The 144,179-nt window shown below is 43.8% G+C and overlaps 2 protein-coding genes across 2 annotated transcripts in view; both read right to left on the reverse strand.

Moving 5' to 3' along the window:
• Window positions 1–21,613: 21,613 nt before the first annotated feature.
• On the reverse strand, window positions 21,614–61,350 carry LOC139531497 (noelin-3-like). Its single transcript, XM_071327990.1, has 6 exons — window positions 61,158–61,350; window positions 33,732–33,875; window positions 31,796–31,951; window positions 26,633–26,852; window positions 25,124–25,230; window positions 21,614–23,025 (listed from the first exon to the last, which is right to left on the reverse strand). The coding sequence occupies exons 1-6, from the start codon at window positions 61,224–61,226 to the stop codon at window positions 22,348–22,350; spliced, it is 1,374 nt and encodes a 457-aa protein (XP_071184091.1). The 5' UTR covers window positions 61,227–61,350; the 3' UTR covers window positions 21,614–22,347.
• Window positions 61,351–127,359: 66,009 nt separating this feature from the next.
• LOC139531498 (collagen alpha-1(XI) chain-like) overlaps window positions 127,360–144,179 on the reverse strand; it is a 239,748-nt gene continuing 222,928 nt past the window's right edge. Inside the window, exons 54-65 of the mRNA XM_071327991.1 lie at window positions 143,547–143,654; window positions 143,159–143,212; window positions 136,770–136,823; window positions 135,890–135,997; window positions 134,491–134,544; window positions 134,346–134,381; window positions 134,176–134,229; window positions 133,790–134,036; window positions 131,881–131,993; window positions 130,976–131,044; window positions 129,932–130,165; window positions 127,360–129,779 (exon numbers count right to left, since the gene is read on the reverse strand). Coding sequence (XP_071184092.1) covers window positions 129,633–129,779; window positions 129,932–130,165; window positions 130,976–131,044; window positions 131,881–131,993; window positions 133,790–134,036; window positions 134,176–134,229; window positions 134,346–134,381; window positions 134,491–134,544; window positions 135,890–135,997; window positions 136,770–136,823; window positions 143,159–143,212; window positions 143,547–143,654 — 1,278 coding nt within the window. The 3' untranslated portion in view covers window positions 127,360–129,632. The remainder of the gene's footprint in view (window positions 129,780–129,931; window positions 130,166–130,975; window positions 131,045–131,880; window positions 131,994–133,789; window positions 134,037–134,175; window positions 134,230–134,345; window positions 134,382–134,490; window positions 134,545–135,889; window positions 135,998–136,769; window positions 136,824–143,158; window positions 143,213–143,546; window positions 143,655–144,179) is intronic.

Consider the following 144,179-nt stretch of genomic DNA (forward strand, 5'->3'; position numbering starts at 1 on the left):
GCGTAAACAAACAAGGACAATAATGATGTGACTCAATCTTTACCCCTATCCCTCTCTCGTTGATTCTTACCCTGCTCCCTCTCCCCTTGACTCTGACCCTTCTCCCTCTTATTGACTCTGACCCCTCTGCTTCTCTCGTTGAGTCTGACCCCTCTCCCTCTGTCGTTGAATCTGACCCCTCTCCCTCTGTTGTTGACTCTGACCCCTCTCCCTCTGTTGTTGAATCTGACCCCTCTCCCTCTCTCGTTGAATCTGACCCCTCTCCCTCTCTTCTTGACTCTTAACCCTCTCCCTGTTTCGTTGACACTAACCCCTTTCCTTCTCTTGTTGTCTCTTAACCATCTCCCTGTTTCATTGACATTGACCCCTCTGCTTCTCTCGTTGACTCTGACCTCTGCTTCTCTCGTTGACTCTGACCCCTTTGCTTCTCTCGTTGACACTGACCCCTCTGCTTCTCTCGTTGACTCTGACCCCCCTGCTTCTCTCGTTGACACTGACCTCTGCTTCTCTCGTTGACTCTGACCCCTCTGCTTCTCTCGTTGACTCTGACCCCTCTGCTTCTCTCGTTGACACTGACCTCTGCTTCTCTCGTTGACACTGACCTCTGCTTCTCTCGTTGACTCTGACCCCTCTGCTTCTCTCGTTGACTCTGACCCCTCTGCTTCTCTCGTTGACACTGACCTCTGCTTCTCTCGTTGACTCTGACCCCTCTGCTTCTCTCGTTGACTCTGACCCCTCTGCTTCTCTCGTTGACTCTGACCCCTCTGCTTCTCTCGTTGACTCTGACCCCTCTGCTTCTCTCGTTGACACTGACCCCTCTGCTTCTCTTGTTGACACTGACCTCTGCTTCTCTCGTTGACTCTGACCCCTCTGCTTCTCTCGTTGACTCTGACCCCTCTGCTTCTCTCGTTGACACTGACCTCTGCTTCTCTCGTTGACACTGACCTCTGCTTCCCTCGTTGACTCTGACCCCTCTGCTTCTCTCGTTGACACTGACCCCTCTGCTTCTCTTGTTGACACTGACCCCTCTGCTTCTCTCGTTGACTCTGACCCCTCTCCCTCTCTCGTTGACTCTGACCCCTCTGCTTCTCTCGTTGAATCTGACCCCTCTGCTTCTCTCGTTGACTCTGACCCCTCTGCTTCTCTCGTTGAATCTGACCCCTCTGCTTCTCTCGTTGACTCTGACCCCTCTGCTTCTCTCGTTGACTCTGACCCCTCTGCTTCTCTCGTTGACTCTGACCCCTCTGCTTCTCTCGTTGACTCTGACCCCTCTGCTTCTCTCATTGACACTGACCCCTGCTTCTCTCGTTGACACTGACCTCTGTTTCTCTCGTTGACTCTGACCCCTCTGCTTCTCTCGTTGACTCTGACCTCTGCTTCTCTCGTTGACACTGACCCCTCTGCTTCTCTCGTTGACTCTGACCCCTCTGCTTCTCTCGTTGACTCTGACCCCTCTGCTTCTCTCGTTGACACTGACCCCTCTGCTTCTCTCGTTGACTCTGACCTCTGCTTCTCTCGTTGACTCTGACCCCTCTGCTTCTCTCGTTGACTCTGACCCCTCTGCTTCTCTCGTTGACACTGACCCCTCTGCTTCTCTCGTTGACTCTGACCTCTGCTTCTCTCGTTGACACTGACCTCTGCTTCTCTCGTTGACTCTGACCCCTCTGCTTCTCTCGTTGACTCTGACCCCTCTGCTTCTCTCGTTGACACTGACCTCTGCTTCTCTCGTTGACTCTGACCCCTCTGCTTCTCTCGTTGACACTTACCTCTGCTTCTCTCGTTGACTCTGACCCCTCTGCTACTCTCGTTGACTCTGACCCTCTGCTTCTCTCGTTGACACTGACCTCTGCTTCTCTCGTTGACTCTGACCCCTCTGCTTCTCTCGTTGACACTGACCTCTGCTTCTCTCGTTGACTCTGACCCCTATGCTTCTCTCGTTGACTCTGACCCCTCTGCTTCTCTCGTTGACTCTGACCCCTCTGCTTCTCTCGTTGACTCTGACCCCCTTGCTTCTCTCGTTGACACTGACCCCTCTGCTTCTCTTGTTGACACTGACCTCTGCTTCTCTCGTTGACTCTGACCCCTCTGCTTCTCTCGTTGACTCTGACCCCTCTGCTTCTCTCGTTGACACTGACCTCTGCTTCTCTCGTTGACTCTGACCCCTCTGCTTCTCTCGTTGACTCTGACCCCTCTGCTTCTCTCGTTGACTCTGAACCTCTGCTTCTCTCGTTGACTCTGACCCCTCTGCTTCTCTCGTTGACTCTGAACCTCTGCTTCTCTCGTTGACTCTGACCCCTCTGCTTCTCTCGTTGACACTGACCCCTCTGCTTCTCTTGTTGACACTGACCCCTCTGCTTCTCTCGTTGACTCTGACCCCTCTGCTTCTCTCGTTCAATCTGACCCCTCTGCTTCTCTCGTTGACTCTGACCCCTCTGCTTCTCTCATTGAATCTGACCCCTCTGCTTCTCTCGTTGACTCTGACCCCTCTGCTTCTCTCGTTGACTCTGACCCCTCTGCTTCTCTCGTTGACTCTGACCCCTCTGCTTCTCTCGTTGACTCTGACCCCTCTGCTTCTCTCGTTGACTCTGACCCCTCTGCTTCTCTCGTTGACTCTGACCCCTCTGCTTCTCTCGTTGACACTGACCCCTCTGCTTCTCTTGTTGACACTGACCTCTGCTTCTCTCGTTGACTCTGACCCCTCTAATTCTCTCGTTGACTCTGACCCCTCTCCCTCTCTCGTTGAATCTGACCCCTCTCCCTCTCTCGTTGAATCTGACCCCTCTCCTTCTCTCGTTGACACTGACCCCTCTGCTTCTCTCGTTGACTCTGACCCCTCTGCTTCTCTCGTTGACACTGACCTCTGCTTCTCTCGTTGACACTGACCCCTCTCCCTCTCTCGTTGACTCTGACCCCTCTTCCTCTCTCGTTGAATATGACCCCTCTACCTCTGTCGTTGAATCTGACCCCTCTCCCTCTCTCGTTGAATCTGACCCCTCCTATAGTGATGAAGTAACATAGTGGAGTCCCATAGTGGAGTCCTATAGTGGAGTCCTATAGTGGAGTCCTATAGTGGAGTCCTATAGTGGAGTCCTATAGTGGAGTCCTATAGTGGAGTCCCATAGTGGAGTCCCATAGTGGAGTCCCATAGTGGAGGCCTATAGTGAAGTCCTATAGTGAAGTCCCATAGTGAAGTCCTATAGTGAAGTCCTATAGTGAAGTCCTATAGTGGAGTCCTAGAGTGGAGTCCTAGAGTGGAGTCCTAGAGTGGAGTCCTAGAGTGGAGTCCTATAGTGAAGTCCTATAGTGGAGTCCTATAATGGAGTCATATAGTGAAGTCATGTAGTGGAGTTCTTTCGTGAAGTCCTATAGTGAAGTCCTATAGTGAATTCCTATAGTGAAGTCATGTAGTGGAGTCCTATAGTGGAGTCCTAGAGTGGAGTCCTTGAGTGGAGTCCTATAGTGGAGTCCTATAGTGGAGTCCTAAAGTGGAGTCCTAGAGTGGAGTCCTAGAGTGGAGTCCTAGAGTGAAGTCCTAGAGTGGAGTCCTATAGTGGAGTCCGTTAGTGGAGTCCTATAGTGGAGTCCTATAGTGGAGTCCTACAGTGCTTGATGTGACAGTGGGATCATATCCTGTATAGATGACCTGAGGTGGGATATGGGTTTAAAATGGTGATTGTACTGATTCAAGCCGTGTTGTTGGGTTATTTATTTGCTGTAGAAGCACAATGTAATGAGATGATAGATTAATACATAGTGTTCATGTGAAGAAGACTAAACACACACAAGTCTACCGCCGAGTCTGTCGATGGAAGATAAGGAGCGTAAACAAACAAGGACGATAATGATGTGACTCAATCTTTACCCCTATCCCTCTCTCGTTGATTCTTACCCTGCTCCCTCTCCCCTTGACTCTGACCCCTCTGCTTCTCTCGTTGACACTGACCCCTCTGCTTCTCTTGTTGACACTGACCTCTGCTTCTCTCGTTGACTCTGACCCCTCTGCTTCTCTCGTTGACTCTGACCCCTCTGCTTCTCTCGTTGACACTGACCTCTGCTTCTCTCGTTGACACTGACCTCTGCTTCTCTCGTTGACTCTGACCCCTCTGCTTCTCTCGTTGACACTGACCCCTCTGCTTCTCTTGTTGACACTGACCCCTCTGCTTCTCTCGTTGACTCTGACCCCTCTCCCTCTCTCGTTGACTCTGACCCCTCTGCTTCTCTCGTTGAATCTGACCCCTCTGCTTCTCTCGTTGACTCTGACCCCTCTGCTTCTCTCGTTGAATCTGACCCCTCTGCTTCTCTCGTTGACTCTGACCCCTCTGCTTCTCTCGTTGACTCTGACCCCTCTGCTTCTCTCGTTGACTCTGACCCCTCTGCTTCTCTCGTTGACTCTGACCCCTCTGCTTCTCTCGTTGACACTGACCCCTGCTTCTCTCGTTGACACTGACCTCTGCTTCTCTCGTTGACTCTGACCCCTCTGCTTCTCTCGTTGACTCTGACCTCTGCTTCTCTCGTTGACACTGACCCCTCTGCTTCTCTCGTTGACTCTGACCCCTCTGCTTCTCTCGTTGACTCTGACCCCTCTGCTTCTCTCATTGACACTGACCCCTCTGCTTCTCTCGTTGACTCTGACCTCTGCTTCTCTCGTTGATTCTGACCCCTCTGCTTCTCTCGTTGACTCTGACCCCTCTGCTTCTCTCGTTGACACTGACCCCTCTGCTTCTCTCGTTGACTCTGACCTCTGCTTCTCTCGTTGACACTGACCTCTGCTTCTCTCGTTGACTCTGACCCCTCTGCTTCTCTCGTTGACTCTGACCCCTCTGCTTCTCTCGTTGACACTGACCTCTGCTTCTCTCGTTGACTCTGACCCCTCTGCTTCTCTCGTTGACACTTACCTCTGCTTCTCTCGTTGACTCTGACCCCTCTGCTACTCTCGTTGACTCTGACCCTCTGCTTCTCTCGTTGACACTGACCTCTGCTTCTCTCGTTGACTCTGACCCCTCTGCTTCTCTCGTTGACACTGACCTCTGCTTCTCTCGTTGACTCTGACCCCTATGCTTCTCTCGTTGACTCTGACCCCTCTGCTTCTCTCGTTGACTCTGACCCCTCTGCTTCTCTCGTTGACTCTGACCCCCTTGCTTCTCTCGTTGACACTGACCCCTCTGCTTCTCTTGTTGACACTGACCTCTGCTTCTCTCGTTGACTCTGACCCCTCTGCTTCTCTCGTTGACTCTGACCCCTCTGCTTCTCTCGTTGACACTGACCTCTGCTTCTCTCGTTGACTCTGACCCCTCTGCTTCTCTCGTTGACTCTGACCCCTCTGCTTCTCTCGTTGACTCTGAACCTCTGCTTCTCTCGTTGACTCTGACCCCTCTGCTTCTCTCGTTGACTCTGAACCTCTGCTTCTCTCGTTGACTCTGACCCCTCTGCTTCTCTCGTTGACACTGACCCCTCTGCTTCTCTTGTTGACACTGACCCCTCTGCTTCTCTCGTTGACTCTGACCCCTCTGCTTCTCTTGTTCAATCTGACCCCTCTGCTTCTCTCGTTGACTCTGACCCCTCTGCTTCTCTCATTGAATCTGACCCCTCTGCTTCTCTCGTTGACTCTGACCCCTCTGCTTCTCTCGTTGACTCTGACCCCTCTGCTTCTCTCGTTGACTCTGACCCCTCTGCTTCTCTCGTTGACTCTGACCCCTCTGCTTCTCTCGTTGACTCTGACCCCTCTGCTTCTCTCGTTGACTCTGACCCCTCTGCTTCTCTCGTTGACACTGACCCCTCTGCTTCTCTTGTTGACACTGACCTCTGCTTCTCTCGTTGACTCTGACCCCTCTAATTGTCTCGTTGACTCTGACCCCTCTCCCTCTCTCGTTGAATCTGACCCCTCTCCCTCTCTCGTTGAATCTGACCCCTCTCCTTCTCTCGTTGACACTGACCCCTCTGCTTCTCTCGTTGACTCTGACCCCTCTGCTTCTCTCGTTGACACTGACCTCTGCTTCTCTCGTTGACACTGACCCCTCTCCCTCTCTCGTTGACTCTGACCCCTCTTCCTCTCTCGTTGAATATGACCCCTCTACCTCTGTCGTTGAATCTGACCCCTCTCCCTCTCTCGTTGAATCTGACCCCTCCTATAGTGATGAAGTAACATAGTGGAGTCCCATAGTGGAGTCCTATAGTGGAGTCCTATAGTGGAGTCCTATAGTGGAGTCCTATAGTGGAGTCCTATAGTGGAGTCCTATAGTGGAGTCCCATAGTGGAGTCCCATAGTGGAGTCCCATAGTGGAGGCCTATAGTGAAGTCCTATAGTGAAGTCCCATAGTGAAGTCCTATAGTGAAGTCCTATAGTGGAGTCCTAGAGTGGAGTCCTAGAGTGGAGTCCTAGAGTGGAGTCCTATAGTGAAGTCCTATAGTGGAGTCCTATAATGGAGTCATATAGTGAAGTCATGTAGTGGAGTTCTTTCGTGAAGTCCTATAGTGAAGTCCTATAGTGAATTCCTATAGTGAAGTCATGTAGTGGAGTCCTATAGTGGAGTCCTAGAGTGGAGTCCTTGAGTGGAGTCCTATAGTGGAGTCCTATAGTGGAGTCCTAAAGTGGAGTCCTAGAGTGGAGTCCTAGAGTGGAGTCCTAGAGTGAAGTCCTAGAGTGGAGTCCTATAGTGGAGTCCGTTAGTGGAGTCCTATAGTGGAGTCCTATAGTGGAGTCCTATAGTGGAGTCCTACAGTGCTTGATGTGACAGTGGGATCATATCCTGTATAGATGACCTGAGGTGGGATATGGGTTTAAAATGGTGATTGTACTGATTCAAGCCGTGTTGTTGGGTTATTTATTTGCTGTAGAAGCACAATGTAATGAGATTATAGATTAATACATAGTGTTCATGTGAAGAAGACTAAACACACACAAGTCTACCGCCGAGTCTGTCGATGGAAGATAAGGAGCGTAAACAAACAAGGACGATAATGATGTGACTCAATCTTTACCCCTATCCCTCTCTCGTTGATTCTTACCCTGCTCCCTCTCCCCTTGACTCTGACCCTTCTCCCTCTTATTGACTCTGACCCCTCTGCTTCTCTCGTTGAGTCTGACCCCTCTCCCTCTGTCGTTGAATCTGACCCCTCTCCCTCTGTTGTTGACTCTGACCCCTCTCCCTCTGTTGTTGACTCTGACCCCTCTCCCTCTCTCGTTGAATCTGACCCCTCTCCCTCTCTTCTTGACTCTTAACCCTCTCCCTGTTTCGTTGACACTAACCCCTTTCCTTCTCTTGTTGTCTCTTAACCATCTCCCTGTTTCATTGACATTGACCCCTCTGCTTCTCTCGTTGACTCTGATCTCTGCTTCTCTTGTTGACTCTGACCCCTCTGCTTCTCTCGTTGACTCTGACCCCCCTGCTTCTCTCGTTGACACTGACCTCTGCTTCTCTCGTTGACTCTGACCCCTCTGCTTCTCTCGTTGACTCTGACCTCTGCTTCTCTCGTTGACTCTGACCCCTCTGCTTCTCTCGTTGACTCTGACCCCTCTGCTTCTCTCGTTGACACTGACCCCTCTGCTTCTCTCGTTGACACTGACCCCTCTGCTTCTCTCGTTGACACTGACCCCTCTGCTTCTCTCGTTGACTCTGACCCCTCTGCTTCTCTCGTTGACTCTGACCCCTCTGCTTCTCTCGTTGACTTTGACCCCTCTCCCTCTCTCGTTGTGTCTGACCCCTCTCCCTCTCTCGTTGACTTGGACTCCTCTTCCTTTCTTGATGGCTTTGACCCCTAAATATCATGGCAACCAAGAAATCATCACTCTGACCTTCCTCACACTTTTTCTCATTAAAGACAAGGCATTCTGCTTTAGCTACACAGACCCTGCTTTGTCCCAAATCGCACCCTATTCCCTAAATAGTGCACTGCTTTTGACCAAGGCCCACAGGGTGATTGGTGTATAGAGGGCCTGTATAGAGATTGCAGTATGACCAGTCAGTGTGTGCTGTGTTTATTCATTCTCCCCACCGGGTCTCTGTGGATGTAAATCTCCTTTCCTGGTTGTTCTTCTGACAGGGCATACAGTTGAAGTCCGGAGGTTTACATACACTTATGTATGTAAGTGACTCGTTTTTCAACCACTCCACAAATTTCTTGTTAACAAACTATAGTTTTGGCAAGTCGGTTAGGACATATACTTTGTGCATGACACAAGTAATTTTTCCAACAATTGTTTACAGACAGATTATTTAACTTATAATTCACTGTATCACAATTCCAGGGGGACAGAAGTTTACATACACTAAGTTGACTGTGCCTTTAAACAGCTTGGAAAATTCCAGAAAATGATGTCATGGCTTTAGAAGCTTCTGATAGGCAAATTTACATAATTTGAGTCAATTGGAGGTGTACCTGTGGATGTATTTCAAGGCCTACCTTCAAACTCAGTGCCTCTTTGCTTGACATCATGGGAAAAAAAGAAGAAAATCAGCCAAGACCTCCTAAAATAAATTGTAGACCTCCACAAGTCTGGTTCATCCTTGGGAGCAATTTCAAAACGCCTGAAGGTACCACGTCAATCTGTACAAACAATAGTACGCAAGTATAAACACCATGGGACCACGCAGCCGTCATACCGCTCAGGAAGGAGACGCGTTCTGTCTCCTAGAGATGAATGTACTTTGGTGCGAAAAGTGCAAATCAATCCCAGAACAACAGCAAAGAAACTGAAGAAGATGCTGGAGGAAACAGGTACAAAAGTGTCTATAGCCACAGTAAATCGAGTTCTATATCGACATAACCTGAAAGGCCGCTCAGCAAGAAAGAAGCCACTGCTCCAAAACCGCCATAAAAAAGCCAGACTACGGTTTGCAACTGCACATGGGGACAAAGATCGTACTTTGTGGAGAAATGGCCTCTGGTCTGATGGAACAAAAATAGAACTGTTTGGCCATAATGACCATCGTTATGTTTGGAGGAAAAAGGGGGGAGCTTGCAAGCCGAAGAACACCATCCCAACCATGAAGCACGGGGGTGGCAGCATCATGTTGTGGGGGTGCTTTGCTGCAGGATGGACTGGTCCACTTCACAAAATAGATGGCATCATGAGGCAGGAAACTTATGTGGATATATTGAAGCAACATCTCAAGACATCAGTCAGGAAGTTAAAGCTTAGTCGCAAATGGGTCTTCCAAATGAACAATCGCTCCAAGCATAATTCCAAAGTTGTGGCAAAATGTATTAAAGACAACAAAGTCAAGGTATTTGAGTGGCCATCACAAAGCCCTGACCTCAATCCTAAAGAAAATGTGTGGGCAGAACTGAACAAGTGTGTGTGAGCAAGGAGGCCTACCAACCTGACTCAATTACACCATCTCTGTCAGGAGGAATGGGCCAAAATTCACCCAACTTATTGTGAGAAGCTTGTGGAAGGCTACCCGAAACGTTTGACCCAAGTTAAACAATTTAAAGGCAATGCTACCAAATACTAATTGAGGGTATGTAAACTTCTGACCCACGGGGAATGTGATGAAAGAAATAAAAGCTGAAATAAATCATTCTCTCTACTATTATTCTGACATTTCACATTCTTAAAATAAAGTGGTGATCCTAACTCACCTAAGACTAGGAATTTTTACTAGGATTAAATGTCAGGAATTGTGAAAGACTGAGTTTAAATGTATTTTGCTATGGTGTATGTAAACTTCCGACTTCGACTGTACATTCACCTTCACATAACGCACTCTCTCTACCACAGAGACACACTCTCTCTACCACAGAGACACAGTATCTCTACCACTCTCTCTACCAAAGAGACACAGTATCTCTACCACTCTCTCTACCACAGAGACACAGTATCTCCACCACTCTCTCTACCACAGAGACACAGTATCTCTACCACTCTCTCTACCACAGAGACACAGTATCTCCACCACTCTCTCTACCACAGAGACACAGTATCTCTACCACTCTCTCTACCACAGAGACACAGTATCTCTACCACTCTCTCTACCACAGAGACACAGTATCTCTACCACTCTCTCTACCACAGAGACACAGTATCTCTACCACTCTCTCTACCACAGAGACACAGTATCTCTACCACTCTCTTTACCACAGAGACACAGTATCTCTACCACTCTCTCTACCACAGAGACACAGTATCTCTACCACTCTCTCTACCACAGAGACACAGTATCTCCACCACTCTCTCTACCACAGAGAAACGATATCTCTACCACTCTCTCTACCACACACTCAAGGGCAAAGCACTGCTTTGCTAAAAGGCAGAGAGACAATTGCCTCTAAGATGTAATTGGCACTAAGAGATATATTGCTGTACTTTAGTACTAATACGAATACGTATAGGCCATTTGTCCTTATTGCTTGGATTGTGACATTTTCTGTTAGAGGTTTTTTTCTTCCTCAAAGTGGTCGTTCGGTTCGTCCATCATATCAGATAGGTTACAGGAACTGAGATGGAGCTTTCTCCAATTCCAAATACTTATTTTCCTTTAAATGTCAGTAAAGAACCTTGCTTGATAATACAGCAGACTGTAGTCCAGACCCCCATAGCGAAGACCAGGTTGAAAGGGAGGCCTCACCAAGAATACAAATAACACAAGGCGATCTTAGGCAGAAAGAAAAATAACAATGACTTATGATTGATATGGTAATGAGAGGGCACGTTTTCAAACCTGCTGTTCAACATTAAATGCAGCCTTGCTGTTGATATAGTTTAGAGTTATCGGGGCTTTGGTTAGCTGGTGTGATTGAATTGCTGCAATTGCCTGAACACTATAGCTACAGAACATGGGGTCAAAGGAGAATAATCATGAAACGGTACTGGCGTTTCTGCCTGGCTGTTTCTGTTGTTTTTTGTTCAAATGAATGAGAAGAAAGTCAGCTTTAGGTCAATCACCAATTACTTTTATAATGGTGTTGGGTTGTGCCCTGGGCAGAAACGGTAGTTCAGATAACTGTTTCTCTCCCCTACTAATGGTGAAGTCAACACGTAAAAAACGATCACACACACACACACACACACACACACACACACACACACACACACACACACACACACACACACACACACACACACACACACACACACACACACACACACACACACTGTTGTTAATGTTTTGATGATTCAACCTGGTGAATGTCATGTCTATATGCAGTGAGATATGTCATGTCTATATGCAGTGAGATATGTCATGTCTACATGCAGTGAGATATGTCATGTCTATATGCAGTGAGATATGTCATGTCTATATGCAGGGAGATATGTCATGTCTATATGCAGTGAGATATCCCATGTCTATATGCAGTGAGATATGTCATGTCTATATGCAGTGAGATATGGCATGTCTATATGCAGTGAGATATGTCATGTCTACATGCAGTGAGATATGTCATGTCTACATGCAGTGAGATATGTCATGTCTACATGCAGTGAGATATGTCATGTCTATATGCAGTGAGATATGTCATGTCTATATGCAGTGAGATATGTCATGTCTACATGCAGTGAGATATGTCATGTCTATATGCAGGGAGATATGTCATGTCTATATGCAGTGAGATATGTCATGTCTATATGCAGTGAGATATGTCATGTCTATATGCAGTGAGATATGTCATGTCTATATGCAGTGAGATATGTCATGTCTATATGCAGTGAGATATGTCATGTCTATATGCAGTGAGATATGTCATGTCTATATGCAGTGAGATATGTCATGTCATGTCTATATGCAGTGAGATATGTCATGTCTATATGCAGTGAGATATGTCATGTCTATATCCAGTGAGATATGTAATGTCTATATCCAGTGAGATATGTAATGTCTATATGCAGTGAGATATGTCATGTCTATATGCAGGGAGATATGTCATGTCTATATGCAGTGAGATATGTCATGTCTATATGCAGTGAGATATGTCATGTCTATATGCAGGGAGATATGTCATGTCTATATGCAGTGAGATATGTCATGTCTATATGCAGTGAGATATGTCATGTCTATATGCAGTGAGATATGTCATGTCTACATGCAGTGAGATATGTCATGTCTATATGCAGTGAGATATGTCATGTCTATATGCAGTGAGATATGTCATGTCATGTCTATATGCAGTGAGATATGTCATGTCATGTCTATATGCAGTGAGATATGTCATGTCTATATGCAGTGAGATATGTCGTGTCATGTCTATATGTAGTGAGATATGTCATGTCATGTGTACATGCAGTGCGATATGTCATGTCATGTCTACATGCAGTGCGATATGTTATGTCATGTCTACATGCAGTGTGATATGTCATGTCATGTCTATATGTAGTGAGATGTCATCACTCCCATCTGTTCCCTCTCCGTCCCAACAGCTCCCATCTCAATTATGCCAGCAGCCTGTCAAGTCAGAGCAGAGAGACAACTTTACCAAATGACATGGTAATTACATGTCAAAGACCCTCCGTCTAATCAGGTAATATCTCCCTCTGCAAAGGGGGGATTTTCCTGGCTGTTCCTGTTGTGAAAATATTCAGTCAATAATATGTCTCAAATACCAGAGCCTGTGAGTTCAAATAGACTTTATTACAATAGTAATATAAGCCGAGCTGGTTCATGAAAACAACTCACTTTCCAGCCTTGACGCACACCCTTTATACAGGTTACATCCTTACCTCACACACACATAGTAACTCCTTGTAATGACTCGTCCCCTCTGGCATTTAGCCACCGCTATCTATTTGCCTGCCACTAATTTTAGCTTGGTTTCACATTAGGGAAACTTTAGAGCCAATAGCAATGGTTCAAAAAATGACCAGTCATGTCCACACCCCAGACAGGTGCATGTCACAGACACACACATAGAGTGCCCTTATTCTGGCCTGTTTTCCTTTGTGTTTTGTGGGTGGTTGTTTCCTGTGTCTGTGTTTGCACCATACGGGACTGTTTCGATTTTCGTTTGTTCATTTCACTTTGTTATTTTGTATTTTTGTAGTGTTCAGTTTTTATATATTAAAATGGACACTTACCACGCTGCACATTGGTCCGATATCTCCTACTCCTCGTCAGAAGAAGAGGAAAGTTGTTACAGTTGTTGCAGTTTGAAAAGGAGGGAAACTTGAGGGTGTCTCTCTCAGAGTGTCAGTGCTGGGTGACAGTAATAAAATGTGTAATACAGTAGGGCTTTGGGGATGAAGAGAGGATTCAAAATGTGAATATCCTTAATCAAAGAAATCTCTAGATTCTTCTTACTGTATTGATTCTCTTGAGATCACCACATCCACCCCCTCCACCTCCATCACCACCCCCTCCATCACCACCATCACCACCACCTCCACCCCCTCCACCTCCATCACCACCCCCTCCATCACCACCACCACCACCACCCCCTCCACCTCCATCACCACCTCCACTTCCATCACCACCCCCTCCATCACCACCATCACCACCACCACCACCCCCTCCACCTCCATCACCACCTCCACCCCCTCCACCTCCACCACCACCACCCCCCCATCACTTCCACCCCCACCACATCCACCCCCACCACCTCCTCCACCCCCCATCACCTCCACCACCCCCACCACCTCCTCCACTTCCATCACCTCCATCACCACCTCCACCTCGTCTATCACCACCACTAGCCCACCACCACTACCTCCACCTCCATCACCACCGTCCACCATTGCCTCCATCACCACTTCCAACCCCTCCACCACTGGCACACAATATCCTCTGTCCTTTGCTGACTTAATACAATTAGTCTCATAAAATCACAATATTCCCCCAATAGCAATAACACTCCTAGTTTTGAAGCCCTTTGTGAGGCAGAGGCCCTGAAGCTACTGAATGTGAGGCACACCATACAGAGAAGAATAAAATCAAGTGGAAAATATTCCCGGGGCTTCAGAAAAAGTCCCTTTAAGCGCTCTATCATCAAACTTTAGTGGGGAGATTGTGGTAGATAATGTATGAAGTATCTGGAGGCCCTCTCACTAATGTGGAATCAGGACTTCTGAAGGTGACTGACGAAGCCTGTGTGACTATTGACAGATACCACACAGTCAATACCCCGGGTGTAAATCTGAGAACTGAATTTAGCTGGAATGGAACAGCAAGCGAGCATGCCGAAGCACGGGGCGAGGGGGGGGGAGGAAATTAACCGATAAATACGAATCGATATTCTACACAAAATTCTCTACACACCCGGCATCGTCCTGGTGGGAAGTTGGTCCAATCTGGCTGAGAGGAGAACTTAAGGCCCTGAGAGGAGAACTTAAGGCCCTGAGAGGAGAACTTAAGGCCCTGAGAGGAGAACTTAAGGCCCTGAGAGGAGAACTTAAGGCCCTGAGAGGAGAACTTAAGGCCCTGAGAGGAGAACTTAAGGCCCTGAGAGGAGAAGTTAAGGCCCTGAGAGGAGAACTTAAGGCCCTGAGAGGAGAAGTTAAGGCCCTGAGAGGAGAACTTAAGGCCCTGAGAGGAGAAGTTAAGGCCCTGAGAGGAGAAGTTAAGGCCCTGAGAGGAGAAGTTAAGGCCCTGAGAGGAGAAGTTAAGGCCCTGAGAGGAGAACTTAAGGCCCTGAGAGGAGAACTTAAGGCCCTGAGAGGAGAACTTAAGGCCCTGAGAGGAGAACTTAAGGCCCTGAGAGGAGAACTTAAGGCCCTGAGAGGAGAACTTAAGGCCCTGAGAGGAGAAGTTAAGGCCCTGAGAGGAGAAGTTAAGGCCCTGAGAGGAGAAGTTAAGGCCCTGAGAGGAGAAGTTAAGGCCCTGAGAGGAGAAGTTAAGGCCCTGAGAGGAGAACTTAAGGCCCTGAGAGGAGAACTTAAGGCCCTGAGAGGAGAACTTAAGGCCCTGAGAGGAGAACTTAAGGCCCTGAGAGGAGAACTTAAGGCCCTGAGAGGAGAACTTAAGGCCCTGAGAGGAGAACTTAAGGCCCTGAGAGGAGAAGTTAAGGCCCTGAGAGGAGAAGTTAAGGCCCTGAGAGGAGAACTTAAGGCCCTGAGAGGGAGTACATGCATAGTCATAATGAAGGACCCACTTTAGACTACTACTGTTTGTCCATGTAGAAGAAAATAAATAAAAGATACAGTTGCCATGCCATTTCCATACTGATGAGTCCAAGCCTGTATTCATCAATGCTTGGCCTCGTTTGTCACTGCAATACCTGTATGTGTGTGTGTCTGTGTATATGCATATACAGTGGGGCAAAAAAGTATTTAGTCAGCCACCAATTGTGAAAGTTCTCCCACTTAAAAAGATGAGAGAGGCCTGTAATTTTCATCATAGGTACACTTCAACTATGACAGACAAAATGAGGGAAAAAAATCCAGAAAATCACATTGTAGGATTTTTAATGAATTTATTTGCAAATTATGGTGGAAAATAAGTATTTGGTCACCTACAAAAGTTTCTCAATACTTTGTTATATACCTTTTGTTGGCAATGACAGAGGTCAAACGTTTTCTGTAAGTCTTCACAAGGTTTTCACACACTGTTGCTGGTATTTTGGCCCATTCCTCCATGCAGATCTCCTCTAGAGCAGTGATGTTTTGGGGCTGTTGCTGGGCAACACGGACTTTCAACTCCCTCCAAAGATTTTCTATGGGGTTGAGATCTGGAGACTGGCTAGGCCACTCCATGACCTTGAAATGCTTCTTACGAAGCCACTCCTTCATTGCCCGGGCGGTGTGTTTGGGATCATTGTCATGCTGAAAGACCCAGCCACGTTTCATCTTCAATGCCCTTGCTGATGGAAGGAGGTTTTCACTCAAAATCTCACGATACATGACCCCATTCATTCTTTCCTTTACACGGATCAGTCGTCCTGGTCCCTTTGCAGAAAAACAGCCCCAAAGAATGATGTTTCCACCCCCATGCTTCACAGTAGGTATGGTGTTCTTTGGGTGCGACTCAGCATTCTTTGTCCTCCAAACACGACGAGTTGAGTTTTTACCAAAAAGTTATATTTTGGTTTCATCTGACCATATGACATTCTCCCAATCTTCTTCTGGATCATCCAAATGCTCTCTAGCAAACTTCAGACGGGCCTGGACACGTACTGGCTTAAGCATGGGGACACGTCTGGCACTGCAGGATTTGAGTCCCTGGCGGCGTAGTGTGTTACTGATGGTAGGCTTTGTTACTTTGGTCCCAGCTCTCTGCAGGTCATCCACTAGGTCCCCCCGTGTGGTTCTGGGATTTTTGCTCACCGTTCTTGTGATCATTTTGACCCCACGGGGTGAGATCTTGCGTGGAGACCCAGATCGAGGGAGATTATCAGTGGTCTTGTATGTCTTCCATTTCCTAATAATTGCTCCCACAGTTGATTTCTTCAAACCAAGCTGCTTACCTATTGCAGATTCAGTCTTCCCAGCCTGGTGCAGGTCTACAATTTTGTTTCTGGTGTCCTTTGACAGCTCTTTGGTCTTGGCCATAGTGGAGTTTGGAGTGTGACTGTTTGAGGTTGTGGACAGGTGTCTTTTATACTGATAACAAGTTCAAACAGGTGCCATTAATACAGGTAACGAGTGGAGGACAGAGGAGCCTCTTAAAGAAGAAGTTACAGGTCTGTGAGAGCCAGAAATCTTGCTTGTTTATACTTATTTTCCACCATAATTTGCAAATAAATTCATTAAAAATCCTACAATGTGATTTTCTGGATTTTTTTTCTCTCATTTTGTCTGTCATAGTTGAAGTGTACCTATGATGAAAATTACAGGCCTCTCTCATCTTTTTAAGTGGGAGAACTTGCACAATTGGTGGCTGACTAAATACTTTTTTTGCCCCACTGTATATATATTCATTCACCTGGTGAAGCAATCCAGGTGATTTGTTGTGTATTGATATAGCACCCAGTGAAGTGTTGTACTGTGTATTGATATAGCACCCAGTGAAGTGTTACACTGTGTATTGATATAGCACCCAGTGAAGTGTTACACTGTGTATTGATATAGCACCCAGTGAAGTGTTACACTGTGTATTGATATAGCACCCAGTGAAGTGTTACACTGTGTATTGATATAGCACCCAGTGAAGTGTTACACTGTGTATTGATATAGCACCCAGTGAAGTGTTACACTGTGTATTGATATAGCACCCAGTGAAGTGTTACACTGTGTATTGATATAGCACTGTTGTACTGTGTATTGATATACAGCGGGGAGGGGGGACACTGGGGAGGGGGGACAGTGGGGAGGGGGGACAGTGGGAATGGGAGACAGTGGGGAGGGGAGACAGTGGGGAGGGGGTAACAGTGGGGAGGGGAGACAGTGGGGAGGGGGGACAGTGGGGAGGGGAGACAGTGGGGAGGGGAGACAGTGGGGAAGGGGATTGGTGGGAAGGAGGACAGTGTGGAGAGTGGACAGCGGGGAGAGGGGACAGCGCAGAGGGGGCACAGCGGGGAGGGGAGATGATCACACTGGGGACATTTGTAGCCGAGGCCTCTAGATGGGAAATCAATTTGGATTCATGATAGTGTTAGGCACTTTACTGTTGTTATTTTTCTAAGAGATGGGGAGGGAGAGGTGTTGTTTTTTAAGAGAAGAGAAGAGGAGGGAGAGAGGTGTTGTTTTTTAAGAGAAGAGGAGGGGAGGGAGAGAGGTGTTGTTTTTTAAGAGAAGAGGAGAGGTGTTGTTTTTTTAAGAGGAGGGAGAGAGGTGTAGTTTTTTTTAAGAGAAGAGGAGGGGAGGGAGAGAGGTTGTTTTTTTAAGAGAAGAGGAGGGAGAGAGGTGTTGTTTTAAGAGAAGAGGAGGGAGAGAGGTGTTGTTTTTTTAAGAGAAGAGGGGGGAGAGAGAGAGGTTGTTTTTTTAAGAGAAGAGGAGGGAGAGAGGCGTTGTTTTAAGAGAAGAGGAGGGAGAGAGGTGTTGTTTTTTTAAGAGAAGAGGAGGGACAGAGGTGTAGTTTTTTTAAGAAAAGAGGGGGGAGAGAGAGAGGTTGTTTTTTTAAGAGAAGAGGAGGGAGAGAGGAGTTGTTTTAAGAGAAGAGGAGGGAGAGAGGTGTTGTTTTTTTAAGAGAAGAGGAGGGAGAGAGGTGTAGTTTTTTTAAGAGAAGAGGAGGGAGAGAGGTGTAGTTTTTTTAAGAAAAGAGGGGGGAGAGAGAGAGGTTGTTTTTTTAAGAGAAGAGGAGGGAGAGAGGAGTTGTTTTAAGAGAAGAGGAGGGCGAGAGGTGTTGTTTTAAGAGAAGAGGGGGAGGGAGAGGTGTTGCTTTTTAAGAGAAGAGTGGGAGGGAGGGAGAAGTGTTGTTTTTTAAGAGAAGAGGGGGAGGGAGAGAGGTGTTGTTTTTTAAGAGAAGAGGAGGGGAGGGAGAGAGGTGTTCCTATATTTTAAGAGAAGAGGGGAGGGAGAGAGGTGTTCCTATATTTTAAGAGAAGAGGGGAGGGAGAGAGGTGTAGTTATTTTTTAAGAGAAGAGGGGAGGGAGAGAGGTGTAGTTATTTTTTAAGAGAAGAGGGGAGGGAGAGAGGTGTTGTTTTTTTAAGAGAAGAGGAGGGGAGGGAGAGAGATGGTCAATGATTTAGTATGTCTCATGGCCTGCTACTGTAAAACTGTCAAACCAGACAGATTGGTGATTTTATCAGAAATTATATGTGTCTGTGTGTGAGACAGAGTGTGTGTATGTGCTTGCGTGTTTATAAAATAGATAGTTACCATATACCGTCAGTGTTGGTGACAGAAACTGAGCTACACTATGAGTATATGGATGCAAAGGGTGAGGACTGGGGGGTGATGCAGTCAGCAATCTGAATCATCCCAGCTCTTCTCTGCCTGTTCCTGATTGGAATGCCAAAGGATAGCACTCAACCATCAGACAAAAATGCTTTAGAACGGATATATGAAAATGCCAATCTTTGCAATCCATCATCATCATCATCATCATCATTCATAAACGGGGCCTTCATAATAGGATTCCCTTCAGCCCAGCTGTTTTTATCTTGGCAGGAAGATGTCCAATTTTTATATTTTACTCTGACTGTAAGATATTTCCCTATTTCCCTGTATTATCAGGCAGACTTCTTTCAAAAATGTTACAGGTAAAACAGACATCAAGATGCAGGCAGTCTACAGGTAGAACAGACATCACGATGCAGGCAGACTACAGGTAGAACAGACATCACGATGCAGGCAGACTACAGGTAGAACAGACATCAAGATGCAGGCAGACTACAGGTAGAACAGACATCAAGATGCAGGCAGACTACAGGTAAAACAGACATCAAGATGCAGGCAGACTACAGGTAGAACAGACATCAAGATGCAGGCAGACTACAGGTAAAACAGACATCAAGATGCAGGCAGACTACAGGTAGAACAGACATCAAGATGCAGGCAGACTACAGGTAGAACAGACATCAAGATGCAGGCAGTCTACAGGTAGAACAGACATCAAGATGCAGGCAGACTACAGGTAAAACAGACATCAAGATGTAGGCAGACTACAGGTAAAACAGACATCAAGATGCAGGCAGACTACAGGTAGAACAGACATCAAGATGCAGGCAGACTACAGGTAAAACAGACATCAAGATGCAGGCAGACTACAGGTAAAACAGACATCAAGATGCAGGCTGACTACAGGTAGAACAGACATCACGATGCAGGCAGACTACAGGTAAAACAGACATCACGATGCAGGCTGACTACAGGTAGAACAGACATCAAGATGCAGGCAGACTACAGGTAGAACAGACATCACGATGCAGGCAGACTACAGGTAGAACAGACATCAAGATGCAGGCAGACTACAGGTAAAACAGACATCAAGATGCAGGCTGACTACAGGTAGAACAGACATCAAGATGCAGGCAGACTACAGGTAGAACAGACATCACGATGCAGGCAGACTACAGGTAAAACAGACATCAAGATGCAGGCAGACTACAGGTAAAACAGACATCAAGATGCAGGCAGTCTACAGGTAGAACAGATATCAAGATGCAGGCTGACTACAGGTAAAACAGACATCAAGATGCAGGCAGACTACAGGTAAAACAGACATCAAGATGCAGGCAGTCTACAGGTAGAACAGATATCAAGATGCAGGCTGACTACAGGTAGAACAGACATCACGATGCAGGCAGACTACAGGTAGAACAGACATCAAGATGCAGGCTGACTACAGGTAGAACAGACATCACAATGCAGGCAGACTACAGGTAGAACAGATACCACGATGCAGGCAGACTACAGGTAGAATAGACATCAAGATGCAGGCAGTCTACAGGTAGAACAGACATCACAATGCAGGCAGTCTACAGGTAGAACAGACATCACGATGCAGGCAGACTACAGGTAGACAGACATCAAGATGCAGGCAGTCTACAGGTAAAACAGACATCACGATGCAGGCAGACTACAGGTAGAACAGATGTCAAGATGCTGGCAGAACATGTTGAGCATGACAACAATGTGTGTGTTTGTGTGTATGTGTGTGTGTGCACATGTGCGTTTGTGTGAGAGTATATTGAGTTGCAGTCCCCCCCCCTTACTTTGTCGGGCCATGGCCTCTGCAAGGTGTCGAAAGCGTTCCACAGGAAAGCTGGTCCATGTTGACTCCAATGCTTCCCACAGTTGTGTCAAGTTGGCTGCATGTCCTTTTGGTGGTGGACCATTCTTGATACACACAGAAAACAGCTGAGTGTGAAGAACCCAGAAGCGTTGCAATTCTTGACACAAACCGGTGTGCCTGTCACCTACTACCATACTCCATTCAAAGGCACTTACATTTTCTGTCTTGCCCATTCACTCTCTGAATGGCACAGATACACAATCCATGTCTCAAGGCTTAAAAATCCTTCTTTAACCTGTCTCCTCCCCACCCCTTCTCCTCCCCTGCAGAGTAGCCAAGTGGTTAGAGTGTTGGACTAGTAACCGAAAGGTTGCAAGTTCAAATCCCCGAGCTGACAAGGTACAAATCTGTCATTCTACCCCTGAGCAAGGCAGTTAGTTAACCCACTGTTCCTAGGCCGTCATTGAAAATAAGAATTTGTTCTTAACTGACTTGCCTAGTTAAATACAGGTAAATTTTTTAAATAAAAAATCTACACTAATTGAAGTGGATTTAAACAAGGGACATCAATAAGGGATCATATCTTTCACCTGCATTCACCTGATCAGTCTATGTCTTGGAAAGAGCAGTTGTTAATGTTTAGTACAGTCACGCCCTGACCATAGAGAGCCCTTGGTTCTCTATGGTGTTGTAGATCAGGGCGTGACTAGGGGGTGTTCTAGTCGATTCGTTTCTATGTTTGGGATTGAGTATGGTTCCCAATTAGAGGCAGCTGATTATCATTGTCTCTAATTGGGGATCATACGTAAGGTGTCCCTGTCCCCACCTGCTTTGTGGGATATTATTTGTGTATGTGAGTGTTGCACCACGTCGGTCACGTTTCGTTGTTTGTTTTCGTGTTTTTGTTGTTGTTGTTGTTGAAGTTTCACTAAATTAAAGATGTGGAACTCAAATCACGGCGCGCCTTGATCCGACCATTTCAACAAACGTGACAAGTGCACTTAGTGTATATCAAGATGTAGCATTTTCATACCAAGATAAAAGCATTGAATTACTTTGGTGCTGGATTGGTCGGTTTCAGTTTTGTGCTATAAGAAGTAATGCCTTTGAAACACAAATAAAAACCTGATACACTTTTGATACAGTATTTTATAACAAACAAAAAATATTTACTTAGCTTTCGCATAGAGACATACAATTGTTACCACAATGTTTTCCATAATAAGACTGTCCATTTCCCTTTGTAACATGGCAGCAAATACTCTGGAGAGGACCTTAAACCCGGGTTTAAATACTTTAAATAGACGTCACTACAAACACTGTGCGAACTGAAGGACATCTGGAACAGAAACATAGCAAGTACACTGTATCATTGTAAATTACAGCAGACAAAATGTCAGACATTCATGCACATATCTATCAAGAGCCTGTAGATCATAGAGAATGTAAAGACAGCAGTAAATAAGGCCATATAGTAAAGTCATATTTTCAGCAGCGATGGAAAAAGAAGAGAATCATAGAGAATGTAAATACAGCAGGAAATAAGGCCATACAGTAAACTCCTATTTTCAGCAGCGATGGAAAAAGAAGAAAGGATAAATAGAATCTATGACATTCTGTCCGTGTTCAAGTCACCTCAAGTGTTCTGGCCCAGAAAATACAAAAAAGGCAATTTCTTCAAGTAATGGCAATGTAATGACAGAGCAGTTCACTTTAGGGAGGAGGTGAGGAAAAACATGGACAAGGTTGTAAGCAACAAGGTCCCTTTTTACATCACAAATGATGGCGCTTTGCCTTGGAAAGTTGCTGTTGTCATTTCTACGGTGTCCATACGAGGACTTGTGACATTTCATCTCCCGTGTGCTCTAGGAGTCGTCTTGGGTTTTGATGACGTGGAACAGAGTGACATTGAACAGCACCTGGTGTCCATTGTTCCAGCCATAGAGGGCCCTCTCCCTGGCGTTATAGGCCAGCATGGAGATGTGAAAGTACTGGTTGTGGAAGGGGATGTCTGTGTACTCATAGCTAGAGGTCTTGGTGGAGTATGAGTAGTAAACCTTAGCACCCGTCAGGTGAGAGTTGGTGATGTAGAGTGTTCCGCAGATCATAAAGGATTCCCCCGCGTTCCGTCTGGAATATTCCGTGTTCCAAGTCTTCTGGAGTTCCAGGGTGTCCGGGTCCATCTGGGCGATGACGATATTTCCCGCGTTCTGATTGGTTGCGTACACTACCCACATGCCCAGTTCGTCGGCCATGACATCGATGTCGGAGTATCCTCCCCAGGAGTAAGGGTAGGTATTGTGGAAGCCGGCGAACTCCAGAGCCCGCTGAGCCAGCACCCGACCCGTCTCAAAACTGTACTTGACGATGATGTTGCTCTGGTACTTGTTGTAATACAGAGATCCATTGTACGCCACGTGACCGGTTCCCTCCCATTTAAACGGGAGGTTGTAGGTTCGCGACACCGCGTTAGCTACAAAGTCGTCCATGGTCTTGTACTCACGGACAATCTTACTGTTGGTGTAGCTGTCCATGTACCAGACCTATGTCACAGAAAGATGAATAGCAGGAAGCTGATATAGACTGAACAGTGACTGAGTTAACATGCAACATACATTTAAATATCTTTACGGACAGGTGACTTTTTTCTCCATCTCTCTTATGAATATACAGTGGCTTGCGAAAGTGTTCACCCCTTGGCATTTTTCCTATTTTGTTGCCTTACAACCTGGAATTAAAATATATATATTTTTTGGGGGGGGTTGTATCATTTGATTTACAAAACATGCCTACCACTTTGAAGATGCAAAATATTTTTTATTGTGAAACAAACATTGAGAGTGTATAACAATTCACCCCCCCAAAGTCAATACTTTGTAGAGCCACCTTTTGCAGCAATTACAGCTGCAAGTCTCTTGGGGTATGTCTCTATAAGCTTGGCACATCTAGCCACTGGGATATTTGTCCATTCTTCAAGACAAAACTGCTCCAGCTCCTTCAAGTTGGACGGGTTCCGCTGGTGTACAGCAATCTTTAAGTCATACCACAGATTCCCAATTGGATTGAGGTCTGGGCTTTGACTAGGCCATTCCAAGACATTTACATTTCCCCTTAATCCACTCGAGTGTTGCTTTAGCAGTATGCTCAGGGTCATTGTCCTGCTGGAAGGTGAACCTCCGTCCCAGTCTCAAATCTCTGGCAGACTGCCACCACCATGCTTCACTGTGGGGATGGTGTTCTCGCGGTGATGAGAGGTGTTGGGTTTGCGCCAGACATAGCGTTTTCCTTGATGGCCAAAAAGCTCCATTTTAGTCTCATCTGACCAGAGTACCTTCTTCTGTATGTTTGGGGAGACTCCCAAATGTCTTTTGAAGAAAACCAAACGTGTTTGCTTATTTTTATCTTTAAGCCATGGCTTTTTTTCTGGCCACTCTTCCATAAAGCCCAGCTCTGTGGAGTGAACGGCTTAAAGTGGTGCTTTGCAGCTCATTCAGGGTTATCTTTGGTCTCTTTGTTGCCTCTCTGATTAATGCCCTCCTTGCCTGGTCTCTGAGTTTTGGTGGGCGGCCCTCTCTTGGCAGGTTTGTTGTGGTGCCATATTCTTTAAATTTTTTAATAATGGATTTAAATGGTGCTGTATGGGCTGTTCAAAGTTTTGGATATTTTTTTATAACCCAACCCTGATCTGTACTTCTCCACAACCTGTTTGGAGAGCTCCTTGGTCTTCATGGTGCCACCTGCTTGGTGGTGCCTGTTGCTTAGTGGTGTTAAAGACTCTGGGGGCTTTCAGAATAGATGTATATATACTGAGATCATGTGACAGATCATGTGACACTTATATTGCACACAGGTGGACTTTAGTTAACAAATGATGTGACTTCTGAAGGTAATTGGTTGCACCAGATCTTATTTAGGGGCTTCATAGCAAAGGAGGTGAATACATAAGCACGCACAACTTTTAAATTCTTTATTTTTTTTAAACAAGTAATTTTTTCATTTCACTTCACCAATTTGGACTATTTTGTGTATGTCCATTACATGAAATCCAAATAAAAATCTTTTTAAATTACAGGTTGAAATGCAACAAAATAGGAAAAACGGCAAGGGGGATGAATACTTTTGCAAGGCAATGTACCTGAACCACTTCCCAAGGCATTATAAATCTAATACCTGAACGACTTCCCAATTCATTATAAATATAATACCTGAACGACTTCCCAAGGCATTATAAATCTAATACCTGAACGACTTCCCAAGACATTATAAATATAATACCTGAACGACTTCCCAAGACATTATAAATATAATACCTGAACGACTTCCCAAGGCATTATAAATGTAATACCTGAACGACTACCCAAGGCATTATAAATGTAATACCTGAACCACTACACAAGGCCTCATGAATCAAAATAAATTATCCTCTGCATCAGAAAAGCTATTGAATATTCCCATCTCAGAAGCCCCTAGAAGAAAACCAACCCCATGATATTAGGTCATGACAGTCTTTGATTATTGTTATAAATCCTTCCTTAGTAGTCCGGAAACAAAACAGAGATGTTGTTTAACACCCAGAGACACACCCGCAGACAAAGCTATCACCTCCCACCTCCTCCACTCCACTCCCATCCCATAACTCACCCTGTTGTTTCTCTGAGAGGCCTGTGGGTCAGTCAACCATGCTCCAAACCGGGTGCCAGATGTCTTTATTGTTACAGGTCCAGTGATTTTCATTAATTTCCCACATGCTGTTAATAAAGAAATGCAGTGGTAAGATGTACTGTTTTTTTTCCTCCTCGTCTTACTAGATTTCTCAAGCCAATTTCATGCCTGCGCCACTGTGAGAGTTTACTGAACAACGCTGTACATATTAAAACCAGGCTGGCGGAGACAAGCACACACTCAGCTCTAGGCCTCAGGCAGTCATATCGGACTCAATCAATTGGCCATAGGTACTGACTGCACGTGAAAGCGGTTTGCTAATACTGCTTGTGGTATCCCACAAGTTATTGCAGAGTTATATATGAGCACATGCAGGTACAACTGATCACTCACTGGGTTTTGCCCACACAGTCGATATTGATCTGGTTGTACTCACTGAGTTTGCCCACACAGTCGATATTGATCTGGTTGTACTCACTGAGTTTGACCACACAGTCGATATTGATCTGGTTGTACTCACTGAGTTTGCCCACACAGTCGATATTGATCTGGTTGTACTCACTGAGTTTGCCCATGCAGTCAATATTGATCTGGTTCTACTCACTGAGTTTGCCCATGCAGTCGATGCTGATCTGGTTCTGCTCACTGGGTTTTGCCCATGCAGTCGATGCTGATCTGGTTCTGCTCACTGAGTTTGCCCATGCAGTCGATGCTGATCTGGTTCTACTCACTGAGTTTGCCCATGCAGTCGATACTGATCTGGTTCTGCTCACTGGGTTTTGCCCACGCAGTCGATACTGATCTGGTTCTGCTCACTGAGTTTGCCCATGCAGTCGATACTGATCTGGTTCTACTCACTGATTTTGCCCATGCAGTCAATACTGATCTGGTTCTACTCACTGAGTTTGCCCATGCAGTCGATATTGATCTGGTTCTACTCACTGAGTTTGCCCATGCAGCAGATACTGATCTGGTTCTACTCACTGAGTTTGCCCATGCAGTCGATATTGATCTGGTTCTACTCACTGAGTTTCCCCATGCAGTCAATATTGATCTGGTTCTACTCACTGAGTTTCCCCATGCAGTCGATACTGATCTGGTTCTACTCACTGAGTTTCCCCATGCAGTCGATACTGATCTGGTTCTACTCACTGAGTTTGCCCATGCAGTCGATACTGATCTGGTTCTACTCACTGAGTTTGCCCATGCAGTCAATACTGATCTGGTTCTACTCACTGAGTTTGCCCATGCAGTCGATATTGATCTGGTTCTACTCACTGAGTTTGCCCATGCAGCAGATACTGATCTGGTTCTACTCACTGAGTTTGCCCATGCAGTCGATATTGATCTGGTTCTACTCACTGAGTTTCCCCATGCAGTCAATATTGATCTGGTTCTACTCACTGAGTTTCCCCATGCAGTCGATACTGATCTGGTTCTACTCACTGAGTTTCCCCATGCAGTCGATACTGATCTGGTTCTACTCACTGAGTTTGCCCATGCAGTTATGCAGCCTGCTGTCCAGTCTGAGGACCCTCTGGTAGAGCTCGTCATAGTCGTATGCCCCCATCTCCTCCTGAATGGCTGTGAGCACCATGGACAGGTTTCTGATCTCCTCTTTAAAGGAGGAGATGAGCTGGGCGTCTGTCTTGTACTGTTCCAACACAGGGATCAGAGGCTGCAGCTCATCCATCTTGTTCTTCAGCTCCTGAAGTAGACACAAAGACAGAGATGGACACAGAGACAGAGACAGACACAAAGACAAAGAGACAGACACAGAGACAGACACAGAGACAGAGATGGACACAGAGACATAGACAGACACAAAGACACAGAAACAGACACAGAGACAGACACAGAGACAGACACAGAGACAGAGACAGACACAGAGACAGACACAGAGACAGAGATGGACACAGAGGCATAGACAGACACAAAGACAGAGATGGACACAGAGACATAGACAGACACAGAGACAGACACAGAGACAGAGACAGACACAGAGACAGACACAGAGACATAGACAGACACAGACAGAAACAGACACAGAGACAGACACAGAGACAGACACAGAGACAGAGACAGACACAGAGACAGACACAGAGACATAGACAGACACAGACAGAAACAGACACAGAGACAGACACAGAGACAGGCACAGAGACAGACAGAGACAGGCACAGAGACAGACACAGAGACAGGCACAGAGACAGACAGAGACAGGCACAGACAGAGACAGGCACAGAGACAGGCACAGACAGAGACAGAAACAGAGGCAGGCACACAGAAACAGAGACAGGCACAGAGACAGGCACAGACACAGGCACAGAGACAGGCCCACAGACAGACACAGGCACCAGACAGAGACACGCACAGAGACATAGACAGGCAATGTGACAGAGACAGAGAGAGGCATTAAGACAGTGACCGTGACAGGCACAGTGACAGTGACAGAGACAGAGGCAGGCATAAAGACAGAGACAGGCCATACTGGTAGAAGAGAAAGAGAAGAGAAGAGGCCATAATGGTAGAAGAGAGAAGAGAAGATGCCATAATGGTAGAACAGAAGAGAGAAGAGAAGAGGCCAAGATGGTAGAACAGAAGAGAGGAGAAGAGGCCATCGTGGCAGAAGAGAAGTGAGAAGAGAATAGAAGATAAAAGGCCATAATGGTAGAAGAGAGAAGAAAAGAGAAGAGGCCATAACAGAAGAAGAAAAGAGAGAAGAGAAGTCTATAATGGTAAAAGAGAAGAGAGAAGAGGCCATGATGGCAGAAGAGAAGACAGAAGTCCACAATGGTAAAGAGAAAAGGCCATAATGGTAGAAGAGTGAAGAGAAGGGGCAATAAAGACAGAAGAGAGGAGAAAAGAGACTATGCCATAATGGTAGAAGAGAAGAGGCCATAATGGTAGAAGGAGAAGATAGAAGTGGCCATAATGTTAGAAGGAGAAGATTGAAGAGAAGAGGCCATAATGGTAGAAGGAGAAGAGAGAAGGGAAGAGGCCATAATGGTAGAAGGAGAAGAGAAGAGGACATAATGGTAGAAGAGAAGAGAGAAGGGAAGAGGCCATAATGGTAGAAGAGAAGAGAGAAGAGGCCATAATGGTAGAAGGAGAAGAGAGAAGGGAAGAGGCAATAATGGTAGAATGAGAAGAGAAGAGGCCATAATGGTAGAAGAGAAGAGAGAAGATGCCATAATGGTAGAAGGAGAAGAGAGAAGGGAAGAGGCAATAATGGTAGAAGGAGAAGAGAGAAGGGAAGAGGCCATAATGGTAGAAGAGAAGAGAGAAGAGGCCATAATGGTAGAAGAGAAGAGAGAAGGGAAGAGGCAATAATGGTTGAAGAGAAGAGAGAAGAGAAGAGGCCATAATGGTAGAAGAGAAGAGGCCATAATGGTAGAAGAGAAGAGAGAAGAGGCCATAATGGTAGACGGAGAAGAGAGAAGGGAAGAGGCAATAATGGTTGAAGAGAAGAGAGAAGAGAAGAGGCCATAATGGTAGAAGAGAAGAGGCCATAATGGTAGAAGAGAGAAGTGAAGAGGCCATAATGGTAGAAGAGAGAAGTGAAGAGGCCATAATGGTAGAAGGAGAAGAGAAGAGAGAAGAGGCCATAATGGAAGAAGAGAAGAGGCCATAATGGTAGAAGAGGAGGCCTCTCTGCTCAGGTGACGTGGTCAGGAAAATTACCTGGGCCTATTTATAAACAATGTTCTATACTTTAATGTATCCTAGTGCTGTAATGTTTTGTACTTTATTGTATTCTAGTGCTGTAATGTTCTGTACTTTATTGTATTCTAGTGCTGTAATGTTTTGTACTTTATTGTATTCTAGTGCTGTAATGTTCTGTACTTTATTGTATTCTAGTGCTGTAATGTTCTGTACTTTAATGTATCCTAGTACTGTAATGTTTTGTACTTTATTGTATTCTAGTGCTGTAATGTTCTGTACTTTATTGTATTCTAGTGCTATAATGTTTTGTACTTTATTGTATTCTAGTGCTGTAATGTTCTGTACTTTATTGTATTCTAGTGCTGTAATGTTCTGTACTTTATTGTATTCTAGTGCTGTAATGTTCTGTACTTTATTGTATTCTAGTGCTGTAATGTTCTGTACTTTATTGTATTCTAGTGCTATAATGTTTTGTACTTTATTGTATTCTAGTGCTGTAATGTTCTGTACTTTATTGTATTCTAGTGCTGTAATGTTTTGTACTTTATTGTATTCTAGTGCTGTAATGTTCTATACTTTATTGTATTCTAGTGCTGTAATGTTCTGTACTTTATTGTATTCTAGTGCTGTAATGTTTTGTACTTTATTGTATTCTAGTGCTGTAATGTTCTATACTTTATTGTATTCTAGTGCTGTAATGTTCTGTACTTTATTGTATTCTAGTGCTGTAATGTTCTGTATTTTATTGTATTCTAGTGCTGTAATGTTCTGTACTTTATTGTATTCTAGTGCTGTAATGTTCTGTACTTTATTGTATTCTAGTGCTGTAATGTTCTGTACTTTATTGTATTCTAGTGCTGTAATGTTCTGTACTTTATTGTATTCTAGTGCTGTAATGTTCTGTACTTTATTGTATTCTAGTGCTGTAATGTTTTGTACTTTATTGTATTCTAGTGCTGTAATGTTCTGTACTTTATTGTATTCTAGTGCTATAATGTTCTGTACTTTATTTTATTCTAGTGCTGTAATGTTCTGTACTTTATTGTATTCTAGTGCTGTAATGTTCTGTACTTTATTGTATTCTAGTGCTGTAATGTTCTGTACTTTATTGTATTCTAGTGCTGTAATGTTCTGTACTTTATTGTATTCTAGTGCTGTAATGTTTTGTACTTTATTGTATTCTAGTGCTGTAATGTTCTGTACTTTATTGTATTCTAGTGCTATAATGTTCTGTACTTTATTGTATTCTAGTGCTGTAATGTTCTGTACTTTATTGTATTCTAGTGCTATAATGTTCTGTACTTTATTGTATTCTAGTGCTGTAATGTTCTGTACTTTATTGTATTCTAGTGCTGTAATGTTCTGTACTTTATTGTATTCTAGTGCTGTAATGTTCTGTACTTTATTGTATTCTAGTGCTGTAATGTTCTGTACTTTATTGTATTCTAGTGCTGTAATGTTTTGTACTTTATTGTATTCTAGTGCTGTAATGTTCTGTACTTTATTGTATTCTAGTGCTGTAATGTTCTGTACTTTATTTTATTCTAGTGCTGTAATGTTCTGTACTTTATTGTATTCTAGTGCTGTAATGTTCTGTACTTTATTGTATTCTAGTGCTGTAATGTTCTGTACTTTATTGTATTCTAGTGCTGTAATGTTCTGTACTTTATTGTATTCTAGTGCTGTAATGTTTTGTACTTTATTGTATTCTAGTGCTGTAATGTTCTGTACTTTATTGTATTCTAGTGCTATAATGTTCTGTACTTTATTGTATTCTAGTGCTGTAATGTTCTGTACTTTATTGTATTCTAGTGCTATAATGTTCTGTTCTTTATTGTATTCTAGTGCTATAATGTTCTGTACTTTATTGTATTCTAGTGCTATAATGTTCTGTACTTTATTTTATTCTAGTGCTGTAATGTTCTGTACTTTATTGTATTCTAGTGCTGTAATGTTCTGTACTTTATTGTATTCTAGTGCTGTAATGTTCTGTACTTTATTGTATTCTAGTGCTGTAATGTTCTGTACTTTATTGTATTCTAGTGCTGTAATGTTCTGTACTTTATTGTATTCTAGTGCTGTAATGTTTTGTACTTTATTGTATTCTAGTGCTGTAATGTTCTGTACTTTATTGTATTCTAGTGCTATAATGTTCTGTACTTTATTTTATTCTAGTGCTGTAATGTTCTGTACTTTATTGTATTCTAGTGCTGTAATGTTCTGTACTTTATTGTATTCTAGTGCTGTAATGTTCTGTACTTTATTGTATCCTAGTGCTGTAATGTTCTGTACTTTATTGTATTCTAGTGCTGTAATGTTTTGTACTTTATTGTATTCTAGTGCTGTAATGTTCTGTACTTTATTGTATTCTAGTGCTATAATGTTCTGTACTTTATTGTATTCTAGTGCTGTAATGTTCTGTACTTTATTGTATTCTAGTGCTGTAATGTTCTGTACTTTATTGTATTCTAGTGCTGTAATGTTCTGTACTTTATTGTATTCTAGTGCTATAATGTTCTGTACTTTATTTTATTCTAGTGCTGTAATGTTCTGTACTTTATTGTATTCTAGTGCTGTAATGTTCTGTACTTTATTGTATTCTAGTGCTGTAATGTTCTGTACTTTATTGTATTCTAGTGCTGTAATGTTCTGTACTTTATTGTATTCTAGTGCTGTAATGTTTTGTACTTTATTGTATTCTAGTGCTGTAATGTTCTGTACTTTATTGTATTCTAGTGCTATAATGTTCTGTACTTTATTGTATTCTAGTGCTGTAATGTTCTGTACTTTATTGTATTCTAGTGCTATAATGTTCTGTACTTTATTGTATTCTAGTGCTATAATGTTCTGTACTTTATTGTATTCTAGTGCTGTAATGTTCTGTACTTTATTGTATTCTAGTGCTGTAATGTTCTGTACTTTATTGTATTCTAGTGCTGTAATGTTCTGTACTTTATTGTATTCTAGTGCTGTAATGTTTTGTACCTGGAAGTTCCTGGTTATAATGGTCTTCCTGTTGTCTTCTATCTGTCTGAGCGTGGTCTGGAGCCCTTTCATCTGATTCTCCATCTTCATGACGTACTGGAAGTCCCTCTGGGTCCGCAGGTTCAACACCTCAATGGACTGGGACATGTTCTGCACCTGGACCAGAGAATACAACTACCTCCAATATGTTCTGGACTACAGCAAACAGAAGCACATTCAATCTAGCCTAGTCGACCCAGATCTGTTTGTCTTTGGCATGACGGCCATGACCAGAGGAGTTGTCGAGACAGCACAGACCAATCTGGAACCAAGCAAAATTAAATCTACTCAACCTTCTCAAACAAGAACTGAGTTTACAGTAACCGAAAGGATGCTAGATCGAATCCCTGAGCTGACAAGGTACAAATCTGTCGTTCTGCCCCTGAACAAGGCAGTTAACCCACTGTTCCTAGGCCATCATTGTAAATAAGAATTTGTTAATAATTGACTTGCCTAGCTAAATAAAGGTTAAAATTAAATAACAATTACACAGACTCCTTAGCAAACTAACTTGAGATTTTTATGTGTAACTCAGATTGAGGTGTAACAATCCTATTCTCCCATTGACAACAAAGCATGTCTATATGGAGGTTAAAGACTGAATTACATACACACACCCCAAGGCAAGTTGGAATTAAGCCCTGTTCGAAAACTGTATTTGAGCATGTCAATGCCTATTCCCCCTCAGGAGACTGAAAAGATTTGGCATGGGTCCTCAGATACTCAAAAAGTTCTAAAGCTGCACCATCGAGAGCATCTTGACTGGTTGCATCACCACTTGGTATGGGAACTGCTCGGCATCTGAGGGTAGTACGTATGGCCCAGTACATCACTGGGCACAAGCTTCCTGCCATCCAGGAACTCTCTATACCAGGCGGTACCGCTTGGAGCGCAAATTCTAGGTCCAAAACGCTCCTTAACAGCTTCTACTCCAAAGCCATTAAACTGCTGAAAAGTTAATCAAATGGCTACCTGGACATTTTTCATTGACCCCCTTTTTTGCGTTGCTGCTACTCGCTGTTTATTATCTATGCACATTGACTCGGTAGCAGAACCCCCTGTACATGTATATAGCCTCATTATTGTTAATTGATTGTGTAACTTTTTTCTTGCTTTAGTTTATTTTTTATTTGAAAAAAAAATGTTTCCCAAATATTTTCTTACTTGAAATTGTTTGTCTGAATTGTTGGTTAAGGGCTTGTAAGTAAGGATTTCACGGTAAGGTGTTGTATTTGGCGCAATTGACAAATTGGCGCAATTGACAAATCTCAGTCATGAGATTACCTTTGGATCCTGAGTCATGGGATTACCTTTGGATCCTGAGTCATGGGATTACCTTTGGATCCTGAGTCATGGGATTACCTTTGGATCCTGAGTCATGAGATTACCTTCGGATCCGGAGTCATGGGATTACTTTTGGATCCTGAGACATGGGATTACCTTCGAATCCGGAGTCATGGGATTACTTTTGGATCCTGAGACATGGGATTACCTTCGAATCCGGAGTCATGGAATTACGCCCATTTTTCATCCCAGTCTACAAGACACTAGCAAAACCCAAGCCTACTGTACTTGATAGTAAGAGCACTCACTGCTGCCACTAGTGGCTGGACAGATGTCCAATTCCGAAGTCAATCTCGAGTGATCTGCCTGAGCTGACATGGGGGCTAATTGTGTGACTGTCAGGGAAAAACTGCTGATGCACACCAACATTTTGAAATTGCACCTAATGCTCAACAGTAAATTGAGTTACAAAAATAAATATACAGTATATATATTTTTCATTTGGGATGTTGGGGGCCCCCTAGCAGACACAGGGCCCTAAACTGTCGATTATGCCTGGAGCCGGCCCTGATAGAGTATGTACTGTATGTGTCTGTATTGCTTTGTGTGTGACCTTCTCCAGTAGCTGGCGGAGCTGTCTTCCCTTGGCGTCTCTGGAGCAGAGGTTCTGTTCAGGTGCCACCACCGTGCAGATACACCGCCCGTCAGTATCCTGGGCTGAGCTGTACACCTGCCAACCCTCCTTAGGCCCGATGGTCTACACACACAAACAAACACACAAACAAGAAAATATCCATGAAGGGAATCAGTAATCTGGATAAATGACGTTGGACGACAGACAACATTCTTCAATGTGAACTGGTAGCTAGATAATCATATAGCTAGTGATAGAAAGGGATAGATATGTCAAATGTTATAGTATACCGTGCCTTGAAAAAGTATTCATCCCCCTTGGCGTTTTTCCTATTTTGTTGCATTACAACCTGTAATTTAAATTGATTTTCATTTGGATTTTATGTAATGGACATATACACAAAATAGTCTGAACTGGTGAAGTGAAATTTAAAAAATGACTTGTTCCAAAAAAAAAAAAAAAAAAAAAGTAAAGTGAAAAGTGGTGCGTGCATATGTATTCACCCCCTTTACTATGAAGCCCCTAAATAAACTCTGGTGCAACCAGTTACCTTCAGAAGTTACAAAATTAGGTGTACTTTATTTAAGTGTCACATGATCTGTCACATGATTTCAGTATATATACACCAGTTCTGAAAGGCCCCAGAGTCTGCAACACCACTAAGCAATGGTCACCACCAAGCAAGCGGCACCATGAAGACCAAGGAACTCTCCAAACAGGTCAGAGACAAAGTTGTGGAGAAGTACAGATCAGGGTTGGGCTATAAAAAAATATCTGAAACATTGAACATCCCACAGAGCATCATTAAATCCATAAATAAAAAATGTAAAGTATATGGCACCACAACAAACCTGCCAAGTGAGGACCACCCACCAAAACACAACGAACAGGCAAGGAGGGCATTAATCAGAGAGGCAACAAAGAGACCAATGATAACCCTGAAGGAGCTGCAAAGTTCCAAAGCGGAGATTGGAGTCTGTCCATAGGACCACTTTAAGCCGTACACTCCACAGAGCTGGGCTTTACGGAAGAGTGGCCAGAAAAAAGCCATTGCTCAAAGAAAAAAATAACCAAATACGTTTGGTGTTCGCCAAAAGGCATGTGGGAGACTCCCCAAACATATTGAAGAAGGTACTCTGGTCAGATGAGACAAAAATTGAGCTTTTTGGCCATCAAGGAAAACGCTATGTCTGGTTCAAACCTAACACCTCTCATCACCCCGAGAACCCCATCCCCACATTGAAGCACGGTGGTGGCAGCATCATGCTGTGGGGATGTTTTTCATCGGCAGGGACTGGGAAACAGGTCAGAATTGAAGGAATGATGGATGGCGCTAAATACAGGGAAATTCTTGAGGGAAACCTGTTTGAGTCTTCCAGAGATTTGAGACTGGGACGAAGGTTCACCTTCCAGCAGAACAATGACCCTAAGCATACTGCTAAAGCAACACTCGAGTGGTTTTAGGGGAAACATTTAAAGGTCTTGGAATGGCCTAGTCAAAGCCCAGACCTCAATCCAATTGAGAATCTGTGGTATGACTTAAATATTGCTGTACACCAGCGGAACCCATCCAACTTGAAGGAGCTGGAGCAGTTTTGCCTTGAAGAATGGGCAAAAATCCCAGTGGCTAGATGTGCCAAGCTTATAGAGACATACCCCAAGAGACTTGCAGCTGTAATTGCTGCAAAAGGTGGCTCTACAAAGTATTGACTTTGGGGGGGTGAATAGTTATGCTTGCTCAAGTTGACTGTTTTTTGGGGTCTGGGGCTGTTTTTTATAGTTCGTGCTAGGCCCCATCGTTCCAGTGAAGGGAAAACATAACGCTACAGCATACAATGACATTCTAGACAATGCCCACATGCACAAAGTGAGGTCCATACAGACATGGTTTGTGTGGAAGAACTTAACTGGCCTGCACAGAGCTCTGTCCTCAAAACCATCAAACACCTTTGTGATGAATTGGAACGGTAACTGTGAGCCAGGCCTACTCGCCCAACATCAGTGCCCAACCTCACTAATGCTCTTGTGGCTGAATGGAAGCAAGTCCCTGCAGCAATGTTCCAACATCTAGTGGAAAGCCTTCCCAGAAGAGTGGAGGCTGTTATAGCAGCAAAGGGGGGGACCAACTCCATATTAATGCCCATGATTTTGGAATGAGATGTTCGACAAGCAGGTGTCCACATAGCTTCCTTATACCATACATATTCAAAAGTAAGGAAATATTTTACTTTTTTTCTAGACATATTTAACCCTTTATTTTTGTTGCCACAAAACTACAGCACATTAGGAAAGTACTCAGACCCCTTGACTTTTTCCACATTTTGTTACGTTACAGCCTTATTCAAAAATGTATTAATGTTTTTCCTCATCTATCTACACACAATATCCCATAATGACGAAGCAAAAACAGCTTTTTAGAAATGTTTGTAAATGTATTAAAAATAAATAACAAAAATACCTTATTTACGTAACTATTCAGAGCCTTTGCTATGAGACTCGACATTGAGCTCAGGTGCATCCTGTTTCCATTTATCATCCTTGAGATGTTTCTACAACTTGATTGGAGTCCACCTGTGGTAAATTCAATTGATTGGACATGATTTGGAAAGGCACACACCTGTCTATACAAGGTTCCACAGTTGACAGTGTATGAGCAAAAACTAAGTCATGAGGTCGAAGGAATTGTCCGTAGATTTTGTCGAGGCCCAGATCCTGGGAATATATTTATTTATTAATTTCTGCTGCATTGAAGGTCCCCAAGAACACAGTGGCCTCCATCATTCTTAAATGGAAGAAGTTTGGAACCACCAAGACTCCTCCTTGAGCTGGCCGCCCGGCCAAACTGAACAATCAGGGGAGAAGGGCCTTGGTCAGGGAGGTGACCAAGAACCTGATGGTCACTCTGACAGAGCTCCAGAGTTCATCTGTGGAGATGGGAGAACCTTCCAGAAGGACAACCATCTCTGCAACACTCCACCAATCAGACACTTACGGTAGAGTGGCCAGACGGAAGCCACTCCTCACTAAAAGGCACATGACAGCCCACTTGGAGTTTGCCAAAAGGCACCTAAAGGACTCTCAGACCATGAGAAAAAAGATTCTCTGGTCTGATGAAACCAAGATTGAACTTTTTGGCCTGAATGCCAAGCGTCACGTCTTAAGGAAACCTGACACCATCCCTACGGTGAAGTACGGTGGTGGCAGCATCATGCTGTGGGGATGTTTTTCAGCAGCAGGGACTTGGAGACTAGTCAGGTTTGAGGGAAAGATGAACGGAGCAAAGTACAGAGAGATCCTTGATGAAAACCTCCTCCAGAGCCCTCAGAACCTTAGACTGGGGCGAAGGTTCACCTTGCAACAGGACAACGACCCTAAGCACACAGCCAAGACAACGTAGGAGTGGCTTTGAGACAAGTCTCAGAATATTCTTGAGTTGCTCAGCCAAAGCCCGGACTTGAACCCGATCAAACATCTCGCTCCCCCATCCAACTTGACAGAGCTTGAGAGGATCTGCAGGGAAAAAAGGGATAAACTCCCCAAATACTGGTGTGCCATACTTGTAGCGTCGTACCCAAGAAGACTCAAGGCTGTAATCGCTGCCTAAAGTGCTGGTGCATCAATAGACACATTTTTCTAAGGAATACAGACAAACACATTGACATGTCTGTCTTATTTTTCTCCATTCCTTTAAACGTGCAGCTCTCAGAAAACCATCCCATTAAAACATTAATCATCGGTCTGTCACTTCAGAGAGAGAGATAGAGAGAGATAGAGAAATAGACATAAAGAGAGAGAGAGAGAGAGAGGAGAGAGGAGAGAGAGGAGAAAGAGAGAGGGGGAGAGATGGTGAGAGAGGTGAGAGAGATTGTGAGAGAGGAGAGGAGAGAGAGAGGGAGAGAGGAGAGAGAGAGGAGAGCAGAGCAGAGGGAGAGAGGAGAGAGAGAGGGGGAGAGAGGAGAGAGAGGTGAGAGAGATTGTGAGAGGAGAGTGAGGGGAGAGGAGAGGGGAGAAGAGAGGAGAGAGGAGAGAGAGGGGAGAGAGAGGAGAGAGAGAGAGGAGAGAGAGAGGGGAGAGAGGAGAGAGGAGAGGGGGGAGAGAGGAGAGAGGAGAGAGGGAGAGGGAGAGGAGAGGGAGAGGAGAGAGATGCGGGTGTGAAATAGACAACCCCAGATGCTTGTGCAGGGAGTTAAACTGGTGCTGGTCCACTGAGGATGGGGATGCAGCAGGGGTGGCTCCATGGCTCTCGTGAAAGGTATTTTGTGAGAATGATTAATGACCATCCATTGGAGTGTATCTCTGTGGGAAACCAATGTAGTCTTGTATCAGATCCTCCTCTATCTAACTTACAGAGATCTGGAACCATAGTGTACTGTGTATTGACTGCAGAGAGAGATTATGTGAGTGTGTGAGACAGAAAATGCCCTAAAGTTCTCAAAATGTTGCAATTCCTATTTTTTTATCCTCTGTGGACCTTTTATGAACTGTGTCCTAACAGTGTTACTTTGATGTACAGTTTGAACTGGGCTATAATATGCAAGACACGTCCTGTAGCAGAGCTACCGTCAACACCTTACCGCCCACAGCAGAGCAGAAACAAACTAACAGACAGTTCATAGTGGGGTTGAAGAGACGAATGATTAAATAAACACACACTCATACACACACACACACACACACACACACACACACACACACACACACACACACACACACACACACACACACACACACACACACACACACACACACACACAGACACACACACTCACAAAAATAAATGCACACGACATCAGGAGGGCTACCTCAGAACGTCTGAAAATTGTTTTTAAAGAACTGAAAGATTCCAAAAAGCAGCCAATCATTTCAGGTCCGGTATGTTGGGCAGCGCGTGTGAAACATTCAGCGACCTACTGGCATTACACAGCTGGCTAAAAGATTACTGTAGTTCTGTTGGAAACACTTTCATAGATAACTTTGACACATTCTTTGAAACAGAAGATATTGGCTCCTCCACTCTGGCCACGCATTTCAAGGCTGCGTTGAGACAGCGATGACCAAAGCCCAGCTCAGTTAATTCATACCTTTGTGATGCTGAAATGTCATAATGTTGCATCAAATGTGCGTTATTACAGGGGAGTTGGCTGACACAATGTAAGTAACTTAATTAATATCCCCCTAACTGCCCTGAATACCTCTGTTGATCCTAAAGCTATTGTATGCAGTAATCATGTGCCTATGAACCAGAGTTAGACTGTTAGCACTGAGGTGGTGTGTCCTAGTAGGAAATCGCCTGTGTGCAGCTCACCGTGCACTTTAAGCTCCAATATAAATAACATGAGCATGTCTACTTCTGATAAGCTTCCCAGTAAAGCATTAAAATCAATCAAGCAACACAGAAAAGTTATAAGAATAGCCCTTAACATATGTAGCCTAAGAAACAAGGTTCATGAAGTCAATAACTTGCTAGTAACAGATGACATTCATATTCTAACTCTTTCTGAAACTCAGATAATACCTTTGATGATACAGTGGTAGCAATACATTGTTAAAACATTTACCGAAAATACAGAAATGCCGATGGGGGCGGTGTTCCTTTTAAAGTAATATGGCTACAGATTCATCTGCCTCACCTAAAGCCCATTCTCGTGGGAAGCTGCTATAGACCACCAAGTGCTAACAGTCAGTATCTGGATAATATGTGTGAAATGCTTGATAATATATGTGATATCAACAGAAAGGTATATTTTCTGGGTGATTTAAATATTGACTGGCTTTCATCAAGCTGCCACACTCAAGAAAAAGCTTCAAACTGTAACCAGTATCTGCAACCTGGTTCAGGTTATCAGTCAACCTACCAGGGTAGTTACAAACAGCACAGGAATTAAAATCATCAACATGCATTGATCATATCTTTACTAATGTTGCAGAAATTTGCTTTAAAGCAGTATCGAAGTCCATTGGATTTAGTGAATATAGTAGCCATGTCTAGGAAAACCAAAGTTCCAAAGGCTGGGCCTAATATAGTGTATAAGAGGTCATACAAGAAGTTTGTAGTGATTCCTATGTTGATGATGTAAAGAATATTTGCTGGTCTGTGGTGTGTAGTGAGGAGCAACCAGATGCTGCACTTGACACTTTTATGAAATTGCTTATTCAAGTTAAGCACACACCCATTAAGAAAATTACTGTAAAAACTGTTAAATCCCTGTGGATTGATGATGGATTGAAAAATGTCTTATGGTTGAGAGGGATGAGGTAAAAGGTATGGCAAATAATTCTGACAGCACAACCGATTGGCAAACGTACTGCAAATTGAGAAATCATGTGACTAAACTAAATAAAAATAAACTATACTATGAAACAAAAACAAATGATATAAAGAATGATAGTAAAAAGCTTTGGGGCACCTTAAATTACATTTTGGGAAAAAGGCAAACTCAGCTCCATCATTCATTGAAATGATGGCTAATTTATCACAAAACAGAGTGATATTGTCAACTACTTTAATGATTTTTTTAAATGGGCAAGATTAGCAAACCTAGGCATGATATGCCAGCAACAAACGCAATAATTGTACTTTTGAATTCTGTAAAGTGAGTGTGGAAGAGGTGAAAAACATACTGTTGTCTATCAGCAATGACAAGCCACCAGGGTCTGACAACCTGGATGGACAAATACTGAGGATAATAGCAGATGATATTGGCACTCCTATTTGCCATGTCTTCAATTTAAGCTTACTAGAAAATGTGTGCCGTCAGGCCTGGAGGGAAGCAAAAGTCATTCCGCTACCCAAGAATAGTAAAGCCCCCTTTACTGGCTCAAATAGCCAACCAATCAGCCTGTTACCAACCCAATTGTGTTTGACCAGATACAATGCTATTTTAGAGTAAACAAATTGACAACAAACTTTTAACACACTTATATGGAAGGACATTCAACAAGCACAGCACTTACACAAATGATTGGCTGAGAGAAATTATGATAAAAATATTGTGAGGGCTGTTTTGTTAGACTTTAGTGTGGCTTTTGACAATATCGATCATAGTCTGCTGCTGGAAATAATTCATGCGTTATTGCTTTACAACCCCTGCTATATTGTAGATAAAGAGTTGCCTGTCTAACAGAACACAGGGGGTTTCCTTTAATGGAAGCCTCTCCAACATAATCCAGAAAGTGTCAGGAATTCCCCAGGGCAGCTGTTTAGGCCCTTTACTTTTTTCAATCTTTACTAACGACATGCCACTGGCTTTGAGTAAATCAAAAGATAAAACAGTACATCACATAACATTATTACACCACTACATATCTACAATACAAAATGTCAAATACCACCATACAACAATATTACAATGTATGTGTGTGTAGAGTGCTTGTGTCTGTACATTTGTGTGTGTCTCTTCACAGTCCACGCTTTTCCATAAGGTGTTATGGCTCAAAATTATAGGAGAGATTGACTTCATCACTACTTGTTTTTGTATGAAGTGGTGACAAGCTGAATCCACCAGAGGTCTGTTTAAACTACTGGCACACAGCTCAGACATCCGTGCATACCCCACAAGACACGCCACCAGAGGTCTCTTCACAATCCCCAAGTCTAGAACAGACTATTGGAAGAGTACAGTACAGTACATAGAGTCATGACTACTTTGAACTTTATTTCACTTCAGGTAACTGATGCAAGCAGTAAAGTCGGATAAAAAAACAGGTAAAAAATACACCTTATGGAAAAGCGTGGACTGTGAAGAGACACACACACAAATGTACAGACACAAGCTCTAGCACAAGCACTCTACACACACGTACATTGTAATATTGTTGTATGGTGGTATTATACATTTGGTATTGTAGATATATAGTGGTGTAATGTTATATGATGTACTGTTTTATCTTTTGATTTACTAGTAATGCAAGGGCCTTCGGAAGAGTAACCATGGTATCAGCTAATGGGGATCCCTAATATATACAAATACAGACACACACATACACACATACACACTGTAACACACTACTGTATGACAACTGATCAATACATAAAGATGTCAGCCTGGTCTAAACTAGTCATGTCAGAATAAAGGATGCTGAACAAACAAGACAACAGAAATGGACATAACTATTCATTACATCAAATGATCAAACTGTCTCTATAAAAGCTATGAGGTACTGGGAGCAACTGAAGTGGAATGTCTGTCCTGGAATTGATGATCATGCTCCTTAAACGAGTTAACATTTCTGCTCTAATGGTGGACAAGATGAAGTCGCAGTTGCCGTGTGTGTGAGTGGGTGATTTTGAGTGTGTGTGCGTGCCTGCACAGAGCTTCGTAACTAGACAGAGACAGACATTTTAGTCAGCAGCGGTTCAACTTAACAAGCGGTGACCTCCAAACGTAACAGCAACGACAACGATAACAACAGCACCTAACGTAGCACTGGAAACAACAGAGATAGATAGACAGAGATGGAGCGAGAGATAGACAGAGATGGAGAAAGATAGACGGAGAGAGAGGAGAGTGAAGATAGTGATGTGGAGTAAAAAGAGGATGACTGTAGAGGAATGTGTGACAGTGTGCTGCGGAATTATTCACAAGGTCAGAGAAGGCAGGGATGTATCACTCCTGGAAATAAATCAATTTCTCTCTCTCTCTCCAATTCAATTCAAGGGGCTTTATTGGCATGGGAAACATGTGTTAACATTGCCAAAGCAAGACAGGTAGATAATATACAAAAGTGAAATAAACAATCAAAATAAACAGTAAAGTTTCAAAACAATAAAGATATTACAAATGCCATATTATGTATGTATACAGTGTTGTAACAATGTACAAATGGTTAAAGTACACACGGGAAAATAAATAGGCATAAATATGGGTTGTATTTACAATGGTGTTTGTTCTTCACTGGTTGCCCTTTTCTTGTGGCAACAGGTCACAAATCTTGCTGCTGTGATGGCACACTGTGGAATTTCACCCAGTAGATATGGGAGTTTATCAAAATTGGGTTTGTTTTCAAATTCTTTGTGGATCTGTGTAATCTGAGGGAAATATGTGTCTCTAATATGGTCATACATTGGGCAGGAGGTTAGGAAGTGCAGCTCAATTTCCACCTCATTTTGTGGGCAGTGTGCACATAGCCTGCCTTCTCTCTCTCTCTCTCTCTCTCTCTCTCTCTCTCTCTCTCTCTCTCTCTCTCTCTCTCTCTCTCTCTCTCTCTCTCTCTCTCTCTCTCTCTCTCTCTCTCTCTCTCTCTCTCTCTCTCTCTCTCTCTCTCTCTCTCTCTCTCTCTCTCTCTCTCTCTCTCTCTCTCTCTATATATATATATAGACATATGAGAGAGTCAGTAGCAGTCAAAAGTGTGGATACACCTGTGGTAGCCATGTTGGTTAAGTGTGCCTTGAATTCTAAAAAATTACCAACAGTGTCACCAGCAAAGCACCCCCAAATCATCACACCTCCTTCTCCACTCATGGTGGGAACCACACATGCGGAGATCATCCGTTCACCTACTCTGCGTCTCACAAAGACATGGTGGTTGGAATCCAAAATCTCAAATTTGGACTCATCAGACCAAAGGACAGATTTCCACCGGTCTAATGTCAATTGCTCGTGTTTCCTGGCCCAAGCAAGTCTCTTCTTATTGGTGTCCTTTAGTAGTGGTTTCTTTGCAGCAATTTGACCATGAAGGCCTGATTCCCACAGTCTCCTCTGAACAGTTGATGTTGAGATGTGTCTGTGACTTGAACTCTGTGAAGCATTTATTTGGGCTGCAATTTCTGGGGCTGGTAACTCTAATGACCGTATCCTCTGCAGCAGAGGTAACTCTGGGTCTTCCTATCCTGTGGCAGTCCTCAGGAGAGCCAGTTTCATCGTAGCGCTTGATGGTTTTTGCGACTGCACTTTTCTGGTTTAACTGACTTTCATGTCTTAAAGTAATGATGGACTAACGTTCTTTCCATAATATGGACTTGGTCTTTTACCAAATAGGTCTATCTTCTGTATACCACCCCTACCATGTCACAACACAACTGATTGGCTCAAAAGCATTGCAAAGGAAATAAATTCCACGCATTAACTTTTAACATGGCACACCTGTTAATTGAAATGCATTCCAGGTGACTACCTCATGAAGCTTGTTGAGAGAATGCCACAACTTTTGACTGGTAGTGTGTGTGTATATAAATATATATACATCTCAACTGTGTTGAATACTCCAATATTTTTTCCAAGTCATTTTTCCAACAATTGTTTACAGACAGATTATTTCACTTATAACTCACTGTATCACAATTCCAGTGGGTAAGAAGTTTACATACACTAAGTTGACTGTGCCTTTAAACAGCTTGGAAAATTCCAGAAAATTAGGTCATGGGTTTAGAAGCTTCTGATAGTCTAACTGACATCATTTGAGTCAATTGGAGGTGTACCTGTGGATGTATTTCAAGGCCTACCTCCAAACTCAGTGCCTCTTTGCTTGACATCATGGGAAAATCAAAGGAAATCAGCCAAGACCTCAGAAAAAAAATTGTAGACCTCCACAAGGCTGGTTCATCCTTGGGAGCAATTTCCAAATGCCTGAAGGTACCACTTTCATCTGTGCAAACAATAGTACGCAAGTATAAACACCATGGGACCACGCAGCCGTCATACCGCTCAGGAAGGAGACGTGTTCTGTCTCCTAGAGATGAACGTACTTTGGTGCGAAAAGTGCAAATCAATCCCAGAACAACAGCAAAGGACCTTGTGAAGATGCTGGAGGAAACAGGTACAAAAGTGTCTATATCCACAGTAAAACGAGTCCTATATCGACTTAACCACTCAGCAAGGAATAAGCCACTGCTCCAAATCCGCCATAAAAAAGCCAGACTACAGTTTTGTTGTTGTTGTTATCTTACCAGGTAAATTGACTGAGAACACATTCTCATTTACAGCAACAACCTGGGAAATAGTTACAGGGGAGAGGAGGGGGATGAATGAGCCAATTGCAAACTGGGGATTATTAGGTGACCATGATTGTTTGAGGGCCAGATTGGGAATTTAGCCAGGAAACCAGGGTTAACACCCCTACTCTTACAATAAATGCCATGGGATCTTTAATGACCTCAGAGAGTCAGGACTTCCGTATAACATCCCATCCGAAAGACAGCACACTACACAGGGCACTGCCCTGGGGCATTGGGATATTTTTTAGATCAGAGGAAAGAGTGGCTCCTACTGGCCCTCCAACACCACTTCCAGCAGCATCTGGAAGTCCTTCTTCTTAGTTGTCCGGTCTCCAATGAGCTTTGTTCAGAACTTGTTCTTAGCTCGTGTGGATAGTCAGAGTCTGAACCCCTTTTATACGGACAGCTGCAGCCTGTTCATTTTCAGGTATAGTCTGTTGAGTTTATCTTCTTCACCCCGTGTTGGTTCAACGTTTCAACCATTTCCCACATGTAGCTAACGCTCCACGCTTCGCTGGTCTTGTAGGTGAGGTTATCTTCTCATCTAGTGTTGAGGTTGAGAGTTTCAGAGTTTGTAATCATTTCAACGTGTGGACCACAGTCTCACGCCTTCTGGTATGGTATGTTAATTCTTACCCAGTCCTTTTAAGCACTCTGGTCGAAAAGGGCGGTTTCATCACGCTGACAAGCTCTCTGACCTCATTTGCTACTTAATGGGCAACGTATCATCAAAACTATGATCTCGTTAGAAAACTAAAATCACATTCCTACACAACGTAAAGGATATAAATCTGACATAAACAGTGGGAAAGTTACAATATATTTTCGTTATAACATGTTTAAACAATTTTTTATGACATTAATGTTACATTAATGTTACATAGACCATCCCTCATCATTCCCCACATCCAGATGTTTAGAAATATTGTCCCAGTGTTCACTTCTGGACGATAGAGTTTTGGGTGGCAAAATGTCTCTGTAACAAAGCAACATTCAAATCACCACGCCTGAAGACCAAAAATAGTTCCCTGCTGCATACAATTTACGATTGGCGTGCGGTGTCATAAAACCCACACATCATACCTACTCCCTTCTGCGGGTGAGAGGGCTCTGGTGGACGTTGATCCATTGTAACCTGTTCTTTGGATCCTCACAGGAGAGTCATGACACCATGTCAGATGCTTCTCTCGTTTTGTTATCGTTCCATGTTTTGTTATTATTAAACTCACTAACTGCACCTGCTTCCTGACTCCCTACGTCTATGTTACATAGGCGCATAACGAGTTTGCTTGTTGGAACTGCACAGGGGAAGTCTAGTTAAACCAAACTTCTAATCCATTCTCCTCCGTTACTATGGGCCCTGCATGTTGTGCAGTAATGTGTGTCTAATATGGGGAATGTCTTTATCACACACACACAAACACATTTCCCTGGGTGCTGTGGAATGATATTTGTCTGTTATGGGGCTGTCTGCATCACCGCTCAGGGCCACAATTACTGTAACTAAGAAGAGGAAGGAGGGATGGGTGAGAGGATCGAGGGATAGATAGATCTCCTGAACATCTCTAAAACTAAGAACATTGTATTTAGTACAAATCATTCCCTAAGTTCTAGACCTCAGCTGAATCTGGTAATGAATGGTGTGTCTGTTGAACAAGTTGAGGAGACTAAATTACTGGGTGTTACCTTAGATTGTAAACTGTCATGGTCAAAACATATAGATTCAATGGTTGTAAAGATGGGGAGAGGACTGTCCGTAATAAAGAGATGGTCTGCTTTTTTGACACCACACTCCACAAAGCAAGTCCTGCAGGATCTAGTTTTGCCTTATCTTGATTCATGTCCAGCCATATGGTTAAGTGCTGTTAAAAAAGACCTGGTTAATCTGCAGCTGGACCAGAACAGAGTGGCATATCTTCCTTGTAGTCAGAGGGCTAATATAAATACTATGCATGCCAGTCTCTTTGGCTAAGAGTTGAAGAGAGACTGACTAGATCACTTCTTCTTTTTATAAGAAACATTCATGTGCTGAAAATTCCAAATAGTTTCCATAGTCAATTTACGCACAGCTCTGACACACACAAACTTACCCCACCAGACATGCCACCAGGGGTCTTTTCATAGTCCCCAAATCCAAGAAAGCATACACTAAAAATCTTTTAAAATTTAACCTTTATTTAACTAGGCAAGTCAGTTAAGAACAAATTCTTATTTACAATGATGGCCTACCAGGAAACAGTTAGTTAACTGCCGTATTCAAGGGCAGAATGACAGATTTTGACATTGTCAGCTCGGGGATTTGATCCTGCAACCTTTCAGTTACTGGCCCCACGCTCTAACCACTAAGCTACACACTAAAATTAAGCAATGCAGGTGATCAAAGCAATATATTTTTCTCTCAGTGTCTCCCACTACAGCTATCCATATTGGTCATGCAAATAACTCGATAAAGACTCCAGTCCATTGAAGTAATATTATTGACATTAGACTTTCTTTTCTTTCCCTATGGGCGATGTTAGCTCTATGAATAATCAGCTTTACCTCCCTATGGGCGATGTTAGCTCTATGAATAATCAGCTTTACCTCCCTATGGGCGATGTTAGCTCTATGAATAATCAGCTTTACCTCCCTATGGGTGATAGCTCTATGAATAATCAGCTTTACCTCCCTATGGGCGATGTTAGCTCTATGAATAATCAGCTTTACCTCCCTATGGGCGATGTTAGCTCTATGAATAATCAGCTTTACCTCCCTATGGGTGATGTTAGCTCTATGAATAATCAGCTTTACCTCCCTATGGGCGATGTTAGCTCTATGAATAATCAGCTTTACCTCCCTATGGGCGATGTTAGCTCTATGAATAATCAGCTTTACCTCCCTATGGGTGATAGCTCTATGAATAATCAGCTTTACCTCCCTATGGGCGATGTTAGCTCTATGAATAATCAGCTTTACCTCCCTATGGGCGATGTTAGCTCTATGAATAATCAGCTTTACCTCCCTATGGGCGATGTTAGCTCTATGAATAATCAGCTTTACCTCCCTATGGGTGATAGCTCTATGAATAATCAGCTTTACCTCCCTATGGGCGATGTTAGCTCTATGAATAATCAGCTTTACCTCCCTATGGGCGATGTTAGCTCTATGAATAATCAGCTTTCCCTCCCTATGGGCGATGTTAGCTCTATGAATAATCAGCTTTACCTCCCTATGGGTGATGTTAGCTCTATGAATAATCAGCTTTCCCTCCCTATGGGTGATGTTAGCTCTATGAATAATCAGCTTTACCTCCCTATGGGCGATGTTAGCTCTACACAGTAAATCATACCACCATAGGCAGTATGTTCAGACCAGATCTATCCATCCATCCAGATCATTATTATTTTGGGGTATTTTATAAGGTTCCCCATTAGCTGTTGCAACAGCTGCAGCTACTTTTCCTGTTGTCCACACAGAACATGAAACATCACATAATACAGAACATTAATAGACAAGAACAGCTCAATGAGAGAACTTCAAACATTTAAAAACATCACACACAGCCTACATATTAATACATACACACAGAATATCTCGGTCAAATAGAGGAGAGGCGTTGTGCCATGAGGTGTTGCTTCATCTGTTTTTGAGCAATATGAGATGGAAGGGAGTTCCTTGCAATAATGGCTCTATATAACTGGGGTGGCAGGTAGCCTAGTGGTTACCTGCCACCCAGCCTCACATGTCCTCAACTGGCAGCTTCATTAAATAGTACCCGCAAAACACTAGTCTCAATGTCAACAGTGAAGAGGCGACTCCGGGATGCTGGCCTTCTAGGCAGAGTTCCTCTGTCCAGTGTCTGTGTTCTTTTGTCCATTTTAATTTTAATTTTTTTGGGCCAGTCTGAGATATGGCTTTTTCTTTGCAACTCTGCCTAGAAGGCCAGCATCTCGAAGTTGCCTCTTCATTGTTGACGTTGAGACTGGTGTTTTGCGGGTACTATTTAATGAAGCTGCCAGTTGAGGACTTGTGAGGCATCTGTTTCTCAAACTAGACACTTTAATGTACTTGTCCTCTTGCTCAGTTGTGCGCCGGGGCCTCCCACTCCTCTTTCTATTCTGGTTAGAGCCAGTTTGCGCTGTTCTGTGAAGGGAGTAGTACACAGCATTGTACGAGACCTTCAGTTTCTTGGAAATTTCTCGCAAGGAATAGCCTTAATTTCTCAGAACAAGAATAGACTGACGAGTTTCAGAAGAAAGGTCCTTGTTTCGGGCCATTTTGAGCCTGTAATCGACCAAACATCGACCGGTCCCTGGTTGTTCTTTGCTTAGTGTGCCCAGGTACAACCTCTATGTTGTGAGTGGCTACCTGGTTGATCTTGTCTCAAAGATTAAGCCATGCAAGTCTAAGTACACACGGCCGGTACAGTGCAACTGCGAATGGCTCATTAAATCAGACTCAACTAGTCTAAAGAAGGCCAGTTTTATTGCTTCTTTAATCAGGACAACAGTTTTCAGCTGTGCTAACATAATTGCAAAAGGGTTTTCTAATGATCAATTAGCCTTTCAAAATGATGTACTTGGATTAGCTAACCCAACGTGCCATTGGAACACAGGAGTGACGATTGCTGATAATGAGCCTCTGTACCCCTATGTAGATATTCCCTGAAAAATCAGCCGTTTCCAGCTACAATAGTCATTTACAACATCTACACTGTATTTCTGATCAATTTTATGTTATTTTAATGGACAAAAATGTGCTTTTCTTTCAAAAACAAGGACATTTCTAGGTGACCCCAAACTTTTGAATGGTAGTGTATGTGGTGGTATCTAACACATCATTGGTTGATCAATTCCACGGCTCGTTGCTCGATTGCGTTTAACTGGGCTGCGGTCAGTATGACAGAACGCTGTTCAACTTTTAAAGGCCATGTTTCACATTAGCACCCAGCCAAACAATAAAGTGTAGAGCATATAGCTATGTTTCAATCTGATATGTCACCTTTTTTTGGGGGGTGGAAATTGGAGATAAAATCGATTATATACTGCTATGCCGCAAGTGAAGCATAAAAAGACACAAAAAGAAAAAAATGTAACATTGTCCTTGCTTGAAGTAGAAACAGGTGACCAGTTTTGGAACACTGAGCCATTGACTGCCTGGCTATACCAGGTGGCTGTGTTACGGATTTCTTTTGTCAATAAGGCACCGGACTACAGCCATATTGTTTTGAACCTAGAAAAAGACCAAGAGCCCGAAGCATGCAAGAAGGAGTCGACCGGGCCAGAAAATCATGGTAAGCTAATGTTACTGAGTGAGCATCAAGCAAGCTAGCTTGGCTACAACTGATAAAAGTCCATTTGGCTAGCTTGCTGCGTTTTTATAGCCAGACTCTGTTTTACACTTAGCTAGCTATATAATGAATTAAACTGCAATTATCATAAACCATTGTTATCTAGATAACTAGATCATTTATTAAGCAATAGAGTGGATACTTAATTTATGTGGTTGTCATTTAGTTAGCTAGCTACCAAGGCTAATTATCGACATCATCCATCTTTGAAGCATTTTGGTTGCAAAATCACAGGCATCTAAACTGGCAGCTAGTTAATTAGACTACAGTCAAACAGGGAGAAGCATGATGTTGTCATGATGGAATGTCACCTATGTGAAGCTAGCCACTATACATATTAGCTTTTCGCCTTAGTAAATGTTAGTGAGATGAGAGGTGGTACAATAATATAAATAATAGTTAAAGCTAGCTATAAATTCACATGCATGCCATATAAATTGCCGTAGCCGTTATCACAAAATGGCATGCGTACTTTTAATCAGCTCTATTGTTGTCATTTACAGACATGAATGTGAAGTAGACAAAATTAAACACTAATCCTAAATACAGGTGCCATTTTAATTTGGTTAATCTCTGTCGTCTGATCTCTTGGAGCCTGGTGGAGATGCAACTATACTACAAGGCATGACATTTCTCTGCATCCAGGTTGCTACCAGCAGAAACACAGAGCATTCCAGGTCAGCAAGTCATAATATTATTTTTCTTTTACATTACAGGAGGCCCTGGGAGGTAGGGAGCACAGACAGAACAATGAGACATATTTCACCGATGTATACTTGTGAAGCATCTGCTTGGCGTTTCCACTCGCTACCAAATATTGTAGGGAGCGGAAACACAATGGCCGGCAGTGGGAGAAGATGGAACGAGGTGGATTTTGTCCGACATTCTAATTTTCTCATCGATGAAACATTTGATCTCAATACAGTTTTCTGTTCACAAAACCAGAATCTGTTACGAACGGAGTGGATTGTTTTTTTAATGTTTAAAAAAAAAACTTTACCCTTTGCCAGGGTGGTCCAAGGAGCACAGAGCAGTCAGCTACAGTCATAATAGTATAGTTGATGCATTGTGTAAATGTCCACTGTGGCAGTCTGCCTGTGCCTGTATCCAGGGACCACTGGTTGGATTTACTACACTCACTCAAACTCTCTCCTCCCTGTTGTGGCTCCCAGAGTTTTATCATAACTAACATGTGTCCATCCTTCTGTCCCCCCACTGACTAACACCTCTAGGGCAGGGGTAGGCGACCCTGGTCCTGGAGGGACGCAGATTTAACCAGGTGTGTTGAATTTATACAATCACTCAACTGATTTGCTCAGTTGGTCCGGGCTGCATTCAGTACTTAACGTAATAGAATGTTCAATTGAATAGACGGTGCTGTACTGAGTGACCAGTTGAAGACGGTGCTGTACTGAGTGACCAGTTGAAGACGGTGCAGTACTGAGTGACCAGTTGAAGACGGTGCTGTACTGAATGACCAGTTGAAGACGGTGCAGTACTGAGTGACCAGTTGAAGGCGGTGCTGTACTGAGTGACCAGTTGAAGACGGTACTGTACTGAGTGACCAGTTGAAGACGGTGCAGTACTGAGTGACCAGTTGAAGACGGTGCAGTACTGAGTGACCAGTTGAAGACGGTGCTGTACTGAATGACCAGTTGAAGACGGTGCAGTACTGAGTGACCAGTTGAAGACGGTGCTGTACTGAGTGACCAGTTGAAGACGGTGCTGTACTGAGTGACCAGTTGAAGACGGTGCTGTACTGAGTGACCAGTTGAAGGCGGTGCTGTACTGAGTGACCAGTTGAAGACGGTGCTGTACTGAGTGACCAGTTGAAGGCGGTGCTGTACTGAGTGACCAGTTGAAGACGGTGCTGTACTGAGTGACCAGTTGAAGACGGTGCTGTACTGAGTGACCAGTTGAAGACGGTGCTGTACTGAGTGACCAGTTGAAGACGGTGCAGTACTGAGTGACCAGTTAAAAACGGGGAAATGTTCAAAATTCACCGCTTCCTATTAAATACGTAATTCGTTGCTTCAAGCCACACCCAATGAACGGAGCAAACATATCTAAAAAAAAAAGACTGTTCAAGAACGTTTTGGGGGAAAAAAGTTTTGTTCAGTACAAACCATTCAAGCGAACTGAACGCACTACTGGTTTAGGGCCTAGTTTGGACAAAATCCTGCAGTACAGGTTACACTTCCAAGAACAGGGTTGCCTACCCTTGCTCTAGGGTCTTGTGGTGAAACAACGGCTGTGAAAGGTATTGGGGAAACAGCTTTCTTCCAGGGACCATATCACAACGTGTCTCAGAGTAAGGATAGCAATCTAGGATAACCTCCCCTTGCCAATATAATTGGACTCACTGTGAAGGCAAAATCCTCAAAATCAATACTCCTACTCTAAGATTCTTCCTGAATATGGGCCCTGGCATGTCAGCAATGTCACTTCCCCTGAAATGCAACAACATGAATAAGAGTTAGCTCAGTCAGTCAGTAACTAACCACTAATGTAAATGTGCAAAAAGCTAATCAGACAAATTATATGAAGACAACACAGCCTATTTACAGTGAAATTAGGAGGGGCATCTTTCAGTCACCAACACAGCAATAAACAGTGAACAAAGTAGCTTGACAAACTGTTGAGTAATCTTTAGCTAGCTAGTCTTTAAAATATAGATACCAATTAATTATATGGCAAGTTATTTTCTAGAAACCTAGCTACAGTGGTGAACTCTGATGGTGGGAGTAAGCGAACGCTGGCTAGCTTTACCCCAACACTTTGAAGATAGCTGGCTAGTTAATGGTATTTGTATCAACTTTACTAATCAGACGAATAGCTAGCAAATATATTTGATCACATATGTTCCCTTGTAGCAGCTAGCTGATCCAATTTTAGACGCATGTCACCACACTGAAAAGCTGATAATCTGAATATTCGTTGTTTTCAGCAGCGGCCAGCACGGCCAAAGTCACTTATGTCAAACTAGCCACAATAACGTTTAGACACATTAGTGGAATTTGCGGTTCGCCTTCAAAATAAAAGTCCGGCATTGAAACTGATGCAAATGGTTACAAATAGTGGAATCATGCCATGTTTAGACTAGATAATGCTGAACAAGTTTGGAATGTTTTTATATAAATTCAACAAAAGACAATAATTCATTAATTTGACAAAAAATGACAAATTAGTTGAAATCGCAATGTGGATGTATTAGACTTCATAATTGCATTGGAGGCATGCACTGTATGCACTGTACAGTCTAACCTATGGATTGTGGATCAATTCAAATGGGGTATCAGCCTATTCAGTGACACCCACAGAACACAACTGTAAAGAGTTTACACACATATTAGCATCGTAGCTTTTATTGCAGGACTTTGACTTTTGGGAAATCACCTCCCCCGGCAGTCCATTGTGTGCACAGTGGTGTCATTTACCAGTGTGTCATTTACCAGTGGTGTCATTTCACAGTGGTGTCATTTCACAGTGGTTTCATTTACCAGTGGTTTCATTTCCAAGTGGTGTCATTTAACAGTGGTGTCATTTAACAGTGGTGTCATTTAACAGTGGTGTCATTTCCCAGTGGTGTCATTTCCCAGTGGTGTCATTTCACAGTGGTGTCATTTCACAGTGGTGTCATTTCACAGTGGTGTCATTTCACAGTGGTGTCATTTCACAGTGGTGTCATTCCACATTGGTGTCATTTCACAGTGGTGTCATTTCACATTGGTGTCATTTCACAGTGGTGTCATTTCACAGTGGTGTCATTTCCCAGTGGTGTCATTTCCCAGTGGTGTCATTTCCCAGTGGTGTCATTTCACAGTGGTGTCATTTACCAGTGGTTTCATTTCCAAGTGGTGTCATTTAACAGTGGTGTCATTTAACAGTGGTGTCATTTCCCAGTGGTGTCATTTCCCAGTGGTGTCATTTCCCAGTGGTGTCATTTCCCAGTGGTGTCATTTCACAGTGGTGTCATTTCACAGTGGTGTCATTCCACATTGGTGTCATTTCACAGTGGTGTCATTTAACAGTGGTGTCATTTCACAGTGGTGTCATTCCACATTGGTGTCATTTCACAGTGGTGTCATTTCACAGTGGTGTCATTTCACATTGGTGTCATTTCACAGTGGTGTCATTTCACAGTGGTGTCATTTCACAGTGGTGTCATTTCACAGTGGTGTCAAAGTCCTGCAATAAGAACTAACTGTGGTGTGGGGGCTGTGCTTTGGCAAAGTGGGTGGGGTTATATCCTTCCTGTTTGGCCCTGTCCGGGGGTTTCTTCTGATGGGGCCACAGTGTCTCCTGACCCCTCCTGTCTCAGCCTCCAGTATTTATGCTGCAGTAGTTTATGTGTCGGGGGGCTAGGGTCAGTTGGTTATACCTGGAGTACTTCTCCTATCTTATCCAGTGTCCTGTGTGAATTTAAGTATGCTCTCTCTAATTCTCTCGTTCTCTCTTTCTTTCTCTCTCTCTGAGAACCTGAGCCCTAGGACCATACGTCACGGCAAACCGGGCATGATGACTCCTTGCTGTCCCCAGTCCGCCTGGCCTTGCTGCTATTCCAGTTTCAGCTGTTCTGCCTGCGGTTATGGAACCCCTACCTGTCCCAGACCTGCTGTTTTCAACTCTTAATGATCGGCTATGAAAAGCCAACTGATATTTATTCCTGATTATTATTTGACCATGCTTGTCATTTATGAACATTTTGAAAATCTTGGCTCTCTCTAATTCTCTCCTTCTCTCTTTCTTTCTCTCTCTCGGAGGACCTGAGCCCTAGGACCATACGTCACGGCAAACCGGGCATGATGACTCCTTGCTGTCCCCAGTCCACCTGGCCTTGCTGCTATTCCAGTTTCAACTGTTCTGCCTGCGGTTATGGAACCGCCACCTGTCCCAGACCTGCTATTTTCAACTCTTAATGATCGGCTATGAAAAGCCAACTGAAAATTATTCATGATTATTATTTGACCATGCTTGTCACTTATGAACATTTTGAACATCTTGGCATAGTTCTGTTATAATCTCCACCCGGCACAGCCAGAAGAGGACTGGCCACCCCTCATAGCCTGGTTCCTCTCTAGGTTTCTTCCTAGGTTTTGGCCTTTCTAGGGAGTTTTTCCTAGCCACCGTGCTTCTACACCTGCATTGCTTGTTGTTTGGGGTTTTAGGCTGGGTTTCTGTACAGCACTTCGAGATATTAGCTGATGTACGAAGGGCTATATAAATACACTTGATTTGATTTGATTTGAATAGTCTTGCAACATCCCAGACAACTCCCATAACTTAATTAAATGTTCTGGGAACCTTTAAAGAACTTAGACCAGTTGTTCTGTCAACATCCTTACAACATTATTGGAACCTGTGCAACCTAACTTAAACATTGTGTGACTGTCATCACAACTGTACAGTTTTTGTGTTTTGGGAACCTATCTCTTGTCATATACCCACAATGTTCCCACAACCTAAAGAAACATTGTGGGAACCTTAATGAACAGACAAACTGTGTTCTGGGAACGTTATTGTAACGTCAGCTGAATGCTTTTTTGAACCCTAAAATAACATTGCAGAATCATCCGCACAACTGAACAGTTTTAGTTTTTTGGTAACATGTCTTTTGTGATGTCCCCATAATGTTCTCACCAGACTGTCCCCATAATGTTCTCACCAGACTGTCCCCATAATGTTCTCACCAGACTGTCCCCATAATGTTCTCACCAGACTGTCCCCATAATGTTCTCACCAGACTGTCCCCATAATGTTCTCACCAGACTGTTCCCACAACCTAATGAAACATTTTGGGAATCTTTAAAGAACAGATTAAATGTTTTCTTGCAACTTCCTTGCAACATCAAGCAAATGTTTTATGCAAACATTCTATAATCATCAGCATGACTTGATAGTTTTTGTGTTATGATAACATTTGCTGCGACCTAACGAATGTTCTGGGAACGTTTACAGAACCAATTTTGATTTGCTGGGCCCACTGTAACAAAATAATGCACAATTTTGTTTATTTCGGATCCAATACCCGGAGCTTTGACGACAAGGACCCAGTGAAAACCAACATGTATTATAAAAAATGGTTGTTTTTGTCGTCACAGTGTTGTTGTTTTGTTTTTGTTGTCACGTCATTAGGCTTGTGATTTTTTATTCACAGGGAATTGTAAAACAGTCATGCTGACTCACAGAGAGATAGGGGTGGGAGAGAGATAGAGAGAGCGGGGAGAGAGAGAGACAGAGCGAGAGAGAGACAGAGCGAGAGAGAGACAGAGAGATACATGAGAGAGAGACAGAGAGATACATGAGAGAGAGAGAGACAGAGAGATACATGAGAGAGAGAGAGACAGAGAGATACATGAGAGAGAGAGAGACAGAGAGATACATGAGAGAGAGAGAGACAGAGAGATACATGAGAGAGAGAGAGACAGAGAGATACATGAGAGAGAGAGAGACAGAGAGATACATGAGAGAGAGAGAGACAGAGAGATACATGAGAGAGAGAGAGACAGAGAGATACATGAGAGAGAGAGAGACAGAGAGATACATGAGAGAGAGAGAGACAGAGAGATACATGAGAGAGAGAGAGACAGAGAGATACATGAGAGAGAGAGAGACAGAGAGATACATGAGAGAGAGAGAGACAGAGAGATACATGAGAGAGAGAGAGACAGAGAGATACATGAGAGAGAGAGAGACAGAGAGATACATGAGAGAGAGAGAGACAGAGAGATACATGAGAGAGAGAGAGATCTCTATGTCAAGGACTTTTGTCTCTCACGTTCTGACCTCTGTTCGACAGTCTCCTCATATTTAGTTTGAACGAAAGTATTTGCCAAATCTTCTGAACTGAATGATTAATATTTCATATTAGCAAAAATAGCTGCGAGGGAATTGAAGAGAATCAATTTATAGTGGAAAATATCACCAGCTGTTGGCAATTGTCTCCGTCCCTTGAGTTTCACATTCGTATTCAACATCAAAGAATGTTTTTTTCTCACAATGTGGTATAATAGACGAAACCAAGAGATACATTCAAGGGACAAATCACAATTGTTTGATCTTATCTAGAGCTTTAACGTACCATTTTCATCTCATTGAGCCTTAACCCAACATACTGTAAGCTGTATTTTCTCACATTTTACAGATCAATTAACATTTGAAAACACAGACATAAGGAGAGCTCACAATGTGTCTGAGACACTGACAGCTGTGTGTGTGTGTGTGTGTGTGTGTGTGTGTGTGTGTGTGTGTGTGTGTGTGTGTGTGTGTGTGTGTGTGTGTGTGTGTGTGTGTGTGTGTGTGTGTGTGTGTGTGTGTGTGTGTGTGTGTGTGTGTGTGTGTGTGTGTGTGTGTGTGTGTGTGTGTGTGTGTGTGTACGTGTACGTGACTATATTGAGTTGCACCCCCCCACCCCTTTTTCCCTCAGAACAGCCTCAATTTGTCGGGGCATGGACTCTAATAGGTCTCTAAAGCGTTCCACAGGGATCCTGGGTCATGTTGAACCCAATGCTTCCCACAGTTGTGTCACGTTGGCTGGATGTCCTTTGGGTGGTGGACCATTCTTGATACACACTGGAAATTGTTGAGTGTGAAAACTCAGTAGCGTTGCAGTTCTTGACACAAACCCGGTGCACCTGGCACCTACTACCATACCCCGTTCAAAGGCATATTTTGTCTTGCCCATTTACCCTCTGAATGGCACCCATAAACAATTCATGTCTCAATTGTCTCAAGGCTTAAACATACTTCTTTATTTAACCTGTCAGCTCCCCTTCATCTACACTGATTGAAATAGATTTAACACGTGACATCCATGAGGGATCATAGCTTTCACCTGGATTCACCTGGTCAGTCTGTGTCATGGAGAGAGCAGGTGTCCTTAATGTTTTGTATACTCAGTGTACAGTGAGCTCGAAAAGTATTGGGACATGTTGTTGTTGTTTTTGGCTCTGTACTCCAGCACTTTGGATGTGAAATGATACACTGACTATGAGGTTAAAGTGCCGACTGTCAGCTTTGATTTGAGGGTATTTTCATCCAAATCGGGTGAACCGTTTAGAAATGACAGCAATTTTTTGTACATAGTCCCTCCATTTTAGGGGACCCAAAAGTATCGGGACAAATTCACTTTTGTGTGTATTAAATCCTAAGAGTCTATTGCCGCACCCGTGCATCAATTTAAGTAACTTCGCCATCAAAATCCGCTGTCTCAATCCACTGCATCCTCCTTTGTCGGCCTTTCGCCTCTGTGGTGGAAGGTGGCAAGGCTACGACGGTGTTAGTCAGAACACGAGACAACCCGAAACCCCGGTCTTCTCACAAAAACATCTCTATCATCTGAACGATATGGCCTGTAAAACTCATATGATCACTCAGTGGTCAAAGGGGAGACTCTCTCACACACACAACGATGTTCTCCGTTTTGCTCATCGGAAGGTTAACCCCTACAAACGAATGGAACAACCAAACAATAAGGGGTTAAATATGTGTTCATAAAACTAACTATTTTCGGAGCTTTCTTATGCCTCCTAGATGTAGGTGAGACAATTCAAAACCTTATTCCTTTTTTTAAAAAATTGCCATTTATGACCGTGTTATTCAATGTGTTTCTATGAGCTATCGTAGTAAAGGCCAAATTCAATATTTTGTTCAAATAATAAAATAAAATAAATGTATACCTAAAGGGGGTAAACAGCTAAATGATCCATGGTATGACCATCTTTAAACAACTCCATATGTTATCTTTGTGGCATGCCCCCCCACAGACTTTTAGAGATGAAAGTAGTCGCAAATTTAGCATCTGATCCCATATTCCTAGAACAGAATGATTACATCAAGCGTGTGACTCTACAGACTTATTGGATGCATTTGCTGTTTGTTTTGGTTTCAAATAATTTTGTGCCCAATAGAAATGAATGGTAAATCATGTATTGTGTCACTTTTATTGTAAATAAGAATATAATATGTTTCTAAACACTTGTACATTCATGTGGATGCTACCATTATTACGGATAGTCCTGAATGAATCGTGAATAATGATGAGAGAGAACGTTACAGATGCACAAATATCATAATCCCCAAGATATTTTTTGTGTGCGTCTAACTTTCTCACTCATCATTGTTCTCGATTCATTCGGGACCATCCGTAATCATGGTAGTATCCACATTCATCTAAATGTGTTCTATTCTTATTTACAATAAAAGTGACTCTAAAATGACACAATACCTGATTTACCATTCATTTCTATTGGTCACACAATAATCTGAAACACAACCAAAACAAACAGCAAATGCATCCAATGAGTCTGTAGAGTCACACGCTTGATGTAATCATTGTGTTTTAGGAATATGGGACCAAATACTACGCTTTTGACTACTTTAATACACATACGTGAATTAATTCCAACTTTTGGTCCCCTAAAATGGGGGGGGGGGACTATGTATAAAAAGTGTTGTAATTTCTAAACGGTTCACTCTATGGAGGAAAATACACTCAAATTTTAAAGCTGACAGTCGGCACTTAAAACCTCAGAGTCAGTGTATCATTTCAAGTCCAAAGTGCTGGAGTACAGAGCCAAAAACAACAACAACACTTGTCACTGTCCACTGTATGGAGGCGTATACATCATTCTCTGTGGGCGTTGTCTTCAGGGATCTACTCACACATCGGACTGTGGCGATCATCAAATTACACTGGGTTATTTAAAGATGCTAGAGCTTTGACTGACAATGGTCTGACTGTCACAATGTGGTGATCAAATGATCAGAGTACTGTAAATTGATCAAAGTACTGTAAATTGACCAAAGTACTGTAAATTGACCAAAGTACTGTAAATTGATCAAAGTACTGTAAATTGATCAAAGTACTGTAAATTGATCAAGGTACTGTAAATTGACCAAAGTACTGTACATTGATCAAAGTACTGTAAATTGTGACAGTTAAAAAAAAAATATATATCTAGGTCCATATCTGGTGACATATTTCAGAAAAAAGGTTTGATTGAGTAAAACTTATACAGTAGCCTAATTAACCAATAAAAAAGTTTACTTGTATAAGGTTATCAATAATACAAGCTAGGTAATGGGAATGGGAACATTACATACATCTATGTTGGGAGTAATACATAGATGTGTCTCAGTTAAAAATGAAATGTGTTCTCTAGAACATATTGATATCAGAATAGCAATTGGCTGAGATCGGGAATCGACATGAAATCGAACTCAGAAGCAGGAGACTGCACCCCGCCTGCACCCCTTGTCGTTGATTGAATGGTTTCAGCACCACTGAGTATTGAACAGCTCGACAGCGTTCCGCACCACTCCGCCCAGTCGTCCTCAATCAGACAGCACCGACTTGAGTTTCTTATTCGCTCATAGTTTCAACAGAGACGATCCACGAAGGGGATAAAACCAACTGTCACTAGTTCACCTAAAATCCAAGTCTTGAATACTTCCCCGATAGAAAATGATGTGTGAAGGTTTAGATGCGACAGAAAACGTGAAAACAGCTTCCATAGACTAAACAGATTCCCTATCATAGCCAGTATTCGTTCACTAACAACATGCTCTGGGAACGGGATGATACACTAGGAGAGCCGGTTGAGGAATTTAAGAAAAGCTAAAAACAGAAGGCTGTGGTCTTTGACTGCGTTAAAGATGTAGCCTACATAATGAAAATATCAATCAATTCGTGAGATATATGTGGGATCCTGCAATAAGCATTTCGTCACTTTAAAGTTTGCAGTCTCCGGTCCAGTGTGTCGAGGCTTAACATCCGAACGGGATCCACTACTTGATTCTACTGTTGAGTCTACCGTTCTCTCCGAATATTCAGGAGAATCAAACGCGAGTTATGCCAACATTCTCTCTAAAATCACTATAAAACAATCATGTTCTTGCCTCACTGATATTGTGAATGGTTCATATTATTTTGAATATTTTCAGACACAGTTATTGCAGGCAACGCCAAAGAAAACGAATATCATAACATGCAATGTGTGTAGGCTAATTGAGGAGACCCATTCATTTGAGGCTATGTGAATAAAGGTGAAAATAGGTACAAAATCGCAGATCCTGAAGCAAAGACACTGAAACATGCAGAGACCTCGCGTGGAATGGCAAGAAATTAGGAGGGGAAACTCACCATTGACGGATATAATCCGAAGACCGTGATTGAAAGCACCGGGTACAGGACACTCAACAGAACACGCATTCTGTCTGTCTGGAGGAAGTTACACTTTTCTCGCTTATTCACGCAGAGCCCTCGTTGCGGGACTGCGTCAGCGTCGCTGCCGGTGTAGGCTATGCCCGCCACTGTTCAGAGCGCTACAACAGAAGAAAACGGATAGATCCACGATCATTCCCACCCACAGCTCCGTGGACTCTGGCGTGAAGCCAATACAGAAAGTGCTGCCTGGTCTGATTAAAACTGACACCGTAGATACAAGTTTCTGCCAGGGGACGAGACAGACTTACGAGACTATAGGGGAGTCACACAACAGATGTGGCATCATGTGTTGTGTGTCCTGGGTGTTGGGCAGAAATGTTTGTCGATCAGTTCCAAGACCTGCCACTCCCCACGCAGTGCCGGGAGAAAAGGCAACAGAACTGACAACAGTTACAAACGCACACCTCCCACTGGGAAAGGATAGGACTTAGAGCTTTAATTACCAGATCACGACACCACTTGTACACATTTACATTGACACATAAAATGCGCTTTAATTGTTAACGAATAAAGGTGCGTGACAAACTGTACTGGATGTACAGTAATACACCATATTGAAATGCATGGAACCTATGAAATATGAAGTGGTAAATAATCATTTCTTGGCGTTACAATTTTTACAATGTGCCACTTCAGGATGGACATGTGCAGTGCATCAATTGACTATGCAATGCAGGGCACATGCCACACTAAGTTAACATCCATTTACTACTATGAAAACAAGCTGATATTGTTTTGAATCCCAGTCAAGCAAACCCCCGTAATTTGCAGCATTGCTGCCAGGAGTGGGATTGACAGTAGAATGACAGAAATGATAATGTGATGACTTCTTGGTGCCTACAGTACCAGGGTTAGACCTCATCTACAGTACCAGGGTTAGACCTCATCTTCAGTACCAGGGTTAGACCTCATCTACAGAACCATAGACCTCATCTATAGTACCATATACCTCATATTCAGTACCAGGGTTAGACCTCATATTCAGTACCAGGGTTAGCCCTCATCTACAGTACCAGGGTTAGACCTCATCTACAGAACCATAGACCTCATCTATAGTACCATAGACCTCATCTACAGTACCATAGACCTCATCTACAGTACCATAGACCTCATCTACAGTACCAGGGTTAGACCTCATCTACAGAACCATAGACCTCATCTACAGTACCAGGGTTAGACCTCATCTACAGTACCATAGACCTCATCTACAGTACCAGGGTTAGACCTCATCTACAGAACCATAGACCTCATCTACAGTACCAGGGTTAGACCTCATCTACAGAACCAGGGTTAGACCTCATCTACAGTACCAGAGTTAGACCTCATCTACAGTACCAGAGTTAGACCTCATCTAAAGTACCATAGACCTCATCTACAGTACCAGGGTTAGACCTCATCTACAGTACCATAGACCTCATCTACAGAACCAGAGTTAGACCTCATCTAAAGTACCATAGACCTCATCTACAGAACCAGGGTTAGACCTCATCTACAGTACCAGGGTTAGACCTCATCTACAGTACCAGGGTTAGACCTCATCTACAGTACCAGAGTTAGACCTCATCTACAGAACCATAGACCTCATCTACAGTACCAGAGTTAGACCTCATCTAAAGTACCATAGACCTCATCTACAGTACCAGGGTTAGACCTCATCTACAGTACCATAGACCTCATCTACAGTACCAGGGTTAGACCTCATCTACAGTACCATAGACCTCATCTACAGAACCAGGGTTAGACCTCATCTACAGTACCAGAGTTAGACCTCATCTAAAGTACCATAGACCTCATCTACAGAACCAGGGTTAGACCTAATCTACAGTACCAGGGTTAGACCTCATCTACAGAACCAGGGATAGACCTCATCTACAGTACCAGAGTTAGACCTCATCTACAGTACCATAGACCTCATCTACAGTACCAGGGTTAGACCTCATCTACAGAACCATAGACCTCATCTACAGTACCAGAGTTAGACCTCATCTACAGAACCATAGACCTCATCTACAGAACCAGGGTTAGACCTTATCTACAGTACCAGGGTTAGACCTCATCTACAGTACCAGGGTTAGACCTCATCTACAGAACCATAGACCTCATCTACAGAACCATAGACCTCATCTACAGAACCAGGCTTAGACCTCATCTACAGAACCATAGACCGCATCTACAGTACCAGGGTTAGACCTCATCTACAGTACCATAGACCTCATCTACAGAACCAGTGTTAGACCTTATCTACAGTACCAGGGTTAGACCTCATCTACAGTACCAGGGTTAGACCTCATCTACAGTACCATAGACCTCATCTACAGTACCAGGGTTAGACCTCATCTACAGTACCAGGGTTAGACCTCATCTACAGTACCAGGGTTAGACCTCATCTACAGTACCATAGACCTCATCTACAGAACCAGGGTTAGACCTAATCTACAGTACCAGGGTTAGACCTCATCTACAGTACCAAGGTTAGACCTCATCTAAAGTACCATAGACCTCATCTACAGTACCAGGGTTAGACCTCATCTACAGTACCATAGACCTCATCTACAGTACCAGGGTTAGACCTCATCTACAGTACCATATACCTCATCTACAGAACCAGGGTTAGACCTCATCTACAGTACCAGGGTTAGACCTCATCTACAGTACCAGGGTTAGACCTCATCTACAGAACCATAGACCTCATCTACAGAACCATAGACCTCATCTACAGAACCATAGACCTCATCTACAGTACCATAGACCTCATCTACAGTACCATAGACCTCATCTACAGTACCAGGGTTAGACCTCATCTACAGTACCAGGGTTAGACCTCATCTACAGTACCAGAGTTAGACCTCATCTACAGTACCAGGGTTAGACCTCATCTACAGTACCAGGGTTAGACCTCATCTACAGTACCAGGGTTAGACCTCATCTACAGTACCAGGGTTAGACCTCATCTACAGAACCAGAGTTAGACCTCATCTAAAGTACCATAGACCTCATCTACAGTACCATAGACCTCATCTACAGTACCAGGGTTAGACCTCATCTACAGAACCATAGACCTCATCTACAGTACCAGGGTTAGACCTCATCTACAGTACCATAGACCTCATCTACAGAACCAGGGTTAGACCTCATCTAAAGTACCATAGACCTCATCTACAGTACCAGGGTTAGACCTCATCTACAGTACCATAGACCTCATCTACAGTACCAGGGTTAGACCTCATCTACAGAACCATAGACCTCATCTACAGTACCAGGGTTAGACCTCATCTACAGAACCATAGACCTCATCTACAGTACCAGGGTTAGACCTCATCTACAGTACCAGGGTTAGACCTCATCTACAGTACCAGGGTTAGACCTCATCTAAAGTACCATAGACCTCATCTACAGTACCATAGACCTCATATTCAGTACCAGAGTTAGACCTCATCTACAGTACCATAGACCTCATCTACAGTACCAGGGTTAGACCTCATCTACAGAACCATAGACCTCATCTACAGTACCAGGGTTAGACCTCATCTACAGTACCATAGACCTCATCTACAGTACCAGGGTTAGACCTCATCTACAGAACCATAGACCTCATCTACAGTACCAGGGTTAGACCTCATCTACAGTACCATAGACCTCATCTACAGAACCAGGGTTAGACCTCATCTAAAGTACCATAGACCTCATCTACAGTACCAGGGTTAGACCTCATCTACAGTACCATAGACCTCATCTACAGTACCAGGGTTAGACCTCATCTACAGTACCAGGGTTAGACCTCATCTACAGTACATTATACCTAAAATTCAGTACCAGGGTTAGACCTCATCTACAGTACCATAGACCTCATCTACAGTACCAGGGTTAGACCTCATCTACAGTACCAGGGTTAGACCTCATCTACAGTAACATATACCTCATCTACAGAACCAGGGTTAGACCTCATCTACAGTACCATAGACCTCATCTACAGTACCAGGGTTAGACCTCATCTACAGTACCAGGGTTAGACCTCATCTACAGTAACATAGACCTCATCTACAGAACCAGGGTTAGACCTCATCTACAGAACCAGGGTTAGACCTCATCTACAGTACCAGGGTTAGACCTCATCTTCAGTACCAGGGTTAGACCTCATCTAAAGTACCATAGACCTCATCTACAGTACCAGGGTTAGACCTCATCTACAGTACCAGGGTTAGACCTCATCTACAGAACCAGGGTTAGACCTCATCTACAGTACCAGGGTTAGACCTCATCTACAGAACCAGGGTTAGACCTCATCTACAGTACCAGGGTTAGACCTCATCTACAGAACCATAGACCTCATCTACAGAACCATAGACCGCATCTACAGTACCAGGGTTAGACCTCATCTACAGTACCATAGACCTCATCTACAGAACCAGGGTTAGACCTCATCTACAGTACCATAGACCTCATCTACAGTACCATAGACCTCATCTACAGTACCAGGGTTAGACCTCATCTACAGAACCATAGACCTCATCTACAGAACCAGGGTTAGACCTCATCTACAGTACCAGGGTTAGACCTCATCTACAGAACCATAGACCTCATCTACAGAACCAGGGTTAGACCTCATCTACAGTACCAGGGTTAGACCTCATCTACAGTACCAGGGTTAGACCTCATCTACAGTACCATAGACCTCATCTTCAGTACCAGGGTTAGACCTCATCTACAGAACCAGGCTTAGACCTCATCTACAGTACCATAGACCTCATCTACAGAACCAGGCTTAGACCTCATCTACAGAACCAGGGTTAGACCTCATCTACAGAACCAGGGTTAGACCGCATCTACAGTACCATAGACCTCATCTACAGAACCATAGACCTCATCTACAGAACCAGGGTTAGACCTCATCTCACAGTTTAGGGTTAGGGTTACCAGACTGAGTGTTGTATAGGGTTAGGGTTACCAGACTGGGTGTTGTATAGGGTTACCAGACTGAGTGTTGTATAAGGTTACCAGACAGAGTGTTGTATAGGGTTACCAGACTGAGTGTTGTATAGGGTTACCAGACTGGGTGTTGTATAGGGTTACAAGACTGGGTGTTGTATAGGGTTAGGGTTACCAGACTGGGTGTTGTATAGGGTTACCAGACTGAGTGTTGTATAGGGTTACCAGACAGAGTGTTGTATAGGGTTACCAGACTGAGTGTTGTATAGGGTTACCAGACTGGGTGTTGTATAGGGTTACCAGACTGGGTGTTGTATAGGGTTACCAGACTGGGTGTTGTATAGGGTTACCAGACTGGGTGTTGTATAGGGTTACCAGACTGGGTGTTGTATAGGGTTACCAGACTGGGTGTTGTATAGGGTTACCAGACTGGGTGTTGTATAGGGTTACCAGACTGGGTGTTGTATAGGGTTACCAGACTGGGTGTTGTATAGGGTTACCAGACTGAGTGTTGTATAGGGTTACCAGACAGAGTGTTGTATAGGGTTACCAGACAGAGTGTTGTATAGGGTTACAAGACAGAGTGTTGTATAGGGTTACCAGACTGGGTGTTGTATAGGGTTAGGGTTACCAGACTGGGTGTTGTATAGGGTTACCAGACTGGGTGTTGTATAGGGTTACCAGACTGGGTGTTGTATAGGGTTACCAGACTGGGTGTTGTATAGGGTTACCAGACAGAGTGTTGTATAGGGTTACCAGACTGGGTGTTGTATAGGGTTACCAGACTGGGTGTTGTATAGGGTTAGGGTTACCAGACTGGGTGTTGTATAGGGTTACCAGACTGGGTGTTGTATAGGGTTAGGGTTACCAGACTGGGTGTTGTATAGGGTTACCAGACTGGGTGTTGTATAGGGTTACCAGACTGGGTGTTGTATAGGGTTAGGGTTACCAGACTGGGTGTTGTATAGGGTTACCAGACTGGGTGTTGTATAGGGTTACCAGACTGGGTGTTGTATAGGGTTACCAGACTGGATGTTGTATAGGGTTACCAGACTGGGTGTTGTATAGGGTTACCAGACTGGGTGTTGTATAGGGTTACCAGACTGAGTGATGTATAGGGTTACCAGACTGGGTGTTGTATAGGGTTACCAGACTGGGTGTTGTATAGGGTTACCAGACTGGGTGTTGTATAGGGTTACCAGACTGGGTGTTGTATAGGGTTACCAGACAGAGTGTTGTATAGGGTTACCAGACTGGGTGTTGTATAGGGTTACCAGACTGGGTGTTGTATAGGGTTAGGGTTACCAGACTGGGTGTTGTATAGGGTTACCAGACTGGGTGTTGTATAGGGTTAGGGTTACCAGACTGGGTGTTGTATAGGGTTACCAGACTGGGTGTTGTATAGGGTTACCAGACTGGGTGTTGTATAGGGTTAGGGTTACCAGACTGGGTGTTGTATAGGGTTACCAGACTGGGTGTTGTATAGGGTTACCAGACTGGGTGTTGTATAGGGTTACCAGACTGGGTGTTGTATAGGGTTACCAGACTGGGTGTTGTATAGGGTTACCAGACTGGGTGTTGTATAGGGTTACCAGACTGAGTGTTGTATAGGGTTACCAGACTGGGTGTTGTATAGGGTTACCAGACTGGGTGTTGTATAGGGTTAGGGTTACCAGACTGGGTGTTGTATAGGGTTACCAGACTGGGTGTTGTATTGGGTTACCAGACTGGGTGTTGTATAGGGTTACCAGACTGGGTGTTGTATAGGGTTACCAGACTGGGTGTTGTATAGGGTTACCAGACTGGGTGTTGTATAGGGTTACCAGACTGGTTGTTGTATAGGGTTAGGGTTACCAGACTGGGTGTTGTATAGGGTTACCAGACTGGGTGTTGTATAGGGTTACCCGACTGGGTGTTGTATAGGGTTACCAGACTGGGTGTTGTATAGGGTTACCAGACTGGGTGTTGTATAGGGTTACCAGACTGGGTGTTGTATAGGGTTACCAGACTGGGTGTTGTATAGGGTTACCAGACTGGGTGTTGTATAGGGTTACCAGACTGGGTGTTGTATTGGGTTACCAGACTGGGTGTTGTATAGGGTTACCAGACTGGGTGTTGTATAGGGTTACCAGACTGGGTGTTGTATTGGGTTACCAGACTGGGTGTTGTATAGGGTTAGGGTTACCAGACTGGGTGTTGTATAGGGTTACCAGACTGGGTGTTGTATAGGGTTACCAGACTGGGTGTTGTATAGAGTTACCAGACTGGGTGTTGTATAGGGTTACCAGACTGGGTGTTGTATAGGGTTACCAGACTGGGTGTTGTATAGGGTTACCAGACTGGGTGTTGTATTGGGTTACCAGACTGGGTGTTGTATAGGGTTACCAGACTGGGTGTTGTATAGGGTTACCAGACTGGGTGTTGTATTGGGTTACCAGACTGGGTGTTGTATAGGGTTACCAGACTGGGTGTTGTATAGGGTTACCAGACTGGGTGTTGTATAGGGTTACCAGACTGGGTGTTGTATTGGGTTACCAGACTGGGTGTTGTATAGGGTTACCAGACTGGGTGTTGTATAGGGTTACCAGACTGGGTGTTGTATAGGGTTACCAGACTGGGTGTTGTATAGGGTTAGGGTTACCAGACTGGGTGTTGTATAGGGTTAGGGTTACCAGACTGAGTGTTGTATAGGGTTACCAGACTGGGTGTTGTATAGGGTTACCAGACTGGGTGTTGTATAGGGTTAGGGTTACCAGACTGGGTGTTGTATAGGGTTACCAGACTGGGTGTTGTATAGGGTTACCAGACTGAGTGTTGTATAGGGTTACCAGACTGGGTGTTGTATAGGGTTACCAGACTGGGTGTTGTATAGGGTTAGGGTTACCAGACTGGGTGTTGTATAGGGTTACCAGACTGGGTGTTGTATAGGGTTAGGGTTACCAGACAGAGTGTTCTATAGGGTTACCAGACTGAGTGTTGTATAGGGTTACCAGACTGGGTGTTGTATAGGGTTACCAGACTGGGTGTTGTATAGGGTTAGGGTTACCAGACTGGGTGTTGTATAGGGTTACCAGACTGGGTGTTGTATAGGGTTACCAGACTGAGTGTTGTATAGGGTTACCAGACTGGGTGTTGTATAGGGTTACCAGACTGGGTGTTGTATAGGGTTACCAGACTGGGTGTTGTATAGGGTTACCAGAATGGGTGTTGTATAGGGTTACCAGACTGGGTGTTGTATAGGGTTACCAGACTGGGTGTTGTATAGGGTTACCAGACTGGGTGTTGTATAGGGTTACCAGACTGAGTGTTGTATAGGGTTACCAGACTGAGTGTTGTATAGGGTTACCAGACTGGGTGTTGTATAGGGTTACCAGACTGGGTGTTGTATAGGGTTACCAGACTGGGTGTTGTATATGGTTACCAGACTGGGTGTTGTATAGGGTTACCAGACTGGGTGTTGTATAGGGTTACCAGACTGGGTGTTGTATAGGGTTACCAGACTGGGTGTTGTATAGGGTTACCAGACTGGGTGTTGTATAGGGTTACCAGACTGGGTGTTGTATAGGGTTACCAGACTGGGTGTTGTATAGGGTTACCAGACTGGGTGTTGTATAGGGTTACCAGACTGAGTGTTGTATAGGGTTACCAGACTGGGTGTTGTACAGGGTTACCAGACTGGGTGTTGTATAGGGTTACCAGACTGGGTGTTGTATAGGGTTACCAGACTGGGTGTTGTATAGGGTTACCAGACTGGGTGTTGTATAGGGTTACCAGACTGGGTGTTGTATAGGGTTACCAGACTGAGTGTTGTATAGGGTTACCAGACTGGGTGTTGTACAGGGTTACCAGACTGGGTGTTGTATAGGGTTACCAGACTGGGTGTTGTAAAGGGTTACCAGACTGGGTGTTGTATAGGGTTACCAGACTGGGTGTTGTATAGGGTTACCAGACTGGGTGTTGTACAGGGTTACCAGACTGGGTGTTGTATAGGGTTACCAGACTGGGTGTTGTATATGGTTACCAGACTGAGTGTTGTATAGGGTTACCAGACTGGGTGTTGTATAGGGTTACCAGACTGGGTGTTGTATAGGGTTACCAGACTGGGTGTTGTATAGGGTTACCAGACTGGGTGTTGTATTGGGTTACCAGACTGGGTGTTGTATAGGGTTACCAGACTGGGTGTTGTATAGGGTTACCAGACTGGGTGTTGTATAGGGTTACCAGACTGGGTGTTGTATAGGGTTACCAGACTGGGTGTTGTATAGGGTTACCAGACTGGGTGTTGTATAGGGTTACCAGACTGGGTGTTGTATAGGGTTACCAGACTGGGTGTTGTATAGGGTTACCAGACTGGGTGTTGTATAGGGTTACCAGACTGGGTGTTGTATAGGGTTAGGGTTACCAGACTGAGTGTTGTATAGGGTTACCAGACTGAGTGTTGTATAGGGTTACCAGACTGAGTGTTGTATAGGGTTACCAGACTGGGTGTTGTATAGGGTTACCAGACTGGGTGTTGTACAGGGTTACCAGACTGGGTGTTGTATAGGGTTACCAGACTGGGTGTTGTATAGGGTTACCAGACTGAGTGTTGTATAGGGTTACCAGACTGGGTGTTGTATAGGGTTACCAGACTGGGTGTTGTATAGGGTTACCAGACTGGGTGTTGTATAGGGTTACCAGACTGGGTGTTGTATTGGGTTACCAGACTGGGTGTTGTATAGGGTTACCAGACTGGGTGTTGTATAGGGTTACCAGACTGGGTGTTGTATAGGGTTACCAGACTGAGTGTTGTATAGGGTTACCAGACTGGGTGTTGTATAGGGTTACCAGACTGGGTGTTGTATAGGGTTACCAGACTGGGTGTTGTATAGGGTTACCAGACTGGGTGTTGTATAGGGTTAGGGTTACCAGACTGGGTGTTGTATAGGGTTACCAGACTGGGTGTTGTATAGGGTTAGGGTTACCAGACTGGGTGTTGTATAGGGTTACCAGACTGGGTGTTGTATAGGGTTACCAGACTGGGTGTTGTATAGGGTTAGGGTTACCAGACTGGGTGTTGTATAGGGTTACCAGACTGGGTGTTGTATAGGGTTACCAGACTGGGTGTTGTATAGGGTTACCAGACTGGGTGTTGTATAGGGTTACCAGACTGGGTGTTGTATAGGGTTACCAGACTGGGTGTTGTATAGGGTTACCAGACTGGGTGTTGTATAGGGTTACCAGACTGGGTGTTGTATAGGGTTACCAGACTGGGTGTTGTATAGGGTTACCAGACTGGGTGTTGTATAGGGTTACCAGACTGGGTGTTGTATAGGGTTACCAGACTGGGTGTTGTATAGGGTTACCAGACTGGGTGTTGTAAAGGGTTACCAGACTGGGTGTTGTATAGGGTTACCAGACTGAGTGTTGTATAGGGTTACCAGACTGGGTGTTGTATAGGGTTACCAGACTGGGTGTTGTATAGGGTTACCAGACTGGGTGTTGTATAGGGTTAGGGTTACCAGACTGGGTGTTGTATAGGGTTAGGGTTACCAGACTGGGTGTTGTATAGGGTTACCAGACTGGGTGTTGTATAGGGTTACCAGACTGAGTGTTGTATAGGGTTACCAGACTGGGTGTTGTATAGGGTTACCAGACTGGGTGTTGTATAGGGTTACCAGACTGGGTGTTGTATAGGGTTAGGGTTACCAGACTGAGTGTTGTATAGGGTTAGGGTTACCAGACTGAGTGTTGTATAGGGTTACCAGACTGGGTGTTGTATAGGGTTACCAGACTGGGTGTTGTATAGGGTTACCAGACTGGGTGTTGTAAAGGGTTACCAGACTGGGTGTTGTATAGGGTTACCAGACTGGGTGTTGTATAGGGTTACCAGACTGGGTGTTGTACAGGATTACCAGACTGGGTGTTGTATAGGGTTACCAGACTGGGTGTTGTATAGGGTTACCAGACTGAGTGTTGTATAGGGTTACCAGACTGGGTGTTGTATAGGGTTACCAGACAGGGTGTTGTATAGGGTTACCAGACTGGGTGTTGTATAGGGTTACCAGACTGGGTGTTGTATTGGGTTACCAGACTGGGTGTTGTATAGGGTTACCAGACTGGGTGTTGTATAGGGTTACCAGACTGGGTGTTGTATAGGGTTACCAGACTGGGTGTTGTATAGGGTTACCAGACTGGGTGTTGTATAGGGTTACCAGACTGGGTGTTGTATAGGGTTACCAGACTGGGTGTTGTATAGGGTTACCAGACTGGGTGTTGTATAGGGTTACCAGACTGGGTGTTGTATAGGGTTACCAGACTGGGTGTTGTATAGGGTTACCAGACTGGGTGTTGTATAGGGTTAGGGTTACCAGACTGAGTGTTGTATAGGGTTACCAGACTGAGTGTTGTATAGGGTTACCAGACTGAGTGTTGTATAGGGTTACCAGACTGGGTGTTGTATAGGGTTACCAGACTGGGTGTTGTACAGGGTTACCAGACTGGGTGTTGTATAGGGTTACCAGACTGGGTGTTGTATAGGGTTACCAGACTGAGTGTTGTATAGGGTTACCAGACTGGGTGTTGTATAGGGTTACCAGACTGGGTGTTGTATAGGGTTACCAGACTGGGTGTTGTATAGGGTTACCAGACTGGGTGTTGTATTGGGTTACCAGACTGGGTGTTGTATAGGGTTACCAGACTGGGTGTTGTATAGGGTTACCAGACTGGGTGTTGTATAGGGTTACCAGACTGAGTGTTGTATAGGGTTACCAGACTGGGTGTTGTATAGGGTTACCAGACTGGGTGTTGTATAGGGTTACCAGACTGGGTGTTGTATAGGGTTACCAGACTGGGTGTTGTATAGGGTTAGGGTTACCAGACTGGGTGTTGTATAGGGTTACCAGACTGGGTGTTGTATAGGGTTAGGGTTACCAGACTGGGTGTTGTATAGGGTTACCAGACTGGGTGTTGTATAGGGTTACCAGACTGGGTGTTGTATAGGGTTAGGGTTACCAGACTGGGTGTTGTATAGGGTTACCAGACTGGGTGTTGTATAGGGTTACCAGACTGGGTGTTGTATAGGGTTACCAGACTGGGTGTTGTATAGGGTTACCAGACTGGGTGTTGTATAGGGTTACCAGACTGGGTGTTGTATAGGGTTACCAGACTGGGTGTTGTATAGGGTTACCAGACTGGGTGTTGTATAGGGTTACCAGACAGGGTGTTGTATAGGGTTACCAGACTGGGTGTTGTATAGGGTTACCAGACTGGGTGTTGTATAGGGTTACCAGACTGGGTGTTGTAAAGGGTTACCAGACTGGGTGTTGTATAGGGTTACCAGACTGAGTGTTGTATAGGGTTACCAGACTGGGTGTTGTATAGGGTTACCAGACTGGGTGTTGTATAGGGTTACCAGACTGGGTGTTGTATAGGGTTACCAGACTGGGTGTTGTATAGGGTTAGGGTTACCAGACTGGGTGTTGTATAGGGTTAGGGTTACCAGACTGGGTGTTGTATAGGGTTACCAGACTGGGTGTTGTATAGGGTTACCAGACTGAGTGTTGTATAGGGTTACCAGACTGGGTGTTGTATAGGGTTACCAGACTGGGTGTTGTATAGGGTTACCAGACTGGGTGTTGTATAGGGTTAGGGTTACCAGACTGAGTGTTGTATAGGGTTAGGGTTACCAGACTGAGTGTTGTATAGGGTTACCAGACTGGGTGTTGTATAGGGTTACCAGACTGAGTGTTGTATAGGGTTACCAGACTGGGTGTTGTATAGGGTTACCAGACTGGGTGTTGTATAGGGTTACCAGACTGGGTGTTGTATAGGGTTACCAGACTGGGTGTTGTATAGGGTTACCAGACTGGGTGTTGTATAGGGTTACCAGACTGGGTGTTGTATAGGGTTAGGGTTACCAGACTGGGTGTTGTATAGGGTTACCAGACTGGGTGTCGTATAGGGTTACCAGACTGGGTGTTGTATAGGGTTACCAGACTGGGTGTTGTATAGGGTTAGGGTTACCAGACTGGGTGTTGTATAGGGTTACCAGACTGGGTGTTGTATAGGGTTACCAGACTGGGTGTTGTATAGGGTTACCAGACTGGGTGTTGTATAGGGTTACCAGACTGGGTGTTGTATAGGGTTAGGGTTACCAGACAGAGTGTTGTATAGGGTTACCAGACTGAGTGTTGTATAGGGTTACCAGACAGAGTGTTGTATAGGGTTACCAGACTGGGTGTTGTATAGGGTTAGGGTTACCAGACTGGGTGTTGTATAGGGTTACCAGACTGGGTGTTGTATAGGGTTAGGGTTACCAGACAGAGTGTTGTATAGGGTTACCAGACTGAGTGTTGTATAGGGTTACCAGACTGGGTGTTGTATAGGGTTACCAGACTGGGTGTTGTATAGGGTTACCAGACAGAGTGTTGTATAGGGTTACCAGACTGAGTGTTGTATAGGGTTACCAGACTGGGTGTTGTATAGGGTTACCAGACTGGGTGTTGTATAGGGTTACCAGACTGGGTGTTGTATAGGGTTACCAGACTGGGTGTTGTACAGGGTTACCAGACTGGGTGTTGTATAGGGTTACCAGACTGGGTGTTGTATAGGGTTACCAGACTGGGTGTTGTATAGGGTTACCAGACTGGGTGTTGTATAGGGTTACCAGACTGGGTGTTGTATAGGGTTAGGGTTACCAGACTGGGTGTTGTATAGGGTTACCAGACTGGGTGTTGTATAGGGTTACCAGACTGGGTGTTGTACAGGGTTACCAGACTGGGTGTTGTATAGGGTTACCAGACTGGGTGTTGTATAGGGTTACCAGACTGGGTGTTGTATAGGGTTACCAGACTGGGTGTTGTATAGGGTTACCAGACTGGGTGTTGTATAGGGTTACCAGACTGGGTGTTGTATAGGGCTAGGGTTACCAGACTGGGTGTTGTATAGGGTTACCAGACTGGGTGTTGTATAGGGTTACCAGACTGGGTGTTGTATAGGGTTACCAGACTGGGTGTTGTATAGGGTTATCAGACTGGGTGTTGTATAGGGTTACCAGACTGGGTGTTGTATAGGGTTACCAGACTGGGTGTTGTATAGGGTTACCAGACTGGGTGTTGTATAGGGTTACCAGACTGGGTGTTGTATAGGGTTACCAGACTGGGTGTTGTATAGGGTTACCAGACTGAGTGTTGTATAGGGTTACCAGACTGGGTGTTGTATAGGGTTACCAGACTGGGTGTTGTATAGGGTTACCAGACTGAGTGTTGTATAGGGTTACCAGACTGGGTGTTGTATAGGGTTAGGGTTACCAGACTGAGTGTTGTATAGGGTTAGGGTTACCAGACTGAGTGTTGTATAGGGTTACCAGACTGGGTGTTGTATAGGGTTACCAGACTGGGTGTTGTATAGGGTTACCAGACTGGGTGTTGTATAGGGTTACCAGACTGGGTGTTGTATAGGGTTAGGGTTACCAGACAGAGTGTTGTATAGGGTTACCAGACTGAGTGTTGTATAGGGTTACCAGACAGAGTGTTGTATAGGGTTACCAGACTGGGTGTTGTATAGGGTTAGGGTTACCAGACTGGGTGTTGTATAGGGTTACCAGACTGGGTGTTGTATAGGGTTAGGGTTACCAGACAGAGTGTTGTATAGGGTTACCAGACTGAGTGTTGTATAGGGTTACCAGACTGGGTGTTGTATAGGGTTACCAGACTGGGTGTTGTATAGGGTTACCAGACAGAGTGTTGTATAGGGTTACCAGACTGAGTGTTGTATAGGGTTACCAGACTGGGTGTTGTATAGGGTTACCAGACTGGGTGTTGTATAGGGTTACCAGACTGGGTGTTGTATAGGGTTACCAGACTGGGTGTTGTATAGGGTTACCAGACTGGGTGTTGTATAGGGTTACCAGACTGGGTGTTGTATAGGGTTAGGGTTACCAGACTGGGTGTTGTATAGGGTTACCAGACTGGGTGTTGTATAGGGTTACCAGACTGGGTGTTGTATAGGGTTACCAGACTGGGTGTTGTATAGGGTTACCAGACTGGGTGTTGTATAGGGTTACCAGACTGGGTGTTGTATAGGGTTACCAGACTGGGTGTTGTATAGGGTTACCAGACTGGGTGTTGTATAGGGTTACCAGACAGGGTGTTGTATAGGGTTACCAGACTGGGTGTTGTATAGGGTTACCAGACTGGGTGTTGTATAGGGTTACCAGACTGGGTGTTGTAAAGGGTTACCAGACTGGGTGTTGTATAGGGTTACCAGACTGAGTGTTGTATAGGGTTACCAGACTGGGTGTTGTATAGGGTTACCAGACTGGGTGTTGTATAGGGTTACCAGACTGGGTGTTGTATAGGGTTAGGGTTACCAGACTGGGTGTTGTATAGGGTTAGGGTTACCAGACTGGGTGTTGTATAGGGTTACCAGACTGGGTGTTGTATAGGGTTACCAGACTGAGTGTTGTATAGGGTTACCAGACTGGGTGTTGTATAGGGTTACCAGACTGGGTGTTGTATAGGGTTACCAGACTGGGTGTTGTATAGGGTTAGGGTTACCAGACTGAGTGTTGTATAGGGTTAGGGTTACCAGACTGAGTGTTGTATAGGGTTACCAGACTGGGTGTTGTATAGGGTTACCAGACTGAGTGTTGTATAGGGTTACCAGACTGGGTGTTGTATAGGGTTACCAGACTGGGTGTTGTATAGGGTTACCAGACTGGGTGTTGTATAGGGTTACCAGACTGGGTGTTGTATAGGGTTACCAGACTGGGTGTTGTATAGGGTTACCAGACTGGGTGTTGTATAGGGTTAGGGTTACCAGACTGGGTGTTGTATAGGGTTACCAGACTGGGTGTCGTATAGGGTTACCAGACTGGGTGTTGTATAGGGTTACCAGACTGGGTGTTGTATAGGGTTAGGGTTACCAGACTGGGTGTTGTATAGGGTTACCAGACTGGGTGTTGTATAGGGTTACCAGACTGGGTGTTGTATAGGGTTACCAGACTGGGTGTTGTATAGGGTTACCAGACTGGGTGTTGTATAGGGTTAGGGTTACCAGACAGAGTGTTGTATAGGGTTACCAGACTGAGTGTTGTATAGGGTTACCAGACAGAGTGTTGTATAGGGTTACCAGACTGGGTGTTGTATAGGGTTAGGGTTACCAGACTGGGTGTTGTATAGGGTTACCAGACTGGGTGTTGTATAGGGTTAGGGTTACCAGACAGAGTGTTGTATAGGGTTACCAGACTGAGTGTTGTATAGGGTTACCAGACTGGGTGTTGTATAGGGTTACCAGACTGGGTGTTGTATAGGGTTACCAGACAGAGTGTTGTATAGGGTTACCAGACTGAGTGTTGTATAGGGTTACCAGACTGGGTGTTGTATAGGGTTACCAGACTGGGTGTTGTATAGGGTTACCAGACTGGGTGTTGTATAGGGTTACCAGACTGGGTGTTGTACAGGGTTACCAGACTGGGTGTTGTATAGGGTTACCAGACTGGGTGTTGTATAGGGTTACCAGACTGGGTGTTGTATAGGGTTACCAGACTGGGTGTTGTATAGGGTTACCAGACTGGGTGTTGTATAGGGTTAGGGTTACCAGACTGGGTGTTGTATAGGGTTACCAGACTGGGTGTTGTATAGGGTTACCAGACTGGGTGTTGTACAGGGTTACCAGACTGGGTGTTGTATAGGGTTACCAGACTGGGTGTTGTATAGGGTTACCAGACTGGGTGTTGTATAGGGTTACCAGACTGGGTGTTGTATAGGGTTACCAGACTGGGTGTTGTATAGGGTTAGGGTTACCAGACTGGGTGTTGTATAGGGTTACCAGACTGGGTGTTGTATAGGGTTACCAGACTGGGTGTTGTATAGGGTTACCAGACTGGGTGTTGTATAGGGTTATCAGACTGGGTGTTGTATAGGGTTACCAGACTGGGTGTTGTATAGGGTTACCAGACTGGGTGTTGTATAGGGTTACCAGACTGGGTGTTGTATAGGGTTACCAGACTGGGTGTTGTATAGGGTTACCAGACTGGGTGTTGTATAGGGTTACCAGACTGAGTGTTGTATAGGGTTACCAGACTGGGTGTTGTATAGGGTTACCAGACTGGGTGTTGTATAGGGTTACCAGACTGAGTGTTGTATAGGGTTACCAGACTGGGTGTTGTATAGGGTTACCAGACTGGGTGTTGTATAGGGTTACCAGACTGGGTGTTGTATAGGGTTACCAGACTGGGTGTTGTATAGGGTTAGGGTTACCAGACAGAGTGTTGTATAGGGTTACCAGACTGAGTGTTGTATAGGGTTACCAGACAGAGTGTTGTATAGGGTTACCAGACTGGGTGTTGTATAGGGTTAGGGTTACCAGACTGGGTGTTGTATAGGGTTACCAGACTGGGTGTTGTATAGGGTTAGGGTTACCAGACAGAGTGTTGTATAGGGTTACCAGACTGAGTGTTGTATAGGGTTACCAGACTGGGTGTTGTATAGGGTTACCAGACTGGGTGTTGTATAGGGTTACCAGACAGAGTGTTGTATAGGGTTACCAGACTGAGTGTTGTATAGGGTTACCAGACTGGGTGTTGTATAGGGTTACCAGACTGGGTGTTGTATAGGGTTACCAGACTGGGTGTTGTATAGGGTTACCAGACTGGGTGTTGTACAGGGTTACCAGACTGGGTGTTGTATAGGGTTACCAGACTGGGTGTTGTATAGGGTTACCAGACTGGGTGTTGTATAGGGTTACCAGACTGGGTGTTGTATAGGGTTACCAGACTGGGTGTTGTATAGGGTTAGGGTTACCAGACTGGGTGTTGTATAGGGTTACCAGACTGGGTGTTGTATAGGGTTACCAGACTGGGTGTTGTACAGGGTTACCAGACTGGGTGTTGTATAGGGTTACCAGACTGGGTGTTGTATAGGGTTACCAGACTGGGTGTTGTATAGGGTTACCAGACTGGGTGTTGTATAGGGTTACCAGACTGGGTGTTGTATAGGGTTAGGGTTACCAGACTGGGTGTTGTATAGGGTTACCAGACTGGGTGTTGTATAGGGTTACCAGACTGGGTGTTGTATAGGGTTACCAGACTGGGTGTTGTATAGGGTTATCAGACTGGGTGTTGTATAGGGTTACCAGACTGGGTGTTGTATAGGGTTACCAGACTGGGTGTTGTATAGGGTTACCAGACTGGGTGTTGTATAGGGTTACCAGACTGGGTGTTGTATAGGGTTACCAGACTGGGTGTTGTATAGGGTTACCAGACTGAGTGTTGTATAGGGTTACCAGACTGGGTGTTGTATAGGGTTACCAGACTGGGTGTTGTATAGGGTTAGGGTTACCAGACTGGGTGTTGTATAGGGTTACCAGACTGGGTGTTGTATAGGGTTACCAGACTGAGTGTTGTATAGGGTTACCAGACTGGGTGTTGTATAGGGTTACCAGACTGGGTGTTGTATAGGGTTACCAGACTGGGTGTTGTATAGGGTTAGGGTTACCAGACTGAGTGTTGTATAGGGTTACCAGACTGAGTGTTGTATAGGGTTACCAGACTGGGTGTTGTATAGGGTTACCAGACTGGGTGTTGTATAGGGTTACCAGACTGGGTGTTGTATAGGGTTACCAGACTGGGTGTTGTATAGGGTTACCAGACTGGGTGTTGTATAGGGTTACCAGACTGGGTGTTGTATAGGGTTACCAGACTGGGTGTTGTATAGGGTTACCAGACTGGGTGTTGTATAGGGTTACCAGACTGAGTGTTGTATAGGGTTACCAGACTGGGTGTTGTATAGGGTTACCAGACTGGGTGTTGTATAGGGTTACCAGACTGAGTGTTGTATAGGGTTAGGGTTACCAGACTGAGTGTTTTATAGGGTTACCAGACTGGGTGTTGTATAGGGTTACCAGACTGAGTGTTGTATAGGGTTACCAGACTGGGTGTTGTATAGGGTTACCAGACTGGGTGTTGTATAGGGTTAGGGTTACCAGACTGGGTGTTGTATAGGGTTAGGGTTACCAGACTGAGTGTTGTATAGGGTTACCAGACTGGGTGTTGTATAGGGTTACCAGACTGAGTGTTGTATAGGGTTACCAGACTGGGTGTTGTATAGGGTTACCAGACTGGGTGTTGTATAGGGTTACCAGACTGGGTGTTGTATAGGGTTAGGGTTACCAGACTGGGTGTTGTATAGGGTTACCAGACTGGGTGTTGTATAGGGTTACCAGACTGGGTGTTGTATAGGGTTACCAGACTGGGTGTTGTATAGGGTTAGGGTTACCAGACAGAGTGTTGTATAGGGTTACCAGACTGAGTGTTGTATAGGGTTACCAGACAGAGTGTTGTATAGGGTTACCAGACTGGGTGTTGTATAGGGTTAGGGTTACCAGACTGGGTGTTGTATAGGGTTACCAGACTGGGTGTTGTATAGGGTTAGGGTTACCAGACAGAGTGTTGTATAGGGTTACCAGACTGAGTGTTGTATAGGGTTTCCAGACTGGGTGTTGTATAGGGTTACCAGACTGGGTGTTGTATAGGGTTACCAGACAGAGTGTTGTATAGGGTTACCAGACTGAGTGTTGTATAGGGTTACCAGACTGGGTGTTGTATAGGGTTACCAGACTGGGTGTTGTATAGGGTTACCAGACTGGGTGTTGTATAGGGTTACCAGACTGGGTGTTGTACAGGGTTACCAGACTGGGTGTTGTATAGGGTTACCAGACTGGGTGTTGTATAGGGTTACCAGACTGGGTGTTGTATAGGGTTACCAGACTGGGTGTTGTATAGGGTTACCAGACTGGGTGTTGTATAGGGTTAGGGTTACCAGACTGGGTGTTGTATAGGGTTACCAGACTGGGTGTTGTATAGGGTTACCAGACTGGGTGTTGTACAGGGTTACCAGACTGGGTGTTGTATAGGGTTACCAGACTGGGTGTTGTATAGGGTTACCAGACTGGGTGTTGTATAGGGTTACCAGACTGGGTGTTGTATAGGGTTACCAGACTGGGTGTTGTATAGGGTTAGGGTTACCAGACTGGGTGTTGTATAGGGTTAGGGTTACCAGACTGAGTGTTGTATAGGGTTACCAGACTGGGTGTTTTATAGGGTTACCAGACTGGGTGTTGTATAGGGTTATCAGACTGGGTGTTGTATAGGGTTACCAGACTGGGTGTTGTATAGGGTTACCAGACTGGGTGTTGTATAGGGTTACCAGACTGGGTGTTGTATAGGGTTACCAGACTGGGTGTTGTATAGGGTTACCAGACTGGGTGTTGTATAGGGTTACCAGACTGAGTGTTGTATAGGGTTACCAGACTGGGTGTTGTATAGGGTTACCAGACTGGGTGTTGTATAGGGTTAGGGTTACCAGACTGGGTGTTGTATAGGGTTAGGGTTACCAGACTGGGTGTTGTATAGGGTTACCAGACTGGGTGTTGTATAGGGTTACCAGACTGGGTGTTGTATAGGGTTACCAGATGGATATGACAGGGAGAGATCCATTTATTTTCCTTCTTATCACCGTTCTCTCTCTATCTTTCCCGTTTTGTCTTGATCCTCTTTCATCCTCCCTTTCTCTTGATCTCTCCCTTCTCGAAATCTCTCCCTTCCCTCACCTTCATTCTGCACACCTCACTCTGTCTCCGTTTCTCTGCTTCTGTCCCCTTCTCACACAATCTGAAAGACAGCACCTGGTTGAAACCAACTGTGTTTTTCTGTCATGTCTTCTCCACAGTTGAACACATATCAGAGTGAGTCATGTTCACCAACTAGATGTATCCTTTTTACACATAATAATAATAATGTGAATGGCCACCATCTCCTCTATACCAGGTTTCTTGTAGGATGACAATGTCTGTATTTCCAATTCATTTGATGAAGTCTGGGTTCCTGCTTTTTTAGGCCAAAGGCAGATGACCTCAGACCTTTTATATTCCAGGATGAGATAGTAAAAGCTTTGTATTCCATAGTATCAAGTGTTGTTTTCGTGTGGTTTAGGCCCGGACCATCACAGTAGGTGTTAGCAGAGCATGTTGAGCATCTGGTACATACCTCTTAGGTCGCAGAATGGGGCTTGGCTGGGTGTATTAGTGGTGGTTGGGCCTGTTGCTCTGCTCACGGCCTGGGATTATGTGTGGTTGTCATGTTGAGGTCCTTGCTGCAGGGACGACGATGGGAGGGAAGAAGGGGCATAGAATCTGGGTGTGGCTAGGGTTTCTTTGGGGAGTGGTCGACTGGTTGAGGGGTACCCTGTCTGTGCTGGGTGTCAGTTTCTCTGTTGCTCCTGTGTGAGGTGCTGGGGCTGCGTTTGAGAGTGATGTCCTTCAGGGTCCTGGCAAAGGTGGGGACTGCTGCCTTGTTGAGGTGGGCCTGGTCGCAAAGGCTGTTCAAGTCCAGGGTAGAGTAGTTGGCCAGGTAAACATATACACATACAGTGGGGAGAACAAGTATTTGATACACTGCCGATTTTGCAGGTTTTCCTACTTACAAAGCATGTAGAGGTCTGTAATTTTTATCATAGGTACACTTCAACTATGAGAGACGGAATCTAAAACAAAAATCCAGAAAATCACATTGTATGATTTTTAAGTAATTAATTTGCATTTTATTGCATGACATAAGTATTTGATACATCAGAAAAGCAGAACTTAATATTTGGTACAGAAACCTTTGTTTGCAATTACAGAGATCATACGTTTCCTGTAGTTCTTGACTAGGTTTGCACACACTGCAGCAGGGATTTTGGCCCACTCCTCCCTACAGATCTTCTCCAGATCCTTCAGGTTTCGGGGCTGTCGCTGGGCAATACGGACTTTCAGCTCCCTCCAAAGATTTTCTATTGGGTTCAGGTCTGGAGACTGGCTAGGCCACTCCAGGACCTTGAGATGCTTCTTACGGAGCCACTCCTTAGTTGCCATGGCTGTGTGCTTCGTGTCGTTGTCATGCTGGAAGACCCAGCCACGACCCATCTTCAATGCTCTTACTGAGGGAAGGAGGTTGTTGGCCAAGATCTCGCGATACATGGCCCCATCCATCCTCCCCTCAATACGGTGCAGTCATCCTGTCCCCTTTGCAGAAAAGCATCCCCAAAGAATGATGTTTCCACCTCCATGCTTCACGGTTGGGATGGTGTTCTTGGGGTTGTACTCATACTTCTTCTTCCTCCAAACACGGCGAGTGGAGTTAGACCAAAAATCTCTATTTTTGTCTCATCAGACCACATGACCTTCTCCCATTCCTCCTCTGGATCATCCAGATGGTCATTGGCAAACTTCAGACAGGCCTGGACATGCACTGGCTTAAGCAGGGGGACCTTGCGTGCGCTGCAGGATTTTAATCCATGACGGCGTAGTGTTACTAATGGTTTTCTTTGAGACTGTGGTCCCAGCTCTCTTCAGGTCATTGACCAGGTCCTGCCGTGTAGTTCTGGGCTGATCCCTCACCTTCCTCATGATCATTGATGCCCCACGAGGTGAAATCTTGCATGGAGCCCCAGACCGAGGGTGATTGACCGTCATCTTGAACTTCTTCCATTTTCTAATAATTGCGCCAACAGTTGTTTCCTTCTCACCAAGCTGCTTGCCTATTGCCCTGTAGCCCATCCCAGCCTTGTGCAGGTCTACAATTTTATCCCTGATGTCCTTACACAGCTCTCTGGTCTTGGCCATTGTGGAGAGGTTGGAATCTGTTTGATTGAGTGTGTGGACAGGTGTCTTTTATACAGGTAACGAGTTCAAACAGGTGCAGTTAATACAGGTAATGAGTGGAGAACAGGAGGGCTTCTTAAAGAAAAACGAACAGGTCTGTGAGAGCCGGAATTCTTACTGGTTGGTAGGTGATCAAATACTTATGTCATGCAATAAAATGCAAATTAATTACTTAAAAATCATACAATGTGATTTTCTGGATTTTTGTTTTAGATTCCGTCTCTCATAGTTGAAGTGTACCTATGATAAAAATTACAGACCTCTACATGCTTTGTAAGTAGGAAAACCTGCAAAATCGGCAGTGTATCAAATACTTGTTCTCCCCACTGTAGCTATTTATTTCAGTGTAATTTTTACCGATTTTTCTCCCCAATTTTGTGTTATCCAATTGGTAGTTACAGTCTTGTCCCATCGCTGCAACTCCCAGAGGCGAAGGTCGAGAGCCATGCTTCCTCCGAAACACGACCCTGCCAAGCCGCACTGCTTCTTCACACACTGCTCGCTTAACCCGGAAGCCAAGCCGCTCCAATGTGTTGGAGGAAACTCCGTCCAACTGGCGACTGTGTCAGCGTGCATGCACCCGGCCTGCCACAGGAGTCGGTAGGGCACGATGCGACAAGGACATCCCGGCCGGCTAAACCCTCCCCTAACCCAAAACAATGCTTGGCCAATTGTGCTCCGCCTCATGGGTCTTCCAGTCGTGGCCGGCTACAACACAGCCCGGGATCGAACCCAGATCTGTAGTGATGCAGTGCCTTAGACCGCTGCACCACTCGGGAGGCCCCAAACATTTGGTTTTGAGGCACAGTCCAGGGAAATACTTACATTCACCCACTGTGTGGTGGCAGGGTGTAAGTATTTTCTGTGGTTGCAGTGTGGAGATAACCATTTGTGGTTGGGGAAAGTGGAAGAGACTTCTTCAATCATCCCCTTGAGTGCTGTGTCCACACTTTCCTGCTGGGCTCTCAGTCCGGCTGTGTGTATTATGATGTGGCTGGGGGACCTTAGTTGGTCCTCTGACAGCAGTTTCAGGGCACGCCAGGTGTTCGACACCATAGTTCAGCCACTTGGTCTCTCTCGCTCTCCCCCTCTCCTCTCTCTCACTGTCCCCTCTCTCACTCTCCTCTTCCCTTTCTCTCTCCTCCCTCTCTCTGCTTTCTCTCTCTCTCTCGCTCTCTCCTCTCTCTCACTGTCCCCTCTCTCACTCTCCTCTTCCCTTTCTCTCTCCTCTCTCTCTCTGCTTTCTCTCTCTCTCTCCCTCTCCCCTCTTTCTCTCCTCTCTCTTTCTCTCCTCTCTTTCCCCTCGCTCTCTCCCCTCTCCCTTTCCCTCTCCCCTGACTTTGGTTGCTCAGCAACATCAACTGATAGCTCACATATAACATCTTGCTACAAAGTACTTTCAAACTTATAGCGTGGGAGCATGTTTATCTAGCCAGCCACTAATTACAGACTGCTTTGTGCTTTGAGAGGTTTACCATGCACAGCAGGAGACATTAAAAGGTCAAGACAGACAATCTGTTAAAAAACATGCACTGTGATTGGGACTCAGTTGAAGGCATTCAACTGACTAGGTATCCATCCCCCTTTCCCTTTCCCCTTCTCTTACGTTCAGACAGTTGTCAGAGAGTCAGGGGAAGAAAGAGTAAGAAATTGCTGAAGGAGAGAAAGCAAGAGGTAGAGAGAGAGAGAGAGGTAGACAGAGAGAGATGTAGAGAGAGGTAGAGAGAGAGGTAGACAGAGAGAGAGGTAGAGAGAGAGAGGTAGAGAGAGAGAGGTAGAGAGAGAGAGGTAGAGAGAGAGAGGTAGAGAGAGAGGTAGAGAGAGAGAGGTAGAGACAGGTAGAGAGAGAGGTAGAGAGAGGTAGAGAGAGAGAGAGAGAGAGAGAGAGAGAGAGAGAGAGAGAGAGAGAGAGAGAGAGAGAGAGAGAGAGAGAGAGAGAGAGAGAGAGAGTAAAGCAGTGAGGTAAGCCAGTGAAAGGAGAGATGACAGACCACCAGGTTCATCTCTCCTTGAAACACATCGATCATCCCAGACTACAGATTTGAAGCATATTGCTCTGCTCAACTCTCTTCAATATAATACTATTTACGCTTCTAAAAACATTTTATGTTTGTGTCTTTGTCTTTTTTCTGTCTGTCTTTGTCTCTCTTTGTCTTTTTTCTGTCTGTCTTTGTCTCACTTTGTCTTTTTTCTGTCTGTCTTTGTCTCTCTTTGTCTTTTTTCTGTCTGTCTTTGTCTCACTTTGTCTTTTTTCTGTCTGTCTTTGTATCTCTTTGTCTTTTTTCTGTCTGTCTTTGTCTCTCTTTCTTTTTTCTGTCTGTCTTTGTCTCTCTTTGTCTTTTTTCTGTCTGTCTTTGGCTGCCAGTGCTATAGTCAACTGTCTCTGTTTATATTAGACTTTTCGAGTGGTGATTTGTTGTTCTGGAGTGTGGATGGCAGAAGTGGTATAGCTGGTAGGGGCTGCCACATCTCCTGGATGGACAGAACACATGACAGACTCCACATCTCCTGGATGGACAGAACACATGGCAGACTCCACATCTCCTGGATGGACAGCATCCATGGCAGACTCCACATCTCCTGGATGGACAGCACACATAGCAGACTCCACATCTCCTGGATGGACAGAACACATGGCAGACTCCACATCTCCTGGATGGACAGCACACATAGCAGACTCCACATCTCCTGGATGGACAGAACACATGGCAGACTCCACATCTCCTGGATGGACAGAACACATGGCAGACTCCACATCTCCTGGATGGACAGAACACATGGCAGACTCCACATCTCCTGGATGGACAGAACACATGGCAGACTCCACATCTCCTGGATGGACAGAACACATGACAGACTCCTCATCTCCTGGATGGACAGAACACATGGCAGACTCCACATCTCCTGGATGGACAGAACACATGGCAGACTCCACATCTCCTGGATGGACAGAACACATGGCAGACTCCACATCTCCTGGATGGCGACGAGTCTTCACATCTCCTCCAACATGGCGACGGGTCTGGGTTCTGCTGAATGTCCAGTTACACACAGCAGGAGGATATGAGCCGTATGAGGAGTCATTACCTATCTTATGGCATCTATTGTCCACCGGCCAGCCCTCTCTCAACACTATGATACCGAACAGCACCATAACCCCCATCTAGGCTACTGTAAACAGTACTGCTGTAAGTCCCCCAATGAGACTGCCCTTCACCACAGCTTAGTAAGGGACAATGACTCTTCCTCCTTTTGTTTTCTCACTGTCTCTCTCCTTCCCTTCTTCTCTCTATGCTCTACACACACCACAATGCAAACATAGCTTTCTGTGATAAGCTGCACCTGTGGTGTTTTTAATTAGTACAACGTTCCTCTGTGTGTGTGTGTGTACGTCAGTTCCTCTGTGTGTGTGTGTGTGTGTGTACGTCAGTTCCTCTGTGTGTGTGTGTGTGTGTGTGTGTGTGTGTGTGTGTGTGTGTGTGTGTGTACGTCAGTTCCTCTTCACAAAAAGCCTTTTCTGCAGGAGAGAGACCAGCCACTTCTGCCAACCACCCACACAGGGTTTAAAGTAGACCTTAAACATGTCACTAAAATGTCAGATTAGTCCGTTTACGCTCACATACTCTGTAATGGCCAATTTATCTTAACATTCTGAAGAAACCCACCCTAGACCCAGAAGTGCTGGTCAATTACAGGCCAATATCCAACCCCCCCTTCCTCTCCAAGGTGTTGGAAAAAGTGTTTGCTGTATAGCTCCTGGGACCATCTCAATCTGAACAATTTATTTTAAAAGTTTCAATCAGGTTTCCGGCTGGTCTCCTGTCTTCCTGGACTTGGCTCCCGGTCTCATTCTGAATTGAAATCAAATCCCTCCTGAGGACGTTCCAGTGTAGTCAATATAATGCCCTTCCTTATCTCAAATATCTGATCACCCTCCATAACTCCAACTGCACCCCTAGGTCAAGCCACAGCCTGCTCCTCCACACCCTCAGGTCAAGCCACAGCCTGCTCCTCCACACGCCCAGGTTAAGCCACAGCCTGCTCCTCCTCACCCCCAGGTCAAGCCACAGCCTGCTCCTCCACACCCCCAGTTCAAGCCACAGCCTGCTCCTCCACACCCCCAGGTCAAGCCACAGCCTGCTCCTCCTCACCCCCATGTCAAGCCACAGCCTGCTCCTCCACACCCCCAGGTCAAGCCACAGCCTGCTCCTCCACACCCCCAGGTCAAGCCACAGCCTGCTCCTCCACACCCCCAGGTCAAGCCACAGCCTGCTCCTCCACACCCCCAGGTCAAGCCACAGCCTGCTCCTCCACACCCCCAGTTCAAGCCACAGCCTGCTCCTCCACACCCCCAGGTCAAGCCACAGCCTGCTCCTCCTCACCCCCATGTCAAGCCACAGCCTGCTCCTCCACACCCCCAGGTCAAGCCACAGCCTGCTCCTCCACACCCCCAGGTCAAGCCACAGCCTGCTCCTCCACACCCCCAGGTCAAGCCACAGCCTGCTCCTCCACACCCCCAGGACAACCCCCGCCCTCAGCCTCTGGAATGCCCTCCCGGACCACCTGAAGGCACCACGAAGGGCCTAAAGACCTTTCTCTTCAGGACGGCTTTCTGTTGATCGCTGTGCTCCTTGGTGTCCTTGTCCCTATAAAGTGCATACCTTTTTCCAAGGGCTCATAGGGTCCATTTGGGATGTGTCTGCTGTTGTGTCTGTGTAGGAAGTCGTAGACAAAACAGTCCAAAAGAAGGTAGAGTAGTAGACGGTTCTCAGAATAGCTGCACATTTATTTAATAAAGCTAGCAGGTATTTCACAATCGTAATTCAATTAAAACATGAAAGGGACTGCAAGGCTGTGAATGCCTCAGCAGTAAATCATAATAATAATAATGTATTACGTTTGTAAAGTGATTTTCATTATACAGAATCATCTCAAAGCGCATTAAATCACAAAGAAAAACCCAAAAGACAAAATAGAAATTTAGACAGGGCAACTGACACAAAGAACATAGCTGACGCTACTAGGGGATAGGGTTCCATTTAGGACTCACATGTTATTCGTCTCTTCCCCCATCTAAGATACTTCACTTTATTGCAATTTGAGCCCGCTAGCTCTATTTACCATTAAAAAACCAAAACATCATGTTAAAATTTGTAAAAAAAAGTGGTTTGATGGTCTGCAGTGTAAAGTGCTTAAGTGAAAATACTTTAAAATACTTTTTTATTTTTTTAAGTACTAGTCTTTTAGGGTATCTGAACTTTACTATTTATATATTTTTTGACAACTTTTACTTTTACTCCACTACATTCCTAATGAAAATATGTACTTTCCCTGACAACCAAAAGTACTCGTTACATTTCGAATGCTGAGGCAGGACAGCAATATGGTCCATCCCTACGGCCTCTGATCTGGCCTACTTACCAAACACAAATACTGCATTTGTAAATCATGTCTGTGTGTGGGAGTGTGCCCCTGTCTGTCCCTAAACATATACTTTTAAAAATACATTTGTTGCATCTGGTTTACTTAATATCAGGAATTTGATGTATTTACTTTTACTTTTGTATGACAATGGAGTACTTTTCCACCACTGTACATTTTTTACATAATTTGACTCGAGCAGTATTTTACTGGGTGACTTTCACTTTTACTTGAGTCATTTTCTATTAAGGTATCTTTACTTTTACTCCAGCATGACAATTGGGTACTGACTTGCCTAGATAAATAAAGATAAAAAAAGAAAAAAAAGAAAAAAAAGAAAAGGCAACTTTTTCCACCACTGGATGTGTGCAACAATAAGTCTGAGCAGCAAGTCATCGTGTTAAAATTCAAATGTGAGCAAGATGTCCTCCGTCTTCTGTACAGGGGGATTCTCCTGGTGAAGACGCTCTAATTCCTCAGGTAGCTAGCAAGCTGTCACTGCACATCTGATTACCACACGCCCGTTTTAATGTGAAGATCCTTTACGACTCAATCTAGTGCATTATGGTTAAGCAAGAAGACAGTACACTGAGTGTAGGAGTGAATGCTGGGATGTAACTGTGATTAATTTCATGCTTGCGGATGGGATCAGACATTTTAACAGTTGTCCTAGTTGTCATCATGACGTATTTTCACATAAAGGACCATTTTTTTAATTTCTGAGCTATAGACTATGAGAACTTAAAAATACTACAGTAGGTGGTATGCTAATGTCTGTAAAACTCTGTATTTCTGTCTCTCACTCTCTCTCTCTCTCTTACACACACAAACACACACATAGACACAAACACACACACACACACACACACACACACACACACACACACACACACACACACACACACACACACACACACACACACACACACACACACACACACACACACACACACACACACACACACACACACACACAGTCACACGCACACAAACACACACATACTCACTGGTAATTGCTAACCCGTCTAAACACACCGATTTCATGGAATTAATAATGAATAGAATAAATTCCAAGCGGTTCAGAGACAGGCAGAGTTCGCAACGGGGTTGAGACCCTTTTAGACCCACTCTGCTCTTACATACCCACATGCACTAGCAATTTGGCTCCAAAGAACAAAAATAAATGCTTGTTTTGTGAAAAACATTATATTGTAAAAATATTATTCTAGCTATTAGTTGCTTTTTCTTGGCAGATAGTTTTTAGTCCGTTGTGTACCATCAGGGTATTCAAAGTCTTCAGAAAGGAATCATGTCAAATGGAATAATATAACATGTGTAAAAGAAATGTGGTATTCAATGCTGATATTTGTAATTAAAGATCAATATATACAACTATCTCTCAAGTTCAAAACAGGTTCAAACTAATTACTCAGTCCTCTCCTGCCCTTACAGTTCTATGGTGTGTTCACATTTCTCCCTTCTCCCATTCATTTATCTCAGCTGTTGTTGCTTCCGTGTTTCTACTGTACCCTATCTATACATTCTGTTCTCCTCCCTCCGTAGAGCTATAACCTTGGGTGGAACTGTAAGCAGTCACCACACTTGTCCTTCGTCTGCAGTTTCAAAGAACGCACCGACTCCCTCGTTCTCTCCTTCTCCTTTTCCCTGTTCTCCCTCCCTCCCTCTCTCTGGAGATGTGCTCGGAGTCATTAGTATGGAGGTCAGGGAGCTTGTTGTCTGTCCTAAGTGTGATTCATCAAGATATGGCTCATATATGGTGGTGGATACACGCTTTACCTAATATAATGAGTGATGGGGGGGGGGGGGGGGGGGTGAAGCAGCAGGGTCGATTGAACTTATTCAAATCAGAGTGTGGCTTTGAAGCGATGGCATCTGGAAGCTTTGTTAGCGGTCTCAGCGGAGCGGCTGTGTTGACAGTCTCTCAGGTTTCTGATGGGGAAAGGGGGAAAACCTTGGCGTTTGTAACCTTGGCGTGTTTAACCTTGGCGTGTGCCCCGGGGCTTGTTCAGCATCGCTTCGCCTGCCTCTCTGATCACCTTGCCCGTCTTGTTTAAAGTTACACTTGAAGTCCGATTCCAAGGAGTCCGAAAGACAAAACACTGACTGGGATGGAACGGGACTTTATGTACTTTATGTGGTGTTGATGCTGGAGGAGGATGTCCGTCAATATCTTCACTGAATCTTTTATAATGGCCGTAGTTACATGTCCCCTAAAGGGGTTGAACAACCGTGTGAGAACAAAAATGGTGGAAGTATGCTACACAGCTCTGAATGTCAGGATAAGTGCAACAGAACACACTCCTGACAACCGTCTAGCTACGTTACACCCACACTCACAAACAGCATGGTGGACTGTTATTAGCATTTCTGTTCGATCGTGCTGCCACGACAACCACTGAAGATGCTTCTGATCAGCCGGGTAGGATCTCCAGTTCTGAATAATGGATGTTTAGTTGAATTCTTCACAGAGGGCTGTACTGTCTCTGCAACCTTGACTACTTGACTGAGCTTTTGCTTCCTGTCTTAGCTAACCTAAAGGAAAAGAAGGGCTACTCAAAGTTTAACTTAAGAGAGGACATTAGTGAAGAGGAGGCATGAAGGCAGAGAACACAGTAGGAACATCTGAGCTATAAGGAGATGATCTTCTGAGCTGTGGAACTGTGGCTGTGTCTCAGCACCTATCCCCTCAGACACACACACACACACACACACACACACACACACACACACACACACACACACACACACACACACACACACACACACACACACACACACACACACACACACACACACACACACACACACACACACACACACACACACACACACAAAGAGGTAATTAGAAGCATCGACCAGGACATGTCCAAAATTCTAACACACCTCATTGAGGTAAGGTACAGTGACACATCAGAGAGAAACAAAGAAAATGAACATGATCAATATGGAGTACCTCTGGAATAGCAAACTCTGCTGCTAGTACGGTAACACTGACCTTACTTAAAACTGGCAACAAGACAGATGCTTTTTTCTCTCTTTCATTTTCTTTCATCTTTATTTGTACTGAAGCTGTCAGAGGTTCTCCATCTCAGTTGACCTGAGCTGGGATTGGACCTGTCAGAGATTCTCCATCTCAGTTGACCTGAGCTGGGATTGGACCTGTCAGAGATTCTCCATCTCAGTTGACCTGAGCTGGGATTGGACCTGTCAGAGGTTCTCCATCTCAGTTGACCTGAGCTGGGATTGGACCTGTCAGAGATTCTCCATCTCAGTTGACCTGAGCTGGGATTGGACCTGTCAGAGGTTCTCCATCTCAGTTGACCAGAGCTGGGATTGGACCTGTCAGAGATTCTCCATCTCAGTTGACCTGAGCTGGGATTGGACCTGTCAGAGATTCTCCATCTCAGTTGACCTGAGCTGGGATTGGACCTGTCAGAGATTCTCCATCTCAGTTGACCTGAGCTGGGATTGGACCTGTCAGAGGTTCTCCATCTCAGTTGACCAGAGCTGGGATTGGACCTGTCAGAGATTCTCCATCTCAGTTGACCTGAGCTGGGATTGGACCTGTCAGAGGTTCTCCATCTCAGTTGACCTGAGCTGGGATTGGACCTGTCAGAGATTCTCCATCTCAGTTGACCTGAGCTGGGATTGGACCTGTCAGAGATTCTCCATCTCAGTTGACCTGAGCTGGGATTGGACCTGTCAGAGATTCTCCATCTCAGTTGACCTGAGCTGGGATTGGACCTGTCAGAGGTTCTCCATCTCAGTTGACCAGAGCTGGGATTGGACCTGTCAGAGATTCTCCATCTCAGTTGACCTGAGCTGGGATTGGACCTGTCAGAGGTTCTCCATCTCAGTTGACCTGAGCTGGGATTGGACCTGTCAGAGATTCTCCATCTCAGTTGACCTGAGCTGGGATTGGACCTGTCAGAGGTTCTCCATCTCAGTTGACCTGAGCTGGGATTGGACCTGTCAGAGGTTCTCCATCTCAGTTGACCAGAGCTGGGATTGGACCTGTCAGAGGTTCTCCATCTCAGTTGACCTGAGCTGGGATTGGACCTGTCAGAGGTTCTCCATCTCAGTTGACCTGAGCTGGGATTGGACCTGTCAGAGATTCTCCATCTCAGTTGACCTGAGCTGGGATTGGACCTGTCAGAGGTTCTCCATCTCAGTTGACCAGAGCTGGGATTGGACCTGTCAGAGATTCTCCATCTCAGTTGACCAGAGCTGGGATTGGACCTGTCAGAGATTCTCCATCTCAGTTGACCTGAGCTGGGATTGGACCTGTCAGAGATTCTCCATCTCAGTTGACCTGAGCTGGGATTGGACCTGTCAGAGATTCTCCATCTCAGTTGACCTGAGCTGGGATTGGACCTGTCAGAGGTTCTCCATCTCAGTTGACCAGAGCTGGGATTGGACCTGTCAGAGATTCTCCATCTCAGTTGACCTGAGCTGGGATTGGACCTGTCAGAGGTTCTCCATCTCAGTTGACCTGAGCTGGGATTGGACCTGTCAGAGATTCTCCATCTCAGTTGACCAGAGCTGGGATTGGACCTGTCAGAGATTCTCCATCTCAGTTGACCTGAGCTGGGATTGGACCTGTCAGAGGTTCTCCATCTCAGTTGACCTGAGCTGGGATTGGACCTGTCAGAGATTCTCCATCTCAGTTGACCTGAGCTGGGATTGGACCTGTCAGAGGTTCTCCATCTCAGTTGACCTGAGCTGGGATTGGACCTGTCAGAGGTTCTCCATCTCAGTTGACCAGAGCTGGGATTGGACCTGTCAGAGGTTCTCCATCTCAGTTGACCTGAGCTGGGATTGGACCTGTCAGAGGTTCTCCATCTCAGTTGACCTGAGCTGGGATTGGACCTGTCAGAGATTCTCCATCTCAGTTGACCTGAGCTGGGATTGGACCTGTCAGAGATTCTCCATCTCAGTTGACCTGAGCTGGGATTGGACCTGTCAGAGATTCTCCATCTCAGTTGACCTGAGCTGGGATTGGACCTGTCAGAGATTCTCCATCTCAGTTGACCTGAGCTGGGATTGGACCTGTCAGAGATTCTCCATCTCAGTTGACCTGAGCTGGGATTGGACCTGTCAGAGATTCTCCATCTCAGTTGACCTGAGCTGGGATTGGACCTGTCAGAGATTCTCCATCTCAGTTGACCTGAGCTGGGATTGGACATGTCAGAGATTCTCCATCTCAGTTGACCTGAGCTGGGATTGGACATGTCAGAGATTCTCCATCTCAGTTGACCTGAGCTGGGATTGGACATGTCAGAGATTCTCCATCTCAGTTGACCTGAGCTGGGATTGGACCTGTCAGAGATTCTCCATCTCAGTTGACCTGAGCTGGGATTGGACCTGTCAGAGATTCTCCATCTCAGTTGACCTGAGCTGGGATTGGACCTGTCAGAGATTCTCCATCTCAGTTGACCAGAGCTGGGATTGGACATGTCAGAGATTCTCCATCTCAGTTGACCTGAGCTGGGATTGGACCTGTCAGAGATTCTCCATCTCAGTTGACCTGAGCTGGGATTGGACATGTCAGAGATTCTCCATCTCAGTTGACCTGAGCTGGGATTGGACCTGTCAGAGATTCTCCATCTCAGTTGACCTGAGCTGGGATTGGACATGTCAGAGATTCTCCATCTCAGTTGACCTGAGCTGGGATTGGACCTGTCAGAGATTCTCCATCTCAGTTGACCAGAGCTGGGATTGGACATGTCAGAGATTCTCCATCTCAGTTGACCTGAGCTGGGATTGGACCTGTCAGAGATTCTCCATCTCAGTTGACCTGAGCTGGGATTGGACATGTCAGAGATTCTCCATCTCAGTTGACCTGAGCTGGGATTGGACCTGTCAGAGATTCTCCATCTCAGTTGACCTGAGCTGGGATTGGACCTGTCAGAGATTCTCCATCTCAGTTGACCTGAGCTGGGATTGGACCTGTCAGAGATTCTCCATCTCAGTTGACCTGAGCTGGGATTGGACATGTCAGAGATTCTCCATCTCAGTTGACCTGAGCTGGGATTGGACCTGTCAGAGATTCTCCATCTCAGTTGACCTGAGCTGGGATTGGACCTGTCAGAGGTTCTCCATCTCAGTTGACCTGAGCTGGGATTGGACCTGTCAGAGATTCTCCATCTCAGTTGACCTGAGCTGGGATTGGACCTGTCAGAGATTCTCCATCTCAGTTGACCTGAGCTGGGATTGGACCTGTCAGAGATTCTCCATCTCAGTTGACCTGAGCTGGGATTGGACCTGTCAGAGGTTCTCCATCTCAGTTGACCAGAGCTGGGATTGGACCTGTCAGAGATTCTCCATCTCAGTTGACCTGAGCTGGGATTGGACCTGTCAGAGGTTCTCCATCTCAGTTGACCTGAGCTGGGATTGGACCTGTCAGAGATTCTCCATCTCAGTTGACCAGAGCTGGGATTGGACCTGTCAGAGATTCTCCATCTCAGTTGACCTGAGCTGGGATTGGACCTGTCAGAGGTTCTCCATCTCAGTTGACCTGAGCTGGGATTGGACCTGTCAGAGATTCTCCATCTCAGTTGACCTGAGCTGGGATTGGACCTGTCAGAGGTTCTCCATCTCAGTTGACCTGAGCTGGGATTGGACCTGTCAGAGGTTCTCCATCTCAGTTGACCAGAGCTGGGATTGGACCTGTCAGAGGTTCTCCATCTCAGTTGACCTGAGCTGGGATTGGACCTGTCAGAGGTTCTCCATCTCAGTTGACCTGAGCTGGGATTGGACCTGTCAGAGATTCTCCATCTCAGTTGACCTGAGCTGGGATTGGACCTGTCAGAGGTTCTCCATCTCAGTTGACCAGAGCTGGGATTGGACCTGTCAGAGATTCTCCATCTCAGTTGACCTGAGCTGGGATTGGACCTGTCAGAGGTTCTCCATCTCAGTTGACCTGAGCTGGGATTGGACCTGTCAGAGATTCTCCATCTCAGTTGACCTGAGCTGGGATTGGACCTGTCAGAGATTCTCCATCTCAGTTGACCTGAGCTGGGATTGGACCTGTCAGAGGTTCTCCATCTCAGTTGACCAGAGCTGGGATTGGACCTGTCAGAGATTCTCCATCTCAGTTGACCTGAGCTGGGATTGGACCTGTCAGAGGTTCTCCATCTCAGTTGACCTGAGCTGGGATTGGACCTGTCAGAGATTCTCCATCTCAGTTGACCAGAGCTGGGATTGGACCTGTCAGAGATTCTCCATCTCAGTTGACCTGAGCTGGGATTGGACCTGTCAGAGGTTCTCCATCTCAGTTGACCTGAGCTGGGATTGGACCTGTCAGAGATTCTCCATCTCAGTTGACCTGAGCTGGGATTGGACCTGTCAGAGGTTCTCCATCTCAGTTGACCTGAGCTGGGATTGGACCTGTCAGAGGTTCTCCATCTCAGTTGACCAGAGCTGGGATTGGACCTGTCAGAGGTTCTCCATCTCAGTTGACCTGAGCTGGGATTGGACCTGTCAGAGGTTCTCCATCTCAGTTGACCTGAGCTGGGATTGGACCTGTCAGAGATTCTCCATCTCAGTTGACCTGAGCTGGGATTGGACCTGTCAGAGATTCTCCATCTCAGTTGACCTGAGCTGGGATTGGACCTGTCAGAGATTCTCCATCTCAGTTGACCTGAGCTGGGATTGGACCTGTCAGAGATTCTCCATCTCAGTTGACCTGAGCTGGGATTGGACCTGTCAGAGATTCTCCATCTCAGTTGACCTGAGCTGGGATTGGACCTGTCAGAGGTTCTCCATCTCAGTTGACCTGAGCTGGGATTGGACCTGTCAGAGGTTCTCCATCTCAGTTGACCAGAGCTGGGATTGGACCTGTCAGAGGTTCTCCATCTCAGTTGACCTGAGCTGGGATTGGACCTGTCAGAGGTTCTCCATCTCAGTTGACCTGAGCTGGGATTGGACCTGTCAGAGATTCTCCATCTCAGTTGACCTGAGCTGGGATTGGACCTGTCAGAGGTTCTCCATCTCAGTTGACCAGAGCTGGGATTGGACCTGTCAGAGATTCTCCATCTCAGTTGACCTGAGCTGGGATTGGACCTGTCAGAGATTCTCCATCTCAGTTGACCTGAGCTGGGATTGGACCTGTCAGAGATTCTCCATCTCAGTTGACCTGAGCTGGGATTGGACCTGTCAGAGGTTCTCCATCTCAGTTGACCTGAGCTGGGATTGAACCTGTCAGAGATTCTCCATCTCAGTTGACCTGAGCTGGGATTGGACCTGTCAGAGATTCTCCATCTCAGTTGACCTGAGCTGGGATTGGACCTGTCAGAGATTCTCCATCTCAGTTGACCTGAGCTGGGATTGGACCTGTCAGAGATTCTCCATCTCAGTTGACCTGAGCTGGGATTGGACCTGTCAGAGATTCTCCATCTCAGTTGACCTGAGCTGGGATTGGACCTGTCAGAGATTCTCCATCTCAGTTGACCTGAGCTGGGATTGGACCTGTCAGAGATTCTCCATCTTAGTTTACCTGAGCTGGGATTGGACCTGTGAGAGATTCTCCATCTCAGTTGACCTGAGCTGGGATTGGACCTGTCAGAGATTCTCCATCTCAGTTGACCTGAGCTGGGATTGGACCTGTCAGAGATTCTCCATCTCAGTTGACCTGAGCTGGGATTGGACCTGTCAGAGATTCTCCATCTCAGTTGACCTGAGCTGGGATTGGACCTGTCAGAGATTCTCCATCTCAGTTGACCTGAGCTGGGATTGGACCTGTCAGAGATTCTCCATCTCAGTTGACCTGAGCTGGGATTGGACCTGTCAGAGATTCTCCATCTCAGTTGACCTGAGCTGGGATTGGACCTGTCAGAGGTTCTCCATCTCAGTTGACCTGAGCTGGGATTGAACCTGTCAGAGGTTCTCCATCTCAGTTGACCTGAGCTGGGATTGGACCTGTCAGAGATTCTCCATCTCAGTTGACCTGAGCTGGGATTGGACCTGTCAGAGATTCTCCATCTCAGTTGACCTGAGCTGGGATTGGACCTGTCAGAGATTCTCCATCTCAGTTGACCTGAGCTGGGATTGGACCTGTCAGAGATTCTCCATCTCAGTTGACCTGAGCTGGGATTGGACCTGTCAGAGATTCTCCATCTCAGTTGACCAGAGCTGACTCCATGAAGCATAAGATGTTCCAGTTTTTAATGTCCCGTTGGTAGTTTAATCTTCCCAATAACTCGTCCATTTTATTGTCCAAAGGTTGCATGTTTGCTAGCAGAATTGAGGGGAGGGGGGGTTTATTCGATCGCCTCCGACTTCTCAGAAGGCAGCCTGCCCTCCGGCCTCTCTTTCTCCGCCTCCTCTTTAAACAGATCACTGGGGTTGGGGCCTGTTCCCGAGGGAGCCGGAGGGAGCCGTATATCCTCCGCCTCCTCTTCACACAGATCACTGGGGTTGGGGCCTGTTCCCGAGGGAGCCGGAGGGAGCCGTATATCCTCCGCCTCCTCTTCACACAGATCACTGGGGTTGGGGCCTGTTCCCGAGGGAGCCGGAGGGAGCCGTATATCCTCAGCCTCCTCTTCACACAGATCACTGGGGTTGGGGCCTGTTCCCGAGGGAGTCGGAGGGAGCCGTATATCCTCGGGCTCGTCAGAGTAGTGAAAGAAGAAAAAGGATTCTGCTTGTTCGTGGTGAGTAATCGCAGTTCTGATGTCTAGAAGTTATTTTCGGTCATAAGAGACGGTAGCGGCAACATTATGTACAAAAAGAGTAAACATATGGAAAAGAGTAAAAATACGTTTGGGTATTTGCATGTCAAAAAAGATACACGTCAAATAACACTATTTGACTCGTTAATAAATAAGCTTTAAATTTGACACGCCAAATAACACAATTCTATGATAGAATGTTGTGTGTGCTGAATTTGTACGTGCAAGCCAAGCGCCACAACTACTATCAGTAGCACTGTCAAAGCTGTACAAAACAAGTCTGCAAACAATCACACACCGGCCACGAACAATGTGTTAACAATACCGTATTGGTGAAAATAGACCAAATTATGGGTTGAGGCACATGGGCTACTAACAGCTTACTACACAACATACACTTAGTATTACTTTCTTAGCTACAGTATACAAATCTCCCTGCCATATTACATAAATTATACAGCAGCATACAATACATTTTTGGACTCACCTTGCTCACTTAAACAGGAAGGTGGCACGGCGGTCCTTTGTGGGCAAATTTTATCATCAAAACCTTTTCATCAAAGTCTGGCATTCTCTGGATTTATGGTGGGAAATCTGTAAAAATCACACAGCCACTCCACTGAATAGCAGGCTAGCGATGCTTTGCAATGCTTGCAGTTAGCCACTGATTCCTTCCAAACCACTCATTGTTGAATTAGCGATTTCCAACTGTTGTGAACTGGGTATGTCTTCCAATGGGTATGTCCATTATTTATCTTCTTATGACAATGGATGTCAGTAGATTGTAGACTTGATTCATGATGATGACTGCTAGCTAAGATTTAGAAAGGAAGATGTTGACATGATCAATCCAATCAAAGTTACTGTACATATGACGTGATTTCATTTAATTTTATCTGTGGCCAATGACTTTGAGCCTTCTTGGAAGGGCACTTGTAATATAACTCTATGGCAGGACCCAAAGGTCTGACATTTTTTATGTCTACTCTTACGAAGAACTTAGACTTGGCCTGTGACGTAGTGACCCCATGAGTGACAGAACACTGAGCCAATCAGGGCTCCTATTTTCTGCTGGCTTGCCCCACAACCACAGAAAGCACTGGGGGTGGGGGTGCAACAGGGTTCAATTCTCGGGCCGACTCTTTTCTCTGTATTCATCATTGATGTCGCTCTTGATGCTGGTGATTCTCTGATCCACCTCTACGCAGACGACACCATTCTGTATACTTCTGGCCCTTCTTTGGACACTGTGTTAACTAATCTCCAGACAAGCTTTAATGCCATACAACTCTCCTTCCATGGCCTCCAACTGCTCTTAAATGCAAGTAAAACTAAATGCATGCTCTTCAACCGATCGCTGCCCACACCTGCCCGCCCGTCCAGCATCACTACTCTGGATGGTTCTGACTTAGAATATGTGGACAACTACAAATACCTAGGTGTCTAGTTAGACTGTAAACTCTCCTTCCAGAATCACATTAAGCATCTCCAATCCAACATTTAATCTAGAATCGGCTTCCTATTTCGCAACAAAGCATCCTTCACTCATGCTGCCAAACATACCCTCGTAAAACTGACAATCCTACCGATCCTCGACTTTGGCGATGTAATTTACAAAATAGCCTCCAACACTCTACTCAGCAAATTGGATGCAGTCTTTCACAGTGCCATCTGTTTTGTCACCAAAGCCCCATATACTACCCACCACTGCGACCTGTATGCTCTCGTTGGCTGGCTCTCGCTTCATATTTGTCGTCAAACCCACTGGCTCCAGGTCATCTATAAGTCTTTGCTAGGTAAAGCCCCGCCTTATCTCAGCTCACTGGTCACCATAGCAGCACCCACTTGTAGCACGCGCTCCAGCAGGTATATCTCACTGGTCACCCCCAAAGCCAACACTTCCTTTGGCTGCCTTTCCTTCCAGTTCTCTGCTGCCAATGACTGGAACGAACTGCAAAAATCACTGAAACTGGAGACTCATATCTCCCTCACTAACTTTAAGCACCAGCTGTCAGAGCAGCTCACAGATCACTGCACCTATAAAATAGCCCATCTGTAAATAGCCCATCCAACTACCTCATCCCCATACTGTTATTTGTTTTATTTATTTTGCTCCTTTGCACCCCATTATCTCTACTTGTACACTCATCTTCTGCACATCTATCAATCCAGTGTTTAATTGCTATATTGTAATTATTTCGCCACTATGGCCTATTTATTGCCTTACCTTCCTTATCCTACCTCATTTGCACACACTGTAAATATACTTTTCTATTGTATTATTGACTGTATGTTTGTTTATTCCGTGTGTAACTCTGTGTTGTTGTTTGTGTCACACTGCTTTGCTTTATCTTGGCCAGGTCGCAGTTGTAAATGAGAACTTGTTCTCAACTAGACTGCCTGGTTAAATAAAGGTGAAAAAAACTGAGCTAGGCTGAAAAACCTGCATTTTGGAGCTGCCTTATTCAAGAAAACAAAAAAGAGATATATAAATTCAGCAAAAAAAGAAACGTCCTCTCACTGTCAGCTGCGTTTGTTTTCAACTTCTTAGGGATAGGGGGCAGTATTTTCACGTCCGGATGAAAAGCGTGCCCAAAGTAAACTGCCAGCTACTCGGGCCCAGAAGCTAGGATATTTATAAAATTGGTAGATTTGGAAGGAAACACTCTAAAGTTCCTAAAACTGTTTAAATAATAATGTTAATAATGTTTGTGAGTATAACAAAACTGATTTGGCAGGCGAAACCCCGGAGGACAAACCATTCAGGAAAAAAAAACTGAGGTCCTAGTATTTCCCATGGGTTTCTATTGAAAGCCCTATTTAATAGGAGCCTGGTTGCAGTTCCTATGGCTTCCACTAGATGTCAACAGTCTTCAGAAATTGGTTAATGTTTTTCTTTTGAGAAATGAGGAAGTAGGGTTGTTCTTTGTTTGTGTCAAGCCAAGTGGACTGTTGGTGCGCGTGAACTGGAACGCGCTTCATGTTGTTTTTATCCGGTATTGAACACAGTATATTCCATGTTAAATTTGATTTATTCTGGCCTATTCGTTTGAGCTGGAATACACTGAAGAGGAGTTGAGACATTGTGAACATCAACTGGTAGACCAGCAGCGATGGGGAACCAGGGTCAGAAACCGACTGGTGGTGCCTATGCGGAAGCTTTGCAGTCATGCCGACAGAAGAGGAGTGTCTGTGCTAAAACAAATTTGATCACGGACAGTTCTTACTGGAGAGTGGAATGTATGTGTGTGACAGACCATCAAAGTTTCGACGCACATATGGATAGAGTTGTGCTGGAGACATTCTTCAGAACCTCCAAGATCAACTGACGGCGGCAGCCTAGACCAGCTGGATCAGGAGGGCAATTGAAAAATGAGTAAGTTGTTTCGCTGTTGGTAGCTAGCTGGCAATATAGCTAAGCTCTTTTCACACGAGGGAGTGTTGTTCATTACAGTATAATTTCATGATCGATTCTGCCATAACAGGGCTTGCTAGTACCACTACAAGCCAAGCTGAGCTAGCTGTTTATGCTATACCCAAAATATACTGTAGCCTAATGTTATAGCTGGCTAGCTCCTGTAACGTTAGCTAACTAGCCTCAGTGCATCTCAATAGGACTAGGAGCAAAAGTGGGTAAATGTTTTGATGATGATGACGAAGAGTAAAGAAATTACTTTGACTTTATGACTCATATTGGTCTTTAAATATACCTGCTTGTTGTAGCTAGCTAACGTGTCTCTGTGAGATTTCTCATATTGGTCTTTAACTATACCTGTGTGTTGTAGCTAGCTAGCTATCGTGTCTCTGTGAGATTTCTCATATTAGCCTTGGAGTAACTATACCTGCGTGTTGTAGCTAGCTAGCTATCGTGTCTCTGTGAGATTTCTCATATTAGCCTTGGAGTAACTATACCTGCGTGTTGTAGCTAGCTAGCTAACGTGTCTCTGTGAGATTTCTCATATTGGACTTTGAGTAACTATACCTGTGTGTTGTAGCTAGCTAGCTAACGTGTCTCTGTGAGATTTCTCATATTGGACTTTGAGTAACTATACCTGTGTGTTGTAGCTAGCTAGCTAACGTGTCTCTGTGAGATTTCTCATATTGGACTTTGAGTAATTATACCTGTGTGTTGTAGCTAGCTAGCTAACGTGTCTCTGTGAGATTTCTCATATTGGACTTTGAGTAACTATACCTGTGTGTTGTAGCTAGCTAGCTAACGTGTCTCTGTGAGATTTCTCATATTGGACTTTGAGTAATTATACCTGTGTGTTGTAGCTAGCTAGCTAACGTGTCTCTGTGAGATTTCTCATATTGGACTTTGAGTAACTATACCTGTGTGTTGTAGCTAGCTAGCTAACGTGTGTCTGTGAGATTTCTCATATTGGACTTTGAGTAACTATACCTGTGTGTTGTAGCTAGCTAGCTAACGTGTGTCTGTGAGATTTCTCATATTGGACTTTGAGTAACTATACCTGTGTGTTGTAGCTAGCTAGCTAACGTGTGTCTGTGAGATTTCTCATATTGGACTTTGAGTAACTATACCTGTGTGTTGTAGCTAGCTAGCTAACGTGTCTCTGTGAGATTTCTCATATTGGACTTTGAGTAACTATACCTGTGTGTTGTAGCTAGCTAGCTAACGTGTGTCTGTGAGATTTCTCATATTGGACTTTGAGTAACTATACCTGTGTGTTGTAGCTAGCTAGCTAACGTGTCTCTGTGAGATTTCTCATATTGGACTTTGAGTAACTATACCTGTGTGTTGTAGCTAGCTAGCTAACGTGTGTCTGTGAGATTTCTCATATTGGACTTTGAGTAACTATACCTGTGTGTTGTAGCTAGCTAGCTAACGTGTGTCTGTGAGATTTCTCATATTGGACTTTGAGTAACTATACCTGTGTGTTGTAGCTAGCTAGCTAACGTGTCTCTGTGAGATTTCTCATATTGGACTTTGAGTAACTATACCTGTGTGTTGTAGCTAGCTAGCTAACGTGTGTCTGTGAGATTTCTCATATTGGACTTTGAGTAACTATACCTGTGTGTTGTAGCTAGCTAGCTAACGTGTGTCTGTGAGATTTCTCATATTGGACTTTGAGTAACTATACCTGTGTGTTGTAGCTAGCTAGCTAACGTGTCTCTGTGAGATTTCTCATATTGGACTTTGAGTAACTATACCTGTGTGTTGTAGCTAGCTAGCTAACGTGTGTCTGTGAGATTTCTCATATTGGACTTTGAGTAACTATACCTGTGTGTTGTAGCTAGCTAGCTAACGTGTGTCTGTGAGATTTCTCATATTGGACTTTGAGTAACTATACCTGTGTGTTGTAGCTAGCTAGCTAACGTGTCTCTGTGAGATTTCTCATATTGGACTTTGAGTAACTATACCTGTGTGTTGTAGCTAGCTAGCTAACGTGTGTCTGTGAGATTTCTCATATTGGACTTTGAGTAACTATACCTGTGTGTTGTAGCTAGCTAGCTAACGTGTGTCTGTGAGATTTCTCATATTGGACTTTGAGTAACTATACCTGTGTGTTGTAGCTAGCTAGCTAACGTGTCTCTGTGAGATTTCTCATATTGGACTTTGAGTAACTATACCTGTGTGTTGTAGCTAGCTAGCTAACGTGTGTCTGTGAGATTTCTCATATTGGACTTTGAGTAACTATACCTGTGTGTTGTAGCTAGCTAGCTAACGTGTCTCTGTGAGATTTCTCATATTGGACTTTGAGTAACTATACCTGTGTGTTGTAGCTAGCTAGCTAACGTGTCTCTGTGAGATTTCTCATATTGGACTTTGAGTAACTATACCTGTGTGTTGTAGCTAGCTAGCTAACGTGTCTCTGTGAGATTTCTCATATTGGACTTTGAGTAACTATACCTGTGTGTTGTAGCTAGCTAGCTAACGTGTCTCTGTGAGATTTCTCATATTGGACTTTGAGTAACTATACCTGTGTGTTGTAGCTAGCTAGCTAACGTGTCTCTGTGAGATTTCTCATATTGGACTTTGAGTAACTATACCTGTGTGTTGTAGCTAGCTAGCTAACGTGTCTCTGTGAGATTTCTCATATTGGACTTTGAGTAACTATACCTGTGTGTTGTAGCTAGCTAGCTAACGTGTCTCTGTGAGATTTCTCATATTGGACTTTGAGTAACTATACCTGTGTGTTGTAGCTAGCTAGCTAACGTGTCTCTGTGAGATTTCTCATATTGGACTTTGAGTAACTATACCTGTGTGTTGTAGCTAGCTAGCTAACGTGTCTCTGTGAGATTTCTCATATTGGACTTTGAGTAACTATACCTGTGTGTTGTAGCTAGCTAGCTAACGTGTCTCTGTGAGATTTCTCATATTGGACTTTGAGTAACTATACCTGTGTGTTGTAGCTAGCTAGCTAACGTGTCTCTGTGAGATTTCTCATATTGGACTTTGAGTAACTATACCTGTGTGTTGTAGCTAGCTAGCTAACGTGTCTCTGTGAGATTTCTCATATTGGACTTTGAGTAACTATACCTGTGTGTTGTAGCTAGCTAGCTAACGTGTCTCTGTGAGATTTCTCATATTGGACTTTGAGTAACTATACCTGTGTGTTGTAGCTAGCTAGCTAACGTGTCTCTGTGAGATTTCTCATATTGGACTTTGAGTAACTATACCTGTGTGTTGTAGCTAGCTAGCTAACGTGTGTCTGTGAGATTTCTCATATTGGACTTTGAGTAACTATACCTGTGTGTTGTAGCTAGCTAGCTAACGTGTCTCTGTGAGATTTCTCATATTGGACTTTGAGTAACTATACCTGTGTGTTGTAGCTAGCTAGCTAACGTGTCTCTGTGAGATTTCTCATATTGGACTTTGAGTAACTATACCTGTGTGTTGTAGCTAGCTAGCTAACGTGTCTCTGTGAGATTTCTCATATTGGACTTTGAGTAACTATACCTGTGTGTTGTAGCTAGCTAGCTAACGTGTGTCTGTGAGATTTCTCATATTGGACTTTGAGTAACTATACCTGTGTGTTGTAGCTAGCTAGCTAACGTGTCTCTGTGAGATTTCTCATATTGGACTTTGAGTAACTATACCTGTGTGTTGTAGCTAGCTAGCTAACGTGTCTCTGTGAGATTTCTCATATTGGACTTTGAGTAACTATACCTGTGTGTTGTAGCTAGCTAGCTAACGTGTCTCTGTGAGATTTCTCATATTGGACTTTGAGTAACTATACCTGTGTGTTGTAGCTAGCTAGCTAACGTGTCTCTGTGAGATTTCTCATATTGGACTTTGAGTAACTATACCTGTGTGTTGTAGCTAGCTAGCTAACGTGTCTCTGTGAGATTTCTCATATTGGACTTTGAGTAACTATACCTGTGTGTTGTAGCTAGCTAGCTAACGTGTCTCTGTGAGATTTCTCATATTGGACTTTGAGTAACTATACCTGTGTGTTGTAGCTAGCTAGCTAACGTGTCTCTGTGAGATTTCTCATATTGGACTTTGAGTAACTATACCTGTGTGTTGTAGCTAGCTAGCTAACGTGTCTCTGTGAGATTTCTCATATTGGACTTTGAGTAACTATACCTGTGTGTTGTAGCTAGCTAGCTAACGTGTGTCTGTGAGATTTCTCATATTGGACTTTGAGTAACTATACCTGTGTGTTGTAGCTAGCTAGCTAACGTGTCTCTGTGAGATTTCTCATATTAGCCTTGGAGTAACTATACCTGTGTGTTGTAGCTAGCTAGCTAACGTGTCTCTGTGAGATTTCTCATATTAGCCTTGGAGTAACTATACCTGCGTGTTGTAGCTAGCTAGCTAACGTGTCTCTGTGAGATTTCTCATATTAGCCTTTGAGTAACTATACCTGTGTGTTGTAGCTAGCTAGCTAACGTGTCTCTGTGAGATTTCTCATATTAGCCTTGGAGTAACTATACCTGTGTGTTGTAGCTAGCTAGCTAACGTGTCTCTGTGAGATTTCTCATATTAGCCTTGGAGTAACTATACCTGTGTGTTGTAGCTAGCTAGCTAACGTGTCTCTGTGAGATTTCTCATATTAGCCTTGGAGTAACTATACCTGTGTGTTGTAGCTAGCTAGCTAACGTGTCTCTGTGAGATTTCTCATATTGGACTTTGAGTAACTATACCTGTGTGTTGTAGCTAGCTAGCTAACATGTGTCTGTGAGATTTCTCATATTAGCCTTGGAGTAACTATACCTGTGTGTTGTAGCTAGCTAGCTAACGTGTCTCTGTGAGATTTCTCATATTAGCCTTGGAGTAACTATACCTGTGTGTTGTAGCTAGCTAGCTAACGTGTCTCTGTGAGATTTCTCATATTGGACTTGGAGTAACTATACCTGTGTGTTGTAGCTAGCTAGCTAACGTGTCTCTGTGAGATTTCTCATATTAGCCTTTGAGTAACTATACCTGTGTGTTGTAGCTAGCTAGCTAACATGTGTTTGATGATGTTGTAACATATGTTACAGTTTAGAGACCCTTGTGTACATCTCCTGACGTTTTTGTAACATGCCTGCCATGTGCTTCATTTGATCACATGACTGGTGACGCAAAGCACTTCCCCGTTGTCTCCGTACTGCTGTACTGTTTGTTGCTACTGGGCTACCTGCCAAACTGTTCTGCTTTTTACTCTTTTTAATCAAACTCTGTGTTTAACCAGTTTACCAACGTCTTAGGTTTGTCCTTACGCGACTTTTTAAATTCTACTTTTTCACCACAGACACTCTATCTGGACATTGATCTGCAGGACCTCCTCCGGACCCCCCAAAAAAGCTAAGTGACATTATGTCTTCTCATTGCAGTTGCTGTACTCTTAATATTCAGGAGATATTCATCGCCTGATGGTGAGGATAGCCAAGCTGCAAGACACAATCGCTAGGCAAGGGCAATGTAAGTGTAGGAAAGGATGATACAGTGTCTGTGCCACCAGTAAATTCAGGTAGTCTCAGTCTCCGGTATCTATGTGCCGGGGGGCTAGGGTCAGTCTGTCCTATCTGGTGTAATTCTCCTGTTTTATCTGGTGTCCTGTGTCAACTTGAGTATTCTCTCTCTCTCTCTCTCTCTCTCTCTCTCTCTCTCTCTCTCTCTCTCTCTCTCTCTCTCTCTCTCTCTCTCTCTCTCTCTCTCTCTCTCTCTCTCTCTCTCTCTCTCTCTCTCTCTCTCTCTCTCTCTCTCTCTCTCTCTCTCTCTCTCTCTCTCTCTCTCTCTCTCTCTCTCTCTCTCTCTCTCTCTCTCTCTCTCTCTCTCTCTCTCTCTCTCTCTCTCTCTCTCTCTCTCTCTCTCTCTCTCTCTCTCTCTCTCTCTCTCTCGTTGTGCCGGTCATCTATGAACGGCACAACCAGAAGAGGACTGGCCATCCCTCAGAGCCTGGTTCCTCTCTAGGTTTCCTCTTAGGTTCCTGCCTTTCTAGGGAGTTTTTTTGAAGCCACTGTGCTTCTACATCTGCATTGCTTGCTGTTAAGGGTTTTAGACTGGGTTTCTGTATAAGCATGTTGTGACATCTGCTGATGTAAAAAGTGCTTTATAAATACATTTGATTGATTGATATGTGTAATATTCTGTTTTGTGCCGCTACAGTAAGAATACAGACAGTACACAACGATTGAAAGTCTAATAGTGTTTTGTTATTCTCTGACAGCGGCGGCAGGTAGCCTAGTGGTTAGAGTGTTGGACTAGTAACCGGAAGGTTGCAAGAACGAATCCCGAGCTGACAAGGTACAAATCTGTCGTTCTGCCCCTGAACAAGGCAGATAACCCATTGTTCCTAGGCCATCATTGAAAATACGAATTTGTTCTTATTGGTGTCCTTTAGTAGGGGTTTCTTTGCAGCAATTTGACCATGAAGGCCTGATTCACACAGTCTCCTCTGAACAATTGATGTTGAGATGTGTCTGTTATTTGAACTCTGTGAAGCATTTATTTGGGCTGCAATCTGAGGTGCAGTTAACTCTAATGACCTTATCCTCTGCAGTAGAGGTAACTCTGGGTCCTGTAGCGGTCCTCATGAGAGCCAGTTTCATCACAGCACTTGATGGTTTTTGCGACTACACTCAAAGTTCTTGAAATATTCCGGATTAACTGACCTTCATGTCTTAAAGTAATGATGGTCTGTCGTTTCTCTTTGCTTAAATGAGATGTTCTTGCCATAATATGGACTTGGTCTTTGACCAAATAGGGCTATCTTCTGTATACCACCTCTACCTTGTCACAACACAATTGATTGGCTTAAAGGCATTAACTTAAGGATCCTTTTTTTCAATTTTCGCCAAAAATGACATACCCAAATCTAACTGCCTGTAGCTCAGGACCTGAAGCAAGGGTATGTATTTTCTTTATACCGTTTGAAAGGAAACACTTTAAAGTTTGTGGAAATGTTAAATACATGTAGATTAATATAACACATTAGATCTGGAAAAAGATAATAGAAAGAAAAAAACATTTTTTGTACCATCATCTTTGAAATGCAAGAGAAAGGCCAGTATGTGTTATTCCAGTCCAGGAGCAATTTAGATTTTGTTCTCTAGATGGCAGCAGTGTATGTGCAAAGTTTTAGACTGATCCAATGAACCATTGCATTTATGTTCAACATTTTGTATCAAGACTACCCAAAGAAAAGGTTGCAAAAAAAAGCCATATCTCAGACTGGACAATAAAGAGATTAAGATGGGCAAAAGAACATAGACCACTGGACAGAGAAACTCTGCCTAGAAGGCCAATATCCAGGAGTCGCCACTTCACTGTTGACGTTGGGACTGGTGTTTTGCGGGTACTATTTAATGAAGATGCCAGTTGAGGACTTGTAAGGCATCTGTTTCTCAAACTAGACACTCTAATGTACTTTTCCTCTTGCTCAGTTGTGCACTGGGGCCTCCCACTCCTCTTTCTATTCTGGTTAGTGCCAGTTTGCACTGTTCTGTGAAGGGAGTAGTACACAGCGTTGTACCTAATCTTAATTTTCTTGGCAATTTCTCCCATGGAATAGATGTCATTTCTCAGAACAAGAAGAGACTGACGAGTTTCAGAAGAAAGGTATTTGTTTCTGGACATTTTGAGCCTGTAATCGAACCCACAACTGCTGATGCTCCATATACTCAACTAGTCTAAAGAAGGCCAGTTTTATTGCTTCTTTAAATCAGGACAACAGTTTTCAGCTGTGTTAACATAATTGCAAAAGGGTTTTCTAATGATCAGTTAGCCTTTAAAAATGATCAACTTTGATAAGCTAACACAATGTGCCATTGGAACACAAGAATGATGGTTGCTGATAATAGGCCTCTGTACACCTATGTAGATATTCCATAAAAAATCAGCCGTTTCCAGCTACAATTGTCATTTACAACATTAACAATGTCTATACTGTATTTCTGATCAATTTGATGTTATTTTAATAAACAAAAAATGTGCTTTGCTTTCAAAAACAAGGACGTTTCTTAGTGACCCCAAGCTTTTGATTGGTAGTGTATATATTTTTGAAATATATTTTCCTTTTTAATTTTCACCTAACCCTACCATCCCTCCCCTAATTCGAGTAAAATAACAGACAACAACACTTAGGCTTTTACTTCCAGTTTATACACACTATGTACATTTTACAGACACAGTATTTTTTACAATAGTTATCTTTTGTTTGTATTTTAATCCCATCCTTCACCTACCCTCAACCCCTCTCAATCTATCTCTGAAGACCATCCAGTTTGATTTCTATTTGCCATATATCTTTCAAATATGCTGTGATGTTTCACAAAAGTGTTGAACTTTTCTATTCTAGTTTCTCCAATTTGTAAATTAAGATGAACATTTTTGCTGAAAGTATTATTGATCGTTTTACTATGACTTTTTAAATCGGCAGTGCTATTTGCAGACTTAGCTCCAGGTAAATGTTGCAATCCCTCAGTCATTCCTGGACCTACGACCAAGAACAAGCTACAATACGGACAGTACGAAAACAAATGATCTAATGATTCTGTCTCTTCGCAGCAAAATCTGCAGAACTGAGTTGGTTGTATACCCCATCTACAGTTGAAGTCAGAAGTTTACATACACCTTAGCCAAATACATTTAAACTCAGTTTTTCACAATTCCTGACATTTAATCGCAGTAAAAATTCCCTGTTTTAGGTCAGTTAGGATCACCATTTTATTTTAAGAATCTGAAATGTCAGAATAATAGTAGAGAGAATGATTTATTTCAGCTTTTATTTCTTTTATCACATTCCCAGTGGATCAGAAGTTCACATACACTCAATTAGTATTTGGTATTATTGTTTTTAAATTGTTTAACTTGGGTCAAACGTTTCGGGTAGCCTTCCCCAAGCTTCCCACAATAAATTGGGTGAATTTTGGCCCATTCTACCTGACAGAACTGGTGTAACTGAGTCAGGTTTGTAGGCCTCCTTGCTCGCACACGCTTTTTCAGTTCTGCCCACAAATGTTCTATAGGATTGAGGTCAGGGCTTTGTGATGGCCACTCCAATACCTTGACTTTGTTGTCCTTAAGCCATTTTGCCACAACTTTTGAAGTATGCTTGGGGTCATTGTCCATTTGGAAGACCCATTTGCGACCAAGATTTAACTCCCTGACTAATGTCTTGAGATGTTGCTTCAATATATCCACATAATTTTCTTTCCTCATGATGCCATCTATTTTGTGAAGTGCACCAGTCCCTTCTGCAGCAAAGCAACCCCACAACATGATGCTGCCACCCCCATGCTTCACGGTCGGGATGGTCTTCTTTGGATTGCAAGCCTCCCCCTTTTTCCTCCAAACATAACGATGGTCATTACGGCCAAACAGTTCTATTTTTGTTTCATCAGACCAGAGGACATTTCTCCAAAAACTACGATCTTTGTCCCCATGTGCAGTTGCAAACCATAGTCTGCTTTTTTATGCCGGTTTTGGAGCAGTGGCTTGTTCCTTGCTGAGCAGCCTTTCAGGTTATGTTGATATAGGACTCGTTTTACTGTGGATATAGATACTTTTGTACCGGTTTCCTCCAGCATCTTCACACGGTCCTTTGCTGTTGTTCTGGGATTGATTTGAACTTTTCGCACCAAAGTACGTTCATCTCTAGGAGACAGAACGCGTCTCCTTCCTGAGCGGTATGACGGCTGCGTGGTCCTATGGTGTTTATACTTGCGTACTATTGTTTGTACAGATGAACGAAGTACCTTCAAGCGTTTGGAAATTGCTCCCAAGGATGAACCAGACTTGTGGAGGTCTACAATTTTTTTCTGAGGTCTTGGCTGATTTCTTTTAATTTTCCCATGATGTCAAGCAAAGAGGCACTGAGTTTGAAGATAGGCCTTGAAATACATCCACAGGTGCACCTCCAATTGATTCAAATGATGTAAATTAGCCTATCAGAAGCTTCTAAACCCATGACATCATTTTCTGGAATTTTCCAAGCTGTTTAAAGGCACAGTCAACTTAGTGTATGTAAACTTCTGACCCACTGGAATTGTGATACAGTGAATTATGAGTGAAATAATATGTCTGTAAACAATTGTTGGAAAAATTACTTGTGTCATGCACAAAGGAGATGAGTGGTTGAAAAACGAGTTTTAATCCAGCATAAGTGTATGTAAACTTCCGACTTCAACTGTATTTAACATTCTATTGCTTCCAAGAATTCAATGTTTTGAATCCGGCGTCATTTTGCGTATCAGTTCATAAACCATTTCTTCACAATTTTTTTATAATCTATATGGCACAGCTTTCAATTTTGTTGTCTTAAATGAAACTGGTATACTTTTCTATTTAACCAATTGTGGTCTTTATTGCATGGCTGACAGACAAGTTCCCCCTTCCACATGCCTCTTCCAGTTTTTGTGGTAATGCTGCAATTAGTTGGTTGTAAATTTGGGTAGAGCAGACATTTCCATACATTTTTGTGAGTTGCATGTGTGACATAACTCCACCAGTCCTATTTATGATATGATTTATAAAGATAATTAAAAAAAAAAATGTATATTTTTTTTTAATTTTATTATATTTGAGTTTAACCATAATATTTCTTATATTATTTGTTCATTCTTTTCTGGTGGATTAAATTGAAATTGCAACCAACTTTCTATGGCTTGTTTTAAAAATTGCAATATTTTGGAGATGATTTGTAATCTGAAAAAAGGGAAAAAGGCCATTCTTGAACATGGGGTGAGACATTCTTACTAATCTGCTAGAGAACCAGTTCGGATTTAAGTATCACTTTTGTATGACTGAAGCCTTTATTGAGAGGTCTAATGCTTTAATATTTTATAATTTCTGCCCTCCAAATTAATATCCATTATATAAATAGGCCCATTTAAATTTTGTCCGTCTTGCCTTTCCAAACAAAATTGAATATTTTTTGCTCATATAATTGAAAAACAGGTCGCTAGGTGTAGGCAAGGCCATAAGCAAATAGGTAAACTGGGATATGACTACAAATAGACAGGTATTTGACTTTCCATGGTAGCAAGATCTTATCTATTTTTGCTAACTTTCTATAAAAATATATTTTAGTGAGATAATTTCTTCCTTTCGGGATATTAATACTGAGTATGTACAAGTCCCCGCCAGAGCCTTTTATTGGTAAACTACACGGTAATGTAAAAGCTATATTATCTTGTGATCCAATACGTAATATAGTACATTTATCATAATTTGGTTGTAATCCAGAGAGGTTAGGGAAAGTATCTAGATCCTCCTATGAGGCTGTGGAGGGATTCTAATTGTGGATTTAAAAGAAAACATGAATCATCAGAGTACAATGACACCTTTGTTTTTAAGCCCTGGATTTCTAATCTCTTGATATTATTGTTGGATCTGATTTTAATAGCTAACATTTCGATGGATATAATATATAGATTTGCCAATGGTGGACAACCTTGTTTTACTCCTCTTGACTTTCTGGGAAGTAGTGGTTATTTACAATTTTACACCTAGTGTTAATTTACAGAAATGTAACCCATTTTATAAGAGATTCTCCAAAATGTAAATATTCCAGACATTTACAGTATATATAAATTCCAGTCGTACGTTATCAAAAGCCTTTTTAAAGTCATCTATGAATACCATTCCTGGTTTCCCAGATATGTCATAGTGTTCTATTGTTTCCAGTACTTGTCTTTAATTATCTCTAATGCATTGTAAAAAAAAACTGTCTGATTAGTATGAATAACATCCAACATTAATTATTTGCGCTATGCATTTTGCTAGACATTTCCATCAAAACACTGAAGCGTAAGGGGCCTCCAATTTGTTTAATGCTCTGGGTCTTTATATTTACCACTTGGGTCCCGTTTCAGTAATAATTCAATCTGACCTTCTTGTTGAGTATCTGAAAATCTATCATTTTATAGGAGTGGCTAAAACATGCTAATAATGTTCTTCTGAGCACAGCCCTGGACCTTTCCCAGAGTTAAAGGCTTTAATTGCATAATTAAGATCCTCTGCTGTAGTTTGGCCTCCACATGAGTCTTTCTGTACAGATGTTCATTTGATATTTTTAATAGAAAAAAAAAATCCATACAATTAAACTTCTGTTAGTGGAGATGGAGGACACTGAAACGAAAACATATACTTAAAGTACTTTCAGCTTCTATAACCATCAGACTGTTGAACAGCTTCTATTACCATCAGACTGTTGAACAGCTTCTGTTACCATCAGACTGTTAAACAGCTTATATTACCATCAGACTGTTAAACAGCTTCTATCACCATCAGACTGTTGAACAGCTTCTATTACCATCAGACTGTTAAACAGCTTCTATTACCATCAGACTGTTGAACAGCTTCTGTTACCATCAGACTGTTAAACAGCTTCTATTACCATCAGACTGTTAAACAGCTTCTATCACCATCAGACTGTTGAACAGCTTCTATTACCATCAGACTGTTGAACAGCTTCTATTACCATCAGACTGTTGAACAGCTTCTATTACCATCAGACTGTTGAACAGCTTCTATCACCATCAGACTGTTGAACAGCTTCTATTACCATCAGACTGTTGAACAGCTTCTATTACCATTAGACTGTTGAACAGCTTCTATCACCATCAGACTGTTGAACATCTTCTATTACCATCAGACTGTTGAACAGCTTCTATTACCATCAGACTGTTGAACAGCTTCTATCACCATCAGACTGTTGAACAGCTTCTATTACCATCAGACTGTTGAACAGCTTCTATTACCATCAGACTGTTGAACAGCTTCTGTCACCATCAGACTGTTGAACAGCTTCTATTACCATCAGACTGTTGAACAGCTTCTATCACCATCAGACTGTTGAACAGCTTCTATTACCATCAGACTGTTGAACAGCTTCTATTACCATCAGACTGTTGAACAGCTTCTATTACCATCAGACTGTTGAACAGCTTCTGTCACCATCAGACTGTTGAACAGCTTCTATTACCATCAGACTGTTGAACAGCTTCTATCACCATCAGACTGTTGAACAGCTTCTATTACCATCAGACTGTTGAACAGCTTCTATTACCATCAGACTGTTGAACAGCTTCTATCACCATCAGACTGTTGAACAGCTTCTATTACCATCAGACTGTTGAACAGCTTCTATTACCATCAGACTGTTGAACAGCTTCTATTACCATCAGACTGTTGAACAGCTTCTATTACCATCAGACTGTTGAACAGCTTCTATCACCATCAGACTGTTGAACGGCTTCTATCACCATCAGACTGTTGAACAGCCTCTATTACCATCAGACTGTTGAACAGCTTCTATCACCATCAGACTGTTGAACAGCTTCTATTACCATCAGACTGTTGAACAGCTTCTATTACCATCAGACTGTTGAACAGCTTCTATTACCATCAGACTGTTGAACAGCTTCTATCACCATCAGACTGTTGAACGGCTTCTATCACCATCAGACTGTTGAACAGCCTCTATTACCATCAGACTGTTGAACAGCTTCTATCACCATCAGACTGTTGAACAGCTTCTATTACCATCAGACTGTTGAACAGCTTCTATCACCATCAGACTGTTGAACAGCTTCTATCACCATCAGACTGTTGAACAGCTTCTATCACCATCAGACTTTTGAACAGCTTCTATCACCATCAGACTGTTGAACAGCTTCTAATACCATCAGACTTTTTACAATTGGCTCATTCATCCCCCTCCTCTCCCCTGTAACTATTCCCCAGGTCGTTGCTGCAAATGAGAACGTGTTCTCAGTCAACTTACCTGGTAAAATAACGGTAAAATAAAAAAATAAATAAAATAAAAAATTACCATCAGACTGTTGAACAGCTTCTATCACCATCAGACTGTTGAACAGCTTCTATCACCATCAGACTGTTGAACAGCTTCTATCACCATCAGACTGTTGAACAGCTTCTATCACCATCAGACTGTTGAACAGCTTCTATCACCATCAGACTGTTGAACAGCTTCTATTACCATCAGACTGTTGAACAGCCTCTATTACCATCAGACTGTTGAACAGCTTCTATTACCATCAGACTGTTGAACAGCTTCTATCACCATCAGACTGTTGAACAGCTTCTATTACCATCAGACTGTTGAACAGCTTCTATTACCATCAGACTGTTGAACAGCTTCTATCACCATCAGACTGTTGAACAGCTTCTATCACCATCAGACTGTTGAACAGCTTCTATCACCATCAGACTGTTGAACAGCCTCTATTACCATCAGACTGTTGAACAGCTTCTATTACCATCAGACTGTTGAACAGCTTCTATCACCATCAGACTGTTGAACAGCTTCTATTACCATCAGACTGTTGAACAGCTTCTATCACCATCAGACTGTTGAACAGCTTCTATCACCATCAGACTGTTGAACAGCTTCTATCACCATCAGACTGTTGAACAGCTTCTATTACCATCAGACTGTTGAACAGCTTCTATCACCATCAGACTGTTGAACAGCTTCTATCACCATCAGACTGTTGAACAGCTTCTATAACCATCAGACTGTTGAACAGCTTCTATTACCATCAAAATGTTGAACAGATTCACTTACCATCAGACTGTTGAACAGCTTCTATTACCATCAGACTGTTAAACAGCTTCTATCACCATCAGACTGTTGAACAGCTTCTATTACCATCAGACTGTTGAACAGCTTCTATTACCATCAGACTGTTGAACAGCTTCTATCACCATCAGACTGTTGAACAGCTTCTATCACCATCAGACTGTTGAACAGCTTCTATCACCATCAGACTTTTGAACAGCTTCTATCACCATCAGACTGTTGAACAGCCTCTATTACCATCAGACTGTTGAACAGCTTCTATTACCATCAGACTGTTGAACAGCTTCTATTACCATCAGACTGTTGAACAGCTTCTATCACCATCAGACTGTTGAACAGCTTCTATCACCATCAGACTGTTGAACAGCTTCTATCACCATCAGACTGTTGAACAGCTTCTATTACCATCAGACTGTTGAACAGCTTCTATCACCATCAGACTGTTGAACAGCTTCTATCACCATCAGACTGTTGAACAGCTTCTATTACCATCAGCCTGTTAAACAGCTTCTATTACCAGACCATCAGACTGTTGAACAGCTTCTATTACCATCAGACTGTTGATCAGCTTCTATTACCATCAGACTGTTGAACAGCTTCTATTACCATCAGACTGTTGAACAGCTTCTATTACCATTAGACTTTTGAACAGCTTCTATTACCATCAGACTGTTGAACAAGCTGTTCAACAGTCTGATGGTAATAGAAGCTGTTCAAAAGTCTGATGGTAATAGAAGCTGTTCAACAGTCTGATGGTAATAGAAGCTGTTCAATTACCATCAGACTGTTGAACAGCTTCTATCACCATCAGACTGTTGAACAGCTTCTATTACCATCAGACTGTTGAACAGCTTCTATCACCATCAGACTGTTGAACAGCTTCTATCACCATCAGACTGTTGAACAGCTTCTATCACCATCAGACTGTTGAACAGCTTCTATTACCATCAGACTGTTGAACAGCTTCTATCACCATCAGACTGTTGAACAGCTTCTATCACCATCAGACTGTTGAACAGCTTCTATAACCATCAGACTGTTGAACAGCTTCTATTACCATCAAAATGTTGAACAGATTCACTTACCATCAGACTGTTGAACAGCTTCTATTACCATCAGACTGTTAAACAGCTTCTATCACCATCAGACTGTTGAACAGCTTCTATTACCATCAGACTGTTGAACAGCTTCTATTACCATCAGACTGTTGAACAGCTTCTATCACCATCAGACTGTTGAACAGCTTCTATCACCATCAGACTGTTGAACAGCTTCTATCACCATCAGACTTTTGAACAGCTTCTATCACCATCAGACTGTTGAACAGCCTCTATTACCATCAGACTGTTGAACAGCTTCTATTACCATCAGACTGTTGAACAGCTTCTATTACCATCAGACTGTTGAACAGCTTCTATCACCATCAGACTGTTGAACAGCTTCTATCACCATCAGACTGTTGAACAGCTTCTATCACCATCAGACTGTTGAACAGCTTCTATTACCATCAGACTGTTGAACAGCTTCTATCACCATCAGACTGTTGAACAGCTTCTATCACCATCAGACTGTTGAACAGCTTCTATTACCATCAGCCTGTTAAACAGCTTCTATTACCAGACCATCAGACTGTTGAACAGCTTCTATTACCATCAGACTGTTGATCAGCTTCTATTACCATCAGACTGTTGAACAGCTTCTATTACCATCAGACTGTTGAACAGCTTCTATTACCATTAGACTTTTGAACAGCTTCTATTACCATCAGACTGTTGAACAAGCTGTTCAACAGTCTGATGGTAATAGAAGCTGTTCAAAAGTCTGATGGTAATAGAAGCTGTTCAACAGTCTGATGGTAATAGAAGCTGTTCAATTACCATCAGACTGTTGAACAGCTTCTATTACCATCAGACTGTTGAACAGCTTCTATCACCATCAGACTGTTGAACGGCTTCTATCACCATCAGACTGTTGAACAGCCTCTATTACCATCAGACTGTTGAACAGCTTCTATCACCATCAGACTGTTGAACAGCTTCTATTACCATCAGACTGTTGAACAGCTTCTATCACCATCAGACTGTTGAACAGCTTCTATCACCATCAGACTGTTGAACAGCTTCTATCACCATCAGACTTTTGAACAGCTTCTATCACCATCAGACTGTTGAACAGCTTCTAATACCATCAGACTTTTTACAATTGGCTCATTCATCCCCCTCCTCTCCCCTGTAACTATTCCCCAGGTCGTTGCTGCAAATGAGAACGTGTTCTCAGTCAACTTACCTGGTAAAATAACGGTAAAATAAAAAAATAAATAAAATAAAAAATTACCATCAGACTGTTGAACAGCTTCTATCACCATCAGACTGTTGAACAGCTTCTATCACCATCAGACTGTTGAACAGCTTCTATCACCATCAGACTGTTGAACAGCTTCTATCACCATCAGACTGTTGAACAGCTTCTATCACCATCAGACTGTTGAACAGCTTCTATTACCATCAGACTGTTGAACAGCCTCTATTACCATCAGACTGTTGAACAGCTTCTATTACCATCAGACTGTTGAACAGCTTCTATCACCATCAGACTGTTGAACAGCTTCTATTACCATCAGACTGTTGAACAGCTTCTATTACCATCAGACTGTTGAACAGCTTCTATCACCATCAGACTGTTGAACAGCTTCTATCACCATCAGACTGTTGAACAGCTTCTATCACCATCAGACTGTTGAACAGCCTCTATTACCATCAGACTGTTGAACAGCTTCTATTACCATCAGACTGTTGAACAGCTTCTATCACCATCAGACTGTTGAACAGCTTCTATTACCATCAGACTGTTGAACAGCTTCTATCACCATCAGACTGTTGAACAGCTTCTATCACCATCAGACTGTTGAACAGCTTCTATCACCATCAGACTGTTGAACAGCTTCTATTACCATCAGACTGTTGAACAGCTTCTATCACCATCAGACTGTTGAACAGCTTCTATCACCATCAGACTGTTGAACAGCTTCTATTACCATCAGACTGTTGAACAGCTTCTATTACCATCAGACTGTTGAACAGCTTCTATTACCATCAGACTGTTGAACAGCTTCTATAACCATCAGACTGTTGAACAGCTTCTATTACCATCAAAATGTTGAACAGATTCACTTACCATCAGACTGTTGAACAGCTTCTATTACCATCAGACTGTTAAACAGCTTCTATCACCATCAGACTGTTGAACAGCTTCTATTACCATCAGACTGTTGAACAGCTTCTATTACCATCAGACTGTTGAACAGCTTCTATCACCATCAGACTGTTGAACAGCTTCTATCACCATCAGACTGTTGAACAGCTTCTATCACCATCAGACTTTTGAACAGCTTCTATCACCATCAGACTGTTGAACAGCCTCTATTACCATCAGACTGTTGAACAGCTTCTATTACCATCAGACTGTTGAACAGCTTCTATTACCATCAGACTGTTGAACAGCTTCTATCACCATCAGACTGTTGAACAGCTTCTATCACCATCAGACTGTTGAACAGCTTCTATCACCATCAGACTGTTGAACAGCTTCTATTACCATCAGACTGTTGAACAGCTTCTATCACCATCAGACTGTTGAACAGCTTCTATCACCATCAGACTGTTGAACAGCTTCTATTACCATCAGCCTGTTAAACAGCTTCTATTACCAGACCATCAGACTGTTGAACAGCTTCTATTACCATCAGACTGTTGATCAGCTTCTATTACCATCAGACTGTTGAACAGCTTCTATTACCATCAGACTGTTGAACAGCTTCTATTACCATTAGACTTTTGAACAGCTTCTATTACCATCAGACTGTTGAACAAGCTGTTCAACAGTCTGATGGTAATAGAAGCTGTTCAAAAGTCTGATGGTAATAGAAGCTGTTCAACAGTCTGATGGTAATAGAAGCTGTTCAATTACCATCAGACTGTTGAACAGCTTCTATCACCATCAGACTGTTGAACAGCTTCTATTACCATCAGACTGTTGATCAGCCATCACTAAACGTCTACGAGGTGATGCACACTCACTGACACAAAATACACACACAAGCTATCACACCCACACCTCATAACGAACACCCCACACACTCACACACACCCCAAATGCTGCTGTCCCATGTTATAGACACGTTGAACCATGGATCACTCCCATGTAACACAGTGTTTTTAAATACTATATCCCCAAACTAGATTATTCTAATATTTCTACCACTGTACATTGTAATTTAGTTACACTGTTTATAAACATTGTATATTAAAATATATACAGGATTTTTGACATAGTTCACTAATATATCTACTGCTGTACATATCATTTTTAGTTTATCTTGTGTAAATTCCACCAGTGTACATATGTATAGATTGCAGTTTTATACTGCTATAGTGCTATTTGGGTGGTTAATTGGATTTGTCATACCGTCCTTGAATTCTTGCCTTTATTTTTTGTATTTTTCTTTACATGTTAGTTGTTTGACAATTGACTGCATTGTTAGGAGCTAGTAACATAGCATTTCTCTGCACCACTATAACACCTGCTAAACTGCGTACGCAACCAATAAACTTTTATTTTGAATTCCATATATAGGCTCTGAGAAAACACCAATATCACTCTTTAGTCATACGTTATGGTCTGGGACTCATTGAGTACAGTGTCCATCTGTCGTTTTGGTTCTTTTTAGAACTTCAGACTCGGTTGTATAAGCTCTGAAAAAAGTTAGATTGCTTCAGCTTCACTGTCTGTTGTTCACGACAGGGCTTTGTGTGTGCCAAGATGTTTGGCAGACCCCATATGTTTCCGACAAACACAATCTTTCATAAAATAAGTGGTTTGGAAGACGGTTGACTCTTCGCGATGGAGCGGAGAGAGAGAACACATCCTGGTTTTCAGTATCCCCCCTTCGATGTATATTCCCTTTGGTTCTCTCTACAAAGACACAACTCCAAGAAGAAATCCTTTGTTTCTTCTGGATGGACATGTCAGTTACGTGATTCTCCATTATGTGATTCTCAGTTATGTGATTCTCCATTATGTGATTCTCCAGTCTCTTTGTGGTAGAAAACCTTTTCTGTTCCTATTTTTATGAGAAAAAAAAATACATCTGACTGTCGTTTTTGGTCGATGACAGAAATCACGAAGAAATGAATTTGTTGTCAGATTATTTTGTTGTCAATTTTGTTTTTGAGAGGCCCCCCTGTCGAGTTTAAATCTCCACTCCGTCAGTTTTGTCCATGATTGGTGTAAGAGTCGTTTTATGCTAGATCCTAAAATGTGGTGGGAGGCAACGTATGGATGGTGTGAAGCAATTGCGGCATCCATACGCAGAGGCCAAATTGAGCTCCGTACCACATTGCCGTACACCTCTCAAATTCTGTAACAATACACAGGGCTTCGTACAGCTCCGCATTAACATGGTTGATTGACGTTAGGTAGCGGCGGGAGGTCCTGTACTAACACAAACTCACTTCCTTGACAACTTCCTTGACAACAGTTCTGTGCTGCTCTGGGAAGTATGAATGCCCTGACTTCTGCAGAGAACACATCACAGTAAATACTGCAGACGTCGGATTGACCATGCAGCGCCTTTAAGGTTGTTTGATGTCCAAACCCCATTGTTGAAGAAAGGAAACCAGTTTAAGAGAACACGTTTTCATCCGTTTTGGTTTTAAATCATTCAGGGAGAAAGAAAAATCACAGAACGATGTCGTCTGAATAAAATAAAAAGCTGAGCCTACTAGCTATGAAAACACAGTGCAGTTACGACTAAACAAGCTAAACTTGTTATCCGACTGGAATGATTGCTTCTATTTTATTATAGTGCAGTCTACTTGTAATTCTTCAGTCAAAATAAACTATTTAGAAGATGTCATTATCCACATGTAACATTTACGATAGCTATATCATATTCATCATATAATCAATATATTTCTTTTAAAGTCCAATTTTTAAGTTCTCTGTACTTAGATGGCATCCAGAACTCACACAGACAGCCATAAGAAGTTATTCTGTTGAACTCACACAGACAGCCATAAGAAGTTATTCTGTTGAACTCACACAGACAGCCATAAGAAGTTATTCTGTTGAACTCACACAGACAGCCATAAGAAGTTCTTCTGTTGAACTCACACAGACAGCCATAAGAAGTTATTCTGTTGAACTCACACAGACAGCCATAAGAAGTTCTTCTGTTGAACTCACACAGACAGCCATAAGAAGTTCTTCTGTTGAACTCACACAGACAGCCATAAGAAGTTCTTCTGTTGAACTCACACAGACAGCCATAAGAAGTTCTTCTGTTGAACGCATACCACCAGCCACAGAGTGATATCCTGTTGAACTCATACTGTAATGATATGCGCTGAGAGTCGGGAAGCAAGTTCAGGGAGTGAGTGTTTTAATAAAATAAACATAATCCAAAACAAGAAACACAAACAGCACACAGACATGAAGCAATAACGCCTGGGGAAGAAACCAAAGGGAGTAACATATACAGGGAAGGTAATCAGGGAAGTGATGGACATAGCCCATCGGTAAATAGCCCACCCAACTACCTCATCCCCATATAGTTTTTTGCTCCTTTGCACCCCAGTATCTCTACTTGCACGTTCATCTTCTGCACATCTATCACTCCAGTGTTTAATTGCTAAATTGTAATTACTTCGCCACTACGGCCTATTTATTGCCTTACCTCCCTAATCTTACCTCATTTGCACACACTGTATATAGATTTTTTCTATTGTGTTATTGACTGTACGCTTCTTTATTCCATGTGTAACTCTGTGTTGTTGTTTGTGCCGCACGGCTTTGCTTTATCTTGGCCAGGTCGCAGTTGTAAATGAGAACGTGTTCTCAACTGGCCGACCTGGTTAAATAAAGGTGGAATAACAAATGGTGTGCCGCCATAACGACCAGCCTGGTGACCTAGAGGCCGGAGAGGGAACACACGTGACACATACAGACAGCCACAGAAATACGCTATATCCTGTTGAACTCATACCATCCTCCACAGAAAGACGTCCTGTTGAACTCATACAGGCAACCACGGAAAGACGTCCTGTTGAACTCATACAGGCAACCACGGAAAGACGTCCTGTTGAACTCATACAGGCAACCACGGAAAGACGTCCTGTTGAACTCATACAGGCAGCCACAGAAAGACGTCCTGTTGAACTCATACAGGCAGCCACGGAAAGACGTCCTGTTGAACTCATACAGGCAGCCACGGAAAGACGTCCTGTTGAACTCATACAGGCAGCCACGGAAAGACGTCCTGTTGAACTCATACAGGCAGCCACAGAAAGACGTCCTGTTGAACTCATACAGGCAGCCACGGAAAGACGTCCTGTTGAACTCATACAGGCAGCCACAGAAAGATAACAAGTGCGACCCAGCCGTTAATTTCTAAGTGGAGTCACATCCTTGTGTGCATCAATTTTCTTAGATAATCAAATTAAGATATTGGAAAGGCTTAATAACATACTAACGAGATATCCTGTATTCACAGCAACAAATTAAATACAGCATACAGCTCCCAAGTGGCACAGCGGTCTAAGGCACTGAATCTCAGTGCTAGAGGCGTCACTACAGACCCTGGTTTGATTCCAGGCTGTATCACAACTGGCCGTGATTGGAAGTCTCATGCACAATTGGTCCAGTGTCGTCCGGGTTTGGCCGGAGTATGCTGTCATTGTAAAGAAGAATTTGTTCTTAACTGACTTGCCTAGTTAATTAAATACATCAACACTACAGTTCAAAGGTTTGGGGTCACTTAGAAATGTCCTTGTTTTTGAAAGAAAAGCACATTTTTTGTCCATTTGTCACGCTTTACAAAAATCGGACCCAGAAGCAGACCAGGACAAGGTGAGTATGAAGATGGTGAGAATTTATTTAAATGATGAGAACGTGGAGGTAGATAGTTCCGGGTGGCGGAGCGGACAGCGGAGGTGGGTTGATGGGAGTGGATGAGCAGATCCAAAGGATAGGAAAAAACACTAGCGACGAGCAGACAGGGATGGGTGATGGGTTCCGGGAGAATGGCTGTAGATAGAACAAAACGGAGGTCAGTTAAAGGCAAGCAGATGTACAAAACAATAAAACAAAACAAAACAAACTCTATAACTTGGAGACTGGTTCGTGAGCAAAACATACTGGTCATGGCTAACGATCCGGCAGGGAATGGAAGTCAGGTCAGAGCTTTTGAAGGGTAGAGATGATGATCAGGACAGGTGTGCAGATTACTGACGGGAAACAGGTGCGGGTGAAATCAATCTCCCAATGAGCTAATTCGCCCGGCAACCAGACAGGGTGCGTTCCAGGACACCTGAAACACACTCCAAGACAGACACACAGGCAAACCCAGACTCAGGAAGCGGGATTCGTGACACCATTAAAATAACATCAAATTGATCAGAAATACAGTGTAGACATTGTTAATGTTGTAAATGACTATTGTAGCTGGAAATGGCTGACTTTTAATAGGCCTCTGTACATAGGTGTAGAGAGGCCTATTATCAGCAACCATCACTCCTCTGTTCCAATGGCACGTTGGGTTAGCAAATCCAAGTTAATCATTTTAAAAGGCTAATTGATCATTAGAAAACCCTTTTGCAATTAGGTTAGCACAGCTGAAAACTGTTGTCCTGATTAAAGAAGCATAACACGGGCCTTCTTTAGACTAGTTGAGTATCTGGAGCATCAGCATTTGTGGGTTCGATTACAGGCTCAAAATGGCCCGAAACATAGAACTTTCTTCTAAAACTCAGTCTATTCTTGTTCTGAGAAATTAAGACTATTCCATGGGAGAAATTGCCAAGAACTGAAGATCTGGTACAACGCTGTGTACTACTCCCTTTACAGAACAGTGCAAACTGGCTCTAACCAGAATAGAATGAGGAGTGGGAGGCCCCGGTGCACAACTGAGCAAGAGGAAAAGTACATTAGAGTGTCTAGTTTGAGAAACAGATGCCTCACAAGTCCTCAACTGGCAGCTTCATTAAATAGTACCCGCAAAACACCAGTCCCAACGTCAACAGTGAAGAGGAGACTCCAGGATGCTGGCCTTCTAGGCAGAGTTCCTCGTTCCAGTGTCTGTGTTCTTTTGCCCATCTTAATCTTTTTATTGGCCAGTCTGAGATATGGCTATTTCTTTGCAACTCTGCCTAGAAGGCAGAGTCGCCACTTCACATTGTTGGATTACTTCATGGAGCAATTTTTTACATTCATTTAAAGAAGAGAGAATTTCCTATATTCAAACGTACCCCCTGGAAACTGACATTTTATGGTCAAACATTGTCAGTGCTACACCAAACAGTACCTAACCTGTAACTTCCAGTATAACGGATGAAAAAAATGTGGGGGTTAAATCACATTATCTGGTGTGACAAATCGTAGCTAGGTAGTACATTGATGCCACATTCCTGTCCTCTCTCTTTTACAAAAGAAAACATAAAACAAACAATAGAGACATTTCGTTCAATGTTGTTTAAAATCCAGTTTTAATATTTAAATGACCATAAAAAGCACATTAAAACATTTTCTAATTTTAGTTACAAAAATGGTTCAGCTAAAGGTCTTACCATCGCAGAAGGATCTGAACAGAGGATTTATCTTCAATTCCCAAAAATATACCAACTTAAATGTTTAACCAAGGTATATTCAGGGGATAGCATCCTCGGATCTTAATGGTTATCAAGAAAGTTTGAAGTATACGACACCCCCCCCCAAAAAAAATTTAAAAAGACGAAAACAATGAAAACAAAGTGAAAACCACAAATAGACTTAAATAAAAGTAGAACGAATGCCATGATTGCTTAATACAAGCACAGTATCACAACATTAGTGGAATATGTTGCTCTATGTGAGCTGGTGAGTCTTACAGACCTATGGTCTCAGGAGGTAAACCTGCAAATAACATATCTTAGGATGGTATATATAAATACAAAGGGGATACATTATCACTAGAAATAGGGAGTTGTTTGAATGCTCATTTTATTTGCTTCTTAACTGGTATCAGGTAACAGTTAACAAAGAATGTATTCATCGACAAAATATCATAATTATTGAATTCTGTCAGTCTGTCTTTACACACACGCACGCACACACACACACACACACACACACACACACACACACACACACACACACACACACACACACACACACACACACACACACACACACACACACACACACACACACACACACACACACACACACACACACACACACACACACACACACACACACACACACACACACTACCAGTCAAAAGTTGTAGAACACCTGCTCATTCAAGGGTTTTTCTTTATTCTTACTATTTTCTACATTGTAGAAAAATAGTGAAGATATAAAACGATGAAATAACATATGGAATCATGTAGTAAGTAAAAAAGTGTTAAACAAATCAAAATATATTTTATATTCTTCAAAGTAGCCACGCTTTGCCTTGATGACATCTTTGCACACTCTTGGCATTCTCTCAACAAGCTTCATAAGGTAATCACCTGGAATGCATTTCAATTAACAGGTGTGCCTTGTTAAAAGTTAATTTGTGGAATTTCTATCCTTCTTAATGTGTTTGAGCCAATCAGTTGTGTTGTGAAAATGTAGAGGTGTTATACAGAAGATAGTCCTATTTGGTAAAAGACCAAGTCCATATTATGGCAAGAACAGCTCAAATAAGCAAAGAGAAACGACAGTCCATCATTACTTTATGACATGAAGGTCAGCTATTCCAGAAAAGTGCAGTCGCAAAAACCATCAAGCTCTACGATGAAACTGGCTCTCATGAGGAGCGCCACAGGAAAGGAAGACCCAGAATTACCTCTGCTGCAGAGGATAAGTTCATTAGAGTTAACTGCACCACAGATTGCAGCCCAAATAAATGCTGCACAGAGTTCAAGTAACAGACACATCTCAACATCAACTGTTCAGAGGAGACTGCGTGATTCAGGCCTTCATGGTCAAGTTGCTGCAAAGAAACCACTACTAAAGAACACCAATAATAAGAAGAGACTTGATTGAGCCAAACATGCGTAATGGACATTACACCGGTAGAAATCTGTCCTTTGATCTGATGAGTCCAAATTTGCAAATTTTGGTTACAACCACCGTGTCTTTGTGAGGCGCAGAGTAGGTTAATGGATGAACTCCGTATATGTGGTTCTCACGGTGAAGCATGGAGGAGGAGGTGGAGGTGCTTTGTTGGTGACACTGTCAGTGATTTATTTAGAATTCAAGGAACACTTAACCAGCATGGCTACCACATCATTCTGCAGCGATACGCCATTACATCTGGTTTGGGCTTAGTGGGACTATCATTACAATTTCAACAGGACAATAAACCAAAAACACACCTCCAGGCTGTGTAATGGCTCTTTGACCCAGGAGAGTGATGGAGTGCTGCATCAGATGACCTGACTTGCACAATCATATGACCTCAACCCAATTGAGATGGTTTGGGATGAGTTGGACTGCAGAGTGAAGGAAAAGCAGCCGACAAGTGCTCAGCATATGTGAGAACTCCTTCAAGACTGTTGGAAAAACCTTCCAGGTGAAGCTGGTTGAGAGAATGCCAAGAGTGTGCAAAGCTGCCATCAAGACAAAGGGTGGCTACTTTGTAGAATCTCAAATATAAAATAGATTTTGATTTGTTAAACACTTTTTTGGTTACTACATGATTCCATATGTGATATTTCACAGTTTTAATGTCTTCACTATTATTCTACAATGTAGAAAATAGTAAAAATAAAGAAAAACCCTTGAATGAGTCGGTGTGTCTAAACTTTTGACTGGTACGGTGTATATATATTTTCTTGTTTAGAAGATTAAGAGCCAGATGCAATTCTGATACACACGCAGGTTTTTAAAGTGGATTCAGAAATAACAGTATTGTAAAAAAAAATATAATTAAAGTTTATTCATTATCAAAACGCACCTTTTTTAGCACCTCTTAATTTTTGTGTGTTTTGAACAAACACCATTGTGGTATTTAATTTTGTACAGCACCTGTAGAATCCAGAAAAGAGGTCTCTCTCCTTCTCTCTCGCCGCTCGACCTCCCTCGTTTTTCTCCTGTTCACCTTCCTCTGCAACACCTTCAAATGTCCTTCGTCTTTGTGCCACAACAGGTTTAAGTCATGTGATTCTAGCCCTAAAAGGGCAAGAAGTCTTGTCCTGGTAAAACATATATACACGGCAAGAACCTGTTCGCTACATCATTTTTTATTCAAAACTTGCATGTGGTATGGAAACAGGTGAGGGGGCTGGGTACCGGGGTTAGGTGGTATGGAAACAGGTGAGGGGATTGGGTACCGGGGTTAGGTGGTATGGAAACAGGTGAGGGGGCTGGGTACCGGGGTTAGGTGGTATGGAAACAGGTGAGGGGGCTGGGTACCGGGGTTAGGTGGTATGGAAACAGGTGAGGGGGCTGGGTACCGGGGTTAGGTGGTATGGGAAAGGGTGGGGGGCTGGGTTGAGGAGTTTATTTGCTGGGCTGGGGGGTTTGGCTGGGGGGTTTGGTTGGGGGGCTTGGTTGGGGTTGTTGGTATCCAAAATGTCTTGACTTTTTTGCTGACCCCGCCAACTGTTTTTTATGTTAGCCAGGGAAGCGGTTAGCCAAGGAAGCGGTTAGCCAAGGAAGCAGACTGGACCGACTTCAAATCCAAACTTCTGGCTGGCATCTCCAAAGTCATTCAACATGACATCAATGATGGGAACCTGATCGATCTTGGGAGTATTAATCTCCATCACAGTCTTTCCGTAGCCCTTCCTCGTCTGTAAAGAGAGAACGGGGAAAAAAACGAATTAACGTTGTTAAAAGTCCAACAAAACAACCAATGGGGACATTTTACATACTTGCGAGACTTTCCCAAAAGTACTTGAACAATCACTATTACAGACAGGCAGTATCGATGAGCAGCCCTTACCGCACATCCGTCTGTGAGGGCCCTGACGTAAGGGTTGCTGTCGTAGGACATCTCCTCATCGTTGGATCCTAGGAATCGCAGCGCCTTGTCGTAGCTGTCTGCGGTCTCATCGTGCCACACCACAGACTGGTGGCAGCTATAGGTGAAGTTCTGCCTGGCCGAGGCAGTCAGTAGTTTCAGGAAGGTCATCTGAACTTCACTTATTGTGTTACCGGCTGCGTCAACGTATGAAAACTGTTTATTGGAGGAGGGTGTGAGAGAAAACAGAAAATAGATTCAGAGGTCAGAAATGAAACATGGGATTGGTCACAATATACTGCTTAGGAGTGTTTTATCCCAAGAGTTCTTATAAAACACGAGAAAGGCTTACAGAGAAAAACTTCCAAAAATACTTATTCAAGGCAGAAAGGAGTTGGAGCACTTAACAAAAAATATATATATTTTTATCTTAGCTCACTTTACTCCACAGGAAGTCAAGCTGACTCCTTCCTCCTCCACTTCTCGAATTAGTCCTTTTGGAAGTTTTTTAGATTTTTGTCATTGTTGTTGAGCACCCCTCTTTTCCTTTGTTTGCTGAATCAAAGGTTCCCCCTGATACTCTTCTTCAAAAACATTCTGTCAATATCAGTTATACAATCTCTCTCTCAGGCGATGGGCCAAAATGAGTCTCAAAGAGATAGAAAATCATATTTTCCTCCTCATCTTTAAGCCTCCTTCGTCAATCCCAGACTGTATTAAATATGAATGAGAAGGGTCTGAAGGGGGCTGGTGAGAGGTCTTATATGAGAGGTCTGGATTCCTTTGTGGCTAGAAACCTGGGGTCACTTCCAGAGACAATTTTATCTCTCTCGCTCTCTCTCTCTCTCTCTGTCTTCTATCTCAACTTCTACTTCTGAAGAGCCTCTGTACTGACAGACAGAAGGCAGAGAGAAGGCCAAGTGGGAGCCTGAGAAATCATTTTAGTTTAGTATTGTGAAGAGGAGACATTTCTTTTGAGAAGAGAACAGTGGAGGATGAGAACGTGAAGTTGAGGGAAGTACTTACTATTTTACCATGCTCAAATTCACTGAACCACGACCCTGGAAGTTCTTTGGGCCATGAAGATATTCTGACCTATTGGAGCCAAACAAATGAAGCACTTAGAATAACACGTTTTCTTCCTACAATTTAAGTGCTGGTTCCTGGAATTAGGTTTAGTTTTGATCCATCAAAAGTTGTGTAATATACAGCTAGATACCCCTTTTCGTCAGATCTTAACATACAGGAAAATCACTACAGTATAGTAATTCAATAAAAACATGTGTATATCAGTTTGTTTCTGCTCGTACAGTTTGTCTATATTTGTACGTCTTGACAATTACCAATGTCAATTCCAACCCTTTTAGTTCAATGCATCTATTTTTATTCATGACTTTACATTTCACAGAGATACAGTATGTATGTTTAATGTCAAATTCACAAAGGCTATCACCAAACAAGTTAGGTTTAATGTAAATGACCAAGCGGTGAACTCATCAAACATCCCCAAACATGCATCTCGCAGTCCCATAACCCTCACTAGCATACAAATCAAATTGTATTTGTCACATGCACAGAATACAACAGACCTTACAGTGAAATTCTTACTTACAAGCCCTTAACCAACAATGCTTTAAGAAGTTAAGAAGAAAAATGTGTTACGTAAAAAATAGATAAGTAAACAAAAATAAAAGTAATAAATAATTAAAGAGCAGCAGTAAAATAACAATAGCCAAGCTATACACAGGGGGTACTGGTACAGAGTCAATGTGCACCGGTTAGTTGAGGTAATGTGTACATGTATGAGTGATCCTATCAGAACATTATCTAGAATCGAACAAGACTATGGCTTGACTCTATGCTTAACTTGATAGTATGAGCAGGTGTGTGTGTGTGTGTCGTCCTCTTGGAGGAAATGAAATGCTACTCACTCCGCTGAACTTCTTATCTGGGAAGATGCAGGTCTCGCCTCCAGCAGTGAAGTTACAGTGGACAGAGAACGAGTCCCCTGGACATCCCTGGTTAGGATCTATCCAGTACTCGCCTGTGGAACAAAACCCAACGACACAATAAAATACCTGAATCTGTAGTTGTCTCTAGTTCTAAGGTTCCACCGACAACCGAAAACTACAAAACTACAAAATGTCACTAACTCGTTTAACTGTTCTATGAATCAAATCAAATGTATTTATATAGCCCTTCTTACATCAGCTGATATCTCAAAGTGCTGTACAGAAACCCAGCCTAAAACCCCAAACAGCAAGCAATGCAGATGTAGAAGCACGGTGGCTAGGAAAAACTCCCATGAAAGGCCAAAACCTAGGAAGAAACCTAGAGAGGAACCAGGCTATGAAGGGTGGCCAGTCCTCTTCTGGCTGTGCCGGGTGGAGATTATAACAGAACTATGACACCTGTGTGTTTGATCATGGAAGATTACAGATTACGTACATCATGCTAATACATGTCATGCTTAAATAGATATAAAAAATAATATGTTCATATGTTTAGCAACAACAGATCTTCTAACATTCAGTGTAAACATTTAAAAAGGTACTAAGTGATGTGATGTCAGTACTTGGCCGAAACAGGTAACCCTCCTTGCGTCTTGTATCAATCCACGTCCTTGTTCCGGCCATAGACCAAATGGTACAGTTGTAAGCCATCTTGTATCTACAGTATACCGTACCATTTCAAGACAACCCCATGGCTATTTCATATAGAGGGTTACCTACTGATCATAGCATGTTTGTGTTAGAGACTCCGTCTGATCTGAAATCCTGCAGCTGTGGCCTTGGACTGATTCATGTAAAATGTCAGAAGTTTGATTACGAAAATGTATTTTATTGTAATTCTGACTCCTCAAACTAACACAGATTACTGGTGTGTCTCTGAATTAATATAATGTGTAATACAGCAGATCTGACAGAGCTGAGGGTGTCACCATATTCATGAAGAAAAATGTGAATGTTACTGTGTGAATTACCGCCTCTGTCCCAAAGCAATTTGAATGTCTAGTCCTAAATGTGGGCCTTGGGTAAAAATGCCCAACTAACGTCAGTGGGAGATTATTGTCATCCTGCGGCCCTCTCAATTGCTCTTAGAAAATTGTCTGACTTGCTGTCTAACTATGATACATCTGAATTATTCATATTTGGGAGTAAATGAGACCTTGGTCTCAATGGGTTGTCCTGAGTAAATAAAAGTAAAACGTTTCTTTTTTTAAAAGGTCAAAGAATGACCTGCCATTTCTCTGTATCAAGTTTGGCAAAAACAAACCTCAAAAGTTCCTCACTGAAGATCTGTTAATGTTAGGTCTAACCTCAAAGAGGTCTGTTAATGTTAGGTATAACCTTACTGAGGTCTGTTAATGTTAGGTCTAACCTCAATGAGGTCTGTTAATGTTAGGTCTAACCTCAATGAGGTCTGTTAATGTTAGGTCTAACCTCAATGAGGTCTGTTAATGTTAGGTCTAACCTCAATGAGGTCTGTTAATGTTAGGTATAACCTCACTGAGGTCTGTTAATGTTAGGTCTAACCTCAATGAGGTCTGTTAATGTTAGGTCTAACCTCAATGAGGAATGTTAATGTTAGGTCTAACCTCAATGAGGTCTGTTAATGTTAGGTATAACCTCAATGAGGTCTTGTTCTCAGTGCTTTTCAAATTCACCACTGCAATACACTCTGCCTGCAAATATATCATATACATTCCAATGGCATCGCTGCAAAATGAGCAAACGGCATTCACAGTTAACGGCTTCCTTGTCTAGATAAACAAAATGGCCACAAATCACAGCCATAGCATTAGCATATTACCCCTGATTCCCCCTCTCTGTGACTCACCGTTGGTGAACTCTGGGTGGGCGAGCTGCAGGTCTTTGCAGGTCCTGGCTGGGTTGTTCTGTGTGCCCATGGGGTACTTCATCCTCTCCATGTCCTGTTTCAGGTTGTTGAGCGAGCCAAAGATGTCCTCCATGCCCTCTCCGTAGTCCATCATGGTAGCCGCCGCGTCCGCCTGCATGTCTGCGTGTCTGTGGTTCATCTTGGGCGACTGGATGGGCAGTGGCTGGATCACCTCACCAGGGGGACCCTATAGAGGAAGAAAGAAAATATCCCACAGTGTCACAGCGATTTCTACAAATAACTTCATGAATTCCAGCTAAAGACGGAAGTGCCCTATTTTCGGGTCTTAGAGAAGACACCAAAATGAAAGTATAGGTAATACTCACAGGAGGACCAGGTGAACCAATCGTACCGGTGTCTCCCTTCTGACCAGCAGGACCCTGGAAAGAGCATGGAGATGTAGACATGTTGTTAATTCTGGATTTCACAAACACTCCTATAAAATGACTGTCACGGTACTCTCTGTTGATAAAAAGAGTTACCGAACAGAACTTACCGATGAACCCTTAGCGCCCTTAGGACCTCCAGGGCCCTGGAAGAGACAACGAAGATGGTATGATCAGTAAAGAGATGACTATATTTGATCATTACATGGACATGTTAACGATGAGATTATACTCTAAATAAAGGGGCGGTCTTACAGGCAGACCAGGAGGGCCAGGGGGACCGAGAGGACCGGAAGCTCCACTGATACCCTGGGGAGAAGAGACCAGACATCAGTAAGACAACAGTGGGATAACGAGTGGTAGATTGCAAGGGAAACATTAACAACCTTTTGCAACGTTTTCATGAGCCCTGAAAAGTTGCTGGTATTTTCGATGTCTTTGTGCTATTTTGGAGTAATACAGCTAGATGAATGGAGACCCCCATTCGTCTGTTTCTCAAGCCTAACATAGAGACAGATAGATGGAGACCCGTATTCTTCTGTTTTTCAAGCCTAAAAGAGATACAGTCCCTTCGGAAAGTATTCAGACCCCTTGACTTTTTACATATTTTGTTAGGTTACATCCTTATTCCATAATTGATTCAATTGTTATCAATCATCACATTACCCCATAATTTTTTGGGACATTTTTGCTATTTTACAAATAAAAAACTGAAATATCAAATAATTTACTCAGTACTTTGTTGAAGCACATTCGGCAGTGATCACAGCCTGGAGTCTTCTTGGGTATGATGCTACAAGCTTGGCACACCTGTATTTGGGGAGTTTCTCCCATTATTCTCTTCAAATCCTCTCAAGCTCTGTCAGGTAGGATGGGGAGTGTCGCTGCACAGCTATTTTCAGGTCTCTCCAGAGATGTTCGATCAGGTTCAATTCCGGGCTATGGCTGGGCCATTCAAGGACAATCAGAGACCTGTCCCGAAGCCACTCCTGCGTTGTCTTGGCTTTGTTGTCCTCTTTGAAGGTGAACCTTCGCCCCAGTCTGAGGTCCTGAGCACTCTGGAGCAGGTTTTCATCAAGGATCTATGTACTTTGCTCCGTTCATCTTTGCCTCGATCCTGACTAGTCTCCCAGTCCCTGCCATTGAAAAACATCCCCACAGCACGATGCTGCCACCACCATGCTTCACCGTAGGGATGGTGCCAGGTTTCCTCCAGACGTGACGCTTGGCACGAAGAGTTAAATCTTGGTTTCATCAGACCATTAGGTGCTTTTTGGCAAAACTCCAAGCAGGCTGTTATGTGTCTTTTACTGAGTAGTAGCTTCTGTCTGGCCACTCTACCATGAAGGCCTTGATTGGTGGAGTGCTGCAGAGATGGTTGTCCTTCTGGAAGGTTCTCCCATCTCCACAGAGGAAGCTTGTATAATTGTGTATGAGTAATGGTCAAGTCGAGTATTTATTTAGGAATGGTATAGGCTCAATGCATAAGTCTACACGAGTGTTAGCTGCACCATATCAAGCAGATAATGTAGCATTGTGAACGACTTGTTCAGTCAACAGTAGGTGGCGGCAATCACACCAATGGCATTTTATTTCCTGCTGGAAGGTAAATACGTTGACGAATGGCAAGGTGATGAGGTCATTAATCACTTACACCGTCGCCCTTGCCTCCGTGAGAACCCTGGGGTCCAGGCAGGCCTCTGTCTCCCTTCTCTCCCTGCTCGCCAGGGGGTCCAATCAGACCGATCAGACCAGGATGACCCTGTAGGACATAAACAAACATGAGCAGTAAGGATTGGGACCATTGAGAACACACATGATACTTACAGTAAAAAGGTTTAGAAGACGATTCCATGCCTGTCACCAGTACAACCCTGCTCTAGCTGTTACCATTCCATCAAGTAAAATACAAGATCGGAACACTCATTCTACACATCTGAAATCATTTTCACAGAATTTTTTTTCTTTTCTTCGACTGACAAAATAGTTGCCCAGAATTTCTCTAAATGTAACTGAGGACAATATCCACAACAACGTCTGGAAAATATGAGTGCCCTCTTCAGTCCCATTGATCTGAAAACACACAAATGAAAATGAAGAGCTGCCAATCCTGCTCTCAACATTTGTGGCTGGCCATAACAGCAGTGTCCTGCGCTTCATTACTGACTTTACGGGCAGATCTGACGCTCTGCATCAAATGGTGCCGGCAATGTGGTAGGGTCCTATTCAATTCAAACTGGCTACCAGATTTCTCCAAATGTCACTTTTAGTTTGCTGCATATTCAGAGTAACTTTTAGTTTCAAACACAAGTTGTATCGAATCACATGAATTTAAATGTATTGCTCAACCGAAATATTTAGTTAGACCTTTCTAGAGAACCTGGTCATAAGGTTTAGATGAGTGGAAGGTCCAATCCCAGCCACGCTCATGGCCATCGTCTCCAACCCACTACAGGTTAAACTCCCAACCCCTTCTCGGATCGGAGAAATCAAATCAATAAGTTCTTTAGGAGGGGAAATTGAGGCGGGCTCACCTTTTCACCCTTGGTGCCGGGGTCACCCTTCAGACCTGGGAGACCAGGGGGTCCCTAATTATCACAGAGACAAGATGGTTAGACATCAATTACACCACCTCGGGAAAGAAAGAACGGAAGGAAAAAATACCTAGAGAGAGACAATGAGATGGACAACTAGAGAGAGAGTAATTAGAGAGAGAGAGCACTATAAAAGAGAGAGAGAGAGAGAGAGAGAGAAGAGAGTGAGAGAGAGGAGAGGAGAGGAGACTTTTTGACTTTTTGTCTTTCTTTACTGAAACTTTCTCATTTCATTTAAACCCCCCCCCTTTAAAAATAAAACACCTAAATATATCCTGTACTGCATACATGTACCATACTCACCTTTCCATCTACCACATGATACAAACCAACATCACCAACAATACCCAAAACAACAATACCCAAAACAACAATACCCAAAACAACAACACCCAAAACAACAATACCCAAAACAACTCACCACTTCTACAACCGTATATCCAAAACATCTTCCCCAGCTATACAGACAGCCCCCCCAACACACCATATCTCCTGAAACATCTTCCCCAGCTATACAGACAGCCCCCGCAACACACCATATCTCCTGAAACATCTTCCCCAGCTATACAGACAGCCCCCCCCCCCCCCCCCCAACACACCATATCTCCTGAAACATCTCCACACTTTTTATCATTCTATAGAAGTCAAACTCAACCCTAAGGCGCGCAGAGACCATCCCATTAAATACTAGTAAAGGGTCTGTTATCCCCCGACCTTTGACCCTGTTCCTCCTTGTTAGCCAAATAGCCAACTTCGCCTGAGCAAACAAAATTCAACAAAACACATTTGGCCTTCTCCATCCGGCGCCGACAGAGATGGCCGCCTCGCTTTGCGTTCCTAGGAAACTATGCAGTATTTAGTTTTTTACGTGTTATTTCTTACATTGGTACCCCAGGTAATCTTAGGTTTTATTACATACAGTCGGGAGGAACTACTGAATATAAGAGCAACGTTAACTCACCATCATTACGACCAGGAATATGACTTTCCCGAAGCGGATCCTGTGTTTTGCCTTCCACCTAGGACAATGGATCTGATCCCAGCCGGCGACCCTAAACAACGATGCCGTAAAAGGGGCAAACGAAGCGGTCTTCTGGTCAGGCTCCGGAGACGGGCACATCGCGCACCACTCCCTAGCATACTACTCACCAATGTCCAGTCTCTTGACAACAAGGTTGATGAAATCCAAGCAAGGGTTGCCTTCCAGAGAGACATCAGAGACTGTAACGTTCTTTGCTTCACGGAAACATGGCTCACTCGAGAGACGCTATCGGAGTCGGTGCAGCCAGCTGGTTTCTTCACGCATCGCGCCGACAGAAACAAGCATCTTTCTGGTAAGAAGAGGGGCGGGGGTGGGGGTGGGGGGTATGCCTTATGATTAACGAGACGTGGTGTGATCATAACTACATACAGGAACTCAAGTCCTTCTGCTCACCTGACTTAGAATTCCTCACAATCAAATGTCGACCGCATTATCTACCAAGGGAATTCTCTTCGATTATAATCACAGCCGTATATATTCCCCCCCAAGCAGACACATCGATGGCCCTGAACGAACTTTATTTGACTCTATGTAAACTGGAAACCACATATCCTGAGGCTGCATTCATTGTAGCTGGGGATTTTAACAAGGCTAATCTGAAAACAAGACTCCCTAAATTCTATCAGCATATTGATTGCGCAACCAGGGCTGGTAAAACCCTGGATCATTGTTATTCTAACTTCCGCGATGCATATAAGGCCCTCCCCCGCCCTCCTTTCAGAAAAGCTGACCACGACTCCATTTTGTTGCTTCCAGCCTACAGACAGAAACTAAAACAAGAAGCTTCCGCAATCTGATTCCACGCTTCAAGACTGCTTCGATCACGTGGATTGGGATATGTTCCGCATTGCGTCCAACAACACCATTGACGAATACGCTGATTCGGTGAGCGAGTTCATTAGAAAGTGCATCGGCGATGTCGTATGCACAACAACTATTAAAACATTCCCAAACCAGAAACCTTGGATTGATGGCAGCATTCGAGCGAAACTGAAAGCGCGAACCACTGCTTTTAACCAGTGCAAGGTGACCGGAAACATGACCGAATACAAACAGTGTAGCTATTCCCTCCGCAAGGCAATCAAACAAGCTAAGCGTCAGTATAGAGACAAAGTAGAGTTGCAATTCAACGGCTCAGACACAAGAGGTATGTGGCAGGGTCTACAGTCAATCACTGATTACAAAAAGAAAACCAGCCCCATCGCGGACCAGGATGTCTTGCTCCCAGACAGACTAAATAACTTCTTTGCTCGCTTTGAGGACAATACAGTGCCACTGACACGGCCCGCTACCAAAACCTGCGGACTCTCCTTCACTGCAGCTGACGTGTGTAAAACATCTAAACGTGTTAACCCTCGCAAGGCTGCAGGCCCAGACGGCATCCCGAGCCGCGTCCTCAGAGCATGCTCAGACCAGCTGGCTGGTGTGTTTACAGACATATTCAATCAATCCTTATCCCAGTCTGCTGTTCCCACATGCTTCAAGAGGGCCACCATTGTTCCTGTTCCCAAGAAAGCTAAGGTAACTGAGCTAAACGACTACCGCCCCGTAGCACTGACTTCCGTCATCATGAAGTGCTTTGAGAGACTAGTCAAGGACCATATCACCTCCACCCTACCTGACACCCTAGACCCACTCCAATTTGCTTACCGCCCCAATAGGTCCACAGACGACGCAATCGCAACCACACTGCCCTAACCCATCTGGACAAGAGGAATACCTATGTGAGAATGCTGTTCATCGACTACAGCTCAGCATTTAACGCCATAGTACCCTCCAAACTCGTCATCAAGCTCGAGACCCTGGGTCTCGACCCCGCCCTGTGCAACTGGGTACTGGACTTCCTGACGGGCCGCCCCCAGGTGGTGAGGGTAGGTAACAACATCTCCACCCCGCTGATCCTCAACACTGGGGCCCCACAAGGGTGCGTTCTGAGCCCTCTCCTGTACTCCCTGTTCACCCACGACTGCGTGCCCATGCACGCCTCCAACTCAATCATCAAGTTTGCGGACGACACTACAGTGGTAGGCTTGATTACCAACAACGACGAGACGGCCTACAGGGAGGAGGTGAGGGCCCTCGGAGTGTGATGTCAGAAAAATAACCTCACACTCAACGTCAACAAAACAAAGGAGATGATTGTGGACTTCAGGAAACAGCAGAGGGAGCACCCCCCTATCCACATCGACGGGACAGTGGTAGAGAGGGTAGTAAGTTTTAAGTTCCTCGGCGTACACATCACGGACAAACTGAATTGGTCCACCCACACAGACAGCGTTGTGAAGAAGGCGCAGTAGCGCCTCTTCAACCTCAGGAGGCTGAAGAAATTCGGCTTGTCACTAAAAGCACTCAAACTTCTACAGATGCACAATCGAGAGCATCCTGTCGGGCTGTATCACCGCCTGGTACGGCAACTGCTCCGCCCACAACCGTAAGGCTCTCCAGAGGGTAGTGAGGTCTGCACAACGCATCACTGGGGGCAAACTACCTGCCCTCCAGGACACCTATACCACCTGATGTCACAGGAAGGCATAAAGATCATCAAGGACAACAACCACCCGAGCCACTGCCTGTTCACCCCGCTATCATCCAGAAGGCGAGGTCAGTACAGGTGCATCAAAGCAGGGACCGAGAGACTGAAAAACAGCTTTTATCTCAAGGCCATCAGACTGTTAAACAGCCACCACTAACATCGTGTGGCTACTGCCAACATACTGACTCAACTCCAGCTCACTTTAATAATGAAAATTGATGGAAATTTATCAAAAATGTATCACTAGCCACTTTAAACAATGCCACTTAATATAATGTATATGTATATACTGTACTCTATATCATCTACTGCATCTTGCCATCTGTATGTAATACATGTATCACTAGCCACTTTAAACTATGCACTTTTATGTTTACATACCCTACATTACTCATCTCATATGTATATACTGTACTAGATACCATCTACTGCATCTTGCCTATGCAGTTCTGTACCATCACTCATTCATATATCTTTATGTACATATTCTTTATCCCTTTACACTTGTGTGTATAAGGTAGTAGTTGTGGAATTGTTAGGTTAGATTACTCGTTGGTTATTACAGCATTATCGGAACTAGAAGCACAAGCATTTCGCTACACTCGCATTAACATCTGCTAACCATGTGTATGTGACAAATAAAACATTTGATTTGATTTGATTATGGATAGGGGGCAGCATTTTCACGTTTGGATGAAAAGCATGCCCAGAGTAAACGACCTGCTACTCAGTCCCAGTTGCTAATATATGCATATTATTAGTAGATTTGGATAGAAAACTCTCTGAAGTTTCTAAAACTGTTTGAATGATGTCTGTGAATATAACAGAACTCATATGGCAGGCAAAAACCTGAGAAATAAATCCAACCAGGAAGTGGGAAATCTGAGGTTGGTCGTTTTTCAACTCATTCCCTATTGAAGATACAGTGGGATATGGGTCATGTTGCACTTCCTAAGGCATCCACTAGATGGCAACAGTCTTTAGAACCTTGTCTGATGCTTCTACTGTGAAGTGGGGCCGAATGAGAGGGGAATGAGTCAGAGGTCTGCCAGCAGCCACGAGCTGGTCACACGCATTCACATAAGAGGTAGCTCCAGTTCCATTTGCTTTTCTGAAGACAAAGGAATTCTCCGGTTGGAACATTATTGAAGATTTATGTTAAAAACATCCTAAAGATTGATTCTATACTTAGTTTGACATGTTTCTACGACCTGTAATATAACTTTTTGGACTTTTCGTCCGTACTCTCCGCTGGATTTGCACGCGCATCGTGAGTTTGGATTTGTTAACCAAACGCGCTAACAAAAATAGGTATTTGGACATAAATGGTGAACTTTATGGAATAAATCAAACATTTATTGTGGAACTGGGATTCCTGGGAGTGCATTTTGACGAAGATCATCAAAGGTAAGTGAATATTTATAATGCTATTTCTGACTTATGTCAGCCAACATGGCGGATATCTTCTTGGGTTGTGTTGGTCTCTGAGCTCCGTACTCAGATTATTGCATGGTTTTCTTTTTCCGTAAAGTTTTTTTGAAATCTGACACAGCGGTTGCATTAAGGAGAAGCATATCTTTAAATATGTGAATAACACTTGTTTCTTTTATCAATGTTTATTATGAGTATTTCTGTGATTTGATGTGGCTCTGTGTAAATTCACGGGATGTTTTGGAGGCAAAGCCAAATGTAAACTGAGATTTTTGGATATAAATATGCACATTATCGAACAAAACATACATGTATTGTGTAACATGATGTCCTATGAGTGTCATCTGATGAAGATCATCAAAGGTTAGTGATTCATTTTATCTATATTTCTGCTTTTTGTGACTCCTATCTTTGGCTGGAAAATGGCTGTGTTTTTTTGACTTGGCCCTGAACTAACATAATCATATGTTGTGCTTTTGTTGTAAAACCTTTTTGAAATCGGACATGATGGGTAGATTAACAAGATGTTTAATCTTTAATTTGCTGTATTGGACTTGTTAATGTTTGAAAGTTACATATTTCTAAAAAATACTTTTGAATTTCCAGCGCTGCCTTTTCAGCGGAATGTTGTAGAGGGGTTCCGTTAGCGGAACGCCTGCACTAGAAAGGTTAACGGCATCTGCCTGAAAACCTGTTGACAGTTCACGAAAACCGCGAGCAAACTTACCAAAACAACTAAGCTCTTTCCTGATTTGATCATTCGTAAAAAACGGAGGCAAATTTGCAACTACCACTCTTGTCGAAGGGGTAGAGAGAGGTGAAATTGACACCAACACATCCCTTACAAATATTCCACTAGCAAGTAGCCTACCAACCAAATTTGCTCTTTTCATGAACACAACCGCAGCTGTGTTCATTCTAGAAGCAGAATGTATAAATTCAGCTCCTACCTGTTCACCGACCGCAAGCAGAACCTCCTCCACTTTAACTCCATTCTCAGGAACACACCTGAATCCATGCCGTATCGACAGCGTCTCCTCCGCGCTAGACTGAGAAGCCATCGCGCAAACCGCACCTTCAAAACACCAGAAAACTTACTCTGTCCTCTTCCACCCTAACTCTGAAAAAACCTGTGGATACTGCTAAAACACCAAGAAAAGGACAGAGCCCTCCACACCAAACACTCAAACTCCAAAAAACTCCCAGCATGCACTGCGAGAGGGAGAGAGAGAAGAGGGAGAGAGGAGAGGAGAGAGAGAGAGGAGAGCACTAGAGAAAGAGGGAGCGGGAGAGGGGGAGAGAGGGCTTATTATCTCTGCTGACCATAGGTCCAGGTGGGCCGTCTTGTCCAGAAGAACCAGGAAGTCCTTGTTCACCCTGAGAAGAGAAAAGCCATCCAATTATAGTCCAGCATTACAATCTTCTGTAACTCCCATGGCCTCATATTGATTTCCTGTGCCCGGCACCATGATTCATTGCAGGAATACCACAAAAAAAGTGTGTTTGAATAAACAACAGAAATGTATAAAGGACAAGCCAAATGGTACTATCGATTATTCCATGAGCACTGTTGTCAGACGGCTTTAGGACTGTTTGGTCTCTCTCTCTGTGTGTGTGTGTGTGTGTGTGTGTGTGTGTGTGTGTGTGTGTGTGTGTGTACGTGTGCATGTGAATTTAAGGAAAGATGATGAACTTAGGATCTCAGACTTACAACGGGGCCGGGGATTCCACGCAGACCTTCTGGACCGGTCTTTCCCGAGGGCCCCTGGGGGCCGACGGGGCCAGCTTTACCTGGGGGTCCCTCGGCTCCAGACTCACCCTATAGTACAGGACAAGACTGTCACAATGACACAACTCTAGATGTTCTCTGTGTAATGACAATGTGTCTGTCTAGCAGGTAAACAACATGTCTTTATGTGTTCTGGATCTCTCTATGTGTTCTGGGTCTCTCTATGTGTTCTGGATCTCTTTATGTGTTCTGGATCTCTTCATGTGTTCTGGATCTCTTCATGTGTTCTGGATCTCTTTATGTGTTCTAGATCTCTTCATGTGTTCTGGGTCTCTTTATGTGTTCTGGATCACTTTATGTGTTCTGGATCTCTATATGTGTTCCGGTTCTCTATATGTGTTCTGGCTCTCTATATGTGTTCTGGATCTCTTTATGTGTTCTGGATCACTTTATGTGTTCTAGATCTCTTCATGTGTTCTGGGTCTCTTTATGTGTTCTGGATCACTTTATGTGTTCTGGATCTCTATATGTGTTCTGGCTCTCTTTATGTGTTCTGGATCTCTTTATGTGTTCTGGATCTCTTTATGTGTTCTGGATCACTTTATGTGTTCTGGA

This window comes from Salvelinus alpinus, chromosome 10 (assembly GCF_045679555.1).
Source record: "Salvelinus alpinus chromosome 10, SLU_Salpinus.1, whole genome shotgun sequence".
Taxonomy (NCBI): domain Eukaryota; kingdom Metazoa; phylum Chordata; class Actinopteri; order Salmoniformes; family Salmonidae; genus Salvelinus; species Salvelinus alpinus.

What these genes read in the sequence shown, in the direction of transcription:
- LOC139531497 (XM_071327990.1), bottom strand. Translation starts at nt 61,226, where the DNA reads ATGCGTGTTCTGTTGAGTGTCCTGTACCCGGTGCTTTCAATCACGGTC. An exon ending in TCGGATTATATCCGTCAATG is followed by an intron (nt 33,876 to 61,157) that starts GTGAGTTTCCCC and finishes TTGTGTGTGTAG; the next exon opens with ACCATCGGGCCTAAGGAGGG. An exon ending in TAACTGCATGGGCAAACTCA is followed by an intron (nt 25,231 to 26,632) that starts GTGAGTAGAACC and finishes CTTTATTAACAG; the next exon opens with CATGTGGGAAATTAATGAAA.